Here is a 144,179-nt window from a genome sequence, read left to right on the forward strand (position 1 = left end):
TCTAAGATTACACTCCAGACAGATAATATTCGCAACGTATGATTAAAAAAATACGTGATTGCATAAAAATAAATCACTAATTAAAAACCAAAATGATTAATCAGTGTGTATATGTTTTATAATACACATGTATAATATTACCTCAATTGCTTGGATAGTTATAAACGCTCTCTACGATCAAATTTACTTACAAGACGCAGTATATACGTTTTTGATTGGCTGAAGCCTTATTCATATTCATATACGTAGATGTTGGCGGACTTATTGCTTTTTGGAATCAAAAAATTGCGTAGTTTTGTAGGCCTACGGCACAATCAACAGTATACTACAATTAACCTTTTACAGGTTACCTGCCTCGGCCAATAGCGATACGTTTCTGATAAAATAAAACGAGATAACTAAGGCCTCGGGCAAGTCATACTTCTATCAGGGGAGCAATTTATATTAACTGGTGGAGTCGTTTTCACTATGTTTTCTTCTAAATTATGACATTTATGTCAATTTCTGTTGAATGTGAATTTAACGAATGGTATATGTAACGTTATACTACTGTTATTTGTGAATGGTTCCAGTATGTGCTAATATACCGTTACAAACAAACATCTTCGATCGCGTCATTATTAATTGAAGAACTAAAATCTCATCACCGTCAAGATCCTGAATGTTATTATATCTTCAACAAATATATAAAATAAATGTTGTTCAATAAATAAAATATCGGCAGCAATATAAGCAACAATTGTTTCTTTACCAAGAATTGACTAATTTCTAAGCCGGAGAATAAGAAAACGAAATAAAAAAAAATCGCTTACAATTACTCATCACATAGGTCTTATCTTAATGATGGAGTAAGAGCAATTTTCTGTTTGGGCTCATGCCTATTACTTTCTCCTGGCAAGATGAAATGTAAATCGTACTTTTAAGAACTTTTGCCGAATAATTATTATTATTATTATTATTATTACTATAAGAAAATGTATCGATTTATTTTTATAGTTTCTCAGTAAATAATCAGTATTCAGTTGATATTGCTTCAGTACTTGTATTATATAGCAAGGCTTACGTGTAAGTTCCGTAAGTATAAATATTTTATATATTATACATGTAAATGTAAAATGTCCTGTCCACAGTATATTTATTCCAATTTCTCAAACATATTCAAGTGAGATAATAATGTAATTGACCGGAAGCCTCGTTTTAATAAGCCTGTTGCCCTTCAGTCTTATTTAAGTATACATTTCTACTACCATGAAATCGATCAACCACGTTTAAGTAAGGAAAGAAGAACAAATTGACAAAAATGACTGAAATAATGATATCAGAAAGATTATTGTACCGAAGTACGTACGTTCTTGCGTCTTAAAAGACTATTTAGAGTATATCATTACAATTTACGGCTGAAAGACATATCTTGATAGGAAGATGAATGCGTTTGAAATGAATAATTAAGCTACTGTTACTTGTTGTAAATAGCGAGATGTCCTGAAGCTAAAAAACAAAAGATGAAAATGTAAATTTTCCAATATTTCAGTTCCAAAACTTAATTGTAGAACGCCCTCTTTGGTTAAAGTGGAAGATAAGTCTTATATATGAGAGATCAACAAACAAAACAAAATATTATATATACATTTTGTGAGATAAACAGAAATGAAAAAAGTTTGCGAGTCAACACAGTTAAACCTTAAGTGCATAAGATGGCGTACTTCCATATTGAACAATGTTTCAGTATTCAGTATTCATCTATTTTCCAGATAAAAATGTATAATAATACAAAAAAGAAAAAGATTAAACAAGCAAGACAGTTGGCAAGGGGAAAAAACAGGACACTATCCTGGCGGATTGTCAAAAAGCAAAGAATATCCTATAGAAGACTCTCCTGATAATGCTGGTTGGCAACATTTTTACGCTCCTAAAATAGATTTTTAATTTAAAAACATAAAGGTGTCTTCCTCATATAATATTGCTAAAGGCCAAACTTTTCCTATTCGTGTTGGCCTTCGTGGATAATTTATGCGATAATCAACGACTATAATTATTAATCTCATCTTATACAGAAAATAATGTTGGTGGTAGCAATATAATATAAACAATATTTTAATGAATACATAATATTATAGTAAGCAATGTTTATGATTCTTCTTTAGGATAATTAAATAATCCACGTCAAATATCAGCCTCGACCAAACATTTAACTTCATTAACAAATTGTTTAAAAGATGTTTAATCATACACTATAATAGCCTATATTGTGTTACCACTTTTTCCAGTAGTGCCGCCAATTTTACCATATTCATACATTCTCTACTACTCTATTTATACTAATCTGATTTCTGATTTCTGGTACAAAACGTGATCTTTAATTGAACTAAAGACTTTCAATTTAGATCAACTTACATATTTACTTAACATACATTTATAATCAATATTTTGTAGTGTATTTGGCTTCTTATTTTGACATATTATAGATAGATTTATGCAAGGTCATTTGCGACATTATACGTATAATATTGTTTTAAAAAATCGATGTAATAATTGTCTATAGGCCTATATAAACTTTAATAAACTTATATAATTTACTCTATTTATAGTATAATATATATAATTATAGTAATATAATCTAATTTTGGTACGGATATTATTTTGATTATTTATGATACATTTTTGTCGTAATTACGAAAAGTTAGTGAACAATTAACCTTGTTAATGAAGTTTTAATGTAATTAAATATTGCCTATATACAATATGAGATCGCATTGATTCAGATTTTATTAAAATTTTTTGATTGATTTATTTTCTGCCGTATTCGTATTATTTTGACGTCTTGCCTTCATAATCATACAGAACAAGATCATAATTTAAAGTTTAAGCTTCATCTATTATCCTCATTATAAAACTGCAAAAGGAGTCCCATTACTTCGGTGATTAAGATGCAAGAATCGGTGGATGAATTAATCAACACAAATCTGATCCCAATATCCTTAGATATTAGTGGCTTTGCTTTTAAGACTCAGTGCACAATGCACAGTGCCAGCAGCTACACGTTTCCCATACGTATGACGTTATAAAAGAGTTTTTTTTTAGTCTACAGCAGCGTTCCGCAACCTTTTCTCAGCCGACTGAGCTACACCGGTCATCTTGGATATAAACAGGTTAATACCAGCTTTGACGGTCATGAATATATTTATGAATTACGATGAATTACGTAATATGAAGTTCGTATAAATAGACTATTGTCAGCATCTCAGTCATGTACTTTGTGGCGAAACCGGTAATGCTCTGTTTCAATAGACTACTCTAAGCATTAGCTTGGGTTCGAAACTCTGCGTTTTTTTTTTAATGAAATAAATATTGTTTTTTATTTGAATATATATATATATATATATATATATATATAGTCTCATTCCAAAATTGTTTATATCTCTACCCAGCTACCTTCTTTGTTTTCACCTCTTATTCAGACACCACCCTGGCTCCCTTTGTTATATTTCTTTTATTCCTGTCCACCCAGGCAGCACTTGCCAGCTTTATACTATGACGTTATCCAAATTCCTTCACTTGCACTGATGAAGGGCTAGTGTTGCCCGAAAGCTCTGCTAACTTTTCTGGCTGTTTACTTTATCGTTTTGATTTAGCTTTTCACTTTTTATTTTTGTATCTCCATTGAGATCCAGCCACGGATACCCACAGCATTGTCATTTTTTTCAGTAATTTGCCTTTGGATTTATATATATATATATATATATATATAGTATTGAGATGAATTATAACTGTCATTTACTTAAACTTAATATCATATATTTTATTTTTCAAACATTATGGGTGTAACCAGCCACTGGATCAGAGGCTAATAATCAATATACCCAATGAAGAGGACGCACACGATTAATTGAGTAACACCGACGGTAACAGTTTGATCACCCCCTCTATGGGATTAACTCGTGAGAAAATGTCACGTGCTCTGAAATACTTTTGGCCAATGGGCATTGTCAAAAATATTTCTTTTAACAATTAAAATTGTTCAATGTTTAGTATAGTAGCTGTAAGCTCACTGTACTGTATATAAATCATATTTAATATCACTAAACTCATGTTTTCCTACAATAATATAAATAACAATTGCTAAGGTTTTAAGATGTTTTTTGTGTGTTAAGTTATCAGATACCTGTGATGTATCAGGATAAAAATAGTATTAAAGATGTATTGTCCCCCTGAAAAATAATTTTTTACAATTTTTGTTGTTGAATATGCCATTTTAATGTCACATAATAGTTATTGACTTCGACCCAAAATTGGATCGAAAAAAAATGTATTTACCTGAAAAAAACTGGAATTTAAAGCAAAAAATGGTCAAATTGGCTGCCAGCCAATGGATTTTTGGTTGAATTTAACCATTTATCATGTTATTTTATAAGTAAAACATTATTTTTCTCCGTTTTTTTTTTCTATGGAAGTGATTCATTTTATTAAAACTACAAAATAACCTGATTTATAAGTCTGATTTAATTAATATTCAATGTTCATGTTTTTGGGGGACAATACATCTTTAAAGATCTTATATGCTGGATTAAACCATTAAACTTTGCAAAAGTGTTTATGCATATACAACAGTAAGTAACTTACCAATTACAAGACGGATTTAAACTAAATCTTTTCATTTATTTCATTTTAATTTAAATCTTTTCATTTATAACGCCCAGTAATTTTATTCGAGCTGTGTAGCTCTTGTTTCGTAATTTAATTTAGTTATTTACTAGTTTATTATTGTGCTGCTTGTGTATTGCAGTTTGTTTAACCAAAATTGGTTAAGTAACTTTATCGTGAGTACCACACCTTAGAATTAGGCCTCAAAAATACTTTTTTTGCAACAATACAATTCTATCATTTTTAAGTTCGTTTTCATCAACCAATCCTTCCGAATTAGTAACGACGCCCTCAATATTCCTGGGAAAGAGAAGAGACCAGACAAGAAAAAGAAGACAACTGCATCGATCTCAAAGAAGAGATAAGTGTGTCTGCCTCAAAGTAGATGATTAACCTTCGTTCTCGGCTGGTTTTCATGTTTAATCCATTAATTCTATCTTGATTAACAATGTAAATGAGAGGTACGGTACGTGTTGTTGTGTTTTAGATATATAATAAGATACAAGTCAAGTTCTTTCAGTAAGTAGGTGTAGGCTAGATAATAATGTAGGCCTCCTCGACTGTGTGAGTAAGGGCGACGTCGTGTGTCTCAGTCATAGTCTTAGGCACTCACTCACTTCAGACTTTTCTTTTAAAAAACTTAACTATTGTTTTTCATTAAATATCAATTTCTTTTGAAGCAAGGTCTCCTCCATAAGTAGGCCTGTATGAAAGAGCCCACCCTCTTGGGTGGGCTCTTTTATTTATTAATTTAGAACTGAAAATTACATTATGTACTTAATTGCTGTTTAGCCTTTTTTGGCGCTAGTTCCGTTTCGCACCTGTCGTTTATTTCGACTCAAAATTGGTTAAGTAACTTTATCGTGAGTACCACACCTTAGAATTAGGCCTCAAATATACTTTTTTTGCAACAATACAATTCTATCATTTTTAAGTTCGTTTTCATCAACCAATCCTTCCGAATTAGTAACGACGCCCTCAATATTCCTGGGAAAGAGAAGAGACCAGACAAGAAAAAGAAGACAACTGCATCGATCTCAAAGAAGAGATAAGTGTGTCTGCCTCAAAGTAGATGATTAACCTTCGTTCTCGGCTGGTTTTCATGTTTAATCCATTAATTCTATCTTGATTAACAATGTAAATGAGAGGTACGGTACGTGTTGTTGTGTTTTAGATATATAATAAGATACAAGTCAAGTTCTTTCAGTAAGTAGGTGTAGGCTAGATAATAATGTAGGCCTCCTCGACTGTGTGAGTAAGGGCGACGTCGTGTGTCTCAGTCATAGTCTTAGGCACTCACTCACTTCAGACTTTTCTTTTAAAAAACTTAACTATTGTTTTTCATTAAATATCAATTTCTTTTGAAGCAAGGTCTCCTCCATAAGTAGGCCTGTATGAAAGAGCCCACCCTCTTGGGTGGGCTCTTTTATTTATTAATTTAGAACTGAAAATTACATTATGTACTTAATTGCTGTTTAGCCTTTTTTGGCGCTAGTTCCGTTTCGCACCTGTCGTTTATTTCGACTCAAAATTGGTTAAGTAACTTTATCGTGAGTACCACACCTTAGAATTAGGCCTCAAAAATACTTTACGAAGGCGATCACACAAAAAGTAAAAAATAAATCCTTTAAATTGATGAATTTACAGACGTGTTTCTCGCACATCGGTTCGTGAATTTCGCATACTCCATGTTCAATGTTGTTGTTTCTATGGAGCGCCAAAAGAGCAATCATAATAGAGGGCTAAAAACCTCAGTAAATTTCGTATATTTAATGCATTTATTGGTGAAAATTACGTTCAATTTTATCATATTTTGTCAATGTAAATGCAACAAAAATATTACTGTTGATACTGTACATGGTTTTTGCAGGAGCTTTTAGGAATGAAAATCGACAAATTCATCATCATATTACATGTATGTACTGTAGGGGTATACCTTAATCTAAATAATATGCCTCTTAGTCTTAGTCTTAGGCCTAGGGTTGGTTGCTATTTGAAAACAGCAAATTATTAGCAGTAAAATGTTACAGCATTTTTATTGACAAAATATATTAAAATTAAACGTGTATTTCAATAATAAATGCATAGACGCATTCCACTGAGGTTTTAACCATCTATTGTTGTTGCTCTTTTGGCGCTCCATAGAAACGAAAATATTGAACTTCGAGTATGCTAAATTCGCGGCGAACTGTATGCGAGAAACATGTCTGTAAAATCATCAATTTAAGGATTTATTTGTTACTTTTTATGTGATTCTTCTTCATAAAAGTACTTATGAGGCCCAATTTTAAGGTGTGGTATTCACAATAAGTTGCTTAACAATTTGGAGTCAAAAGGAAGTCGAAATAAAAACAGGTGCGAAACGGAACTAGCGCCCTTTTTTTAGCCTTTTCCCACATATAGAAACTCCTGCATCGTGTCTGCGTCGTTACCGTCATGTCAATTTATCACATAGGGCTATTATGTCAGGAATATAATCAGTATATGCCAACTTTTATTGAGAAAGTGTCAAGGTATATCCGGCCAATAAAAGTGTCTGGTGAATTCAATTCTAATAGATAGTTTATTTTGTTTATGAAATATATGATGCCCACCCTATTCTTATCCTGCTTTTTACTTCTAATGCGGTTTTAAAACAATGGAAGCATTTACGGCTCCTGATCGAATTGTTCCATCCATTAATCTGCATATCTCTTCTTTTTCCCCACCCTTATTTTCAACAATGTTCTTGTCTTGAGCAGGGGCGGAACAAGCCTGTTTAGCCTCTGCCTATATCCGCGCCTGTCGAGGTAGTCCGACCGATTTGCCATTTTAAAATAAAGTACTTTGCACGTTCTATGAAAACAATTCGCAGAGAAGCATTGGATACATTGACTCAGTACAAGACTTCACACAGACGGGGATGTTACGTCTTATTAATAGAAACAGACCCTTACAGTACTCATTTAATCGAGACACACATTTTAGACCAACAGTCAATCTCACACAACATAGTTCTCAATTAAATAGTTATTTTGAAATTTTTCTACACAAAACAATCTAGACATATTGACAGTAAGAAAAATTGATTCTAGCAGCCTTAATGTTACTAATAATTCAATAGGCTGAGAATTCTTTTTTTAAATATAATCTAAACAGTCTATCAATTTTGTGTGAATCTTGCGAAATAAACTGAAAAGAACGATTATTTCAAGGTCTAACCTATTGGTTGATAAATTAATAAGTATATACGTGTATCTACCTATTGAGGAATAGAATATTCTATAACTGTTGCTAAGCAACTTTGCTTGACAAAGCCTTTCTCTTGGCAAGTACCATCTCTAATTGTCATCATCTTTCCATGTGAAATATACATTGACACTTTGTAAATTGCTATTGTTCCGCTGTGTCGGTTTTGTTAATCAGCGTGTCTATTTACATCTTTTACAAATGTAAGGGAAAAATACCTACTTTACTAGGTTTAGTATAATGTGCAATTCAACTAATAAATCTATTTGAAAAGGAAACTACAGAATTGTTGCAGAGAATTTCAGAAACTTTGTCTGTAATTTTACTGAAATTTTAAGTTTAAAAGAAAATTGTGTATAGAACTTACTGTTTTAGTGTCTTTTGCTTGTTGCAGTATTGTTAAGTAAACATCAAGAGTTTCATCAATGTTTAACAACTTGTTTTAAAAATTGATAGCCAATGCCGATATTGGCTTGGATATATAGGTAAGATGATTTCTTGTTTTATCATTTCTGTTGATTACTTTAGTTAGAAAATAAAGTTTCAGGTTTAATTTTGTGTATCTATATATATACTGTATATACTTCAGATTGTTATTAAATGTTGGAAGTGTTCAGTTAAATAAACTTATATTTACTTGGTTGTAATAAACCAATCTTTTTTACCACAAAATGTGATCATTTTTGTTGGATAAAAAAAATGTTTAGTATTCTTAAATCATTTAATTTTACTGAAAATTAATTTGTCAGTTTTCATTATAAAAATAAAATTGGTATTTAATTAGTCTTTTGTACATGGTCAAGAAACTGTTAACATCAGTATAATTGTCCTTTAATGGTGTTAAGTTTAATCAGCCATAGTGGTAATTTAACTATTTTTATTCTTCTGTTTTTTCTTTTATCTTTTGTAATAGTAGTCTTTGCTTTGTTCTATTTCATAAATTAGAACAATGTTCCTTATTGGGGTAAAGTAGACATACTCTTAATTTTATATTCAAATTTACTGTACATATTACAAATATATTATCTTTGTATCTTTTTTTTAAGTAAACAATTTCTTGTACACACAACTGTTTTTTCTTACTGTTTTAGTTCTAAAGCATTATATTTTTTTATTTTTTTCTCAAACAGAATTATTTTCAAACACTTTTATTCAATATAACTTATAAGTATTAAATGTTGTTGAAATTGAGTGAATTTTGTTTTGCTTTTGATCCGTTTACTAAGTTTGGTATTTTAAGCTTTGATGAACAATATTACGCATATTATTCTATTTATAGTTTATGTTACACATTAACTTATCTGAAAATTGTGGACGATAAATTTCTTTTTAATTGAAAATTGTATGTCATCAGATCTGACGTTTTAGATTAGTTTATGTAGTTTATTCATTTTGTGCGGTTTTAATGTGCATTGAATTTGTAAAACATATATCCAAAGGCATAACTACAATGCTGTGGGTTGCTAGCAGTAGATGGATCTCAAAATAACTATATGCTAAACAAATTAAAATAGCTGGAGATAAATACTTCAAGCTTTTATAAAACAAAATAATTAATAATTATCTTTATTTTTCAACGAAAAATCATGTTCACCAAAAAAGTGTTCTTCTTCTTATCGTCCTTTATTCGTGGCTAATAAATAGTTTGGTAAAATCATTTTTATAGTATATTTATTTATTTATTCTTTCTTTTTACTGGATTGCATTTTCAGTAACGCAGTACTGCTTTCCAAAATGGTCCAGTTATAAGTTTAAAAGTAAATAAAAATTATAACATAAATACACAGTAGGCCTAATTTAAAAGATATATACAGAACAGTTAAAAACAAATAAAATATAAAAAATGTAGGATCACTTGGATGACATAAGAGTTGCTATATTTTTGAGTTTATAAATATGTTTCCCAGTTACTTTTGTTCTAGTTTCAGTTGGTAAAAGATTCCATTCTTTTGTTGCACTGTATTTGATTGAAGGTTCTTTTACCTTGAGCATTTTTCCAATTTGGTGTAATTAATGTTTTACAACTTTGGCTACGGGTGCATTTGGGGTGGAGGGAGTCATTAAACTTAAACATTGAGGATAAATATGATGGTGAATAGCCATTAATGCATTTGAAAGTTGTAAGTAGTAGATGTTCCCTCCATCTTTCATTTAGTGTAACCCAATTAAGGCCTACATTATATATTTATAATTATTAAAATTAATATGTTAAATATAATATAACTATTTAATAGATATACTTTTTGATATTTCTAAAATTAGTGTAACTGTAAATCATGACACATCATTTTGCCGATAAGTTTATGACTATTTGCAGAAAGAGGGTGCGGGCTATATTGGTCTATCTACCACCTGAAGACTATGTAACACAATAGACTTCATTGTAGATTGGTTTAGATCATACGTTCTTAATTCATCTTTTAGTAACTCTTAACATAATATATGTATGTCTGTTGTAGTCCAACCGTATGTCTATGATATGTAGTTAGTAATTAGCCAGGTACTGTATACTTGAAATAATTATAGATTTGTGCATGCAACTGTGATCACCTACAATGCCTTGTAGCACTTTAGCCTACAGAGAATACTTTCACAATCTGTATTGATTGTTTCCACACATATAATCTGAGATAATTTGATTTTATTCTCATAGCTCTACTGATGAGATCAACTTTACTTGCTACAATTTGCATACTACCATACAAAATACAATAAATAGTAACAATTACTTCATAATTAGCCCACATGGTACAGAGGAGTTGTTAATGTTTTGTTTAACCAAGGAGGAATTGTTTGGTTAGACATTAGTTTATTGAGCTGCAATTTTTACTCGGGGTACCCGAGTCTAGGACTTACTCATTTTCTCCTCTTCTTCCTCCATCTGGACACTATTGAGTAAAAAGTGCGATATTTAAAGTACTACTCCTCCCTTATTAGTTGTAGTATTGAGCTGGGATTTGGCATGAATATACTACAGGGACATGTCCTCAAATCTATAATTTAAAATTTAAATTTCAAACCGGATGCAGCCATATGACGTCTCGAAGATGGTACCATATAGCCGTATTTGGTAGGTTATTAATGTGTATGTGACGTCACATCCCGTCTTATGACGTCATTACAGCTTCATTTGCTGTATCCCGAGTATCGCACGCACATTCCTGCTTTTTTGTTAATTAATTTGTTTAATTAAGAAGCCACAATGTGTGACACACACCACAGCGTTATGTAGTTATATGCGGCTTCTTGGCGTAGTGGTTATCACGTTTGCTTAACAAGCAGAAGGTACCTGGTTCGAGCCCGGGCAAAACTTTTTTTTTTTAAACTTTATGGTGAAAAGTACTGTATATGCAGTGATAGATGATAATGATAATTATACACAGTATATCTTATTTTTATTATTTTTTTAAATACTTATTTTGTGTAATCGGTAATTATCACTTTTACACATGTTTATTTTACTTTGTGCTTATTCTCAAGGCTATAGAGCCGGATTTTTTAATTTCAAACTGGATGCAGCCATATCACGTCTCGAAGATGGTACCGTATAGTCGTATTTGGTAGCGCGGTTTTGATGTGTATGTAGAGTTACATCCGGTCTTATGACGTCATTACAGCTTCTTTCGCTGTACCCCGAGTATTACACATTCGTGCTTGTTAAAGGTTGGTTCCCAAGATATAATGCAAACAAAGTGATTTGACCAATCTCAAGCGATAGATTATTCGAACAGTCGCGTGTGATTGGTCAACTCGCTTGACTGGCATCCTAGTGGGAACCAAGCATAAAGGTTGAGCCATTCTCAACCATACCTTATTTTCTTCCAAATCTAACTTTACTATTGTCAAAGGAGTTATTATAGAACTGCTCGTGTTTATTGATTCATAATTGACAAGTGTAGCCTACTAATACAGATACATTGTGTGAAATTCATGCATTTCAGACTACTTTTCACAGACTCCCATGCTAAACATTATCAACATCTGACATTGGAAACAAGCCATTATTTCCCTTGATAATGTTATAATCGCGTGTACGCTTGGTTGGTGGTTAGATTTGCAATAGATAATAAAAACTGCCATCCAACAGAAAAATTTGGCCCTTGCTTTGTTCCTTTTTAATCGTTATGAAAAAATACCTTTTAATTAATAGAATATTCTATCAGTGTTGCTAAGTAACCCTACTAATGTAAGTAGTTGTCCAAATTATTCCTTTTAATAAAGCATAGTTAATTAGTCCTTCAAGTATTACCATTGCCCTATAATGCTGCATGGCATTAGATTTTTTTGAAATTGTATCTGAGGGTATTTAAATTTAGTGGAAATTTTATTTAAATAAAATATACATACACTTTTATTTAAAATAATAACTTACTTTTAAATCAAATTAGTATATCTATAACTTATATTAATAGTTGAACTTTAGAAACAATTATACATTTTGAAAATTATATAAATTAACTCTTTTCTGTTATTGAGTTAAAAGCATACAAATTAACTCTCATCTCATAGACTATTTTACCCATTGCTGTGTGAAGGCCTCCTCCAGCTGTTTCCATTTAGTTTTGTTCTATGCCAATCTTTCCCATGTTGCCGTTTTCATGTACGTTGTTATGCGTCACGCCATCTTCTTTTTTGCCGTTCTCTTCTTCTTCTCCATGTCCTCGGCTGCCATTCATTCAATCTCTTCGTTCATCTATTGTCATCTCTTCTGGCTATGTGTCCTGCCCATCTCCATTTCAATTCTTTGATCTTTACCATGATGTCTTTGACTTTTGTTCTTTTCCGTATCTCACTATGCTTTACTCTGTCTCGTATTGATAGATTTACCATTTTTCTTTCCATCGCTCTTTGTGTTGTTATTAATTTTTGTTCCATCTCTTTCGTTGTTGCCCATGTCTCTGCCTCATAAACTATAGTTGTTAGAACACATTGATTGTACACCCTGCTTCTTAGTGACATGGGAATGTCTTGGTCGGTCAGGATATGCTTGTGCATCCCGAAGCTTCTCCAACCTGCTTTTACACGTATTAATATCTCCTCCTCTGTGGTGTTAACCATTTTTAAGGTCTGCCCCAGGTATTTGTATTTGTCAACTTTCTCAATCTGGTGATTGTCTATTGTTATTGTCTCTTGAGTCGAGAAGTTGGTCATAAATTTAGTCTTTCCTTTGTGCATATGTAGGCCAACCTTTTTACTTTCTTTGTTCAGGCGATTGAGCTGTTCCTCCATGTCCTTAACAGTTGTAGTTGTTAAAGCTACATCATCAGCAAATCTGAGGTCTGTTAGCAAATTAACTAACTAATGTAAAAATAGCTGTAAAAAGTAGGTTACAATTTATAATTTTTTTCCTTATTGTAAAGTAAGTGTTTTGATCTAAAAATATATTATGGATTTAAAAAATGTTTTATTTTGTATATTAGGTGCATTATGGGTAGCGGAAGTAGTCTCTCCTCACGCTCATCCACCCCCGAACGCAAGATACCAGAGATCAATCGCAAAAATTCCATCTGTCACGAAAATTGGAATGGACATGTGATTACCAATGATGTAGCACCAATTTTAATTAGTCGTGATTGTTGCGAAGAATTTCAAATAAAAATAGAAAAACCGAAACCAGTGCTTGGTTCTATCAGTGAAGGCAATTCAGAACATGCTTTGATTCAGGTAAATGCCAAATTTATCATATAATGAATATATTTATGAAAGCAATGTAGCTTAAACAGTAGCAACAACAAGACAGCAGATTCGGTACTTAAGCGTCTATCACACAGCCTTCAGTCTGTTTCCGGCTGCAGGCAAATAAAACCGCGTTTTCATCTCTCATTCACGTGGCTATACGACAATCTTTTTACTCGATATGCACATAGCCACGTGGCGTGTCCTGAAGACGAAAAGTCTAATTGCTGTATACGCAATCTGACATGAACTGCTGGAGCCGGACCTGAGCAGGTGTGAATGACTCAAGTATTACAACTGTATTCATATAGAAGTGTTAGATGCATCAGCTAATTCATATCACAGCTCAGGTGTTCATTAAATCACTTTAGATTCTTGATTTTAAATTCTAATCCAACATTATTATTATTTTGATTGTTATTATTAACAATAGTAACTAATGGTAACAAGTGACCTTTAATTGTAATAATACAATAGTGTTCCCTTGTCATCTGAATAGGAGTTAAAACATATTTCCTCTTTATTCATTTCACGAGAAAGTATCCATCTAATAAGGATTTTCTCCTGAATAGTGTCCCAAAAGAGGGGTGATATTGTAATTTATATCTAACACAAGCATTTCTATTTCTCGTAGGGAGTGTACTTCTTAGTTTTTGATCACTTCAAAGGCATCGATGAAATCAATACGTTGTCCAAATATGGAGTTGCCAACTTCCGTAGTACTGGTCATGGTCTTCCTGTTTATGGAATGGGGCAACCAAGTGGAGTTGGACTTCATTGTGTTGTAAATTACCTGCAAAATGAAACACAAGAGGTAAAGCTCTGTCTACACTACCAAACTTTGTGTGACAACAAAATGTGAGATGCCCATATATAGACATGATGACATATCACTACTATGTTTGGGCATATCACTACCATATTAGGACACTGTTTTTTGTCAAACTAGTTTGATAGCGTGTGCAAATGTGTTCTAGATAATTAAGTTGAGAGAAGGCAATAGAATTTAGATTAGATGGTGGTGGAAAAAAATCACATTGACTCAATAATAATATATTCATGTTTTGATGCATAACTTGTGCCATTCTTAATTACAATTTAGTCTTAATAAACACCACGCTGCACACAGTACCACACTGCACTATGTTAATGATACTAATGCATGTTAATAACACTTTTTAGGAGATATTTACAGGGTTAGGTTTAGTTATATTTAGGAGTTAGGTAGGAGTTGAGTATTAGCATTTAGGTTTAGGCACATGTCATACTACTATTATTCTGGTGGGAAACCAATTTTTATTAACTAAAGCTATGGCAAACTATGTAAAAACAGTAAATTACACAAATTTTCTACACAAAATATCTTTTTAGCAATACTTGACAATTACATTATACTGTCATGTATGGTCTCTGAAAGATAACCAATTTTCTAACAGTTTTCAAAAGTTGTGTTATACAATATTTTTTTCTCAAATTGGCAATCTCAAAAAAAGAACATCATTTTTTAACATAACCTTATTTAAGTGCCTATTGGCCTATTTGCGATGACAGGTTTTAATCATAATAGGCTGATATTATTATTACTTTCACGATCCTTTTTTTATTTTTTTTTTATTCATCTTTGCAAGTCATCATTATCTAGGAAAAAGAGAAGTAAATAGTATGTCTCGTCTGGTTGTCGTGGCAATTCAAAATAAATATGTGCATTGTTTTTCCAGGGAGTTGTTATTAGATAATAACAACTCCCTGGTTTTTCATTCCACACAAATTTAGTTTTATTTGTGCAGGGAGTTGTTATACAACTCCCTGATTTGTGCATTAATCTCTTTTCTTGTGGTAAACAAATCCTAAACTTTAAAACAGAAAAAACTGTTTATACCTTTTTACATTGTTTATTTAACAGGCATTGCTTAACATATGCCAATATCAATATAGTTGCGTCGCAGTCATTCCAAGTTAGGAGATCTGGATTGGTTTAAGTATAATTAATGCATAATTTACATTTAAAAAGAGAAAGACACACATATGGTTAACATTTAATAATAATTTATTATAATCTTTCTTCATACATCATTTATTTTTATATTCAGGATGTTATCTTTATGAACTTAAGAGATGAACCTGTACTGTTTCTGAACCATGACGGTGATCTAAAACCATACACTCCACGTTTTAAAGACAGCTTGTTACAAAACATCACGTCAAGATCAAAACCAAAGCAGGTTGAAGCAGCTATAGCAAAAGAGGTATTAATATTTTTTTTATTTTAATCAAACCACCCAGTGAGCATATGATTGAATGTATGCGCAGCATTTATATGTATAATATATATATAAATCCAAAGGCAAATTACTGAAAAAATGACAATGCTGTGGGTATCAGTGGCTGGATCTCAATGGAGATACAAAATAAAAGCGAAAAGCTAAATCAAAACGAGAAGTAAAACAGCCAGAAAAGTTAGCAGAGCTTTCGGGCAACACTAGCCCTTCATCAGTGCAAATATATATATATACAATATTGATTTAGCTTTTCGTTCTTTTATTTGCATCTCCATTGAGATCCAGCCACTGATACCCACAGCATTGTCATTTGTATCTCCATTGAGATCCAGCCACTGATACCCACAGCATTGTCAATTGTATCTCCATTGAGATCCAGCCACTGATACCCACAGCATTGTCATTTTGTATCTCCATTGAGATCCAGCCACTGATACCCACAACATTGTCATTTGTATCTCCATTGAGATCCAGCCACTGATACCCACAGCATTGTCATTTTGTATCTCCATTGAGATCCAGCCACTGATACCCACAGCATTGTCATTTGTATCTCCATTGAGATCCAGCCACTGATACCCACAGCATTGTCATTTGTATCTCCATTGAGATCCAGCCACTGATACCCACAGCATTGTCATTTTTCAGTAATTTGTATTTAGATATATATACAATATTAGAAATTTGTTTTATGTGTACCAGAGTTCGGAAAATTTAAATAGCAATAAAAATATATATTATTAAAAAACTTATACAAAAATGTATAGCAAATATATTTGAAGATTATTAATAATTATCATTATATTTCATTAATTGTAGATATTTACTTTATATTTCATGTGACTTAATTTAATAGTTAATTGTTCTATGTTTGTACTACATATCCTAGGTTAAACAAGAAATAAATAAATTTAAAAAATAACATTATGAACAATATAATTGTGTAAATAGTGAACACAAGCAAATTGATTTAAATGGTGCGAATAGTAAATTCTAATATTAACATATACAATTACCAGATCTTGATTTATTACTATGATTTTAAATATTGCCTGTAAACGCTGTTTTAGTATTGGTTTAGATATTATAGTCATATATTTCATTTTCACAATCTTCGGTTATTCTATTAAAACAAGCTGTGATAACAGTTAGAGCAATGATTAGTTAAACACAATAATATATTATTTATTATAAATGCTATTTGCTGTCTGACATTGTATATAATAAACACTAAGTAGAGCAGCACAATCTGCAGACACTTCTTGTAACAAAAATGTATTCGATGGAAACTACAGTGATTCTGAGAAATTTACCGCTGTAGATTTGGATACATATTTCTTTACAGAAAATTACCAGTTACTTTATTTTTACCATTTTGTTAATTTGACTGAAAACTATTGTTTTTATAATACCTTGGTACCGTATTTGTATTTTTTTTAATGTTTTAAACTTACACATGCAGGTGTTATATATCATAATGTTTTTGAAGAAATTTAAAAAGTATGATTTTTTAGGTGGAAAATGGCTTCTATTTTGCATACAAAATGCTTTAACTTAATATATGCTTTGTGAATTGATAGTAATGATGTGTCCATGGATTTGATAAATCTAATTTGCTTGACTTTTGTTTTTGTTTTTCCCATAGTAGATTAATGTACTGTATTATTGTCTAATAGTAGAAAATAATTGTTTTATATTTATTATCTGACCTCTATTTGATGTTTTATCCTGATGCAGCTGCTTCAATGACCTTATTAAATTGATAGTTTAATGTAATATATTATATACAGTTCAATTGCAACACAATCCATACATTATATTTGTATCACCTAGGAAATATTATACAAATAATGAATGTTTTAATGAAGAGAATATTTCATGATTTAGAAGATTGAGTTTCTATTTAACAAGACAGAGCTGCGTTACATAGGACATATATTCGGGTTTATATATAAATTCAATGGCAAATTACTGAAAAAATGACAATGCTCTTGGTATTCGGGTGTATATATAAATATAAATCAAAAGGCAAAATACTAAAAAAATGACACGGCTAAATCATAATCACAAATAAAAAAGAAAAAACATAAATCAAAACTATAAAGTTTTGTAAAAAAGTCAGACAAAAATTGCTATATTTGTGTACGTTAAAATTATTAGAATTAGTAGAATTTTTATGTATATGTATTGCATTGATATTTAAAAAATATGTTCAATATTATGAGGATTATTATTTGTTCTGTTACCGTATATAAATAATGTATTTGCGTAGTTGTACTGTGTATTCAACTTTGGCATTTTCAGCAAGTTTCCGGGGAAATATTGATATATATGTTGTCGTGTTGCTCTATTCTTTAATTCATCATTATTGCATTTATTATAAGTCAAATAAACAGTGTTATAGATTTGTTTATTGTTAATGGTTGCCAAGAAATTTAATAAAACCTGTATCATTTATGTTTGAAACGTTATTCCTACAAACAAACTGATAAATCTTTTGTAGAAAAAATGTATTATCAGCATTGTCATTTTTTTCAGTAATTTGCCTTTGGATTTAATATATATATATATTAAATCCAAAGGCAAATTACTGAAAAAAATGACAATGCTGTGGGTATCAGTGGCTGGATCTCAATGGAGATACAAAAATAAAAAGCGAAAAGCTAAATCAAAACGATAAAGTAAACAGCCAGAAAAGTTACCAGAGCTTTCGGGCAACACTAGCCCTTCATCAGTGCAAATATATATATATATATACTTTTTTTTATCAGTTTTATCGTTTTCTAGACGAAGGAAAGAAATGAAATAAGAGTGGGTTGACAGAAAACCGTGTTTGTGGTGACGGTGTTCCAAAATTTCGCACTAAAAACTAAACATGTAAATACGTGTTGGCGTTAATTGTTTTGAATGTTGACAGAGTTTGCCTTCTCTATCTTGTTTTGATGCTTCAAACATTCAAGATTTTACACCTGTTTTTTACCTTTTTTTTTAGGTCATACAGATTGCAACAACAGATGAAGACAACCAGTTTTATTTCTATAATGATGTCATGAACTTGATGGAAGACCCACACAAATATCATGTACAGTTCTTTGATGACTTTCAAACAACAGAAGAGGTCTATGCCCAATATCTACTCTCTAGGCCCAAGACAAAATACTTACGACTGCCCTTCTGCAGTAGCAGTTCACCTTCAGAGGACGCTGTGGACAGTTTTCTCAGTCTTGTAAAGGTATGAATATGTAATCTTATTTCGTGCCTAGCTTACCTGGATAAACCGACAGTAGCCCTTTCTCGAGCGAGATGTAACTCAAAAAGTAGAAATTGTATGTGTTTTGTTTATTTTGTGCTCAGCTTACCTTGATAAAAACTAACAACAGCCTCTGCTCAAAGAGCTATAGATATAAAAAAAAATATAAAATTCATAAATTAAAAATGTCTATTTATTATTTATTGTGTATAAACTATTAATGTGTTGAAATAACTACTAATAAATAACTGTCACGCTATCTACTGTAATGTAATGTATGATTTCATATTATTGATTTTCTTGACCCATACTTTCATTTAAAATGTTTATCAGGTTATTAAACTCATTATCTAACTCAGGGTCACAATGCAGATATTGTTCTATTGCAGCACTTTAGAATTATTGTAGACCTATTTAACAAAAGTCATGTATTTTCTAAGTTAAATGATATTCTGTTGATTTAAGAACTCTCACTGTTTTTGTTTTGATTTTACAATGCTTTACATAATTGCTTCTTTGGACATTATATTAAGAGGGTGGCTAGCTTACTACAACAAACCGACAAATCGACAATAGCTTATCTTTCCGATATTTTATTTCACATAAACATGATGGTGAAAAGAAATGAAACAATGGGATGTAGAAATGGTCTCACTAGAAGGTGTGGTTTGCAGAAGATTCCATAATTTGTTTATGTAAATGTATCCTTATTGTGGAAGAGGAAAAAGAAGAAACACAAACCCATCATTCCATCTATTCAAGATATATTTTTAAAAATTAAATAAATAAAACTGAAAATGATCTCTCTTTGCCATTAGCAGTATGTATATTTTATAAAATATTTCATTCCATAGGAAATGCCTGGCTTCTTTGACCATGCGAACACAACCTTACCAGCTTTTGTTGTTAATTGTCAAACTGGCCAAGGACGAACAACAGTTGCGATGGTCATGTGTTGTCTACTTCTATCACATAAAAGAGGATATCAGGAACAAATCGGGTAAATATTCATATTTAATTTTTCTATGTTGTTTCTATTGTAGTGTGGTTCTTAATATTTTGAGATCACCAGAGATATTCTGTGCAGACCCCTTCGGTTCTTTGCTGAGATCACCAGAGATATTCTGTGCAGACCCCTTCGGTTCTTTGCTGAGATCACCAGAGATATTCTGTGCAGACCCCTTCGGTTCTTTGCTGAGATCACCAGAGATATTCTGTGCAGACCCCTTCGGTTCTTTGCTGAGATCACCAGAGATATTCTGTGCAGACCCCTTCGGTTCTTTGCTGAGATCACCAGAGATATTCTGTGCAGACCCCTTTGGTTCTTTGCTGAGATCACCAGAGATATTCTGTGCAGACCCCTTTGCTTCTTTGCTGAGATCACCAGAGATATTCTGTGCAGACCCCTTCGGTTCTTTGCTGAGATCACCAGAGATATTCTGTGCAGACCCTTTTGGTTCTTTGCTGAGATCACCAGAGATATTCTGTGCAGACCCCTTTGGTTCTTTGCTGAGATCACCAGAGATATTCTGTGCAGACCCCATTGGTTCTTTGCTGAGATCACCAGAGATATTTTGTGCAGACACCCTTGGTTCTTTGCTGAGATCACCAGAGATATTCTGTGCAGACCTCTTTGGTTCTTTGCTGAGATCACCAGAGATATTCTGTGCAGACCCCTTTGGTTCTTTGCTGAGATCACCAGAGATATTCTGTCCAGACCCCTTTGGTTCTTTGCTGAGATCACCAGAGATATTTTGTGCAGACCCCTTTGGTTCTTTGCTGAGATCACCAGAGATATTCTGTGCAGACCTCTTTGGTTCTTTGCTGAGATCACCAGAGATATTCTGTGCAGACCCCTTTGGTTCTTTGCTGAGATCACCAGAGATATTCTGTGCAGACCCCTTTGGTTTTTGCTGAGATCACCAGAGATATTCTGTGCAGACCTCTTTGGTTCTTTGCTGAGATCACCAGAGATATTCTGTGCAGACCCCTTTAGTTCTTTGCTGAGATCACCAGAGATATTCTGTGCAGACCCCTTTGGTTCTTTGCTTATAGTCTATGGGATCAGTCTGTTAAGTATGTAATAATCTTGTAAAATTACAGAATATTGTTTTTTTTAAATTTTCTACCTCATGGTCTTGCTTTTTATTTTCATAAAGTAGAAACTTCAAGACCCCCATAATGTCCCTTTAATAGGTGTGTTCCCTAAATAGGTTTTGGCTCTAATGTTTAAACATAAATTTCCCCTCATTCTTTTCACAGAAAAGGGGTGTCACAAAGGAGGGGTAATTCTTCTCTGTAGCTATAAATTTATAAATTAAATAGAGGGTGTCATTTCAAGTATATTAGAAACTAACTAAAACTTTTTTTCAGTGGTGCTAAAATACCAAAGCATGAAGTGAAAAAGGAAGAACAAGGGCAGTTCCTGAGCGTATGTAAACTAGTAGAATTGTTACCAAATGGCTTGGAGATACAGAAAGAGGTAAGAATAAGATTTTATTCATCTTATCTAAGATAAAGCTTTCAGTCTGACATTTAACTCGTCATGATTTCCAGTTAAATATGTCTGTTATATTTTTGGTTAAATTTAAAAGTGATTTATGGTAATTGAAACTTTACGTTTGACTAATGAAACAAAACTATTTGATGCATAGGGTGATCAAAGATTGTATACAACAATCTTAATCGCCTATTCCACACGTAATGCTAAATAGCATATCATGTATGCACAAAATAGTAAGTAATTCTGTTTTTTTCACTTCTTCTATCATTCTTCTCAATACTGGTACAAAATCAGAAAATCGATTGGGTAAACGTTGTACACATTGTTCATTGAATGGCTGCAGTGAAATAAGCTAAAATTTTACATTTATTGTAGAAAAATGTAGTTAACACTGCAATAATAATGTTGACACGTTCCCTTTAGTTTAACACTTCGATTTACCATCTCCCTATTTCAAAATCCTATATCCTAGAAATATAATTATGAGTTTAGAATACAAATTTTGAAACATGGTATATTATCTATTCTGTGCAGATATTTCTGTCGTATCTGTCTACCGTATGATTGACTTTCTTATTGGGTAGTGAATACTTGATTAAATTGTTCAATGTAGCAGTGATACAGGACATGTAAATATTGACTCCATTTTAGCTGACATAACCATGTTGCTTGTTTTCATTAAGTATTCTATATGATGCTAGACATTAAAGGGACAGTTAAAACAGTATGTCCTTACAAATAAGTGTTTGTAAATACTAACATTTAAAGTTGATTCTTAAACTTACTGCCAGTCAGCATTTTAATAATAGATTCATTAATTTTTAAATTAAAATTTCAAAGATTTTATTTTATCTATCCACAACAATAATTTATCTTAAGACCATTTTAAATTCTCTATTCCATTTCCGGAAAGGAATGGAAATGGATTCCCAGTAATGTAAAGGATTCTTATTTCTGATAAACTTATAAATTAAAACCTATTATATCTTCAAATTGCATGTTATGTGAACATTACATTGAATATCATATTACCTTCAGATTTGTTACTGCATAATACACAAACTGCTTGTGGATACTGTAATATATTAGACACTGATACATGTTAGGCTATTAAAGAAATAACCTTTATTTGCCTTGGACAAAAATCCTTTTAACGATAGAATAAATTTAACTATCGTCATATGTGTCAATCATTTCAACATCTTTCTTATATGTAGAGTGTTGCAGTATTTGTTAAATAATGTTTAGTTTCATTAAGTTAATAATTGCGTAGTTTAAAACCTTCCCAGTACAAATTTCGATGCTCCAGTACTCCCAACCAACAACAAAAAAGACATCAATATAAACATTCTTAAGCTCTGTCTACAATATCAAACTTTATGTGACAAAAAAATGTGATATGCCCATATATGGACATGATGATGTCATATCACTACTGTATTTGGGCATATCACCACCATATTTGGGCAAATCACACTTTTTTTGTCAAACTAGATTGATAGTGTAGACAGAGCTTTACAGTTGCAGTCATTTGATACCCCATGTGTTTTAACAAACTAACATCCTACAAGGGACATTTAGACCTCTTTTTTGGCACTATTTTGGATCCAAGTTAGCAGATAATATTAAAACTTACATATTCTCAGTACAATTGTAGTCATTTCGATACCCCATCTATATGCATACAGTAGGAGGAATGTTTATAACATGCAAGTTCTATCTATTATAATATACTGTACCACGATATAACACTTCCCCTTTATCCAAATTTACAACTGGTCCTAAGCTAAAGCTTGGTTTCCACTAGGACGCAACGCAAGGACATAAACGCAACGCAACAATTGACCAATCCAAGCGACAGTTCAGATAATCTATCGCTTGTGATTGGTCAAGTTACTTACGTTGCGCTTACGTCTTAGTGTTGCATCCTTGTGGGAACCAAGCTTAAGTGTTGAAAAATTAGAGGTTGCTCATTCTATGCTTTAATCCAGAGACTTTCTTTTATACGATTGTCCCAATTAAATTAGAGGAACCTGCATAGATCAAAATTATATATCATTATTGAAATGGTGTAAAGCTTTTATGCTTTCAAATAAATTAATCAGGATGTGATTTTCAAAGCATGCCTGTTAGAGATTATGATTATTGTTTTTGATACAAACAAGGTTATGACTTGAACTGGTAAGTGTTTAATATATTATGTTGTTGATCTCATTTTCCAATGGATTAATTAAATGCAAACTCTCAAATTCAAGGCAGGTATAAAGTGTAATTACTTATTACCTCTTACATGGAGTCATGCTCTTGAGAAAACAGGTTGTTAATTAAAATATCTCTTTAATTCTGCTGCTGAGTGCTTGCAAAGTGTGGTTTCATCATTCAAGTTTCATGTTAATATCGTACTGAATACCCCACAAAAATTAATTTTAATCCCTAAGTGAAGATCTTCTGTTTTAAACTTTCATCTGTTCTTGCCTAAATTTACACCATATTCATTATTTTAAAAACATTATAGGAGACAATTGATTCCAAGTTCAACTTCAGGTTTACACCTTTTCCCAAAAGTATATTGATGATATATTTGAAAACAAAGCAAACTAAAGCTCTGTTTACACTATCAAACTAGTTTGACAAAATATATTAATTATAGAGTTAATGTGATTGTTTCCACCAGCATCAAATCTAAATTCTATTGCCTTCTCTCAACTTAATTATATAGAACACATTGTACTTAAAGCTCTATCTACATTATCAAACTAGTTTGACAAAAAAAGTGGCCAAATAGTGATATGCTCAAATATGGTAGTGATATGACATCATCAAGTCCATACATAGGCTTATCACTATTTTTTTTTCACGTAAAGTTTGGTAGTATATGTAGACAGAATTTAAAGCAGGCTGTGAAAGTAATTATGTATGCAAACTAATCAAACGATTGCATACAGCATCAACACCATTAATTAAACACACACTTTAAAGTGCGTCATATTATGCAATTCTGTCAAAATTAGATCGATATTTGTTGAAACATCCAATCAATTAAGTGTTTTAATTGTCCATTAACTGAGTATATGAAATGAAACCAAAATATATAACAAATTTAATCAATATAGAATGTTTGGTTTGTGTGGTTGTGTTTTGATTGAAATCAAAATAAAAACAACTGAAACGAAAATGAAATTAAACCAGTAGAAACAGACTTAATTCATGTTTTAGAAAATTATATCAACATATGAAAAAATAATACACATATGGATTTTCTAATGTCATTCTCTTTTATCGCATAGTAATGTTTTGATTTTAATTTGTAGATTTTTTCTCTAATGAAATCTGACTTTACTATGTGGAAGAAATAAATTACATAAGATTTCTAAGAGTCCATTAGTTCTCTTCTTAATATCCATTAGTGTAATAAAGAAATAAGTAATCTGAATTTCTTAAAATAAAATCAAGATTGCTGGTTCTGAGATTTTCAATTTTGAATTTCCATTCTAAGCTGGTAATAATTATACTTGTTAACCTTGGCAAAATGATCGTTGATGGTTGCTAAGGTAGTTGATTAAAGCTATGTTTGTCTTGATTGGTTTTTGACGCATTATTTCCGTATTTGTTTATTTGAGTTTTGAGTATCACATCATGTTAATATATGGTGTTATTCACCTTAACTGAATTAAAGAAAATCATTATAGTTCATGAAATATAAATGTATCTCATAATCCAGTGCTCATAAACACCATATTATTCCATTGCTCAAAAACATGTGGTAAGCAAACAAATATGCCATTCCAAAAAACAATACAAATGCAATACGTAGCAACAAATGCCATACTAATTACAAGACATGCCAATGCTAATTACACTATAGTTTAATAATATTATTATTAATATTTTTTGTATTTCAATGTTTTTTAAAGGGGCAACTGACTCTTAGAGTTATAGTAATTGTTTTTCTTTAGTTGCCCCTAACCACTTGTGCTTTGTTTCTGTTCTGTTGGTTGAATAAATAAATAAAAAATGAAATGAAAATATATAAATAATAATTGTTTATGAGTGTAATGGTACAAATAATTGCATGAGGTGAATGATGAAAGGGGATATTTCAACAACGCAAAGCCAATAAAATGACAGGAATTTATGTAGGTGTTAATATATAATAACATATATTTATGAATTTTTTTTAGGTTGATGTTATGATTAACATCTGTGGAGAATTAATCAACATACGTGAAGAAATGTACGACAGTAAAAATAAAATGACTAATTTACAACAGGATTATAACATTAATGTAAGTTACTACTTTGGGAAAGATACTTGGATACCTTTTGGATATCAACGCCCTTGTGTTTGATATACACCCGATCGATAATAACAAATAACAATCGGTCAAACTTTCCACTTTTCATATATTATTGCTACTGTAGTGAGTAAGCCAAATGCACAGGGGTTCATCCATTCCATCAACAATCTTCGACATTACTATTTATAACATCAAAAGATATTCAAACAGCCAGCTGGGTCTCATAAAAAGAACAGTGCATAAAATTAATTATAATTCAATAACTTTAATCATTCAACACATTAATGATTGTATATTGGTACAGGTAGCTTAACGAGGAAATGACAAATTATTTTAGTCATGTGTAAAGTGATTTATATTCTGTAGTTATATAATTATTTTAATTGTATTATGTGAAGTATATTTGAAAACTGTATTTTCTTGAAAAGGAAACTGAAGAAATAAGTTATTTAATAATAAAACTTTGCAATCAAGTTTCCTACAAATCCACAACAAAATCCATGTTGAAGATGGTTGAAACTCAATTTAATTTAATCTCTTAAAATAAATTGATATGTATGTATCAATTATCAAAGCAACATAAACAGAAATAGTTTTTGCATCCTATTAATGTCTTAGAACCTAGATTTTCATCATAAAAGCAGGATATGAAAATGTGCACATTTTTAGATTCAGCAAACTTAGTTGGATATTGTAGGTAAAAAAAAGTAAAAAGTTTCATAATTCATAATTTCATTCATAATTTCATTCATAATAACCATAAACAATGGGATTTCTTTTCAGTTATGGCATCCTCCACTATCTACAGCTATTTTGACCTTCATTCAGATCCAAGCATCTGAATATTGAGATACCCCTCATGAAATAATCTCTAATCAAATGTTGTGTTTGTAGACCCATAATCTTTCAAATTGTAATATTTTTATTGCAATACACGTTTTTCAGGGAGTCAGTGCAAGGTCATATTTTCTATCTAGAACTCTCAAATACTTGGAACGATACTGTTTTCTCATCATTTTCAATGCCTACTTACATGATCAGGTTAGTTTTATTTTATCCTCAACTGTTGACAGATTTACACCTAGTATGCATTCACATAGTGCATATTTACTTCAAGGCCGTAGCGAGAGGTTAGAAACAGACGAGGAAAAGATGCTTTAAATATAATCATTAATATAAAATATGACAATCTATGCTGGGGAATTGAGGTTGGTGGTGAAAATTGAACATTTTAGACGCAGCATGCTGGCTACGGCCCTGTACATGTTTTCTAATTTTATGTAAATTGTTTTCATTAGATTTTTTTATTTACAGCAAGAAACTTATAAAAATATAGTTTGTTTATTAGCAACTTATTGTTATGTGATAATTATTTATGAATATCATTTAATAATAATAATAATTTTGTAGTTTTCGCAAATGTTTCTTTGTTCATTCCAATCATGGATGCGGCAACGGCCAGAGTTCGTTCGACTTCTCTCCCAGAAGAACTGTACCCAGGAAAATGCTACAAGTTCAATTTTAACAAAAGCGGGCTGTGTGTTGGTAAGCTAATGATACTTTCTTTCTTCTTATGAAACATGTTCTGTTGTACTAAATGTACTCTTTAAAATCAGTTAAGATACTAGACAACATGTCTGTAAAGCCATACGATATTGTAATATCTTCTATGCATACATATATACATATCTTTCTCTATTATATAAATAATTCAATAGGGATAATAGGGATATTATAGTATAATTTCTCTATTATATATAAATAATTCAATTTAATTTTATTTTGTCCTCAGTAAAAAGCAAAAAATATTGAGTGTATTTCATAGAATATAAAAATATATACCGTAATAATACTTTTTGATGGCGAGTATGATAATAGTTTTGGTTTCTTCAAGCTTGATTGATTTCAAGAGGAATTATCTTATGTCTTCTGTCTTCTTTCTACTTTACGTCCAAATTGACCACATTGGATAAAAGTCTTCATATGGCTTAAATAACATCTTTGCTCAGATTAGGAATTTGTACACTACATATTTATATCAAATACAGTATATAAGTGCTATCCATGTTGTTTTTGATTGAGATTTAACAAACAAAAATGCATTACATTGTGTTCTGTGTTTTATAGGTATCAGATGAATCCTTTGAATCAGATGTAATGGGTTCGAAATTAGATGTTGGTGTCTCCAATTTCCGCAGTGTTGCAGGTATCCCAACATATGGCATGGCTCAGCCTACATTCAAGGTATAAAAGTCAACATTTCATTATCAACTTAACTACTAACTAACATTATTTGGAATTTAGATCTATTTTAATAGAGCATTTTATCTTTTATGAATTTGTTGGTACCATTGCACTTATAAACATTCATTATTTGTATACTATTGTATAAACTATTTAACTCTATATACCTTTACAGGGTTTAGAACAACTCATGTCCTATTTAACAGACAATAAGCATAGGCATCCTGTAGTGCACTTGTTTAATCTACGTTCAGATCTGGTTGTGGACTGCAATGGAGAAACCTACTCACCAAAAAGTAAAAATGATCTTGGTACAAATATCTTTCATGCGAATATAAGTATTGAAGATGTTGAAGAAAAAGAGACACGGTTAAAGAATGAAATTTTGTCGGACAAAAGTTCGTTAGAGGTAATTAATTATTAATACCACAGAATAGTTTAAATTCAATTCATTTTAGGCGCAGATAAACTCATGGTTGTTATGAATACATTTATTATTATTATTGTTTTCTGACTAGACTAGGAGGCACCAGATCCCTGAAAAGATCAAGACTAATGTTGTGAAACCTCTAAGCGCTGAACATTATTACTGATGCTAACTGGGGTTCTTACACACTGATCTCCTATTTAGCGTTGATGGTGTATCCCCATACTCCGGTTTGGGTGCTAGCTTCGTGTTTTTGTCTTTTTGTTCTCTTCCTTTTGTTTTCCACTCTTTCTCTTTATTGTCGAGCGCATAGAGACATCGTTTATTTGCGCTATATAAATCTATCTACTACTATATTCTCCTCCTATTCTTACCAATTTCAGTGCGTTAAATGTCTATATTTCTTTTAGGTACCTGTGTTTGTTTATTCTTTTTCTATTCATTTGTTTTATAGGTACACACAGATATCAAACAACCATCAGTTAATATGGAGTTCAAAAGTGTCATGACAATGAGAGAAATGTATGAAAGTAAAGTGTCTGATGGTGACAAATTGATATATCATCATTTTCCTATGAGCAATTATGAGAACTCGCCTACAGAGGAGGTATTTCATTTACTTTTCTGTTCACTAGTTGTCTGGAATTGAAGCCAATTTTATTATTTGAACAGTGGTCCTCCAGTACTTCAGCTATGAAAGAATAGTTTTTTAACCTAAAACTGACATATGGATCAATTTACTTGCAATGATGGCCTCTGGTTTCTAACCATGTTTTTTATATATCTTAATGCCGCATTTTGTCCACATGTTCAAACTTTAGTCCCTCATCGGCTGCTGTGAACCTGTAGAGGGCCTAATTATGTGCTATAGACATCTTTTGCCACATTTTCTATTCTGTACGTTTGCACAGAGCTACTTATGCTTTTAAATATAGTATACATATATAATTGGTTTTAAAAAGAATTTTGACAGTATCATGGCTGTACTGCAAGACCTGAAAGAGTTCTATACTGACGAGGATGGACCAGCATTGTTATTTAGCTGTCACAATGGCAAAACATGGACCACCGTTGGAATGATCATAGCAGGTCTTGTATGTTGGCACAAAAGGGTAAGTTCCAACACAACACAAGAATTGTGGCTCTCACACAACTCAAACCTTTTTGAAACATTTATTTACAGATCATTCTAGACTAAATGAATAATGCTTAACATAACTTTGTGTAAAGAGAGGAAAGTGTATAACTAAACAGTTATTGTCTTTACCAGGGTTTTCCTGTTGGAACAAAAGTTGGCCAACAAGAAAGAGTAAGCTTACCAAATGCAGAATATACTAAAGGAGAATTTGCGGTAAGATGAATACATGTCAACATAGGCCTAAGGTTGTCAAAATTCTACATATCTACCATATTTTATTCCAACTATTATTCACTTCATTGTTCCTTATTTTGACTTGCTTTTAACCCTGAAACTCATTTTTATTTTTTATTACACCTTATTTATAGAGGGTATCTACGTATGCTGACAATCAAGGGCCATGTGTATACTAACTAGTACACCGGGATAACCTCCTACTCGTCCCGAAAGATGTACTAGGTTCTTTAAAATTGCACATGAGCTATGTGTACACTGTACCTACGGTTTATAGTCCTTATTCAATAAGACTTGTTCTACCACCAGAACCATGGAGCGAGTGATGCTCGAACCCTTGCCGATGTTAACATGGCTAGGTATTACGGTTCCACTGTCTTTACTGCTTGGCCACTCACTCCCTCAGTGGTATAAAGTTAGGGTACCTAAACTTCTTAATTATACTTTTTTAACTGCCATTATCTCCAATAATTTCTGTATTCCCTTATCAATCTTGTCTTTTCTTTCCTCTCTTTATCAATCACTAAATAGTGTCATAGAAAAGTCTTTCTGTTGGGTGTACATAAAGCTGTAAGGGTATAAATATTTCTACTTTAGGCTATTTGCATTGTACTTCTAAACCGTAAAGTCAATGAAAACTTACTAAAGTACTAAAGTATTTATCTTTAATTGATACAGATTGTAATGGAGCTGGTACGAAGGCTACCTAAAGGGTTACAGGTCAAACGTGAAGTTGACCTGATGTTGGACAAATGTTCAGAAACCATGACTCCAATGCACTACCATCTCAGAGAAATTATCTTTTCAACCTGCAACAAGGTAAGCATTATATGTTAGTTATTTGTGACAGTAACAAGAGGAATTAATAATGTATTATTTTAATAATAATATTGGTTTTTAATAATAATATTCGTTTTTTATACAGAGCTTATTGCACAATGCTTCTAAGCGCTTCACATTATTACCCCAGTCATTTTTTGGACCAAACACGATGTAAACATACTCCCATAATGCAGCTAGTAATCAGCGCAAAGTTGTGTCTTGATGAAAGTCAAGTATCTTGCCTAAGGATACAAGCAATACGATCAGTAGTCCAACGTCACACACACTGCGCCACACCCCCTTACTTATTTTAGTTTATAATGGATTTAAAGATGTATTGCCTAAAAACATACTCAGAAATTGATATGAAAATCAATTAAGTTCTCAAAGTAACACAAAATATAAATGTATCAGGGGGGTTACCACCTATCTGATAGGACAGTGATTAATTTATTATTGGTAATCTATGGCCACATTGCCTAAAGACATAACATTTTAAAAAATAAATAAAAAATTTATATATAGAAGAAATTACAAATAAACTTACTTCTAATTAAAGATAGAATCATTTGAATCATGATAATTATACATACAAGGCATGTAGGCTGTACATTCAAGATAATACATAATAATAATAATAAAATACAGTATAATACAATTATGAACAAGTGTATGATTTTATTTTATTTTTATTTATTTCAACAATATTTTACAAGCTGATCATTAGGGACCCTCACACAAATACATCATGAAAAGACATAAACATGTAACAATAAAAATAAAATTAAAATATATGTAATTTATAAAGTTAAAATTAAGCACAAACATTTTAAAATCAACAAATAAATAAATTAAGTTTGCCCTCTCAGAATAAAAGATAGGAAAAGGGAATTAACTAAACAAGAAGATTATTATTAATCTCCAAAGTTGCTGTTTGGTAACTTTCTAAATTTAGGACTGCAGAAGCTGAAAAAAATATCTGACATGAACTGTACTTGAATACTCATACTATCACAGTACATTAATGATGTTCTGTAGTTAATAACATTATTGATATAGTAATCAGCAATATTGATAGCACGATAGTAATTTATTATTTCTTTGTGTTATAGATTGTTTGCATACAATGTCTGACAATGATTGATCATTGCTGATACTATTAATAGTATCAAAAAGCAATAATAATGTGTTTCTTTTCAATAGGTATAGTTTATATTTTGAAAAGCAACATGAGTTGTTCTTAAATAGTAACAGTTCTTATAAATGATTACAATTATTTGATTAAACTATAAAATGTATTTGTAAGAATGATTAAACTTATTATTGTTAGACAGCAAGATTAAACAGGTTAAAGAGAGAATTTATAAATTTAGATTGAACTTGATAAGAGTAGGAAATCAGTAGAGCGTAACAAACATCTGAGCATGCTCAAATATCTATACTGTACATAGATATTTATTTATGTTTGATAATTTCCGACTTTTTTAATTTGGAAAACAACACGATGCAACAATAATAAATTATAAATTGCTTTCTAAGGTTTGATCTTCATTTAAATTTGGTGTAATTTTGTAAAATTATCTGATTTTATTTAGATAAAGACATGCAGTAAAGAAAACAAAAAAAGTCTTCTTATGTTGTCGTTGGCGTACTTGGAGCGATATATCTACCTGATTCTCTTCAATTGTTATCTTCACATGGAAAGAGCTTCAGAATGGAAGAAAACTTTCACAAACTGGATGAAAGAGGTAAAAATTTAACAGGGCATGATTGCAACTTCTCTTGAAGATGTTGGCCTGTATCTGCACATAAAACAGGAATGTAGTCACGAGAAATAAAGTAGTTTGGTTTTCGCAAGAAAAGGGAACAATCTCTGTTCAAGCCACTGGGTTGTCAAATGCCTCTGTGAAAAAGTGATCAGGTTGAAACCTTTTCCAACCGTACTGGTGGCTACAGCCCAGATAAAGATTGCATTTCTTTGGGTGGAACCATCATTTTTCATCATTCATTTGTTTTGAAGCAGTATCATATATATTTATATTTAAGTCATTAAATAACAGCACAGCTTCCAATTATGAAACATAACCCACTGAAACTGACCCTCTCTAGACTTGAACCAAGGGAGACATATCACGCAGTACACTGCTTAATTCTGCTTAATTTTGTTTCCTTGCCCTTTATAAAAAATGATTATTGCTTGCATGATTCATGAATATTTCTTGAAGCAAATCCAAACATGGATTTAAAAAAAATAAATTTTGGATTTTGTATAAAAAGTTATAAAATCAAGCACAAATACACTTTATCAATTTTGAAACAGAAACAGATATATATCTGGTGGTAGAAAGAGTCTTCTCGGATAAGGACTATAAACCGTAGGTCCAGTGTACACATAGCTCATGTGCACTTTAAAGAACCTAGTACATCTTTCGAGACGAGTAGGGGGTTACCCCGGTGTACTAGTCCACACAAACACAGCCACTATGTCACACACAGCCACTGTGTAATTTGGACTGGACCCTTTTTAGAGGTGTTTACCACCTGTTGGTCCTGTTCCTTCACTAACAGAGTTAGTGAAAAGTTGAATAAATAAATTAATAAACATTAATTGTTTATATTCTAACTGTAGTAATTTTATTTCAGACTGGCTATCAAGTAGGTGCCTACAAAACCTTGAATATGTTAAACTTTCATGATGTGAAAGAATTAGAAGAAACTGATGTTTACAGTTGTCGAGAAAGATGGATGGAAAATTGCCAGAATATTGAATTTTCCACAGCTACAAAAGTCTGTCATTCAGTGCAATTTAAATGAGTTTTATGTAAATGACCTTTCTGTGTTCCAATCGTTGCGACTATGATTCCATTAAAAAATTGTCTTGAGCAAATTTTATGTACATATAATTGATGTGTTGAAAATTAGGAGATTTTATCTTTATTCTGTCTTCACAAGGTCCATATTGAATTCTCTATTTTTTTAGATCAATATCCAATATTTTTCCATGACTACCTTTTTTTATCCATATTTTTAAGGTTTTGATAAAATGCTAAAATACTCCATACTTCAAAATGTTGTTCTGTGTGCCGTAATTTATGGTATGTATAGTCATCATTGCATTGTGAAAATTAGAGAGCTTTGGTTTCAGGACGGTAAACGAAAAACAAACAAAACAATAAATTGCCCAAATATGGTCCTATTGATGAACAACATGGTTTATACTGGACTTGCACGCATGCAGAATTATCATTTCCTTTTGTCTACCATCCCAAAACAAAAGCATAAATTAAATTCAACACATTCATTGCCAGAGCTGTATTCTTGTTCAGTATTGTGTGAAAATAGGAGGCTCTACAATATTTTATTATCAAACTTTATGTGACAAAAAAATGTGAAGTGCCCATATATGGTAGGACGTGGTCAAATATGGTAGTGATATAACATCATCATGTCCATATTTGGTTGCATCACATTTTTTTGACACATAAAGTTTGATAGTGTAGACAAGGCTTTATATTGTTTGAAGGTTTGCATGGCGAAATAAAATGTTGATATAAAGTTTGTGTGGTGTACCACAAACTTTATATCAACCTAATGGTTCCAACTACCCTAAACACTAGGGGTGATATATATATATATATTTATATATAAATATAATATATATAAACAAATCAGGCAAAGAACATTAATTCTAAACCGCCTGGTGATATACTGAAATTTAATTAATTAATTTGAAACGATAAAGATGAGGAAATCTGTGAGAATTAGAAAAAGTCGCCCCAACCGAGACTCGAACTCGAACCGCCTGCTTGATATGCAGTTGCCCTAACCATTAGACCACTGGGGCTTTCATGGTATTGTTCAAACTCGATTGGATAGCGACTCTTTAACATTCTCGGCGTGGTACGGCGGAACAGCACTAGTCCTCAGTTGTACACACGCGCAACAGAGATCAAATTGATACGCCCTCATCTTACAGTATTTTTATTCACGAGGCGGGATCTCCGAAGAGATACTTTTATATATATAAACAAATCAGGCAAAGAACATTAATTCTAAACCGCCCGGTGATATACTGAAATTTAATTAATTAATTTGAAACGATAAAGTTAAGTCAAATTAAAGTTTCAAATTAATTAATTAAATTTCAGTATATCACCGGGCGGTTTAGAATTAATGTTCTTTGCCTGATTTGTTTATATTATATATAAAAATATCTCTTCGGAGATTAAATATTATATATATTAAATATAATATATATTATATATTATAATTCCTGACTATTGGAATAATATTGAAAATAAAGTTTGTTAGATGTTTTCTTTTTGCAGTATGCTATCAAAAAGCCATTACTGTTCCTAATAACAGACTGGAACAACTAGAACATTTTAGGATAGTAAAAGTGTAATTAACAAAATGTCTCTCTAGTATCTTGTTTAAAAAATCCTGCATCATTATGGTTTAACAGTGCACTGTTCACTATAGGGCATTATTTCATTGTTATGTCATTTAGTATTCTCTTAAGCTAGGTTCTCACTAGAGACGCAACACAAGAATATAGACACAATGTAAGCAAGTTGACCAATGACAAGCAACCGTTTGAATAATCCATTGCTTGTGATTGGTCAAACCACTTACGCTGCGTTACGTCTTTGTATTGTGTCTGTAGTGGGAACGAAGCATTATTCTCATTTGTAAATAATACTATATAGCAATTCATAAGTCAAGTGAGTGCACAACTGATGGTTGTAACACTGTTTGTAACGCTGTATCCAGTAAATATTTAGTGCAATGCTTTATGTTTGTAAATAATTTGTACAAAATAGTTAATGTTTATAAAATGAATAAATAATGTATGTGTGCTATAATTTAAAGAGAATGTTGAAATATATTTAAAATATTATGTATCTTCGCTGGACATTTCCTTTCTGCCTGTAATATATTTTTAATGAATGTTTATGAGTTGAATCGTAGAGATATTATATTATCTCAATGGTTGAATGGAAATCAATGAATACAATACACATCTACTGTTTTAAAGTACATTTTTATTTGGTGTTCTGCTGCTAACATCTTGAATCAAATGTTAAAAGATGAGGCAGAGTTTTCTTTTTTAAATATAGGCAGCCCTATGATTTCTTTTAACTTGTTGGGGCACTTAAGCTCTTTTTACACTATCAAACTTGTGTGATGTGTCCAAATATGGACATGATGATGTCATATCACTACCATATTTGGGCACATCACACTTTTTTTGTCAAAATAGTTTAATAGTGTAGACAGATCTTAAGAAAATTTGATATAACATCAAGATTTCCTTCCCTGGTTAGAAAATGTTTATTGTCACTGTTTACAGTGTAATGTGTAGATCCAACACTAGGTGTTAATAAACTTGGAATTGTTGACAGAGCTTAAGATTCAATATCACCATTAATAAAGTATCATAAGACAGTGATAAGACACCAAAGAAATGGCGTCTTGTGGGTTGAGGCTGATCCGTCTAAATTTTGAAACTTTACAATACAAAAGAATGAAAATACGGTGCATTTCAGCACTTTGTTTTACACTTACATTATATAATTAGTTTTAAAAGCCTGGTTCCATCACTATTATAATAAAATAATTCAAACTTTATATTAAACAAGAAGAAAGAAGAAGCAGGACCAATGGATGACAAGTTGAAACGAATATAGCAAAATGTATATAGTAAATTAAATATTGATGTTCTTTGTTCTTACAGGGAGTAACACACTTTTATATTTGTAAACATAGGTGCTATGAAGAGCACTTTTAATATATCGAATATCAGCTAAAAAAAACTATTATCACCTTGTTTTATTGATTTAACATAATTATGGAAATAATAAGTTATTGATAATGAGGTTATTTTTGAATAAATGCCTGTATCTGTTCTTTCTTCTTCTCTTATGTGTTCTTTCATTTTGTTGTATGTATATATTGTATATTTTAATATTTAGACATTTATATAATTGAATTAAATGTTTTGCGGTGTAATATATTTTAACCGACATTAAACGTCTGACTTGGTGACTACTTCTTCGCATGCAGCTAAAGTAAAATGACGTCACGTTAAAGCGTGTCGTCACAGAGTCTCATGCATATGCAAAAGGGTGTTTTGTCTCTGCTTCTTGTGCGCTCATGATTTTACAAAATGTTTTCAGAGTGATTAATTAATGATGGTGCGATCGGTGGTACAGAAAATAATCCGATATTGTTCCAGATAACAAAGAAGCAGATTAAATATAGTTGTTTATTCGACCCATTTGGCTTAGAAGCAGATTAAATATAGTTGTTTATTCGACCCATTTGGCTTGCTTAGATGCCTAGCCCTATAGACAGACTTTCTATGATACCTACTCACTAGCGGCCTAACTAAAGACAAGTAAAATACAGTATACACTACCCACTATCAGGCCATCCATATCCTCCCCTTCATCGTTACCACCGCGTGGCATTGTGCAGATACTAACCCAGCATACTAGCTAACTTCCCACCCACCCTAGCTCTCAGGTATGCACTGCGCTGCCACTACTACAGACAGTAGGAGGCCTAGCCTAATTCGGGCCTCATGTCTTGCAGCATTTGAAAATACATACTAATATTGTACATTATTATTATTTTGTATTCGCACTGGAAGTATCTAGGCTCTCCTGTCATGTTAAAATTAAAGTATATTATTTATTATCCTCAGCAGTGAAAACAATTATATTTTGTTGTATATTTTCGATAAATCTCGCGTCGCGTGTGTTTGGTGGTGGAAAAAACTCTCAGCAAGTTTGCTTCATTTATATGCATGAGACCAAAGAATATATATCACAAGAATGAGTATTCCGCGATTTTTGCATGAGAAATTTGTAACAGCAGAGAGCTCCAGAGAGTGATGCCCGCCCTCATAAGGGCGGATGTATACATACTAAATAAGACTTGATTTAATAGACATGATACATGTCACATTAAATAGAATTATGATAATAGTTTTTGCAATTGTAAACTATTTTATAATACATATTTATTAACAAACTAGTGTTTATTCACTTTTACAGACAATTATTTACTAACATGCTAAGTTAGTTCACAAAAAAGGCCTAACACAGCAACACCAAAAATCAACGAATATTACTCAGCACGGCCTATTCTTTACCATTGCCGTGTACTACTGTACGCCCGGTAAATTAAGTATTGTTTTTATGATATAAATTAGTATAAAACACATGTTATTAATAGGAGAAAATGTTATATGTCATTAACATTTATTTGTTTTACCAGAAACAAGTTAAATATAGGAATATTATTAAACTATCCTTCGTGAAAACGCGTAAACACCAACACGCCCGGTCACGCTATCGTAGCGCCCGGTTGATAAATCAAACTGTTTATACGGCAGTTTTTACTAAATAAATTGCATAAAACGAACAATTAAATATTCAAATAGTATTTAACATGATGTTGGCATGTAGTTGATAACATTTTTATCATCGGAAAATACTCCGGTGGTCCAGCATTTGATTAGTGAAACCTTCACAAAAAGTTGTAAACATCCCAGATACATCCACACTTATGGCGGCGCCCTACCACATGGACAATATTACTGTTACAGGGAAAATCGCGGATTACTCATTCTTGATGAGACTCTGTGACGACCCACTTTAACATGACGTCATTTTACTTTAGCTGCATGCGAAGAAGTAGTCACCGACTTTAAATTGTGATGAAAATGAATCGTAGCGCCCTCTATGTATTCTTCTCTCCGCTAAGTACAAACTTAGTTGTTCTGTTGTGAGAACAAAACAGCGAGTTGAGTTGTGAGTGCAACGAGTGGCTGGTGGAGTGTCTAGGCCTAGATATTATCAGAGATATGGAACTGAAGTCAATTCATATTGCTTCATAAATATTTAGAAATAAAATGGCTCAACGAAACATTGTGTCAGAAATGCGACGGAATAACAAAACCATTGCTATAACTGGAAGTTCTATTGCGATTTTGTTAGCCCCAGTAACGTGCCGCGATGACAGCGACATCGGGGAAAAGGCTCCCCACTCCGGCGGTCGTGACATATTTCGCGACTTCCAACGAGAGAATAAACTTAACTTGTGGAATAAACCACTGGCAGAATCTGTGAGGGAACTGACTTATTTAGGCTGGCTAGAGCCTGGAACATTGTTTGTTCAAGGAACAGATAGAGGACTGGATGGCCTACGAGAAGCTTTTTCAAGAAGGGTGCTAAAACCGCCAAGGAATTACACCATTCATAACCTTGGTGAGTAACAAAACACCCACACATCATAAAGTTGCAAAGTATTCAAGATGATTGATTCCATATGTTGCCACTATTCCTTTTGTTCTATAAATAAGTTAAAAAAGTACTTTTTAAACTGAAAATAATTAAAGTTAAAACCATTAATTTCATTATCTTTGTAATTATTCAGTTAACTTTCCCTGCTAGGGAATACCCAGTATTTATTCAAGTTGCTGCACTTAAGAAAGAATTAACTTAAGAAATTGGTGTATTAGATTATTAAATATTATTATTTCTGGTGTGATTATGATTGGCGGCTGTACAATAAATGATGTACTGTATCCCTTTCTTCAACAGTCTGGGACAGATCCAACATTTTTTAAATGGGGGAATGTACTGTACAGTAAGCGTATAATAATGTTAGTCTGTCAAAATAGTTCATTAATTTGATCTAAGCCTCTAGCACTCCCCTGGTATTCGTTGTATGGCAGATAGGAAGTTATGGAGGAAAATAAGTTTGAGTATGTTCCCAGATTAAATAAGAAAAGTTAAAACAATTAAATACTCCAAACTTTGCTATTAAAAATATACATAAGCAGTGAATGGGTGTAGAAAAAAGAATGAGTTCTCAATATTACCAATTACTGTTCATCCTATCAACATGCAAGATGATCAGCGGCAGAGTTTAGTTTACACTCATTCTCAATTACAACCTATCCAATTATTTTATACAATTATTTTGTTATCAGTGTATGTTTGCTTTTATATATTTACTGTCTATATTTATCTACAAGGAAGCAAAATATGAGTTGCTTGCTGTGGTTCTTGTTGTTAAGTCAACATGGACTTCAGTTTCACCTTATTTGTAATACAATCTATGTTTTTGAAAATTTATACTAAACTGTAGTTTCGTTAGATATTAGTTTGAAGAATTGCAATATACGGTACCCTTATCTACTGTACGGGCTTAGGCCATGTTGAGCTACCGGCCAAAATAAAATGTAACGTGGCCAAAATAAAATGTAACGTACCCTCAATTCAATGGTGAGTATTATTAAGGCTTTGACAAGTAAATAGCCTATAGTAGCTCTTATACAAGATTCATGATCTGGTTCAGTTGCAAAGTAGTAGATCAACTTGGCGGCAGCTCAACTGGTCCCATCCCCTGCAAGTATAACATCTGTAATACTTTCTGAACATACTATAGACACATTATGACTCTACAGTAGATATTGAACCATGTATTGTAGGAATATATACTGATGTACAATCCAAACAACATATTTAATGCAGCACTGCCATTTTAATTCATTGCATGGTTTCAAAGACTTTAGGATGTAAATATAAGAAGTAAGCTCTATATTACGATACAGTTGATCTATGTAGGCCTACCAATACCAAAGCTTTATTAGAAATAACTACTGTATATATAAACAACAACACAGCAGTAAATCAAGATAAAATGCGATATCTCTGATTTTGACCAATATGGAACAGTCAAGTGGCTTACAATACAAGCTGTTGTTTGTAATACAACACTTGTGTATGTCATAATCTATTTGTGAATTCTTTATGATTTGTTGTGTACTGTAGGGGTCAGTCTTTAATCATCATGTATGTATACCAAAAAAGCCTTGAGGAAAGTTAGACACCTTTCCTACATTTTTTAAATCTTCAGTAATTTAAGATCACAAACTATATTTAATGTAAAAATAATACTATATGGTCCTATTGCAATAACTTTTTTCGTCTTTGAATGGTTAAAAATGTGAAAAATAAGTTGATTCTAATAATTATAGCCGCCCGCTATAAATCCCAAAATGCATTGCACACGGATTGATATTTTTGTTTTTCTTCTGTTATTCATGGTCCACTTTTTGATTGATCGTGAGGCCAAAACAAATGGAAGACTCCTAACTTTTAATTAAGCGAAATTACCGGGTTTTCCCCAATTTGTATCAACGAAGTCTGGCAAAAATAGGAAGACAATTAATGCAGCAACTATACTGTACAACGTCAGGCTAGGTATATAGCTAGCGTACGATGTCCGTACGTTACCGATGTTTACCAGCTAGGCCTCCAAAACTAAGCCTAGCTAGGCTATGCCTAAAAAGAGGTCGAAAGCTACTTAGGTAGGGCATTGTTTCTCACTTTTTATTATAATTTACCATAAAACGTACATTTAAGACAAGGAATGACCTGGTTTAATGTTTTTAAAGTAATATATATGTATTATTTTTACAAAGTTGTAAAGAAGGTGTCTTTAAACTAAACTGGGTGGATAATCACTCACTTTAGTAAACAGTCAACTTTAGCTCTTTCTTGGTAAACCTATTGATTGTTAGTTTCAAGGGTTTTGCTAAACACCGCAAACCGCAAATATTTTTTTTACATGGATATACCCAGTGGGTTGTACACTACATGATTCAATCACTTTTATGTTGGTTCGATAAGGTTTGCTATGTTTTTTTGGAAGTTTGCGGGGGTTTGCGGGGTTTAGCAATACCCAGTTTCAACACATTGTCATCAACAATGGTTGATTTGCTTTACCTTGTAGATGACGAATATTGAAGATCAACTTATTGATGGGTCGTTTTCAACATGATTGCACAATAAATATACATTTTTTATTAAAATTCTTCTATGAATGACTACATTTGCAGAAACTCATCCACGTACACATCACTTGTACCTCTATTTTGATTGGCATTAATTTATAGATGATTGGAAATCTGCAAATGCTAATTGAGACCAGCTTTAGTTACATAATTCCATCAATTGCATTTTATTAGATTATTAAACCAGGGAGTTGATTAAACCAATCCGATTCTTAAATCGCATTAGAACAGCCATTCCATTGAAGTTCAGTATTGAATGGTGGGTACATTATAAGGTATCTTTTTACATGCAGAATTGAATTGAGTTTGCTTTAAGAAAATTAGAAATTTAATATTAAAACCTATTATTTTTTACTTTTAAAATTAACCAAATTTATCAACTGCTATGTTGGTGTATGTTCTGCTATGATTAAAGTTTTTGTATACTGTATGAAATAGAATTATACAGTGGAAAAAGAAATTCTGTAACGTATCATTTTAGGACTAATACTCAAATACAACATAAATTTACTGTCGAAACTGGCTAGCATACATTACAGTAATTTTTTTCTTAATATATTCAAGTTATATTCTGGATTATACAGAATATATTACTAGACATTCAATGATATAAAAACATATACCAAATTATAAACAATTATGGAACATTTTCATAGAGAAAACAGTATTATTTGACCATTTTTAATCAATATTGTCCTGTGGTCACCAATTCTTTTGCCCAAGTGCATTTAAAACTTGTTGAGTTGGTCAAACCAGTAATGCTGCCATTATTTTATCATGTTGCCTTCCACAAACAATACAGCTTTTGTGTGTAGTATTGATTGTTTCAATTGTCACCATGTACCTTGTGTTAATTCAACCCATTGTCTCTTACAAATTGTATTTAGCTCAAATAAACCTAATTTTAAACTTTATAATAAAAGCATTTGTGTAGGATTTTTTTAGGATTGAGCTATTTGACCTGTATTTTGAATAAATTAATAAATACACAGATGAAATTAAGTAAAAGAGTAGAATATCTTAAGGTTTGATTTTGACAACATTAGGTGGAATTGTTATCATACAGTTGACTTTAATATCAGTAATAAGAAAATGTGTTCAATCATTATTCGAGCAGTATTTAGCTTACAATGAATGTGGCATTTTCTGCAATATTCACCTCTTTTACTTTTGTTGTTTGCATGTATTATGTTGTTATAGTTCTACAGTATGTTAATTGATGATTTTATGATTGAGGTATGGCCCCCTTGTGTCAAATAAATAATGATAAAATGAGAAACAAAAAGTCTTTAAACTTTCCCTAAATAATTTTTTCCCTAGCTTGGCCATTTTTTTAATGTTTTCAGAAATTTGGTTCATAGTTTTTGTTAATTAAGTAATGATAATTATTTTTCATTTAACTAGTACCGTATTAAATTGTTTGACTATAAATTGTTGATGGTCATTTAATGCACTAGAATGATTGACATTTGAATGGCAGTAATAGTCAATTGTCACTGAACAACACATCCAATCAAATCCTTTCAAACATTTGAGTGAAAGCAAATAGTAAACAATGACAATGTTTTATTCAATGACTAAATTAATTAATTGGCATTCCTAGGTTTCATCTCCTATTTTCCCATTCATTTCAATGACAAAACAATCTCCAAGCCACAGAATATAGGCCTACATCATCCTGCATTAACATGTAACATTTGAGTAAATTTGTTTTTCATGTTCTTCGTTTTGTATTATACTAATGGACTAAATTAAGCTCTTGTACAATTCTATCATGTAATATACAGGCTTGCATATTAGTTACAGGAACTACAAAATTGGTGAAATAAGGTATTGCCCTAACCTTCACATCAATACAATACAACAATTCTTCTTGTTGCTGTGTAACCATTTTGTTTATGAAATGTAGCTGTAAAGTCCTGTCTATACTATCAAACTAGTTTTTAAAAACTGTGATGTGCCCAAATATGGTACAGTAGTAATATGCCCAAATATGGTACTAATCCTATGACATCATCATGTCCGTGGGCACATCACATTTTGTTGTCACATAAAGTTTGAAAGTGTAGACAGAGCTGTATGTTGTTTGAAAGCACCCTACTGGAATCATTCATCCATTATTCAAATGACAATGGACACCAAATACTGAAAGAAAATCCGCTGGCATAATTAGAAATATTTAAATGAGTTAACAAGAGTGTGGTAGGCTAAAGTGTTGAAATCCAATAACTACTGGAGAGTATTGCAGACCTTTTTTATAAATTTAAAGTACAATGATACAGTATTATCGAGAAATGGTAATTTCTGAAAAGGTTGAGCTCACTTCGCTCATTTAGTAAGTGTATTGATGTATGGTTCTTGAAAACATATAAAAAATTGATGTAATGCTTCAAAGGAATGGTATTTTATTATTATTATAAATTGTTTTCAAGTTTTCAACATTAATTCATTCCTCTCAACATACATTCCTATCATCATCATCATCTTATTATCATCATCATCAAAATTATTATCATGGTCTTGATATTGATTTCTTTTGCAATTCTCATAGTTTCTACATCTATTCAACCTTTTTTTTTTAACTCTATATTGTCTTGAAAAAAGCATCCTTCAAATAATTGCAAAATACTCAAAGAATGCTATATTCATGCATCTAATTACAAAACTATTACATAATATTACAAGAATTGAAAGTTTAGGATGTTAAAGATTTATCGTCCCCCAAGAACATGAAGATTAATTAAATCATACTTTGAATAGGTTATTTTTTAGTGTTAATACACTACAGCTAATCACTTCTGTAGAAAAAAACGGGGAAAAACAATGTTTTCACTTATAAAATTACAAAATAAATGGTTAAATTCAACCACAATCCCACTAGCCCATAGCCAATTTGACTATTTTTGCGTTAAATTACACTTTTTCAAATCAAATTTTTGTTCAAAATGGATATGTAATATGTGACATTAAAATGGCATATTCAACAACAAAAACTAAGAATTTTTTTTCCCAGGGGGAAGGAGAAGACAAGACAATACATCTAACATTTTAACACCACCTTATCCTTTATTAAATTATTATAAATTCTACAATCTACTGTCAGTTTTTTTCCATACAACAGTATATCAAAAGCATAATGACATAAACAAGTCAAGGGGCCCATATATAAAGCGATAAAATGTACAGTATTCAGTGAAAGAATAAAGACGTAAAAGCCAGAAAGAATGAGCCTGTGGTTGTGGAAAGGCCAGTGCTGCAAACCAACAAACAAAATAATATGAAGTCTAAGTGGCGTGTTTAAGAGTATTATGATAAATTATGTAGCGCTGTTATGAAATGCATATAGTAGCTGTACAGTTAAAGTAATTTATGATACTATTACTAATACATATACATTTGGAATTGGGAACAAGACCCTTTTAAAGTTAATTAGTCCTTTTTCGTATGCAGTTTTCTAGATAAACCGTCATTGCTTGTTTCTCTCCTAATTAAGATAGTAATTATGAAGTTCAGTAGGCTTGTTAAAACCAAATTAATGGATTTCTTAGCTGCAGTACCTCAATACTTAGTAAATCTTTTCAAATTATAACTACAGTTTTATGTGTATCTATTTATTTATGTTTATAAAACTTTTAATTACCTTGCTGAATATAAACAAAATTTAGTGAAAGCTCGGCAATTTAGGAAATTTATCGACATTGTAAACATTTTTTCTCTTCAATCACATTTATCATTTGCCTCAGCCTGGATAAGAGTATACCTATGGTTGGTTTACTCATGTGTACTGGCACAATATACTGTAACTTGACTAATACTGTACTTGGGAGACGAGGAGAAGAACGAAAATAAATATGTAGAGATACGGTGGCGCCAATTCTGCTTTTCTTCCCATTTTAATAAAATTATGAACTTCATATTAATTAAAATTAACTTATAAAATTATTAAAGCATCAGTTTGTTTTTGCTATTTCAGATGTGTACACATATATTGCTATATAAACATTTTTGAGAGAAGGGTCAATTGACAAGGTCATTCTATCTGTTATTAATGTACCATGTTGAGGGTTAAAAACAGTTACAGGTATAGTTTTGGCTTGAATATAAAGTTATACTAAAATGTAAACCTTTGTACCTCGTTGTTAAAATGATAATAAATAATATCGTATCGTATACTGTACAGTAGGTAAAGTTGTGATTCTGTGAAAGAGGAACTTGCTTCTGGAATTTCTTGATTTTGTTGATATCTATTTCAAATTATGATTTCTTTGCCATTTTATATGTATATCCAGTTTCAATTATTTTTCACATTTACTAATTTCCTGCAATGTATAATTTATGTTCAGTTCGAGAGTACATTATGCCCAGTACATGGGATTAAGGTTATAAAGCTTAACTGGATAAAAGCTGTTGAGGGTCTTCAAATTGAAACATCCAATAATACATTAAACAAAATCTGACAAGATTTTATGTAATTAATAGAAACGTAAAGTTATAAGAAATAAAATCTTTATTAACCTTGAAACTTGCAGAAGGCCTACAATGATATACAGTAGTAGTCATTCTACTAGACTTTATTTCATAATAGTTATACCCGGTATGGTTTTACCCCCACACTGACTAAGTGGTTTTTGATCGATCGTCTTTGGTCCAGTAAATTCGAATTCATATTGCGATAATTCATTGTACAGAAATATAGGCCTACACATTATATAGAAAAACAAGTTAGGAATCTAAGACCCAAATAAACTATTGATTGATTCTTTAAAGATATGAGTGTCATTAATAAACCACACCCCTATGGAAACAAACCAATCAACAAGCAGCATTATTTGCTTTATTTGCTTTATTATGTCTATATGTTCAATTGTAAAGTTTACTGTCATTTTGGGCTCAATTGCTCTTTGCTTTTTCTCAGAAGAAAAATGAAATCTCCTGGCAACCTTACTGTATATCAAATGGCACATTTATTTACCTGTCATTTTGGGCTCAATTGCTCTTTGCTTTTTCTCAGAAGAAAAATGAAATCTCCTGGCAACCTTACTGTATATCAAATGGCACATTTATTTACCTGTCATTTTGGGCTCAATTGCTCTTTGCTTTTTCTCAGAAGAAAAATGAAATCTCCTGGCAACCTTACTGTATATCAAATGGCACATTTATTGTCATCATTTGTCCCAATGGTCTCTCCATTATGGTTTGCATCCCGGTTACCATAGTGATACATCTTGTAATCCAACAACATTTCGATTTGTGGTTTTTATTGGACAATAAAGGAAAGCTTTGGAAAGATTTTGATATAATTTTGACCTAATGTGAACTTAAGTACAGTAAGTCTTAGAACACTGTTTGCTAATATATTAAAAGGTTTTTTTTAATTGGTGAATCTATCATCTATAAAATGTTCATTGCATCATCGAACATTTATTGTTTGTATATATTACGATTAAGTATTGTATAATAAATTGAAAGATGAAAGGGATGTATTTTACTGTATAAAATATATTGTGATACTATACATCCATTTCTTCCTGGCTGTTCACTTCTATGTTTCAATAATTAAATGCTTTTTTATTACATCCCTGCCATTCTTTTTTATTATATAGTACGGTATACCGTAAATCTTCTGAATTGTAATGTAACCCTGGGTTATTATTCATTGATTGTTTTTTAGGGTGGGTTACTATTCTATTAGAAGATTTATGGTAATACCATGTTCACCCCTAATATAGGCTAAATTTGGACACAGAACTTGTTCTTTTTATGCAATGACAGTATTTCCCCCTTTAATTTTTGCAAAAGTTCCTCTGTATGAAATTGTGCCTATCTTATTGTATGGTACTCTTGCAGTAGACTTTATCTTTATTGGACTTCAAATCAAACCGTGACCTTTGTACTCTTGTACTTTTGTGTTTAACGTTGGTTTGTGACTTGTTGCCATGGGAATGGCATGGAGTGTGTCAAATGAATTGTTGGAACTCATCTACACCTTGTTTGTATTGTCATCCATGTCTGTTTGTAGGCCTACTTTATTAATGAACACTGCAAACATGTTTTGTTCTATGTATATAGCTCACTGTAGCATGGAGTGTAGACAGAAAGGCCTAATTAATTGGGGGACCTTGAGTGTCCAGGTAACATTGATCAGGGTGCCCATTACATTGTATTGACATTATAAATCCATATATAAAACTGTTCTTTTGTGGATGATGTTCATTATAATAGATATAGTAGACAAGACAAACATCTAGGCCTACAGTACTACAGTATGCAATATACATATTAAGCACATGCTTATCAAAAATATATTTCCTATAAAATGCGTGTACAGTCTGTGTGTTACAACCATATTGCCTTCATTATTAAAGTTACCATAACATTATTCTTTAAAAGTCCTGGATGTTTTGTCAAAAAATAAAAAATAAAAAAAAATGAAATTGTGTAAACTTTTAAAAGAACTGTATGGCTCTATGAAGTAGTTTCCTATACTAATTCAGGTGTGATGCTTAATATACTTTTAATGTTTGTTTATCCGGAAATTAAATTTGAATTAAAACAAATCATATAATAATGATCTTAAGCTCTGTCTACACTATCAAACCATGGACCTATAAATCTAATTGATAGGTTTATGATCAAACTTTATGTGACAAAAAATGTGATGTGCCCATACTGTATATGGACACGATGATGTCATATCACTACCATATTTGAGTACATCACACTTTTTTTTTTCAAACTAGTTTGATAGTGTAGACAGAGCTTAAGTTAGGACATCCTTTATGACCATGACATATTGAGTTAATTTACTTCTATAGGGCCATACCTTCAAGCATCCAGCTTGAGTCAAATGGAAGGTGACATATTATTATTCTCATACACAGCTGGGAGGTAATAGGGCTTCTTCTCTTTCTATAAATACAGTAGCTTACACCAACTAAAGCATGTCATGCAATGTTATGATTGTTGTAGAGAACCTTCTCAACTATCTTGAGACTGCAGGCTGACTAGATAACATCTGCTTCCATAATCTGATTTCAATCGTGATGCATCCAAGTGTAAAGCGCAAGACATTGGTCATTAATTATTGATTTTAACTTGAAAATCACCTGGAAATAGTATTCAGGATGCACTTTGAGCCGCTGGCTATTATGCTTCATTTAATTAGACAATAACTGGCCAGTGTAAATAGTATCGGTAGATTTACATCATTGAATCAAACGTGTTTTGTTTTACGCTACTTTTAGGTGATTCACTGGTTATTGTTCAATTGATTAAATTTCTATTCTTCTTTCTATTTTTCTTGACAGTTTATAAATATTGTATTGTTATGATAATGTATAGCAAGGTGGATCTAGGATTTGTTTCAAACACGGGAATCTGTCAAAAATATTATAAAAAAATGATATCAAAACGTAGTTCATAAATTTATTTTACTGTAGCTGTAAAAAGGAGATCCGTCTCTGTAGGGGAACATTTGCATTGCAATGTACTGTACAGTACCTCCGCATACCTTTTTTCATAACCGTACAAACAGAGTTTAGAAATTTAAGTTGTTTTGTTGGTTACAGTTAGTTTCTAACTAAACAGAAACATTAAATAAATTAAAACGAGTTGACAGATGGTGAAAGTATGGATTACACTAAAGTAGATATTTCTTCTGCCGATTAAATTTGATTTAAAGACTATATTTCATCAGTATTAAATTTTAAACATTAGTCTCGCAGGATGTCATCACTTTTCGCTGCCATTGCATCAGAAAAATGGGTCAAAATAGACTTGATAATGATTTCCACAGGCTAAATTCATATTTTGTGAAGATAAGACGACATTATTGAAAATGTGCATCTAGCGAGCTATCATAGCCAACCAGGCGACAGAAACAACACAGATATTTTAATGCAAAGCTTTCAAAGGTAATTGTAAGAAGGCAGGTTGTCAACATACAGCACAAGTATACTTGATGTTATTAAAGCATGTCAGTATGATTTATGCAATGATATATGGGTCGTAGACATGCTAAAAGTGAACATAGAAAGAAACATACATTTTATATGTTAACTCATGTAACCCATTATTAAAAAATACTGAAAGATTTACATTGACAAGTTGGCAGCAAGTGAACCATGCAGCAATGCTTTGTTGATGGATAGATCATTTGCGTTGGTTTCAAACAATCAAGGTATGACCATGGACGAACTACTGTACATTTAAAAGTAAGTCTATGGTACAACAATAGCCCCAATTTGTAACTTTTATGCTTTTCCAACAACATTTATCGGTCGCTTTCTTTGTCCCGAAAAATGTAATTGAAACAATTTTGGAGTTTTTTGTTTGTTTGTTGAATAGTTCTTTATAATATCACATCTATTTCGTGCCTAGCTTACCTGTATAAACCGACAATAGCCATCTTCCCTCTGGAGAGCACGGGCTATTGTCAGTTTTTACAGGTAAGCTAGCACTCATAGACTACTAACACTACTACTGGTTTGTGTAAATTTAGCTGTTCCCTTTGACCTAAAAATGAGGCATACTCAATTCAACACTGAGACTGAGAGTGTGTCGTGAATGCAGTTAACATTTTACTCACAATCCACTGTAGCTCCTGAGAGGCTAACCACTTGCGATTGACTAGACATGAAGTGAACCTGAAAATAGAATACTGTAGGCTACAGTACTTCAACATTTTTAGTTTTGGCTAATTATTTATTTTACATATGCATTTGAATTACAGCAGTGGAAAATAACGATGTGTAACCGTGTTACATAAAATGAATTTTTAACATTATTTCAAACTATTATGTACAGTACAATCTACAAACTAGAGTTTAGGTGCAGAGAAACAATTATATAAACCATTAGTCTATTTTCATAATATGAAGATATATCATCTCAGAAAAATATGAATATTTCATTAAATCAGAGCTGCTTTATGATTATTGAGTGTTGATCACTCAATCAGACTTTAAGATCATCGACCCCCCTAACAAAAGTCCCTGGGCTATTTTGCATGCCTTGATCTAAATTCTGTATTTTAACATATTTACCATTATACATTTTTCTCAAAAACATTTTCAATAATGTGTGCTACAACAAGGATGATCGACTAAAAAAAAAATATTAAGAGGTAATTTTATGAGAAAATTTATACGATTTTGATCATTAATATTCGCATGCTAACGTCACAACTCATCTTAACATAGCCATAAGCTATGCTGTGTATATTATTTTATTGTTCGGTTATTCAACTTTATAGACAGTCATCTAAGTCTACAACAGGACGACTGATAAATGTACCCAGACTTTTACCACAGAATATTACAGTTATTTAATTTATACATTATTTTATTGAAGACTATATTTAACTTGATAATACAGTTTGGGTTCATTCATTCATTTATTTATTTTACCTTTTTTCAACAATATTATTGCCTATAACCTGGTATTATTATTTTTATTTATTTTTTTTAAGTCTCATATTATATTATAACTTGTTATCCACACAAGTTATACTGTATGTTTGGTGCTGTGTCAAGTTAATTTAAATGGCACAATAGTAGTTTATTTGAGAAAGTTGAAATATTCATGATTTGAAATTAGAGTAAATCCTGAATAATACGTTTTTACAGTACATTAATCTCCTTGAATATAGATTATCCCCTTTTGTATCATTTAATCTTTTTTTTTTTCATTCTGTATTGTTGATCCCATGCTGTAGCTTTCATATCCATACAGTGTTAATCCTTTTCATTTAATCCTCTATTTGACATCCGTTTCTATATTTTTTTTAAATCTTCATCAATACCTGTATCTCCCCAAATTGACTGAAACGTTTCACACAACAAAGATGCATTTTGAGAAAAAAAAAATTGTTTATTTAATTAATAAAGTCTTTTATAGGTTTACAAATACTGTACCTAATGTGAAATTTCCTGACCTGGAAATAATCTTGTTGGCTTTACAGTTTCATTATGGCTTTGTAGATTTGTATTCACACACCACTGTGAAATTCTTAATATTTGGTTACTTTTACAAAGACTCATTGTCCAAATGCTAACTAGCAAATACAGTTCTCTTCCAAAATTTCAACAGTTAAAATATGTTTATAAAATGCTCAAATAGAAAAACAATAGATGTAGTCATGTGCTCACTGATTGGTGTTTTTGCATTGTGTTGTTTTGCTTGTTAAGTGGATTAAAAACTAGGACATGTATATTATGCTACGCTTAAATTTGAAGTTGGATATGTGGAGCCAATCGATTGATTATGACGATATTTATTTATCCATCGATTGACTGACTTCACAAATATCCAAAGCACTTGTTAAAATGCATATGCATTGATAGCAGCATGTGCGGGTTGGAGTTTAGTGATAGTATAGAGTTCTTTTACTCAACTATGATCAGATGTATCAGGGATACTATATACAGTAGCTAAAAAACTCTAGGTTTAATGTTATTGTCAAGAAGTTGAGGGGGAGGATGGGGGAAATCAGACGTTTGTATTGAAATAAGATTTCATCCCTGTCTACCTTTACCCAGAATTAATTCAGCTTTGGTACATTACCCAGAAATCAGTACACTTGATGGAAAGAGTATTTTTAGAGTTAGGCGATTAATGGGGATAAAAGAAAGGCCTTATTTTTTTCTTTCTGTAAATTTATTTTTAACTTTGTCTTAAATTTTAGATCTAGCACACAAAGGTTTAAACAACTGTTTTAGCTAGGTAGCAATATTTATATTGATTTCAATCATCAAGTCAACTCCCTGGGAGTATCAATGTTTATCTAAGTATTGTGATGCTATAATTAAATTATATAATGTAGTTATTCTATATTGATTTTTATTGACAGGTATAAAATTGAATCTTATTGTTAATGAAATCTACTCTATTGTTATTGCATGTATGGTTACCATGGAACATAGAATCCTATAAAACGATAGTATCCGCAATACATAAACCTGTTTATGTTCAAAGAGTCTTGAATAACAGAAACATGATCTAGTATGAGGTGTATAAGTAGTAGAAAAACAAACTAGTATAACGTGGTATAATGTACAGGATTTACTGTACTAGTAGTAGTTAAGCCTTTATGTCAATCTACCAGTACTACAATATACTGTACTCTACTGTAGTACCATTCATAACTGTGCAAATAAGTGTAGACCAATTGAATAGTGATTCTTCTGATTGCCATTAGACTGGTTTCCATGAAATTCTTACCCTCTGTGGTAGGATATATTGATTATATAGCCAACTAGTTTCCATAATAAATAATAATATTTATATTTGTGAAGTCAGTTTATAATAATAAATAATCATATATACAAATATTACACAATCACATAGTTGAACTCTAATTCGCTGTTAATTTGTTTGCAATTGAATTGGCTTGCCTACAAAAACCAGTTTACAGAACAATTTGTCACTTGAACTATTGTCATATTATATTTATATTCAGTATTTTTCAAGTGATCTATTTGACATATTTTGAATAATAGGCTTATTGTGTTGTTGTTTGCTTTATTGTTATTATACTGTGTTCATCTCTAAATGCTTTTCCCTGGATTGTCGGATCACAACTTTCCACTGTACAGTATATGTTTATTAATTTTAGTGTACTATTATAGAGTTTCACAATCATACTTAATATCCTTGCTTTTGGCTGTGGTATCAGTGGTATTAAATAGTAGTGTTACTGAGCAAATCTATGATCCATCAGTATGATAAGCTGAACTGGAGAGCTTGATTGTATAGCCAAGTTTACTCAACAAACATAGGGCTAAGCAATGATAACCTGCCCATTGTAATACAACTTCTTTTTCCCAAATAAGCCCTTAAGCTTGTCATGAAATCTGTAAATTGGGCTATATAGGCTTGTTCATTTTGTATTTTAGACTGGGTTTGTGTATTTGCAATGAACTTGGTCTATGTCAATTCATTGTGCAAATGTCGGGGAAGGAAGCTGGGACGTGCTTCCTTTTTCCCCACCACCTCAACACACTTTAGGTGACTTCTAGGTCCACATCACACAAATCATAATACCTTATATGTATAAGAGAATATTCAAACTATCTCTATGTGATTTTTTTTTTATAAGTACTAAAATATGAAATTAAAATAAAAAAGTATTTTGAAAAACACTTTTGTACTTTAAAGTAGGTAAGATAGCAAATAAAGATAATGAATTGATCGCAATCGCAACTCATGATTGTGTTACGTTTGTAAATATCACTTAACCCGAACTCACTCCTAACCAATCGTATCTACATGTAAATAAGATGACAGTCATCATTGAGCTGTGAAGATTTTTTATAATTCACAATGACTAGATCTTATAGAGTGATAGCGAAGATATCAGGTATAAAACAGATGTCAACAAAGTGATGACTGTCCTAGAAAAATAGTCATAACCACTGAACTGAAAAAGGACAAACTTACTAAATTGCACTTTGGATTAAATATGATACAGGTCATGAAATGTGTGCAATTATGATGAAGTAATTTTACAATTAAAGAGTGAATTTATATGCTAGGTACAGGTATCTTCATATAACCGAATAAGTCTTGATTTTATGTCTTGTGAAATTGGTTTTGGTACTTTTAGAAACAGAGCTTAAAAAGCAATTTGAATGAATGAGAAATTCTTTAAAATATTTGTAGCAATGTTATTAAGACTTGTGACAAAAGAAGAAATAGTGATGAAATTATTTTAGATTTTCAAACCATATTGATTAACTTTCTTCTTTTTTTATTTAGGTAATGTACCATCAATACAGATGACCAACATACAACAAGCCCAGTTCATCCCTCTCACCGAAGTCCTCTGCTTAATTATATCCGAGCTGAATAAACGAAAGATCAATGCCAACCAAGAAGTGATTAGAGGTAAACTATCAGAGTGCTACAACCATATAACGTTACCAAGTATGGAGATCATATACAAATCATTAACACATCTGTTAAACCAGGGGAAGATACGTCATAATGGAATTGGATACATTGCACTTGATCAATCTGTCCCATTGGATTCAGAATTTGATGATTACCTTTTGAACTCTGCTTATTACATTAAACCCGAACAGACTGAGAAAACATACTTAATGTTTAAAGATGGTCAGATAACTAAACATTCATTGCCTAAATCTGTATCAGATAAAAGTACGCAGACTTTGGAGGAAAAGCAAGAGCAGAATATTGTAAAGACTAAAACGGCAGCAGTATCAAAGGTGGAATCTCCAAAGGTTCAACAAAAACAAGTTCCTGTAAAACATCCAGGTTCCAAGACGTTACCTGCCAAATCACCAGTGCTTCATTCCTTTGATGACTCTCTTGTCTTTAATACTCTTAAACCAGAGTACTCGCGACCAGGATTACAGAGAAGTCTTTCTATGCGTGAACGCAAAAGCAAATCACTTAATCGCTCTAACTTTGATCGCACAAAGTCAATGCGTACTGGGCGTGTCTATGCAGAAGATGACATGTTGCTGACATCTGATTCTGAGTATAAAACATCATGCCTTGGTCGTTTGTTTACTAGTAAACATCACTCAAAGAACCATGCAAAACACCACAATAAAAACATTTTATCGCCAACAGTCCCGGCTAAGCAAGCAAAAACATCCAACAGTCCTAACAAACGTGAAACATTTTGTGCTCAATTTCCACCGTCGGATATTCATGATCCATTCTTTAATCATGTGCGGTGGTTGAACAATGAAAACACAAAAAAGAACTCAAGTGAAATTTCAAGCAATTTTAACGATGATCAAAGTGTGATAACCACTGATAGTTTTGGAATTCCTCGTCCACCACGTGAAACAAAATCCTTACCAAAAGACGCAACAAAAGTGAACGTATATCGTATGGAAACTGGACATTTGAGTAGTAAAGCTCAGAGTTTACAGATGAAGTATAAAGAAGCACAGCAAGAGTCAATGCCTGAAAGTGAAGCCGAATTCCTGAAACCGACCAAACTGTATGATAATAAACATCGTACAAAAGCAGTTTCACAGCAAACCAACACGAAAACTGGAAAAGTGAATCCGTCTACTAAAGAAGACAAGATAAAGCATTACTTTCAGTCTTTGCGAGATACCAGTCCAATTAAAATTCAACCATTTCAAGGTGTGGATAATGAATCCTTTTGTAATGACTCGGAGTTAGATTATCGGCCGCAAAAAGAAAACACACGAGGTAGGGCGAATAATGTCAAAAGTAAGGTTCGCGATAAATCAAGGGAAAGGCCGAAGAAACGTCACTCACAGAAATATGATTCTGAATCTCAAACATCAACTTTAACAGGATCTGAAGGATTGCCTGTCCCACCTGGAATGCATAACGGTGACATTTCTGACAGTGGCAGTTCTGTGTATGTTGACAAATATCCACATCATCCTCATTATGAAGTGCTGACTTCTGACACAGATCAAACTTTATCCTCTCATGATAGTGAAATGCCCATACAATATCGAACACTAGTAAATGCAAATGAGAGTAAGAAACCACATCCACAATCACTGCCAATATCACCAATTAGTAACCAGTTCAAACCTGTTAATTCTGGTAGTAACAAACAAGTTCATTCCAGTAACAAACAAGGTAATTCTAGTAACAAACCAGTTCAATCCAGTAACAAACAAGTTAATGCTAGTAACAAACCAGTTCAATCCAGTAACAAACAAGTTAATTCCAGTAACAAACCAGTTCAATCAAGTATCAGACAAGGTAGTTCTAGTAACAAACCAGTTCAATCCAGTAACCAATCTATTAATAATCAAATGGGAGATAGGCGAGTTTCAGCACCTATTGTTGTTTCTTCAAGACCTCCTATCCAAATTCCACCAGAACCTCTTCGAAAAAATTCAGAGTATTACTATGATGAAGAAATTGATCAACTAATGAGAGGATCGCCTTATTCTAATGAAGAGCGCCCTCTCTTGTCACCAGTGCAAGCAATTAGAACATTCTCTGCTTATCCAGAATTCTCTAGTACAAAATCCAATAGTCAAGATACTTTAGATTCTGGAAGAAACACTTGTAGCATTTCTCTAACTAGTTCTCATAATTATGAAACTGTTCCTACAACAACCAGTTATCATGAAGGCCACCAATACAGTCAGATCAACATACGAGGTCCTGACATAACGAACGGAAATCAACACAAGACTTATATGAATGGTAATATGAACGTCCAACCTAATTTAAACCGTGGCCCGCCAATACATAATCGCATTGAAAGCCTGAGCTCAACAGGCGATGGTGACAGTGGCTTTAACTCCCCTCGTTCATCAGTTGCTCATAACCGCAATTCCTCAACTCCGATTGAAATCATGTCACCAGAGAGATTGAAATCAAAAACCTCACCAACAAAACTTTCAAACAAACCTGAATATGCGAAACTAGAGGAAAATGTCGATAATTATGATCGACCACATAGTCGAAACCGAAAGAAAAACAGACCTAAATCCTACATGGATAGTGAACATTCAAGCGTGTCGGATCTTACCGTGAAAACAGCTGTTAGTAAAGATCGCAAACATTCCGATAATAGTTCATCATCTGATAAATCAGGAGCTTCAAACCTACGACGCAAACAACAAAATGGAAAGCGACACCACAAAAGCTATGAATTAATTGGCATGTTATAGTTCTATGAATTTAGTATTTATCAATACATTGTAAATGTTTTAAATTATTCAATTTTAATTGTATATAAAATTATTCCTTAATAAATATGTTTGGTAACATGTGAGTTTCATCATGTTTTAAGTATTTTTTAGAATAGAGGATGGGACTTATTCTTTGTACATTTGTACAGTGACTGTTATGGCTAGTACTTAATTACATTTACAAACCTGGATTCATACCTGTACCTGTTTCAAAAAACAAATAATTCATTCATTCAATCATTTTAGAATTCAACGTAGAATTATTCAATTTGTACCTACATTTTTTAATAAGAGTATGTATTTAATTGTTCCTAGCAATATTATATTGATGCTAACTTATTCAAAGAATGGATTTAACAAAGTATGATTGTAGTACAAAGAGTATGATTGTTGTACAAGGTACTAATAATTATTCCCTGGGCAAGAATAAAGTATATACAGTACTTATTTAATGCCCCATTGCAGTCTTTTACAACAAGTCTCTATGACAGACGATACTGTCAATTACATTTTGTTTATCATGGGGACAGTTTACACATTAAGAAAATCCCATCATTTTATGTTGATTATTACCTTGGGAATTGCTAACTTATTCATATATCAAATGGCGCGGCATATGCGGTTCTTTTAAACAAATTTTGATCGTGAGTCATTGGTTCGACTTCATTAGTAACCAATGTAGCGTTTCTTATATCTATGTACTATGCCATCTACAAATACTAACAATCCTTTAATAATGTTCTAGCTGATGTTTATATGACATGAAATAGAGAAAAATGACGAACATTTTTACAAAACACATTTTAAATTTTAAATCTTGCTCATTTAATAGCATATAACATTTACTTCTTTGTATTCTACCATTTTACAGTGTCTGCTCAGTTTAGTGTTTGGAGATGCTAGCAAAAACTAGTGTAATCCAAAATGTAGTAAAGGTTTCAGATCTAGGTGATAAATGTGATTATTCTATGTCCACATAATTCATTATTTGAACAAACAATTAATTTAAAGTAATACGTTATCATCAAGAATGATAGCAGGAATGATAAATGTCAAATTACTTAGCATCTGTGATATGTGTAAACGCAGTGAGTGAGTACTTATCAGAATCTGTCTGTGTTTGCTCACAATTTGCATGTAAAGACAACTGAATGATGTTGTATCAGTATTGTTCATATGCTTCATGAAGCTGTTAATAATTGCATATCAAAGTTCATTGTCTAACTGACTTTACATTTAGTTGTAGTAATTGTAGTCGTACAGTACTTCACCTGCTTCTCAGTTAAATGCAAGTTACAGCACTCCTTAAATGTGGCAGGTACACTATGATGAATATACAAGAAAAATGAAATTTAACGGAGTGGTGCATCTTTAAAGGTCAATTTATTTTGAGAGTGTAGTAGTTAAGAGCCAATGTCACACCAATTTTAGTTCTTAATGTTGTTCCATGTCGACCATTAATTGTTTTCATACTATAGAGGTAAAAAGTAGTATTATTATAGAGGGCTCGAAACAGACCACCCAGTGTAACTCTCTATGATGTTTGTTTACCAGTAAAATTAAATTTAAAGAATAATTGGGAAAATAGGGAAAACATGAGTAAAAAATTTGTATGGTTTTTAGGTTTAATTTTGGCATTGTTTGTTAGTGTTCAAGTGTATTCAATCAAGTATGATTTGTTTAATTCATTTCTGATGTGCTGATTCAACAAAAAGTTAAAAACAAGTTATGTTGTAGCCTATCATTGTAAAATGCTAGTATTGAATTTGAGAATATTATTCATACTAACTACAGTTAATATGACGACAATAATTAATAAATTAAAATGTTAATAACAAGATTTTGTTCAATAAAAAACACACAAATACAAAATGTACTTTTTTAACAGAATGCTAAACTTGTGTTTACGCTTAACTGTACCTATCATTTATTATTAATATAAACATCAATATTACTTAATTATTAAACCGCCTTGATGACCTTTCTAATATATATCTAATTTATTTCTTGATTTTCATCATTACTAGTTGTATTATTTATCCTCTTAAAATAGGCCTACTTATTTTAAGTTAATAAAAGTAGACAACTTTAATGTACATAAGTTAGGAATGTCATTTTTAACATATGATACTTATTACTTAAAAGTTACAATGCAGTTCTGTGCTTTGTTTCTAGTTTTGCGAATCTTGTATACAAAAAACCTGTATTGTTTTAATGTGTAGTATATTAAAATAGCACCTTAATGAAATAAGCCTTTATGTGTATTTTTTATAAAATTGTTTATGTAGTGAAATAATGTCACATAATTAAAAACAATATACTGAAAGCTCAAATAATTTAGTCTATTTCGTGCCTAACTTACATGGATAAAACAACACAAGATCGTGCTCTCCCGAGCCATGATACGAAAAAGAAGAAAGTTCCTTGAACATCCCTCTAAAATAATGAACTAATCCGTGAACTTGATGTCGGCAGTGCCTCCAACGTACGTATTATTATAGATGACGTCACATCAATCATGTCGTTGATTAGCCAGAATCCACAATTACCGCGCTATATTTTCATACAAAATTTAATCTGTTTCTATCTTGGGCGGGTTTCCGCCCGTCAACTCCGCGTTCTTTTAAATGGTCGTAAGAAATAACATAGGTTCTATTTCTTCGATTTCCGCTTACTGTTATCACTCGTCTGTGTAAATTGGCCTTAAGTGGTGGCTTTTTGTTTATTAACTGCCCTAGTACACAAACTGAAGTTATAGCTGATCTTGCAAATCCATATCATATTCTTTACGTTGACTTTTTCTACGTTAACCGTATCCGGTCAATAACAACAACAACAAATATGGCTGAGGCAAACTTTTGGAAAGTTGTTTTTATTTCAATTATCGTACCAGTCCATTGGTACATATACAACCAAGGTAATGTTCATTTCAATCACACGGATGATATAAATTGAAAATTACCTTCTTTCCATGTCAATGACCTGATCTATTCTTTAAAAAACGCTTTAAGATGTGTACTATAGATTGTTCCATCAACAATTCATATCCAAATATAATTTGTTTTAAATTACCACTTTTGCGGCTGAGTTAATCAGGTCTTAGGCAAACGGCAATAACAATTTAATTGCTGAATAGCTAAGTGTATGAGGCTATATTGAGATAATGTACACTGCTTTCTTCAAGATTAAAGACAAAATGAATTGAGAAACTAAAAAAAAAAAAAAATTTAAAAGTGCACAGTAACGAATTTCTCCTATCAAAATATCTCACTTTTTCTCACCTTGATCAATATCTTTTGTGCTTTCGTAATGGAGACAATTTAATTAAGTACAATTTACATCTGCATTCATCTGTAAAAAGTGTACAATTTCACAGAAGACAACAACAGTATCACTTAGGTAAATTGAAAATGTTGCCTTGCCAATGTTGTCGTCGTGTGTATTTTTAAAAGTGTTAATTCCATGAGAAGAAGTAAGACATTTTTTCAGCTAAAACGATTGCTACATTAGAAATTATCTTCTCTTCCACAACTTACGGTACACCTTCTGAACTGGATACCCACCACTGGAAATAACATCGAATACTATATATATATAATTTATACCATAATCAAGTTTGAACCAGAAGTTCTGAGTCAATACTTACTCTGTCAGAGTAGACCTATTGTAAGATTTTTCCTTCGGTTTTTTTTATAATAATTATGTAGTAGGTCTACAACTTTGTTTATAAAATGTGTTGAAAATTTGAAAAGCAAAAAGAAAAAATGTTCACTAAAGATCATAGAATATATTTCATGTCAAATTGGCTTTTCTAATTATGTAAGCTTTAATTAACTAGTGTTGACAATAAATTACTGACGTCCTTTTTCAGATTACTATGATTAAGCTTTAGGAGATAAAGCACACAGCCACCGTGGGGCAATATGAATGTCATCATAGTTGATGGGTTTCAACCATTACGAAATCGAAAGGATTTGTGTAGCCGATGGTCACGATGATGAATCATTAGGAGTGTATATAACCAGTAATGATTGTCGTGTAAGCGAACGAAGAAGAAAGAAAGAATATATGGTGTCTGGCACAATTAGCCTAATAGAAAAAAGAAACGCATATGCCTACTTCTTATCAAATGGTAATGGTCACTGAGTTCAGCAAGTAATGGATTTTAAACGTGCAAATTGACGTTACACCTTACCCAAACGGCTTATTTCACCTGAGCCTCGTCTAACCACCTGAACACTTTAGATATGAAAAAAATGACTATTTCCTTCGCCTTTTGTTTAATCCAAAACGAAATTTAAAGCACAGTGCAGAACATCAGTTTGATTAATTTTTATTTAATAATTTAGAATGCATTGTGTATTTTCGGTATTACCTGATTTTTGTAAATTTGAAATTTCGTGTTTGTGAAAAAAGGCTTAAAATGTTTCATAATCATAACTCAAATCAATATCATTTTCTTCCAAACTAGTACATAAAACGGCAAGCATCAGTATATAAAAGCTTCATGTAAAAAAAAGGTTAAGTATTACTTCATTTGAAAATGGAAGGCTAAATTCAAGAAAAAACGCCATATGAAGACAAGTCAAGTGATACTGACATGTTCAAATACAACTTGCAAATTTTGGACAGAAAGGTTTTAAAAGTACCGTAACGGGTAGCTGATAATTTAGGCCTCATGCAAAAATATCAACACTTTAATCTGCAAACTTTTTCATTCACATTTAAATAATTATATATATGCGTTTTAAGATGTATTAAATATGTTTTTAACCTTACCCTTTTGACACCGTGCTCTACATTACGTAGAAAAGGAACACGTATTTCTCCTAATGATATTTTACTAGCCAATCGTGGCATTGTATCGCCAGCGCGTAATCCCAAGACTAATGTAAACGAGATTTACATTTTGCATTATTATAAGTAGCTTTAGTTGAAGATGAGTTTAAAATTATGTTCACTTCCTAAACGAATTCACATAAATTGGAAATGTCGACTGAATCGGCGTCTGTAGAATTATGCGTTAATAAAATGAATTGTTAACATTTTTTATGTCAAAATATATATTTTTGAGACACTAATATCCACAATTTTTTTTCTTTGTAGTGATATAATAATGTAATGTTATTTTATATGTGAGATTGAAATACTAGATTGGATTACAAAAAAAACTAAAAGGGTTTTAAAAGGTTTTGATAACTTCGATAGAAAGGTTAATCTTGGATGGAAATTGGTAAATTGTTCCACAGTTAGCTAAATTAATATGTGTGCCCATCGGTTTTATTTTGTATTGTTAATTTCTAATTTCATGCATGTATTTGCTGTAGGCCTATAGAAAAAAAAGATTATAGATTTAATTTCAAGATAATTGGAGGAGTCAATGAATTCGTCAATGTCAATGAAAAATATTTTATGACCTGTCCTCATATTATGTGTATACTTTGTACAATATAAGAATATCTTTAAATATACTATTTTATTGAGACTTATCATAAATTAATGAGATTAAATAAATTAAAATTATGTTATTAGATAATCCATGTTTTTAGAAACGTGTAGCATTATTGGTACTGTATGATGCGGTACTTTTTCATTTAGAGTGCATCAAGTGTAATGTTTCGAAGGAGGGCAGTATTTAAAAATTTTGTAAATTCATCATACATAATCTTTAAAAAAAGAATAATTGTATCATTTTTATTTCAACTCAATTCAACAATAAAACCAAATAATGATTTGAATACTCTGCCACTTCAATTTTTGCTAGGATTATCAATTTTTGCTAGGATTATCATGCAAACAAATTCAATCATTGTACAGTAATAAGCGTTTATTTCTGATAACATACAGTGTATTTATTATGTGTTCCTGAGGTTTTTACCATGTAGCGTAGAATGTAGATGAAAAATCTGATAAACAATCCATTGTGCATTTACTTTAATAAATTTAATTAGTTATTCTCTAAAATTGTGCTGTAATCTATTCTTTGTAGTCTAATGTAGCCCGATAAAGCGTGGTTCCCACTAGCGACGCAGCACAAGGACGTAACGCAACGCAAGTGAATTGACCAATCACAAGCGATGGCTTATTCGCTTGATGATTGCTAACTGTCTATAACTTCGCTTGTCATTGGTTAAAACGCTTGCGTTGCGTTTACGTCCTTGCGTTACGTTCTAGTGGGAACCAAGCTTAAGTGACAAACACGTTGGCATGTGCTTTTTTTTCTGTGGATTCGATCTCGTAAATTTTATGCTTAGCGCCCTCAATTTTAAGAACACAAATACATGTCAGAAAATTAGGAACAAAATGTAGAACATTGTAAAGATGATGCCGATGTTTCTGTAAGATCAAATACGAAATGTTGGGTCGCGAAAATTCCCAAAATAGGATCATGGGGTCGCGGTAAAAAAAGTTTGCGGAACGCTGTACTACAGTATAGTCTTTATTATTATTATTTTTTTATTTATTTATAATAATTTCTACAAAAGATCTGCGACTATATGAAATACACCTTTTATAGTTATGAGCAGCTATTCAATTAAGTTAAACAGCAGCTGCGTATATAGTTAAAATAATTAGATTGATCTCAATATAATCTAGTAGGTTTTAATACAATTTTAACTTTGAAACAACAAAATCTATAAACCTATAGGATTTATAGTTTAAATGTTTTTCTTTATGTTTGTACTATATGAACGCCATCATCATTATAACTAAACTAAACTAAACTAAACTATCAGTCTGTAATTGTATTATAGAGGGCGCTAAATTAAAATATAGAAACGAGAAAGTTGGCAATTGGCGTTAAGATTGCTGCTAACTGTGTTGTCTGTTGTTCTGGATTCGATTGATTGATGTTTACACCCGATATATTTTTAACAATAGGAAACAATCTGAGGTATGTAAGTATTTAAATAAATCACCTTACAGTATATGATCTTTTAATTTACAAAGAAAGAAGAACGATCTCAGTATTAAAGTTAATCCGTATCAAAGATTGGTATATAACTTAGTCCATACTCATCAGTATTAGCTAGGCTTTAGGCTAGGTACGCCTGCTGTCTCTCACACCTGCAGCGAGCTGGTTGTCTAGGTACTACTACTATACTACTATTACTACTATGTCATGTTTGTTTTCTTGCATACTATTATTTAATTTATCTAACAACACAAGATAGAGGAATTCCTCAACAGCAGGTTTAATATATTATAGAGAACATACAAATAAATACTAGGCTTGTTTGTTTAAAAAAATTTAATTCCTTATTTTATTAAATCAATTAATTTGAAGGCCATAATAATTAAGAATAACCAAACTGGTAGGTCTACTTCCTCCCTACATTGAGATAGTATTATGGTGTGGCTTATTCTCCAGGCAATGCAGTGCATTAACCTTGTGTCCTGAAGTGTATTTACTTTTTTTAAACATTTTTTTAGGTGGTTCTGAATATGCACGTTTACTCGTAATAAAAAAGCCAAAACGACAACAACGAAAAAGTTTTTTATATTTATTTATTTATTCGATATTCAATAAATAAATATTCAATAAATGTTCTCCACACATATATTAATCGCTGCTTGGTATAGTGATGTGGTTAAGTAGCCAGGGTTGTAGGTTCCATTTCCTTTATGATACCATACCGTTACCAGTCTTATTTGTGCATCAAAATTACCAGAATTATAGTAGGAAGGATTTAAACTATTTGAATCACTTCCGGGGAAGGGATTGGAAGTTCTGGGGAGTAATGGAGTAATTATTGTAATTGTACTGGGAATGTTTTAAACTACTATACATTCCGTCATGGAGGGATTGTTTGTTGGGAGTAATCGTGGTATTAACATAACCAAAATGTGTAGTTAACTACTTTATTTGTTTATAAAATTATATATTTATTTTAGTTAAGATCATGGGACTGCTGACTTTTGTAGTTACAGGCCTAGCTACAGTGTACTAACGTAACGGCAACCTGCTTCTGCCTAGTTTTCAAGGCATTTTAGCGTGATGTTATACTAAATATGATGAAAAGATTTGTTTATTATGGAGCTGTTTTAGGCGCTCCGATAAAATTTCATTTGTAAACGTTTACGATTGGAATAGTATTTATTTATAAGTTATACGCACGATCGCCGACCGCTGTACCCCCCGCAAGCCCTTCTTGGCGGCCACATGTTGTATGGTATTCGACTAGTATATTCTCCAGGTGATTACAGCATGGACCTACTGTATATAGCGTACACACTTCTCGGATACATAGATACTAATCGAATACGATTGTCTGTGAAAACGTGCGCCCTCTCGAAATGATCGAGCGAGGCTAGCCCACACACGTGCGTGTTACACACACAGTCATGCACTCGATGTTGCGGGTGCGAAACTCATGAATAACAAGTTAGAAACAACTTGTTGAGGCTGGGCGCGGCCGAGCCTAGGTAAGAAAAAACTTAAATAAAGGACGCTGTTGTAGATATAACAAAATATATTATTACAATAATATTGATTACAATTAAAAAAAAACATTGTTTTGATGAAATATAAGGTGCGTCTTATACATCGACGATATAAAAAATACCGATATTTTACTATCAGTTAGGGGGTGCGTCTTATACACAGGTGCGACTTATACACCGAAATATACGGTACAAACAATAAATATACAGTATTATGACATGTCCAGTAATAATAACGAATAATTATTATAAACATTTTGATCCTAAATTTAAATTCCTAGAAAAATGAGTCCTAATCATTCAATACTCTTTTATGAATTATTCATTACAATCTGTGTTTTATTATATTTGCCATGTTTATTATTCATCACGTTGTTTTGTGATATTTGATATCTGTACAATACTGTATCTACTGGTATAAACAAATTATACAGATTGTATTGACATTAAAAATCCAAAGACACATGAAACATAAACAATGAATCATTTTAAATGGTTTTATACACACTGATTGAGAATACTGCGATATAATGGGAACTTCATGCAAAAAATTGCTACTAAAATTAACATTGCAGTCACTTTAAAATTCTCTTATCTCTTAAGTTACCCCCAATGTTGACTATATAGTACTTTACGCCAATGTGTAAAATTGGTTATTTTCATCTACTGTAACCTCTATTAGTTGTTATTTGTGCAGCATCTATTGTGACAGCATTTGAGGTTGGACAACCATATTGACATCATTGCTGTAAAAAAAAACAATGTATAATTGTAATTGTATGTGATAGAAAACATAGTTACTAACTATGAAATGATTGACTATCATTTTGTTGAAGGGAGGCGGTGTTGGACAGGGGGCCGCCTATGACTGTACAGTAGGGTTTAGACAAATGTAGCAATGTTTTAGAATGTATTCAGGTGTTAAATTGATAATACCGGGTCTTTAAAATTGCAGTTTAGGTGCGTTTGTTTTCTCCTGGCATAATTTTTGTTCAACAAAAGTATGCGCGAACACCACTTTGTTCTATATCTACTACTACTAGAGAGAGGGCCGATCAGATGCTCATGTGTACTATAATGACATGACCGCCACGAGATCAATGTATTTTACATATTTTTTAAATGTGTGATCATGCATGACATGTTTGTGTAAATTGCTTGTTTTCCAGTAAAAATTACTTCTTTGAAATGCAGGACTGTTCCGTATACAATGCAAGCCGGTTGGTAACTATGAGAATCCATTAAAAAAAATACTGTACAGTATTTCATTTCTTGTGTAAAATGGATGCTTCAGAAACTCATTACAGGTACATGTCACTGTCAGAGGTGGCAGGTATTGTATGCAAATGCAAAAAAAAAAAATGTATGTGCAAATGAGTCTGCACTTTAGAAAGCTGAAATTAACACTGTACTTGATACAATTTTATGTTCAAGGAAAGTAAGCTTATAACCTAGTGTAATGTATTAATATTTTGATACCTACAGTATGAAGTGTGAAAGTTTCACATTAAAACAAAATAAAACATGAATTTAACAGAAATTGAAAGTTGTCACAAATTATTGAGCATGCCAATTAGTCAAGAAATTGGAAAAAATGTTATAAAAAATTCAAAATTGTCCAAGATGAAACTACGCTTGGTTTCATAATTATAAATAAACAAGAAATATTTCTTACAAAAAACGCTGCTCAACCTTTTGACATAATTTCCCATGAAACTTTGTTGTACAGCCTCCGACAAATATATTCGCTAATCAAACAATTCTTAATTTCATCTAGACTACTGTATAGACACCATTCGGGAAAAATACAGTATTTATCATAAAGAAAGGATTGTTTTGGCCATTATTCAATGATAATGATCCCCAGTTAGCTGTGATGTGTATCCCCATAATCCGGTTTGGGTGCTAGCTTTTTTTGTGCTAGTATTTTTGTCTTTTTGTTCTCTTCCTTTTGGTTTCCGCTCTTTCTCTTTATTGATAAATAGATTAATGAAGAAGAAAACATTGTTTATTGAACAGGTCTTCTGCACGACATGCTTTGAGGTTTGCACATGCCCAGTCTGAGTTTACTGTACAAATTCCCATTTTTTCAGCCTTAGTAAACTATAAGCTTCTGTGTGATACAGTTTCCTACAATGCTTCCATGCTTACTGTACATGGCGGTCATGTCATAGTACACATGCGTATCTGATCGGCCCTCTCTGTAGTAGGTAGGTAAAGTCGAAACCTAAGCTAGTGCTAACGGCCGTGGCGCCCATCTCCATTTCCATAGCGTTTGAGCCAGACTCCACTAAGTGTGTATGTTTGTGGGGGGTACGCCACTCCTCCCGCACAAACGAGTCTGATTTACCTTCCCAGTACTTTTTACATACCGGTACCCATTTCTATCACCTGGGTGGGGAGGAACAATGTGGATGAAGAATCTTGCTCAAGGACCCCTCAACACTGCAGTGACCGGGCCGGGCTTGAACCGGCAACCTCTTGATTGCAAGTCCAATGCTCTAACCACCGCGCCGCAGTGCTCCACTCTCTAGTAGATATATTACAAAGTGGTGCTTGCGCATACTTTTGAGTGTTTAATATAGTTTTCACTGTTTGTCACTGGCTGATGTACTGTACTGCATGATAGCAATTACAACACAATTCCTAATACATTAAATGTTTATTATATTATTGGAAATATAAAATCTAAGCAAAGTAAAGTTAATAATATTCAAATCTACTGTATGATACAGTAAAAGTAATTTACTTCCCAAAATCCCATCAATATTGAAACATACTGTAGCTGGACGGTTTACTTTCCATGCTTTGATGAACTACAGTACCAAATTGTATTCTTTTCATATGTAATTGAGGTTAATTTACAATATTCAAGGTTCCTTTAGTATCATTCAATGAAGATGCTCATGGTCGTTTCACCTTTCATAATGTATTTTTATAGGTGATAAATCATGATTTGTTTCAATACTCAATTGAATGCTACGGTATATTCAATTTTTCAGAATAGCCACAGAATAGTTTTTAGAATAGAGGGCACATTTCTGAATCTAAATATAGTTATTTCATTTATGTATTCATGGTTAAACACAGTAAAATATGTACATGGTTTGAAATTATTTTTGTTTGTTCAAAGTTAAAAATTCACATAAAAAGGAGTTAAAAAGGGGTATGGGGTATTGTACTTCTTATGTGTATTAATACACAGTACAAGTATTACATTGACAAACATGATCTGATCAATTACACAGGTATTATAAATGTTGTTGCACTTTAAGGCTAAACAAGTGGTTTATGGTTTTTAATACATTGACTAGTAATCGGTGGTGCTCATGTCTTCTACCATATCTTACATCATAATACAGAATGAATAAAACACTATACATTAATTAATAGAGTTAATTTGTTCGTGTACACCTGGAGTGGTCTGGTCAGTCTTGCAGGACCAAGCGTAATTGCCAAACCTGGAAAGCATGTACAGTACAGTACTGTATGTACATTATGCAAATCACAACAAGGGTACCGTAATAACAATCTGGGTGTACAGTATCTTTCTATTCCTTGCTATAGAAATATCCTTTACCAGCAAAGCATTTCAGTATCGTGTTCAATTGTAATGTAAACTGCAAGGAGTTGATTATATCACAATGCAATATTGGGTGACTTTAGCTAGGATTGTGAAGATTTAATTTACAGATAATTTACTGAATGTTGAAATGTAAGATTGCATTAAGGTATAGGCCTACACCTATTTGGTGACTTTATAATGCTGCATTTTTTTCCTTTCCTGGCAGCCTTTTTTCTCTCCTCTCGTTTGTTTTATTCTGTTCTATATTTTCAAAAAATGTCTTATATAAGTTGAAAAAACTTAAAATTAATTAAATAATCAATAAGATATTTTATGGAGATCGGGGATCAAATCTATTTAAAAAAACCTTCTTCCAAAAACTTCAGTGACTATATTATTCCTGAAGCGTGGTGGTATATCAACCTCTTTCTAACTTATGATATGATAATAATACTAGTCCACGGAGGACTTATTTATTTCATGAATAAAGTAATAGTTTATATAGACTAATTTTATATAGACTAATAATAGTTTGTAATTTTCTATAGACTAGTAGCTTATATAGACTAATAGTTTATATAGACATAGTTTAACAAACACGAAAAGAAGATTTTTAATTTAGTTAGGATATAGTTTTTATGGATCAAACTATTATGGATCTATAGATTATTTTCTGTTTATAGACAATACAAAACTCAGAAACAGTTTACAGAAACGACACGACACGATTGAAATACTGTAACAAGAGAAGAAAAAGAGGCCCTCATATTATTTCAATATTACCACCTCCTATATGTACGTGACAGATGTCAAACATTTATAGCAATCTGTGTCAAACCACTTTAATGACACTCATAAAACTTCAAAACCAATGTTATAAAATTTAACTCCAACTACTGTACCTTTATAATAATGCACTGCATTTAAATAAACAACTCACTTGAATTTTAAATAAGTATTGAGTTGAATAAGAACTGCCGTCGAAAGAGCTTCAGTTAAAAAAATGCTTAAGTCGAATAAACATTGAAAAAACACTAAAGTCGAATACAGTTGCACTGTAGTATCCAAATAAGTGCTTGATTTGAATAAGTACTACAGTCAAATAAGTACTGCAGTTGAATAAGTGCTTGAGTCGAATAAGAACTTCCGTCGAAAGAAATTCAGTTGAATTAATGCTTTAGTCAAATAAGCACTATAGTTGAATAAGCACTAAAGTCGAATATGTACTGTACTGTAGTCAAATAAGTGCTTGAATCGAATAAGTACTGCAGTCGAATAAGTACTGTAGTCGAATAAGTACTGTAGTTAAATAAGTGCTTGAGTCGAATAAGTACTGCAGTCGAATAGTGCTTGAGTCAAATGAAATGCAGATTAATAATTACTGTAGTTGAATAAGCACACTGTACTTGATAACTGTATATTGCAGTCAAATACACACAGTCGAATAACTATATAAGAAAGTACTGCAGTTGAATATGCACTGCAGTTTACATAAGTACTTTCTTCGAATAAACACTGTTAGTTGAATAAGCACTGTCAAGTATTGGTAGTCAAATACAGTGGTTTAATAAGCTAATAAGTTGAATAAGCGCTACATTAGGATAAGTATCTTGCTATTAAATTCTTTTTTTATTATTTGACAATGATTTCTTTTGTTTGTTAATCATTGAATGTAGCAGTCAACAGTTCTTAAATTTATTTTTAGTGTTCTCTTTCAAGGCATGTTTTATTTTATTTCCCTAGCTACTCAAATCTCATTAAGAATTGTATGCACTCTGTTGCCAGGACAACACAGTAATACACCACAAGGGGACCGGTAATTGTAAGTACTGTAGAGCGTCAAGATAGTGCTTTTTGTTCTACCGTACAGAAATTTGGTTCAAGTATAGCTTTCTTCGAAAGACAATAGGTAAGCATATTCGTTTTAAAACCAACTAATGTTATTCTCTTGGTTATAATAATTGATGATTATAGTTTTTTTTCAAATTCTCATTGCCGAAAGACTAGCTATTTTGTTTAGCAACGGTTTAAAAAAAAAATGTCATATTTATTAGATGTTTACATACATAAACCTTCTCCAAATTCTTGAGACCATTTGTGACACCTTGAAATAAGGCCCTGTTTCTGCTGCCAACTAAATACCGTATATTATACGGTATTTTTTTAATACCGTATATATACGGTATATTTTTGGCAGCAGAAACTGCGCTCATAAAAAATATACCGTATTTTGTATACCGTATTTTCCCCACAAAATTTGTGGATAAAATACGGTATTTACAAATTTATACCGTATTTTTTGTACCCGTTTCTGCTGCCAATAAAAAATACCGTATTTTTTTTTACATGACAAAAGGTCAACATTCGTGTTTTTATTTTCTGTCGCTGTCAGCTGCTTTACACACGTGTATAAATATATTCGGCGAAAATGTAGAGCGAAGACGTCACAGTTTTACTAAATAAATGTGTGTGGGAAGCTAAAATGTCTGGCCAACTAAAAGGTAATAAAAGGGACAACCACATTTATAAAGACATTTCTAAAAAAATAAAGCAGGAGTATGGAATAGACTTGTCTCCAAAGCAAGTAAACTCAAAGCTGAAGAGCCTGCGAAAGCAGTACAACATCCAAAATACAATAACTCGGGGAAGGAACGAATTAATTGTCCCCATTACGATGTTTTCTGTGCTCTCACAACATCTCTATCACTAGGGCTAGGCTGTTGAAAGTGAGACGTAAAACTTCCTTTATTGCGACTTTTAATTATCGATCAAATAAATGAATGGCAATTTGGGTAAAAAAGATGAAATTTAACACGACCACCCAAGAAGTATTGTTAGCAGAAACGGGGTACTAAAAAATACGGTATAAAAAAATACCGTATTTTATACCGTATTTTTATACCGTATTTTGAGCAGTTGCAGCAGAAACAGGCCCTAAGTCACATTTTATTTGGTCTTTCCTCACTAAAGTCGTATAATTCAAGTGACTTATTTTATACTACTAGTAAATCAAACGTTAAATGTATACATCACCCACAGAGTGTTCACCTTTTGTAATACCTGTCTGGCCTTATGTCTCTAAAGTAATAGTAGATTTTAAAAACTTGATAACAAAATATTATATCATCATATAATATGATTTTATTTTTGTATTGTATTTATATGGAATACAGTACTGTACATGTATGGACCTTAGTTCATGTTTTTAGCCAGTTTGACAATATTGCCTGTTTCATGCCTAGCATACCTGGATAAAACAACATAACACTTTTCACTTCCAACGGGAGGACATACTGTAAATGTAATGAAAACATTGAACACCCCTTCAAGAGAATTGTACTGTATCCTCTGCAAGCCAGGTCCTCATCTGGGTAACCCTCTGTACATGCTTCACCATATCTTTTAAAGATGCTGAAATTTAGGACATTTTTTTCATTGAGAGATATTTGAACTACCTATTATTATTATTATTATTGAAGAATATATACGGAGTACTTTGAACAAATAAAGCTGAAGTTTGGTTCACTGAGTTCAATAGCCTTAAAGCCTTGCTTGTCTATTTAATGTATGCTATGTACTACAGTAAATCGACAAGCTAGAAAATGACTTGTCACCGTCTTTGTCACCATTGCAGCAAATTTTTTGCATGCTGTGCAGCTACTGTAAACTTTGCCACTATGAGGTTTGTTTTAATATTCTAATGTTCTGTCCGATGCCTATTGATATATATGGTATCTTAATTTAATTGCCTGAAAATAAGGAATGTAAACATTTATTTCTTTGTCTTATTTCAAATTATGTATATTGAATTTATTTGTTCACTCATCTTCTTTGTCATCAGTAGCTTTAGAGCAATGGGTTGTTAAAGTTTTTATGATAAGGAATTAGTCTGGCCAGCCTGCCAGAATTAAATGTAAATCATTATGTATGGCTAGTGGCCTGAAATTAATTGTCTTTTTATGGATTTAATACGACATCATGTTTTCAATGAAACGTTCAAAACTTCAAGAAAATGTATATTGCAAAATCATATACTCTGACACTGTCAACACTGATTGGCTCTTCACAAACAAGGTCACAGCTTTCGTAGCATAGTTTATAAACAATGATCTTGCTCTATTTTCAAATTTGAATTATAAAGATTTGTTTACATACATTTTTTATTTTATGTTTTATTTTGTGTTTTATTTTGTTATTACACGTCTGTGTCATCTTATTATATCATTGATGTTATTCATGCTCATTTTTCATCTGTCACTGCTGGAAAATGTTGTAGAGCCAGAGGCCTAAAAAATCCCATGTGTTAATCTAACACTCTGACATTTAGGTACAGTAGCTGCATAAGTAGATAATTTCTTTTGATGTTAGCAGAGCATAGTCGTTATTTTGTCGTCCACAAATATCTTCTTCATATAGAATAATGCACAAATTATCTGCATATATAAATATTTTTAAATTTCCTGCTTTATAAGCAACCATTCCTGCTTTGTACACCATAGCTTTTGGAGGCGTGCCTTTATAACTATGCCTTTTGTTTGTTAACATCTTTGATTGGTTGATTTGTTTTATTATGTAATTTTGTGACTTATATATGTTATCCTTTGTTACAATTCTTTTCACCTGATGATGGGCTATGCCCGAAACATGTCGTTAAAATAAATCTATATTGAGGCAGTTTTAACTTATTTGATCTTGATTTTTTTCTATATCCTGCCTATGCAGCTCTTTGATTTATATATAAATATTTATATTTATATTGTAAAGTACTACAAATTGATTCTTCTTTCATGTTTGTGTAGATCTAACTATATTACTTATTCCTGTCGGATACATTTTTGTAATAATTTTGTTATGTTAATTTTTGCTGTGGTCATGTGACCTGACATTTATTGGATTATCCTTTTTGACCTCAAATTTTCTTTTTCAACAAAATTTTAAAGGAACATGTTTTTTACAATGTTCAGAATTTTTTTAGAAGTTTTAAAGTAACGCAAGCTGACAGCTAAACTATAGAGGGAGTGTGCAGTGGAGGCAATAATTGTATTTGTTAATCAATTACTTGTTCTATACACTGTAGTACCTGGCATACATATTTCAATTTACATTTATATCATATACTATTCCGTGGTTCATCTGCATAGTAAAATACATTTTGAGTTGTGATCACATTGGAGATTGAGAATCCAGTTTAATTATAGTTGGTTAATTGTTATCTGATATGGCAGGTTATCTGACTGTTGATCACACTTGACTTAAATACACCTTCCCTACGTTTTTTATATCTACTTTAAGATCACAAACTATATTTAATGTAAAAATAATACTACATGGTCCTATTGTGATAACTTTTTTCGTCTTTAAATGGTTAAAAATGTGAAAAATAAGTTGATTCTAATAATTATAGCGGCCTGCTATAAATCCCAAAATGCATTTGAACGCAGATTGATATTTTTGTTTTTCTAATGTAATTCACCCACTTTTCGATCGATCGTGAGGCATAAAACAAATGGAAGACTCCTATCTTTTCAGCGAAAATACCGGGTTTGCCCCAATTTGTATCAACGGAGTCTGGCAAAAATTGAAAGACAATTAAAGCAGCAACTATACAACGTCAGACTAGGTATTAAGCTAGCGTACGATGTTCGTACGTTACCGATGTTTACCAGCTAGGCCTACAAAACTAAGCCTAGCTAGGCTAGGCCTACAAAACTAAGCCTAGCTAGGCTAGGCCTAAAGACGTCCACGAGAGGTCATTCGCTGCGAGCTACTTAGGTAGTGCATTGTTTCTCACTTTTTATTATATTATTTACCATAAAACGTACATTTAAGACAAGGAATGACCTGGTTTAATGTTTTTAAAGTAATAATTATGTATTATTTTTACAAAACGTCACCAATTGTAGGGAAGGTGTCTTTAAGCTCTGTCTACACTATCAAACTAGTGCCCAAATGTGATAGTGATATGCCCAAATATGGTAGTGATATGACAACATCACGTCCATATATCACATTTTTTTATCACATAAAGTTGGATATTGTAGACAGAGCTTAAAACAGCAGTGTTATTGTAGCGTTATATACATTTTCTTTGTTAAGCAATCAAAGCAAAGTAGCACACATTAAAGATTTGCAATATAGTATTTTCTGAAATGAATTTAGCATTTCTTTAGGCTTAACATTAATATTATTCATACATAGCACCAATCTGACATAAATGATTAATCCGCGCTTACACTAATTGCTGTGGTAACAGTGGCCTGCTTATACTGACTTAGCAATTCAACTTGATTAAAAGAATAAATCCTTCTGGATAAAGAAGCAGGTTTGTTTTGATTAAAATTCAGAAATAATTAATCAGATTTATATCTTCTTTAAAAAAGGATTTACTAGGATTTTAAACGGATTTATTTCCATATTAATTAGTAGATTCTCCATCCAGTATTTCCAAGTTTCCTAAACAATTCCATGTCTTAACTGTAACTGGTTTCTAATTATTTATCAACATTTTCCCTGATTAATAATTTTTGAATAAAATCCAATTGAAAAGTTTCTTGTCTTGTTTGCACATTTATTAGTTATTTTGAGACATCCTTCTTCTTGCCTATAGATTTTTTTTAATGCACCTCCTTTAGTTTGATGTCTTTGTAAATTCTCCTGATATTTATTCTCTTTTTTTGGTGACATGGAAATTGTTTTGAGTTCTGAAATAAAGTTGGTTTGTTTCACCAAGAAATACAATACAATACAAATCTTAGAATAGAAGTGCATAAAAAATATTTTCATTAACACCTTTATCAAAATCAAAAATGTTTTTTTATATATAAAATACTGTACAGTTATATTCTTCAATAATGAATTCCATACCTAAAATACTAATAGTACATTAAATATGGTACCTTTAATTACATATTGCAAATAATTGAAGTGAGCCCTCATACTGCCACACCCATCGAAATTTTCTTTTTAAATTTTCAATAGTGATAGACTTGCATATATTTGCAAGCATTGTTATAACCATGGTTTTTCCTTAATATTCATCTGTTCCAAATGTTTGTGTGTAAATTAGTTTATAGCGAATGTTAATGTAGGTTTAGAGATATGCATAATGATTGACCGCTCTCTGCAGTAATATAGTGTTAAACTATAGTAGGTCACTCGGTCTGATCATGTCTAATTTTTTATAAGACTGCCTACATGGCTAAGGGTTTGTTCACACACACACAAAGCGTACGGTAATCTGTGTCATCAAGCAGATAATATGTATACATTCATGTGTTCTCAATGTACTTTGTATAAGTATCAGTATTTCTGCTGATTATTTTTTTGAGCGTGATGAAGATGTTAGAACACGTGGTCATTCTTTAAAATTAAAATTTAAGTTCTCGCGCACAAATTGGATGAGGGACTCATTTGGTCGAAAAGCTATTATATTATGGAATTTGTTATCGGAGGATATAGTAGCTTAAAGATCAACCAATCAATTTAAGTCCGGTCTTGAACGGGCATGGTCCAACCACCCTCTTAAATTTGCGCCATATTCAAGAGTTGATATAATTATCAAGAGGGGCTTATAGGCATAGCCTAGCCTCGACTCCGGACCCAGCATTGCTGAGCTCCGGAAACAAGTAAACAAGTAAGTACAGTACAAAATTACGTCAGAGTAGTAGGGCAAACTGACCAAATACTCAACTCCCTGACACAAAGCTACTCCACATAATAGTTAAATACAATTTTCATCCTTATTGCGACTTATAATCAAAATACAAGTTTTATTATAATCAAAATTAAAACAATATTTCACCAACAGAATGTTGTATTGTATAAACACACCTAGCATTTACCATTGCAATGCAGTGGCTAGTGTCTTGTCTATGCCCAATATAAAATACACTGAGTATACTGTAGGTCCAAACTATGCAAATTAGAAGTTCTGGATTATTTTTCATTATTAATTTCATCATATTATTATATCTTATTAGTTTATTTCAACCATAGAGAATTGTTTTCTATTAAAATTATTAATCATATGTTTAAGATGGTTTCTTGTTTTCTGATTTTTTTTTATCTTCCACTTTTTCTCTTTATTGTTAAAGTTTTTATGCTAATTTTTACAATTATAAAGATATTGATATTCAAATTTTAAAAAGCTATGTTTTTTTGTAATAAGTATTGTTATGCTGCCACACAATTCTCAAAACTAGTGTTGATGATATACGGTGTTTGATGATAATGATATCATTATCTAAGTCAAAACTTACACTTTGACTAATCACTCATTAAGTCATTATGTGCAATTTAATTGACATGATGATCATGAAGCCTACAGATATGTTATTCACATGGGACAAAATCACTGACAGAAAATTCCAATTATGCATTGTGATGATAATGACGATGATAATCTAATAAATTCTAATAAGGATGTGTTCATGAAAAGTATAATTCAATCAGACCAAGGTGTGTTTTAATTGTTGTATTACCAGTAAGATGCTGTTGTTCACTTCATCAGTATATTTCATGTAGTAATAGGGCATTGAACATTATAAGCTCTCGAAGTAGTTCACGTGTGACGATGCTACATTGAATGAATTTTCACTTTATGCAATAATGCATAAATTTAGTGACATGGCTAGTAGTATTGAATAATTACATACATATTCTTTTCCCTTGATTTCCCCTTTATTGTTTGATTCACATATTTATTTTAGCAAGTATCACCTTATGTTATACTGGTAAAAGTTTCTAGAATTTAATATACGTTTTATGTTTTAGTATTTATCGCAACCTTTGTAATAAATTATTGGCATTAATAAAAATTGCAATATTTACAGTTAGAGCAAGTTATTGACATAATTGATTAATGATTGTAGCTGTAGTTCAATCAATTCAATTCTGAATTTTGCAGATTGATAAAAATTGCATTTCATAATTATTCTGAATCTCATTGTAATTATCAGTCGAAAATGATAAAAAAAAATAGTGATGATTGATAATGATGTCATCATTATCTAGTTTTTAATTAATTTAAATTATTGGCACTTCTCCTCTATTTTAATTTATGTGCAGCGCATCTTTACTGTATGTGCTATATAAGAATTACCTATTATCATTTTCATATCATCATTATTCATCATCTTCATCTAAACATCACAATTATCAGGAAAATTTAAAACAATGTTATTTTTTATCTAAATTTGTATCAATCTTTTTACCTTTTGGAAAATGTTGCTTTTTAAAAAGCAGAGTGTATGATATTAAGTAGTTTCTTCTCAGAATTTTTGCGATATATAGACATTTTACACTTTTTAAGGAGACCATCAAATTGAGCAGTGTAAACGTATTCTTCTGCTTAGGTTTTAACATGTTTTCTACATGCTGATTCTATGTTTACTGTGAAACCGTTGTGTAAAAAGTAATATAATCTGGATAAATTATCCTAATTTTCTTGCCAGCAGAAGTTTGTCAATAATTACGTACTGTACGCCATGTTTTCTATCGGCAAAGTTGGCCGTGAAATTTTATTCTGTTATTACTAATTAGACAGCCTTATAGTTCTATGTGCCAATAGAAAACTTTACATTAGACCTTTACGATAGAAAATAATCAATTACATGCACGGTTGACTGTGCCAATAGTCACATCCGTTTAAAACACTCAATCGATTAGAATACTATTTTAAAACTGTTATATAATTAGTATAATGTCTATTTTAACTAATAATAATATAGAGCATAATCATTTTCATTCTCACAATAAACCAACCATCCTTGTAATAAACTGCTATAAACATTCTGTGATGTGCTATTATTATTATTAACTATGAATTTTCTTTTTTTTCATGCACCAGCAGTAAAAGCTGTTATGACAAAGTTATCTCTAACTAGAAATGTTTAAATTGTATATTCATAGAACTTTTATATTACCAATTAATTTTTAAAATTTATTCTGATTTTTCAATTTTGAGATTTACAATTTAATGTAAAATTTGAATTTGATATCAAAATACAATAAACTATTTAATGATATTTATTGTATGCTGTGTGTATCCAACATGCGTCTCTTTTGTTACCATATGAGAGGGCGCTATTTAAGTTTATTGTTTTAGACATTCAACATGCGTACATTTGATTACACGGCACACCTGATTCTCGGTACTCTATAATATCTAGATTTCTCCAGTATTTTTAGGAACATTCTGTAATACAACATTACATATATTGCCTAGTATCATCCACCAAACAAGCCTATAATAGTCTTATATAGTCTGTCTGATACAGACGCCACATGTGAAACACATGGGATGCTGTATTACCAAATGTTCCTATGATACTGAAAAAATACATCATATTATAATTTTTTAAATACTGTAATCATTTCTATTTTTGTTTGGAATTTTACATTCAGATAGTGTTATTAGCAGTACATGTAATGGTTATGAAGGAATATATTGATTTTGACTTTCGGAATCAACAACATTTGTAAGACGAGACTAATTAAATTTAGAGTTGGGCTCCACTTTCGTAAATCAATGTCAGTACATCTGTATAGTTGATCAGCAAAGTTTATCGTGGTCTTGCTACTGTATATGATGATGACTACTGGTTGTGAAAAGACAGCCAAGAGGATTGCCATATCTACGGTCTTTGTGAAGCAGGTCTACTTTGATCTATAAGTAAAGGCTGTCAAACAACCATTAAGAATATGGAAAGTTATGCAAATTCAGGCCCATAAAGCAAGAAAATGTATTTTATTATTATATTGTATGAAGAATTATAGCAACATAAATGCTAAGCCTGCCTAGGAGGAAGCTTAATAGATAATTTATAAGACCTCCAGACTTAAAATTGTAGGAGTCACTGTACTTTATAGTCACTTAAATCCAAAACTGCCAAAATTATGTTATTAGAGCAGACATAATTCTTAGAGTCAGTACTGCATATTTCAAAAGTCTTTCTAAGACCACCAGACTTCATATTGGCGCAGTCATAGTACAAGGGTTACAGTTAATGCCATAATATATTGCAACAGTCTCAAGTCGAAGATTGGCATTCTTTATGATTATGGCCATCATAATTCTTAAGAGTCCTACTGCCATATTGCAAAAGTCTTTCTAAGACCACCAGACTTCATATTGGAGCAGTCATAGTTACAAGGGTTACATTAACTGCCATAATATATGACAGTCTCAAGTCGAAGATTGGCATTCTTTATGATTATGGCTGTCATAATTCTATGAGTTAGTCCTCTGTCTACACTATCTACTTTGACAAAAGTGTGATGCACCCAAATATGGTAGTGATATTACCTCATCATGTCAATATATGAGCACATCACATTTTTGTCACATAAAGTTTGATAGCGTAGACAAAGCTTTAGAAAACCATCACATTTTATATTTAACCATTATAATTCTGGAAGTGTTTAATTCTTGATTATTTTTTAAATGTTGCTGTGTTTAATGTTTAATTAACACTGTCTGTCTAGTGGTTCGTAACCTGTCATTCAGATTTGTCCACTCCATTTCCATGATCTTATCAGTGACACTTTCATGCCCCATAATTAATTGATTGCTAAACAACCGTGTTAAATTTGAAATCACTTAAAAGTTTTAATGGCTGTAAATGGTCAGTGTTGAAATTAATTTATTCAGCTGAATTTCAATGCGTAATATTCAAACAGGTTATGGGAAATTAGGTATTATTAGCCATTTAGTCGATATACGGCATTGATTTTATCTTGTACAGTATTCTAGTTATATTTTCAAATTGATTCCTTAAGAATTTTTTTACAACAATACTGTATATATAATTTAACAAATAGAAAAATGTTTTTATAATTTAATATGAAACCCTTTTACCTGTTGCTGTACCTGTAAATTATTTTTAAGGAATATTTCTCACCTTAATAAGTTTGGATGAAGTAAGAGTTTGTTATAATGAAATCCGCTAAATTTAAATGCAAATATTGTATTTTTTTAGTATGATTAATTTCTGAGATGCGTCACAACAATTCTGAAATTTTCTAAACCTTTATAAAGCTCTGTCTACACTATCATGACAAAATGTGCTGTACTGTATGGTGGTTATAGTATGCCCAAATATGGTAGTGATATGACATCATTTTTTGTCACAAAGTTTAATAATACAATCAATCAAGGTTTTGGTTTTTTATACTATTATTATTATTATTGTTATTAATATTATTATTTGGTTTTGTTATGGCTATTTTTTTATCTAGAGCTAGGCTAAGACTTTCTGAAATCATGCTTGCCATACCAAATAGTCTCCCAAATTGTTCTTATCTTGATCGTTACAAACATTTCTGCATACAAAACATCTTGGTACTCAATTCCAACATCCTAGGCTCAAATCCTGGTGAAGCTATTATAGTGTATAACCATTTAGGACAAAATAATGGTAAGAATAGTTTCTTTTAATACATAGCCTTATATTCCTTGTGGTGAAATTGCAACCAAGGACTCATAAAAACCGCAGTAGTTTTACCACAAGAAACACTTTCCTCATTCTGAAATTGATAATTAAATTTGATAAAAAGTCCCTTAATACTACAGAATTTATGAATTCATTTTCAACATAATTTTACCAATAAGAATATTCTAAGAACTGTAACATTTTTATTTATTCAAATGCAATGTATTCTTTTTTTTCCCTAGTTGATGCGGTGAGTATTAACGACTGTTATTATATGCGTTTTGATCCGGCTGAGAATATTTTAAGTGCAGTCATAGATTTTAAAGGTTAGAATATTTCTATAATGTCTTGAGTTTTTGGACGAAAAGGAGAGCTATGATAGTTATTACTACATTTATCTTTAAATACTATAAATATATAATATATTAGCTATGGGAATAATTATCTTTATGCTGTCTTTAAACTATGTATTACTACACAATAAATATTTTATGTAAGTTGTAACAGGTATACAGTATTTTCATAGTTCATCAAAATATATTTTATGTGTCTAGGCATTTTTTATTCATAGTATAATGTTTTACAAATCTGGAAATATATTTTCTGCTATATATATTATGCTTAAAGTTTAAAGAATAATTCTCCTACTGTACATATTTTTCTCCCAACATTTTTTTTGTTATTTTTGTCTCTTAGTGTGATTAAGCAATTGTACTACAACCTTGTGAATGTGGGTTTGGTGTAATGGTTATATATCCAGCCTTACACATTTCAGATCCCTGGTTCAATTCTTGCTGAGGATCTTTTTTTTTATTATTCTTATTATTTTTTTATAAATTTTATTATTTTTTTATTATATTTTGATTTTGTTACTATGAACGAACGCAAGACTGCTCAGTACCAGATCACCGGCTTTTGAATTTTGTCTCCATCTTTTAACACTAGCAGGTCGGAAAATAATAATAAGAAGTGGTCCAGAATTGGGATGATCCTGGTCAGATTGCTTCCAAAATTTAATGGAGTGGTCCTTGGCCATATGTCTATCTCTGGTTTAAATTTGGTAAAGATTTAACGATACCTTTTTAATTAATCCTGGTATTAAAAAACAAACACACACTGGCAATCAACTACATAACTTCCTTGGCGGAGATAATAACAAGACTAATAGAGTTTCCTGATCAGCAATATTTCTAACAAGAAAATTAGATATTTTTGTCACAACTGTCTTAAACCAAAGAATATGTGACTTTTAATATAGTAAACTTAGTATCTTGACACAAACACCTATTCTCAATCAGCATAATGGGATGACCCAAATTCACCAATTGCAGGATGAGATGCTTATAAACTAAATAAAGTCTCATTTGAGGCTTAGGGAGTAGAATTGAAAGAGTTTACAACCCTGGCATTAGGTCAGGATTGAATCCTGGACCTTGGGATTGGAAGGCAAGCATGTTAACCACCAAGCTACAGCTCCACTACTTGTAATATTAATTATTCTTTTATTTAATAATTCTATAGCAAATAAGTTGTTGATGATTTGAGTAAATCCCTACATTAATATTTTCAATTATAAAGTAAGATGAGACTTGTGTAGGAAGACAATGTAATTAACGCAATTCCATGTTTTGAATTCTACGTAAGTAATGGCTACTATTAATATTTACCAATATTCTGCTAAAGATAACAATGATAAATAGATAATACATTTTCCCTACAGACAAGGAGATTATAAAAGTTTTCATCATAGAACTATAGGATAACCATTTAAAATACTCTCTCCAATCAAATGAAATCATGATTGATAAGAACAATAACATCCAACGATTTTATTGTTCTTATTGACGTCACTTAATTGGACTTTTCGTTGAACATAGATTCCACAATTTTTATTTAAATAGTTATTACTACAGTATGTTAATCTTCAACTGGAAATATATTCATTCACACTGATATTCACAATCTTTAATTAGATTATTATTTATTATGTATCAACCATGTTTTTTGATAAAAGACAAAATGATTTAAGTATGATTGCTGGCTTCAGGGATTAAGTCTTATTTCGTGCCTGCTTACCCGGATAAACCGACAATATAGCCCTCTCTCTCCGAATAATAACTTATATAAACATTGTGTTATTTGTTGTGCACTTTTCAGGCCTTGCAAATAAACTGGATGTATTTTAACAGTGTTCTATGTATACAAATTAAACAATAAATACTCTAATAGACTATTTCTTGCTAGCTTACCTGGACAAACCTACAACACCATATTCTCCTTGAAGAAAAACATTTGAACATTTATTCTGTAAATGTTGGTGAAAGCCATTTAACTTATCATCATCATCTTAAACGCTAATTGCCGTCGACATTGGGCATCTCTCTTGTGTTCGCGACTCAGTACATTTTAGAGCAAGCATGTGTATAGGTCAGCATGTGAAAAGTTCTGTTTCCTTTTTAATGTTTGTCATCCATGTTATTTTTGGTCTTCCTTTTGGTCTTTTGGTTTTTTTCTGAGCCTTTCCGAGTGCGATCTTAGCTGGTGTGTTTTCATTTAAACGGAGCAGGTGACCATACCATGTCAGCCTTCTTTTCTTTACGTTCTTCTCAACTCAATTTCTCCTGTTCTACAAATCATCATTTTTTATTTTCTCCGGCCACCTTTATACCTATTATTTTCTTTGAAAGACATCGATTTCGCTCTGTAGTGATACTGTCATTTTCCACAGTTCACAATTATACAAAAACTCATAGTAATTGTTTTACCATTAGGGGAAAAAACGTAGTCTACTTTTAAAGATTCTTTCCAATAATGATAGCAGTTATCAAAATTCGTAAAATAGAGAAAATTCTAAAAAAAGAAAATTCTGATATTTGGAAAGTTACTGGTTTTCAGAAAGATCGGTCAAGTGAATATTCGATCTCTTTATTACCATTGAATCAGATTGCTTCTCCTCTATTTACGCGAGTTGCACTGGATGCCTGTCCAGTAAAGGATTGAATTTAAGATCTTGGTACAAGTATATAACTGCATCAATGGTTTAGCACCCGTCTATTTACAGGAACTAATCCAGATGTACACTAGATATTGCTAGTCTTGCTGTTCCTAAAACTTAGACTTTTTGGTGATAAATCATTTTCTGTCATTGGACCTAAGTTATGGAATAATTTACCTATTAATGTGCATATAGCTCCAAGTGTATAATGTTTAAAAAAAATTGTTAACAAGTTTTCTTTTCCCTAAGGAATAATTTAGATTTGTCCTTGTATACTGCTCTGATTAATGTACAGTGCTTTGGTCTTTTTTGGAAAAGCGCTTTATAAATCTATATAGTATAGTAACAAGTGAAATGTGTTTTCTGATTGGCTGATTTTGTGACACACATGTATACAGACATAAGAAATACCCTAATGTCTACAAGTAAAACTGGTACATAAATGTATGATTATTAGCAAACTGGAATATTTATATTCTGATACAAATAAATATCGATCACACTGTGATCCTCATCTTAAAGTACTACTACTGTCTGTATCAAAATATGCATATATTCAACTAGTTAATATTCAAATTCAAATCCAAATTTTGTACTTATAAATATTTGTTTTCACATGGAAAAATAGAAATCTTTTCATATTACGTATAAACACTGTCATATTTCATAGTAATTCTTGTTTAAAATATTTGCGCAAAATAAAATAATAACTCATATTGTAGATTAAAAAAAACTACATTTGAAGTTATAAACAATTGTGATTGAACACTCTCGCAGTCATCTTTTGACCGTTTGAGTTGCATCTCATTTTTTTACAGATCCTAATCACAAGTAAATTAAATTTGATTTTTTCAATATATTTTACCCTCAAAGTTGATTCTTCTTTCGGGTTTTAATGCATAATATAATAAGCAGCATATAATCTTTCAGATCAGTTTAGTGAAGCCAATTCGTGCACAAAATGTGGATTATATTTTGTAGTACAGAATAGTGTTTGCCACTGCTAATGATTAATAAGGTGATTTATATTTTCTCCTATCCTTTGCACAATGTGATTTATCAACTGATTCTTCATTATTTTCTTGCTGTAATTTTATTTATTATACTCTTGATATAGTAAGACAAGACTAATAACAAACAAAAACCTCTGTGTGTCGTGTCATATTCACATAAGATTGCATACATTGCCTACCTCTTTTAGTTTGTGACTATTCTATGCTTAATTTTACCTCACCAAAAGATGTTGTTATTTTAACTGAGTGAGGAGCGACAGTTTCCTTTGTCACATTGAGCATGTCTGGTGAATAGTTAAGTAAATGGCCAATATTTTTTAGTGTATGGCCATATAAACACCAACATTTAAAAAATAAAATATATATTAATTTGCCAATATGAGCAAACTTGCTATATAAACTGTATAAACAGTCCAAAGTTTGGTAAAAACATTTTTTTTCTAAATCCATCAAAATATTATTCACTATCTCCTTCACAAAGTCTTAGTATTATATTAGCATGATCCTACATATTTGATAGCTCAGCCTGAATTATTATATAATAAGCGTTACAAGACGATCCCTTACTTTTCAAGTGGAGTATAATGTGAAAAGTCTTTTTATTCATACATACAAAATATATTTGTTTCTTTCCAATCTTCTGCTTTTCAATCCTTACAGTCTTCTTGCCGTTTTTGTGAGCATATTGTAATATACAAGCAGAAGAATTCATGTACAAAATATTATTTTTAATAACAGAGAATCCTAACAGCTGATGATATTCCCGATAATAGAGTGAGTAAATAAACATTTAAATCAAGTCATGTTAATTAAAAAACTAGAGTATATCCAAATATAAGTTGTTAAATTGTTTGCTATCATAGTATTTTAAATTCTTTACCTCGTTAATTTTAATTTACAAAGTGTGTCTTCTCGCCTATTTGGCGCTTCTATGCATTCACTGTTTCTTTATAGTTATTTTCAGCCATTTATTTAACTCGATTAAATCAATAATTTTTTACAAATTTTAATCGTAAATATTTTTATTGCTGGAATTTGAATTTATAAATATAAAAATATGTAGATGTTCAATAAATATTAAAGAAATACATTTAAATCTCATGGATTCCCAGAAAATATAGAGGTTGGAGTGTTACTATCTGGTTTTTTTTTTGTATTGGTACATCTGATTTCAGAGAGAGGGCTAATGTCCATTTATCTAGGTAGGTAAAATGGAAGTTAATGTAGATCACCACTACTGTTGGGTTTTGTAGTTATAATATTCAATTCAAATACACTTACGGTATATGACATAACAAATCTTTTTGGCCTAAAAATTATTTGTGATATTTTTTCATAAGTTAGATGATTTGTCGCCAATTCTATAGCTCTGTCTACACTATCAAACTTTATGTGACAAAAAAATGTGATATGCCCATATATGAACATGATGATGTCATACCTCTACCATATTTGGGCACATCACCTTTTTTTGTCAAACTAGTTTGATAGTGTAGACAAAGCTTAACATGTTTCTTTTTCTTTATTTATCTTCAATAGGGAGTCATTTCTACTGTATAAAAAATCATTTCTTAATAATCTATTTATATTACAGTAGAGTATCAAATTCGTAACTTACTACTCATAAAAGTATGATTTATAATCTTATAATAATTACTATATTATTGAGATATCAAATAACATGATCTTCGAAATTGAAATTGATGAAGACTTCAGGAAGTTGTCTCCATTATTAATTATTGTTTCATAATAACTAAGTGACATTAATTAGTTGAGATAGTTAACGAGGAAGATGTTCATCGGCTTCCTGTGTATTTTTTAGGCTATCAATAGCAATTTGTGATGGATTATCTGAATTTTATAGTAGTTTTGTAATTGATATACAGTTGAATCTCCCGTAAGGGACACTATCATGTAAAAATGTCCAATTATGAGAGGCACAAACATTTACACCGCACCTATGTCTGACATTAGATAAGAATCTGAACAAACAGGCTTTTTTAATGATCATCCAATACAAAAGGAATTCGCACAGTGCTTTATATTTCAACATGGTTTTTTTTTTTCTGATTATAGATGTTTTGTCATTTCTTAAATCCCCATATTATAAAAAAAATCATAATTCAAATTGCTCATATTTAAAAAAAAACACCAATATATTAAAAGAAAACTAAATTAAAACCGTCCTGATGTATTTTGCCAGATATTTTAAGGTTATAGGGTACCAATCAATATGTTAATTTTTACTGTAGCATTGAATTTGTTTTTCCTTTTAATTATTTTCTTTATTCTTTAATTACAGTATAATAAATTGGTATATTTCAATTTGTGGTTGTTTTTCTTATATAATTTATGTAAAAAAATGTATTAATTTCATTGTCAACCAATGTTACCATCATGTATCTAAAATGCTTAAAACAAAAGGAAACTTAAATAGAATTTCAAAAGAAGTTAAATAAATAGTTCTATTAAAATTTTTAATTGATTGTTTTCTGTTTATTCAGTTTAATCATTTGTATAAACGTAAGAAATAAAATATATCAGAAAAAAATTGATACTAAAAAACATTTAAAATAGATTGATGGTTCCGCTGTAAAAAATGAACATTACAAATTTGTAAATATTGTGTACTAGTTATTGCTTCATGTTATAATTACCATCTGCATAGGATGTACTGAAATAAACTTTGTAAGAAAATCAATTGTCTTTGAATAAAATTGAAACATTTTGAATGATGGTTCAGCCTTGGTACAGTTTTTCTTCCTACAAAAGTTGTATCAAATCCCCCTTTATTTTTCAATTTAATTTATGTCTTTTGGCACATGTGGCCAAAGATTACCAATAGTAAATTAATCACTGTTCTATGAACCAGTTCACCGGGGTAACCCCCTACTCTTTTATCTGAGAAACTGATTGTTACCCTTTATCATTATTAGCTAATCCATTTAAACCCATCGTAGATAACCCAATGAGATCTTTGGAATATGTCACATTACAAATGAAAGCTTAGAGAAAGTGAACGAATTGAATTAAGTAATATTTATGTTTTGTTAAAGTGTTTAAGAGAATGGGGATTCAGGCGTTGTGAAGATATATGCTGGATTAAAACCAACATTCACAATCCAGGCCATTCCAAAAATTTAGGACCAACAGCTTTATTTCAACGGTCAAAGGTAACTAGTAGTTAAGCATTTGATATCAATGTGTTCACACATTGGTGTTATGAAGTGAAATTCTGTTATATAGAAACCCACAAATAAAGTGACTATACAATTAATAACTTGATTTTTTATGGCTTCTGCAAGGGGAAAATTACTTTATTTATTTATTATTTTAATTTATGTCTTTAGGCACATGTGGCAAAGGATTACCAATAGTAAATAAATCACTGTTCTATCAAATACTGTACAGGTGGTAATCCCCCTGATACAGGGGCTATTGTGTGAACCAGTTCACCGGGGTAACCCCCTACTCATTTCGAATGATAAACCATCTCCCTGGATAAACTGGGTTCTTTTAAAGGTGGCCTCTGCTTAAAGTCTATTTTTAGATTTATTTTGACCAGCATCTATCTATAAAGAAATATATTATATATAACAACAACAATAAGTGCACACAGATTATAACTGTGTACACTGGACCTACAGTTTATAGCCCTTATCCGAGAAGACTTGTTCCACCACCAGAACTAATTCCTAAATATTTACTGACTTAAGTAAAATACTTTATTTAAGTGGAAATGTATTATTGTTAAAATAGCTACAGTACTGGTAGTACAGTAGTAGTGGTACTGTAAGACGTAAAACTTAACCCAAACAAAAGTTGATAACAAAAACGAAGGTAATTATACTTTATAAATTACTCCAAAATCTGATTTAAATTCAAAAGAGTACATTAAACTATGTGTTTGTTTTGTATTCATATTTATTGACATTAGATTCATGTTCTGACATACAGTAGGTTTATATTCTTGGAGTTTTAGAATAGAATATTTCTTATCATTGATTGCTTTTTATAATGAGATTTATTCAGATTTGGATGTAAATCATTTTTTTTTGACAAGTGCATGACAAATGAAGTTACAAATACAAGTTTTGGAATAATCCAATTAACAATAGCCTATTTTATTCCCAATACAATAATTAACATCTAAAGCTTGTTTTTACCAGCCCGTCAATTTATTCCATGATAACAAAGTATCAACCACAACTCACACTCAACCTTTTTCTTCCTTGTCTGCGTGTGAATAATAATAAATGCACATATACATGCTAATATCAGGAATCTACCATTATATGATCAATTCTTAATTAGCATAATCTTTGAGAAAAACCACCCCTGTTTTAAGAATGGATTCGGCTGATTCACTCATAATCTAGCAATTAAATATATTAGTTTGTTACTGTATTTGTTGAGCATATACACGCTCTCTCAACCGTCTCACAGTCAAGTAATGATGTGCTATCGTTGATGCTCTGATATTAATGAATGAAAGATAGCATAGATAACCGAAAAAGACTGAAAGACAACATTCTCTGCCTTTTGTGTATCGATTTTAATTTACTGGGATTTTTCGTCGGAAGGTTGCCATCATTTCTATGATCTGTCTGTGAGATTGATGTTCATATAAATATTCAAGGATTTTTAAATATTAAAAAGAATAACTGTATCACACTAATATAAGGTAATTCATATTATTGTCTTATTGCATTAAATAATAAAATGAAGTAATAATAATAATACATTTTAATGGTTTAATTCTTTTGTACAATGTTTTATTAGATGTATAACAATGTGTATTTAATGTTTTAAATACGATAGTAAACTTAAATATACCATGATGAGCTCAGATGATCTATTGTATGATGTAGAGTTTGATTCACAGTCAGGATGACTTGTTTTTCACTCTTGCATCCTTTATTATTTAAAGTATATTATCACTGTGATTAGAGTTTTACTCTAAAGCTCTGTCTATACTCTCAAATTCATTTGACAAAAAAACTGTGCACAAATATGGTAGTGATATACCCAAATATGGTAGTTAATATGACATCATCATGTCCATACATGGGCACATCACATTTTGTTGTCAAAGCTCTGTCTATACTATCAAATTTGTTTTACAAAAAAATGTGCACAAATATGGTAGTGATATACCCAAATATGGTAGTTAATATGACATCATCATGTCCATACATGGGCACATCACATTTTGTCTATACTATCAAATTCGTTTAAAAAAAAAATGTGCACAAATATGGTAGTGATATACCCAAATATGGTAGTTAATATGACATCATCCTGTCTATACATGAGCACATCACATTAGAATATTTTCATTCAATCAAATCATGAAATTATTCAATATATAAACATATTATTATTACAACGTTAAATAATAACTGTAAACATCCTGTTTTCTGTATTTTTAACATTATTCAGGATTATTTAATAATTATATTTATATTATTCATCCCACAACCTACAGATAATTGCATAATTGTTTTACATAATTCATCATACTTTAATTATTAGATTTGATTAAAAAATGTTCTTTCTTTTCAAGAACATGGCATCAATGAATTATATTTACATATCTGTACTTTACAATTAATATAATTCATTAAACCACAATTTTCATCATTGGGAACATACAGTAGGTACACAAAAATATTGATTTAATTTCAACAATTCGGTTTATCGGATACCAACCACTTTTAATTCTTTTAAGATATTTATTCATTTTTTATAAGCAGAATAATTTCAAGTACAGATGGTTCCCTCCTTCCTTCCCTCCCATTTCCAATCCAGACAAAAATGTATATATTAAAATAGATGTAACGCATGATTATAATTTTGAAGGGTAGATTTCAAAGCGGGAAGAAGGGGGAGTAGAGCTTTTAAAAGGTTACTAGTGAAAACATTGGTAATTTATATTCCATCCGTAACATATAGTTATATATAATATAAAGCGTGAATATGTCAACAGTAAGTATTAAATACTAAAGCTTTCTTATATTACATTTAAAGTTTGATCGTGGAAGACAATTTCAAATCCAATTTGCGATTTTTCATTTTGAATATTCTTCATGCGGTAGATTACTCTAGTATAATATTTTAGAATTCAATATGCTCCATGTTGTCTTCAGTGTTTCTTTTGTAATCAGTGTGGAAAGGAGTAGATTTTTTTCTAATAATATAATAATATAATGTATAATGTATTTTAGAATCCAATATTCTGTATGTTGGCTTTAATGTTACTTTTTGTACTCAGTCTGGGAAGGATTTTATGCGGTAGATAACTACTGTATGTACTATTATAATATGTTAGAATCCAATATGTTGCGTGTTGGCTTCAGTGTTTTTTATATACTCGCATGTGGGAAGGAGTAGTTTTATGCAGTAGATTACTCTGTACTATTATAATATTTTAGAATCTAATATGCTGCATTCAGTGTTCTTTTTATACTCACATGTGGGAACCTACACCGCCTACTAGTTTAATTGATTATTAATACCAATGTAATTATGCTTTGCATTATTTGTTTTATGGCATTAAAATGTAAACAAGGATATTTAAATCAACCTATTGTTAAATGTACCATGCTACTTTGTGGTCCTTGTCCACACTATGTATAGTCACCTCCAGAAAATAAATAATAAAACAGGTCTAGACAAATTAATGTAACTATAATTTATATGTATTGACACTTTTTATGTGTTTGCAGACATAGACCTTTTCTTTAAAAAATATGGCAAGATAAGATATTAAAATACATTTTAAATTCCTATAAGAAGAACATTTAGAATACTTAATATAAAATATATTTAAAATACTGTAAACCATACAAAATATTATAACATAAAAAAAAAAAATTGATTTTAAAAATGTTTCTTTTGAAAATTATCAATTTCTTCTTGCAAATATTTCAGGTTTAAGTATAAAAAAGGATGATGTTATTTTTATGATATATTTTATTACACTTGGCAGGAAAGTTTTAAATTGCTTCTTAAATTCACAGCCAAGGTTTGAATAAAGTATGTCATCTGAAAATTGCTTGCAATTGAAAATATTGTGATGTTATTGGTTATCTGTTTTAGGCCTTATTTGATTTTCAACAAATTATAAAACAAACGTCATATTTTATATAATTTTTTTAATCTCGATTGATTTGTTAAAAGATTTTTGCAATGCAAAATCCAGAAATATTTTTTTACTTATATCTTTATCTTACCTTTATCATACATCGTAATGAGGTAATTTATCGAATAATCGTGAAATCAAAACAGTACTTTTTTTCATTGAACACGTCCCTCTCCACAAATGGTGTTAGTGTAAATAGTTGGATGTATGATCTTATATATAGATTAGATTGGTCTGTGATGAATTAGTTTATTCATTAAAATTTTATATATACATATTTCATTTGTTCGGTTTGCTTGCCCTGTCAATTACGTTCTTAATGAAAACTACGGTTTTATACTGTCTTCTTCTTTGTTTGTCTGTTACTGCCATTCCGGCTCTATGATGACGTTTTTAATATCTGTCAAGTTTTTGTTTATTGGAATATAAAAAGCTAATTTAATAGCTCTAGATAATTTAATTAAGTCTAAATTAAAATACTCTTATAATTTATTTATTATATTTTATTTAGTACCTGTATTTGAATAATTGAATATCAATTATGACAATAATAATACACTAATAAATACCCATGTAATCAGACTGGCAATTTGGAAAAACATTTTTAATTAAATTTAATATGCTATGTCATGAAATAATTAATACAATGTATTTTATTATTTACAGACTCATACTGTAGACTACTTACATCATTTCTGGTTTTTGTAATATATTTTAATATTTATGTAAAAGTATTTTTGTATACTTTTTGCCCATCGATACAGTACCATTTGAAAGTTTAAAATAATAAATATAAAATAGGATAGATATTTTCATTATTATAATTATACACGCATGCATCAACAAATCCAGCCATGAAATACATAGATTATCTAAAGTACAGTACTTAGAAATCTGAACAAATGGACAAGTCGTCATTTTACGCAACGATCGTGTAGATATGTGCGACCCATTAATCCTCTGAATGACCTCAGTAGAGCTCACGCAATAGCTTACTAATTAGTCCTAGTGGTAATTTGGAGACTGGAGCAAATGGATAAAAATTGTATATTTTCATCAGATCTATTGGTGATTAGTTTGTTTTATACTATTAGAAAGAACACTGTATGTGAATTTATATATAAATAATGTTCTTATTTGGCTGTTATCTACTGACAAGCATGCATTTAGAATGCAAAAAGCTGTGCGGTGTTCTGTGTAATATATATTGGGACACACCTCCCTCACCTCCCCCTCCCCCTCCCCCACCTCCACCTTTTCTAATTCCAAATTTTGGCTGAATTGGTAAGAGTTTTGGTTTAAAGTAATCTGTTCTCTGAACAACTTGAATTCTAGAAAGAAAGAAAAATAATTCATCTTAAAAAAAAATCTTTATGGAATATTATATAATTACTGTATTATTATAATGGTTCATGATTAATCAATAATTATAAAGATTTTATTTCAAATTTTAGTGGAAAACTAGATGTTAAAACCCAACCATAAGAAAGAAGCTGAGATCAGTATAAATTTGAGAACATTACGTGGAGATGACATGGTTACCTATATTGTTTGTTCAACTTCATTATGATGTGTTCATTGATTTTCTTCAGTATTCTCAGATTTTGCTTGAAGCCAATCAATTAAATCAGCTTTGTTTTCATTATTAGAATGAAGAGGAATCATGACTTTGTACAGAGACTATGTTCTTATCATATGTATGAAATCAGGTTTATTACATATTAGGTTTGCTTACAGACTTTAACAAAAATGTTAATTGCATTATTCTAAAAATCGTGTGTACATTAAAGATGTATTGTGACCCTGAATATGCCATTCTAATGTAACATAATAGTTATCCACTTTGACCAAAAATTGGGATTGAAAAAAAAATGTTTTACCTGAAAAAACTGTAATTTAAAACAAAAAAATCGTCAAATTGGCTGTAAACAGCCAGTGGGATTTTGGTTGATTTTAACCATTTATTTTGTCATTTTATAGGTGAAAACTTTTTTTTTTTCTATGGATGTGATTACATTTATTAAAACTACAAAATAACATATTCAAATTAATATTTATTTTTCATGTATATATCTTTAAAGACTTGTTAAAGAAAATGTTAATTGCATCGTGCTAAAAATCGTGTGTACATTATGCTTTAAATCATGAGATGGTATAAAATAGAGTTTACATGATGTATACGTATTCTGTTTATCAATAGATAATGCAGCATCATTAACATCATTAGGTTTCATACCATCATTGATATCAGTATCATTGATAGTCATCATCATCAGCCGTTACTGATATCATTTCCATATCATCAAAAATCACTATTATCTTTACCTACATCATCAAAATCAGTAACATGTCATTATCATACCATTATACTCGTCACACATATACGTCTGAAGTTGAATTCCTATTGGACTTTTGTACCACAGTAAATTAGATGAAGAATATCAATATTAAATTCTAATATTTTTTATTTATCTCATCATCATCATCATCATCATCATCATCATCATCATCATCATCATCATCATGATTATCATCATTATCTTTATCAACAAGAAAGCGTAATGACAATCATCATTGTCATTGTAATAACTGTCATCGCCATCACTGTCATGCTATTGTCATCACTATTATCAGAGTTTTTGATTTGCGACTACCAACGACCAAACTATGTCATGTTAGTTTGTTGTGTGCATGCAGCAATATTTGGACGTTGTGCTCACTCCTCACCTTGACACAGGTTTGATGGTCCAGATGGTCCAGATGAGGGCCGCCGACATCAATTGACCTGAGGTTGGTCGTCAGTCCACGCAAATTGAATGCTTCCTATTATCATTACCATCACCATTGCCATCATGATTACCAATGGCAACCATCACTTTGACATCATCACCGTCACTCAAGTATAGAAATCCTTCCCAAGACAACATTCTCAAATTATTCTCTAATATAATCTGTAATCAAATCTAGGGATTGACACAGGTTAAGTCAGGCTACTAATATTAATAATTATATATATATAATTTAATTGCCCCTCATGTACAGTATTCGTTCTAAACAGCGCTTTGAAACCTTTGTCTCTTGCGCTTTATAAATGTTATTTATTATTATTTATTATTATTAAACAAAGAAATTCAATAGTACCCTGTTTTCATTATCTATATTTACTCTTGCGAATGGCTAATGACTTGAATAAGCAAATATATTTTGACTGAGTAAATAAGAATTGGTAAAATGAAATTTCAATGTTTATCGAAAACCTACCAGTAACGTATTATTTTCTCTTTATACACACATTACATTCTGTAATTTCTTTAAGCTAGTTAGTGAGAAGAATATTATACATTTATTATTATTATTATTATTATTTATTGCCAAAAACCAGTTACAAACAAACAAAAACACAGAAACTAAGGGAGTAGGCAGGAACCTAAAAGTGAACCTAATCACTATAACAAGAGTTCAGGTTCCGTACTCCCAAAGTAACAACAATGATATATAATAAACTATATAAAAATATTTAAATAACAAATAGACGAATCAACAACATTTTCAAATAACATATTTATTATATTATAGTAATTGATTCTGGCAATGGTAACCGTAATAGTCTTGATATAAATAAGTATTTGGATAGTTCTTTAATATTCATTTTAAGCAATTTCCCAAAATATCCCACCTTGGTCCAATTGTCTAGTGTCATATTCTGAAAGGTTGTTTAAAATGCAGTAATAGATTAGGACCTTTGGTTTATGGACATTTTCTGGTTTTCAGATGGTACTATTTCAGAAAAAGTTGACTGTAACTGGAAAAAAAAGAAGCAAATCCTACCTTTTAGTAGTAGGCTGTGTGCTATCAAGCATGGATTAGAGCAGGCTCTATGACTCACACTGCTGAACAACTTGCATAATATGAAATATATAATTTTAGAAATATCCATCAAAAATTTTGAATTTCAAATTACTTAAATTGTAATAAATTAAAAATGTTAAAACCCATAGATAATAATGTTAAATATTTCTTTATTTTAAGCCTGTTAATCGTGTGTACATTAAAGATGTATTGTCCCCCTTAAAAATAATTTTTTTAATTTTTGTTGTTGAATATGCCATTTTAATGTCACATAATAGTTACCCACATTGACCAAAAATTGGATCTTAACAAATTACTTTTAATAAATGAAAAATATTCAAATCCATGGATAATAATGTTGAATACTTCTTTATTTTCAGTCTGTTACATTTCACACAATATAAGAGAGTACTTAACAGATTATAAATAAGAATATATTATTGATAAATGCAGGTGAAGGTGAGTCTGGTATTCATTCAACATAGGAGAATGAGCAACAATTAGGAGCACATTGTACCATATCTCAGCATTATGTTAAATGAGATTTAATTACAATGACTAAAATGTATAGTTTCACTCATACATATTATAGTACATCTGAATTTGAACTCCTGAGACAATTGTACCACAGTAAAATTAGACTATTTTTTTATACATTAAAAGAAACATCATTACATTCTAATATGTATATATATAGCAATATAGTGTTTTCTTTTTTATCTCATCAAATACACAAACATGAAATGACTATTAAAAGGCTTTTAAATGCAAAAATAACAAACGGTTTTTTCAGACTTGCATAGAAATTAGATATTTTTAGAATTTTACGTTCTTTAATTTCTTTCTTGAGGGAACTTTTCATCACATTTTTTATAAAATTTACCATGAGTACAATAAATGAAAAGGTCATTTATACAATATAATATCTTATCATCTATACCGATCAGAGTTTAATCATTGCGTTTTTCAAGCTACATTTAGCAATTTAGCAGTACATTCAAATAGATGTTACATCAGTCATATATCACACTATAATGCACAATTAAAAACTGTGTGCACTAAAGGTATTTAATCTATGTGATACATGAAACAAATATATTTCATACCAGCCATACTGACATTATCATCAATAATAATGTATTCCAAATTTCAATGTACTAAAATTATGATATGCATTGAATGACTGGATTATGTTATATAGTAACTAAATACTGCACAGTGATTATAACCTTTAGCATGCCTAATTTTTCTTGCCATTTAATTGGTTGATTTTAATAAATGTATCATGTCATCCTCACGATTCGGATTAAATTGAATATAGAGTTTATTGTAAAAATGTTGGGAAACACAATAAAAACCTAATCAGTAGAGTACCCCCTCTTAACAACCCTAATTCTATTCCACCTTGTTGAATAGACCAATATCGCCTCGATTCTACTCCTAAGTATAAACATTCATTATTCACTTGCAGAAAGATATTTTTCCTGTTTCCATTAGTAGCCAAGTACATTTTTTCGTAATCTATTGTAATTAAATGTATTCTGCAGAGCGATATGAATAGAACATTAAAGGTTGGTACATAAATGAGTAAGTGTGGCCGAGCGGTTAAGACAGTGGAACCGTAATCCATAGTCATAACATCGGCAAGGGTTCGAGGCTCACTCGCTCCATAGTTCTGGTGGTAGAACAAGTCTTCTCGGATAAGAATCATAAACCATAGGTCCAGTGTATGCATATTGCTCGTGTGCACTTTACAGAACCTAGTACATCTTTCGAGATGAGTAGGGGGTTACCCCGGTGTACTAGTCCACATACACTGTCATGGACAGACGTAATGGCGCCATAGTTACCTGCGATAACACGATGTGACCCTTCGGGGAGAAGAATGTTATTGAAAAGGTGTAACATCTAAGTCCATATCGCTCTGATCTTCATGAAATAGCGCTATATAAATGTCGCATTATTTATGTCATATAACATTACTCGTCATTTGCTACAAGTTCTATACATGTGAACCCTTTTTTTTCCAAACTTATATAAACTATAAATTATTTCTTATTTTGCCGGCTCGTTCTTAAGAACATCTCATTAATTTTACCATGGGTGCAATAAATGTAAGTCAACTATAATCTTTCAATTTTGGATTTCGTTCTATATAATCATTACACGCTAAATTTAACTTAAAAGTAATCCCGTCTTGAAAGAGATTATCATTTTCAATCCCGTTGTTTAACAAGGCATGGGTTTCGCTTTATTCCTAGATAATTGGTGATTTGATTTGTTGAAAGTAAAATAAATCATTAATATCTGTATTTTACTACAGGTACAACTTTGAAAAGGAAGAATATTTTTTTGAGTTTAAATCTTTCAATACCTGCAAATATATTCTCACAATTCAACGCATATTAAGCATTGATCATTATTTGTATATTAATCCAACATCTCCGAATCCTGATTTTTGTTGGTCGCAATAGAAAGCATACAATGGGAAAATCTGTAGTCAAGTGTATTTTAATTGCCTGAACAACGTACATAATGACTGCAAATTTTAATCATATAATGAGGCCAGTGAGAATTCATTATACAATTAGTCTTTCAATTAATATTTATCGAGGTTACAGTTTGAAATATTTTAAAATGTGTACAACTACAGTTGTAGTTGGCACATTATTTTGTTTGAACTACTGTAGTACAGTATGTAGTACACTGCAGGAAAGACATCACTTTCCCCCAGACTCTCTATAAATATTGTAACCAATACCACAATCGATGTATGTTATTATTTGACACTGGTACTGGTACTGATTCAAATAACCGTCTCACAGAGACATCTGGTAGCCATTGACTTAAAGTTGGCATTTGGATGTGTTACTTTTTAATGTAGGCCTACAGTATGAGAGTGACTACTACCAAATTACACAATCACAAAACAACTTATAAAACAGTTCATATATGCAGTTAAAACATTGCTGGGAATTATAAATTTCTTTTGAAGCAGGCTCTAATGAAGTTGCATCTAGTAGTTGACTTTGTTGTACAACTCTATCAAGTACTGATGGTATATTCCGACCTCTTCGTTTACGTTGTGTTGTGTGAAAAGTAAGAAATTTTGTAGGATCTTCATTTTCTTTTCTAATTACATGTCCGATCCAGTTGAATTGTTGCTTGTAGACATATTCTTCTAGCGGCAAAAATACACTAGTAAAAGGATTCACAGAGATAGGCCTACAGTTCCCATTGGCTTCACATAAAACTGTCAACTTTTTAGGGGTGTCCCAAATTAGGGCTTCTACTCTATTTGTTTGTGAAACTCTGTTTTCTAAAAATCTACAAAAAAAATGAGATGCGAAAGATGTGAGTAATAGATACAGGATTCCAATGTGATTAGCATGTAAATTATTCCATATCTGTAATCTATTGTGCTCTGATCATTTATACTAATAATTATGATAATGTATGATCTATCTCCAAGTTGAAATAATATGAAATCTGCCAAATACCCAGTACTGTCCTATTGTATATATTGAGTAGGTGTATTTCCCCTAAAAACAAAAAGTAACCGTTGTAAATAAAAAGAATGAAATAGAATTCTTCTTATGAATCCTATGAATTCTGTTTTTATATGTCGATGAAATTGATATTGGTACAATAACGAGGAAAATTAATTGGAGAGGGAGCCTCTGGGTATTTTGATTGCAAGTAATTATTACTGCATAAGCACAGCTTTTTTAAGATCAACCTTTTATAGTTGATGTTAGTATAGGCTAAAGCAGATAGAATAAAAATTTTTTAGAAGATTCAAGATGCCTTTTAATTTAAGGTTATAGTTAGCCAGAAACATGAACAAGAACATAATATACTCTGAAGTTCACTCCTTACATAGGATAAATATGTAAATCTATTCTAGTTTTTGTTATACTGTTATTTGTATGTAAAGTGTGGCAGTAATATTCTTTCACCTCGGTTATATTGTAATTATAAACATGCTTGGTCAGGTGTATTTTGCCTGGTAAAGACCGCTTTAAACTTTCACCCATTTTCTGCAAGCTTGAATGTTATTAACATATTTCATGCATTTTTAAAGTACAGCTGGTTTAATGTAAGATTGACGTGTAATATCGATCTTGCACACATTTGATTGATAGTTATATTAAGACATTAATAAATAAAATATAATATTACATTATGATGTATACAGTTTATAAGTACACAGGTGATGTTATGAGGAAGATTAGCAACTTATAGGTAATGCGTGACCATCAGGACAACCATTACCTTGCAAATGGCTCAAATAACAGTTAAAATGTCTCCCAATGGACACACTGTCCCACTTAGTCAATCTGGCTCTTAACAGCAGTCTGACGCAAGTACCTTTTTTTAACGTTAGTTTTATTTTAAAAACGTGTTTGCCGATGTAACTTACAGTGATGTATTAGACAGACGCCACTTTCTGGTTAGAATTTATGTAATGTATGTAACTGAATACCTTAATCCCATTCATTTATATGTCCCTGGTGAATTGGTATCAATAACTGATTATTTAACACATTTCTAAATTGGAAGGCGGATGATCCAATTAATTTTTTTTTTTTTGCTGATTTCTTTTTTCTGGAAGTAATAACGTAATAATTAGCATACTCTGTGATATAAAATCATCTTACAGCCTTTTACCCAAAGCCACCAATAAATGTGACCTTTGTTTACACGATAATTTCGCATGGTTATAGTTTTAATACCATGGGTTTTACCAACATTTATGTTTTAAAATCATGAATAAAATTCTATAATTTCAGATAAAAATACTTTAGTTTATGTCAAAACTGGCTACTTGTTGTAGCAAAACAGTTTGATTAATATTAAATAACCATCAACTTAATGAGCTTGACTTTTTCATGATACAATACTGTCATTTAATGTCATTTAAATGACTTTTGACCTTTTTTAATGGACTTTCAGATGCCAATAAAACAATTTGTCATTTTTTGTTTATTCATTTTACATTATAATCGGAAGACAAGAATAACAATGGAAACTACTTTAATTTGACACCAAAGAAAATGATAAATTCAACATGCTTCTAAAATGACAGGCATATAACATACCTAGAATCTGATTGGTCAAAAGTTTCCTGCTTAGATAGTAATAGTTGATATTTGCAGTTCATTGCAAGAAAGTTCTTATTGAAGTTGAGTTCAGCTTTTACTATAATCCTATGACCATATGTAGTATACAAATAATGAATAATTTAAGTTTCTCATATAAATGTAAGTTTTTTTTTCAGAGTATTATTGTGTCTAGATAAATTTCCTTTTTACATCTGATTCAGTATTACTTGTGAATATACTTTAAAACTGCCAAATGGCAATCTGCATTAATCAGAGCCGTAGCTAGGATCTGTCAAGAGGGTGTTCGGACTCATGTTAAATCCAGGGACCAAAAATTTGTATTTATTTTTCAGGTGAAAATCGGCAATTCATTTGCAACTCTTGCAACAATATACAGACACGTATCGCTCATACAGGGAAGAAGGTATGAGTTATTTACGAATGAGTTTACAAATTTTTCAATTTACGAAAAACCTTTTGTGCTGTGGGACACGTATTTGGAGGATTTTCAGAGATGAGGGTGAGGTATTGGGCATATCGGGGATGGGAGTTCGCAGTCGGTTAAGGGGGTTCGCAGTCGGTTAAGGGGGTTCGCTGTAAAGGGGGTGGGGTTTCGCCCGAACCATAAAAACCTCCCTAGCTACGAACCTGTTAATAGATCATTGATTTGTTGAAACATTTCTGTTACAGTGACAGCAACACAGAAATGTATTAAGCTGCTGTGTAGAATATTGTGTGTATAGCTAGAGCATTGTAAAAAGTGAGTGAGTCTATAACACTTTATTTCAGATTTTGAAGTTCAATTATTTCAAACTTCTACTTCTAAGAATAAAAATTCTAAGAACACGCCGTCTGTAGTATAAACTAATCAATGTAAAGTGTTAATGTGAATCTTCACATCTTGATTGATTGAACAATTCCATCTACTGGTACTCCTGACCTTCTCTTAGTAATTACGAGATTTACGATAATAAGGTAAAATAGAAAACATTTAATTACGCTTCCTTGGTGATTTAAATGCACTTCCAAAAAAATTTAACTCAAGAAAAAATACTATTACTAGGCCTAGCGCTTAACAATTTATTGTGGATTTGTTCAAGTTCTCTCCTTTTGATAGTTTTAGTTTTACTGACTGGTCTACATTAAGCTTGGTTCCCACTGGGACTGAACACAAGGATGTATGCACAACGAAATGAGTTGACCAATCACAAGTTTGGATGATCTGTTTGTGTCATAATTGGTCAAACTCTACTTTTGATCTTACATCCTTGTGTTGCGTCCTAGTGGGAACCAACCCTTAGCTACTGAAACAGAGCATCAATTTTTTTTACCTGTGAATTTCACTATTCTATTTAATTGCTTTAATTTTTTTTTATTCAATAAAGCATTAATAGCAGATTAATATGATATTCATAATTAGAATTTTTATATTTTCTGCCAGCTGATACTTGACAATATGGCCTATAAAAAATGAATAGCGAGCTTTCATTTTGGGAGATGGTAGGTGAATATTAAATCGACCAAGTACAGTCCTAAAAATGAATTTAACAGTGTATAATGGGCTTGTATGCATGCACAGATTAATCTTTTGTATAAAATAACTTCATATACCATCCCAAATGAAGGCTAAGGATGGTTGATAACTTTAAGCAGTAGGTTATAGAATGCGTTTGATAGTTAATACAGTAGATGAAAATTAAGCTTGGTTAATTTGGCATTTAACTATACTTTGAACTTAGTTGAAATAATAACTACAGTCTGGTATAATGTAATTTTTATTCATAAAGTACACATTCAGTATGCTCGATGTTATTAGCTGTATGGTGTCGTGATATTTGCGAAATCTAATTAATTGTGAAGTACAGATGGGAATAAGAGTAAAAATCAATGCCTAACTCTGCCAGATGATTTAATAAAGTATACAAACAATTAATGATGTATGCTCTCCACTACTGTCTATGATATTGAAAACAATCATACTACTACTACTGCTACTACAACTTACTACTAGTAGTACTACTACTACTACTACTACTACTACTACTACTACTACTACTACTACTACTACTACTTGTGCTACTACTACTACTTGTGCTACTACTACTACTTGTGCTACTTGTACTACTACTACTACTACTACTACTACTACTACTACTACTACTTGTACTACTACTTGTACTACTACTTGTACTACTACTAGTACTACTACTACTAGTACTACTACTACTAGTACTACTACTAGTACTACTGTACTACTACTAGTACTACTACTATGATCTTTCTGTCATCATCTTTGTTTCCCCTCTTCCTTCTACAACATTCTCAACAACTAGTACTACTACTAGTACTACAACTTACTACTACAACTTACTAGTACTACTACTACTAGTACTACTACTACTACTAGTACTACTACTACTACTACTACTACTACTACTACTACTTACTACTACTACTTACTACTACTACTATTACTACTACTACTATTTACTACTACTACTGCTGCTACTGCTATTACTACTAAACTACTACTTTTACTACTACTTACTACTTATTACAACTACTACTAACCCTAACTACTACTACTACTACTACTACTACTACTACTACTACTACTAACCCTAACTACTACTACTACTACTACTACTACTACTACTACTACTACTACTACTACTATTTACTACTACTACTACTATTTACTACTAACTACTACTACTTACTACTACTACTACTACAACTTAATACTACTACTACTACTACTACTTACTACTTACTACTACTACAACTTAATACTATTACTACTACTACTACTACTACTACTACTACTTACTACTACTACTACAACTTAATACTACTACTACTACTACTACTACTACTACTACAACTTAATACTACTACTACTTACTATAATACTACTAATACTACTACTACTACTACTACTAATTATCACTATAATAAATATAGGAATGTTGTAAAGACTTGCAATTGATAACAACCAATAATCATAATTATCAAGGATGTCATCTTTATCATCAATATCACATTAAATTTCTGTTTCATCAATAATTTGATCAAAAGAAATTGTTGATGTGGTCATCAATCATGTCAGTATTAGAAATACATCATACGCAACATAAACTTACAGCTGCTTTTTTATATTAACTGAAAAATGATAATTAGGCTATTTGTGTTTGAATAATGATTTTATTCTCCTCGATAGCTTACACATGTTTATTATTAAACTTTATTTACAAAGCAATTCCATCCAGTGTCAATGTCCAAGAGACCTACTTCTATTGTCCTAGATATTACTTATTGATCCAAGTTTTGAATAATACTGTATTGTCTACCATATTTGTCATACAGTCCAATACTTGATTATAATCTCACTGCTAATTTATGCGTGATCTTAGTATAAGTAGTCCCTTTTGTGCCTATACTTTATGGACTCTTAGAGATATTAAATAAGTTCAAATGGGTCTAAACACAACTTCTAGATCCAACAAGTTTTAGGTAAAAAAATAATAGTTATACAGTATTTACTGTATAAAGTCCAGCCCCTTTTTTTATTATTGTAATTTTTGACTAAGGTGTTGTGTTTCTCTGGATAGCTAATTACATTATTATTATACTTTATTACGGTCACAATTTTAACTCTTATGTTAGCTCTGTTTATTTCTCTCATTTAGGTTTGTGATTTTGTTTCTTATTTATAAAAAGGTTTTTTAATTTAAAACAGACCACAAATTGTATAATTTTTATTCTTGTGTCATTTTGATAATAAACTTAAGCGTGGTTCCCACTAGGATGCAACGCAAGGACGTAAACACAACGCAAGCATGTTTGAATAATCCATCGCTTGTGATTGGTCAACTCACTTACGTTGCGACTACGTCCTTGCGTTGCGTTCTAGTGGGAACCACGCTTTAAGTAATAAACTGAAAAATGTTTACACTGATTTTCCTTCTTTTAGGCTTTGGTTGAATAGAATCAACATAGGATGCTATTTATTTCACTTTGAGAATTAAACAAACCAGAACTTGGTGTCAGAAGTCAAGATGGAGAAAATATTATGTGGCAGACTGGCTGGGTGCCCGTCACCCCCTTCAAGGGTCGTCAAGATGATAATCAGCTGTAACAAATCAGGTATTGTAGTTCTATTCTAATTATTACAAATATTTGTAATTCTTAAATTAAAGATGGTAGGTAAAAGATAAGGTAGGTAAAAGATAAGTTAGGTAAAAGATAAGGTAGGTAAAAGATAAGGTAGGTAAAAGATAAGGTAGGTACAAGATAAGGTAGGTAATAGATAAGGTAGGTAAAAGATAAGGCAGGTAATAGATAAGGTAGGTAATAGATAAGGCAGGTAATAGATAAGGCAGGTAATAGATAAGGCAGGTAATAGATAAGGCAGGTAATAGATAAGGCAGGTAATAGATAAGGCAGGTAATAGATAAGGCAGGTAATAGATAAGGTAGGTAATATATCCTTTCAACTTAAGTTATAAAGGTATTTTCAGTTTTGCATTCTTTTGATTTTTCATAATGACCTTTCATTGGTTTAAAGTTCTAAACTTAAGAGTCAATGCTCTGAAACAAAACAAAGTTTAAACATTGGAACTATTGTGGTGAACACATATTATCATGCCTTGCTAAATGGCAATTTAATACATTTTGAAATACCCAATGGAACGAAAATCATTAAACGTCTTATATACAATTCCACATAGAACTAAAACTAATCCGTCTTCAGGATACTAACAGATCTTGAAATTGTATTTAAGCATGCTAAAGATTTACAAGCCTTGTACGTCCATTGCATACTGATACAAAATTAAGCAGAAAATAAATTTGTAGAATATATATATATATACAGTATTTCTTTTACAAGAATATTTCTATATAAGTTTAATCTAAATCATAATGAATGTAAAACGTATTTTGATACAAAACGGGTATGCAATGAGCCGAAGCTCTTAAACGCATTACCCTATAATACCGTATCTAATTAGCAAATAAAACAATAAAAGTGCAAATAGAAATAAAAAGTAAAAGTAACAAAAGTGAACTCTACATGAGTGAGTATTTATTTATTAATAGTTGTATTTTTAAATTTTCCGATTTTAGTTTCACACTTTACGTTTTCAGGCAAACAGTTCCAAATATTTGCCCCTCTATAGGCAATACTTCTCTGTCCTATATTTGTTCTTTTTAGAGCAATACGGAAATCACTCTTCTTCCGCGTACCATACTCATGTACAGTATTTCAAATGAAATATGCCAAGTTGAATATAGTAGATAAACGATAGAATATGGAAAACCTATGGTTGAAACATTGAAACGTAAATCTGCTTTCATCTTTCACCTCATGCTTGCCATGTTCTTAAACAATCTAATGTTATTATTCACATTATTTCGTAAATGTCGCTAAAAAGCTTCCGTGATTTAAACGCCTCAAAATACACAAGCTTGTAACCAGAGTTTCATAGGGATTTTTTTTAAAATCATATACAGGGCAAAATAGTCCTATTTACTATAACTTCTGCTATTGATCTGGCAAACAGGGTTTGTTTGTCGTAATTGGTCGATTTGATACTAGATCCATCCTAAAACACGGTAAATCTAATAGGGGTTGCTGTAGATGAACACTAAGTCAAAAGTGAGCTAATTGGACATTAGTAGTTTTAAAGAAAAGTCTAAGTGGAATGTGAACAGAATAATATTTGAATTTTTCATTTTTAGAGGTGTTTATTAGAAGTTTATTATGTTATGTTATATACACTGTTTCAAATGATATACAAAATGAATTAAGCTTCTAATCCACTACAATCTATACCATCTTTAAATCAAAAAGAGAATTCAACTACACTCAAAGCAATGATTTCAATCATGTTTTAACCCTAAATAATAATAAATCAACAACTCGAATATTGAATGGCAAAAAGACAAAAATATATTTCTGTTATTAATTGACATAAGATTTATAACATTAATCTAGATCACATGATCAACATTAATGCAGACGTTGAGACTAAAATCTGTACTAAAAAAATATATCAATTACATCTTGAAGTTAACGGCTTATGCTTCACTAGTGTGCAGATAAACACGATTTTTGCTAGACTCGTAATTTACAGAAAATTTGCAAGTCCACAAAATACAATCCTTGTTTTCAAGCAACACAACAATGTTAATGAAACTTTCATTAATTACAATTCCTATCTTTAAACAAAATCTAGATTTTCTGTGCAAGCACTCTTGTAGACATTAAACTATATAGATTCTAAATACAATGTGTTTATATATAAATATATACGTATCTGTTTTGAATTGTTTTAGTTTAAAAAGTCAGGTGTTTGTAATAAACCTGATATGCATTAATAGGCAATTTAGAATTGATTTGATTATTATCAGATTACATATAACTGCTGTCAATGTCCAACATAACATAAACTGACCTACTTTTACTTTTATATATTTTTTCATATGTTTTTTTTTACTGAATAGTTTATAAAAATCCTCTGTAGCATCAAGGAGCTGGAAAGTGATATCACAATATTTCAGGATCAAGATTTTTGGTTACTTGACAGACCATCAAATATGTAAAAGACATACCGATTCCTTTACTTATTTCCAAAATCATTCTGAGATACTAAGAAAAAATTAAAAAGATTTTTCCAAATGTTTAACGTAGCTAAAAATTTCTAATTCTAAAAGTTAATGGTAATTCAAATCTTTAAAAGCTGACCTATCTTTTACCTTGATCATCATCTAACTGTCATTAAGACCAAAAGATGTCATCAAGCTTGGACAAGGTGCTAATTAAAATCCTCATTATAAGATGGGTTGGTATATTAATAATAATAATTAATTCTGGCGTTCTAGAGCAATTTTAATTTGTTGGGTATAAAATGTTGTAACTTTAATCTCTACACAAACTTTTGACTAAATGACTAAAACAATTTCTTCTTCTTTGAACACTAGCTATTTGTGAAATAATAAAAATCAAAGACTGCCACATTTTAAGCAAACAAGAAAGTTAACATGTTAACATTTGACTAAGGGTATGTTCAGACTCACGGAGTTACGGTGGAGTTATGTACATATTTTTGTGTCTGAACCATGCCGCGGATTAGCGTTAGGAAGCTATTATTCCGCGCCAGTGGCGTTAATAACTCTAGCGGGAGAGGGTTGATTATAACGCTAATCCAGTAATGCATCAGTGATTTTAACCTTAACCAATGAAAATACACGACCACGATTAGCAGACAACAACTACATGTACCCGTACCCGTACGACAGCGAAATAGCTATGTCAAATGTATTTTCAGGTTCAGTAAAGTTAACGTCAGTAATATGATATATTCATAAATTAAATCAATTAATCAGATTATTGTCTGTGTAACAATTACGTTTATAATTATTTTGAATTAAAATGCAATTCTACAAGTAGTAAGAACAAATCAGTATATTTGAAGGTAAACATTATATAAATAAAAATTTAAAAAAAAAACAATGTAAACGATGTAAACTTTCATGCATTGTCATGAATGTATATATATAGTTCTATCTGCTTTGACCTGATCAGAGTGTTTTAAACGCAAGGCATTGGAATGTTAATCGTTGTGTCTGAACACCTTGGCTTTTAACGCCACGGATTACCGCATGCCTTGCGTAAATAACTCCACCGTAACTCAGTGAGTCTGAACATACCCTAACATTAACATGCAACTCCACGGGTAGTATAAACATACAAAAGTGTCATTTAAAAATAAATAATTATTTCATTCATACTTGTTATGCTTAGGGAGTGGAGCTGTTGTGAGTTATTAGGTTTGAACCTTGTAACTTGTGATAGGAAAGCAAACATGTAAACTACCAGGTTACAACCTCACAATGTGACAATGTTATTAATTATTCCCTAATTTTATTCAATGTTTTTGTTCTTTTGTATTATAGATACTGTTCAGGAAAGACAAATGTTATTGAAGGAAGCATGTCCAGAACTTCAAAGATACTGTGAAGAGTATGGTCTTGAGTTTCAGGTATTTAAGAAGCTTGATGTAGATGAATAACCTTTAATTCCCAATGCACATTGTTGGGTCATTATGCGCTAGCATGAAAACCTCTTAAACATACATTGAGAATGTACTCGGATTGCCCTCCGAAAAAAGTTAACTTTGCTTTGAACGTGCAAAAACCTCTTTATTTGTGAACTTCAATGCACAATGTATCAAAAATGTATATTGAAATGGTAATTTATATTTTGCAAATATACATTCGGTAATTAAAGAACACTCTAAACCTTTCTGTGGTTCTGAGTTCAAATCTGGTTTTGATTTGTACCAGGATTTTTCTCATACAAAAAGTCACTACATCACCATCAAACTTTATTTTTATTGAAACAAAAGCATTGCTCTTCCAAATTGACAATCAACTAAAAAAAATTGAATATCAACACACTGTTAAAATATTGATATAATAAGTAAATTTTATATATTTATTTCCCCCCCCCCCCCCCCCCTTCGTTTTAAGATACAGTAAACTGTACTAATGATAAAGAAAACATATTCACAACAAAATTTCCAAAAAAAAAAAGCTTCTCACAATTTATATTTAATTTTACTTTAACAGGAAAGAAACTCTACACCACCGAGTAACTTAGAAATTAATAATAATCTCAAACAATATTGCATATAAAGCAATTATTCATCATAATTTCTAGCTTGTAGATTTGCATCAAGGACCAAAAGACCTAGCAGCGAATGACCATGAAGCAGCAGCACTACGCATGAATGAGATCCGAGAAGCTCACAGGATCTCTCAAGGGCCTTTTTTTGTGGTAAGTGCAACTAAACTATTTTAACGGTAAATTAATTTCATTCGAAAATGCGGAATTTGAACCATTGTAACTTAGGCTCTTTCCAAATAGAATATTTTTTATATATTATGTATTTAATCTTAGTTTTTTCTTCTGTCCTTTTTCCTGTTTTGTCTTCTTTGTATCCCTTTGTACCCCAACCCAAGATCTTTTGTGCCTTTTCCCTTTCTTCATTTCAAAATTTAAATATTTATATTTTCCCTTTTATTTTCCATTATTGTACTACAAATGTAAGTGAATTTTTATAAGCTGATGACCTCATCAAACAGGTCTACAACCAATGTGCCAACAACAACCATTGTATAAGATATATCTAATCCCTCTTGGTAAAACTCTGTGTACTTGCCATCTTATACAAATTGAAAAATCATTTATATTCCAACCTGCTAATAATATACATATTTGTTTTATTTTAGTCTATTATAGGAAATAAGTATGGAGAGTGTATTCTGCCGGTTGAGATTGAAAGCAATGAGTTTTCACAAATCCGAGATTGTGCTTTCGAGTCTGGCAAAGGTATGATATTTTTATTTTTAATTGTCATACTTATTATAAAATAATTTTAGATTGTATGTGATACAAAAGCAGTTTGTAACATATGTATAAACTAAAATTAACAAACATCAAATTGAAAGACATCTTTTGGTTTTTGGTTCTGTTACTGGTCCCATTACTATGTGTGGTCATACGCCCGTATTCTTAAACCGGACTTTAGTCGTAGTTCGAGCTAAAACTTTAAAAATGACGTCATTTTAATTCAGGCCAACCTCGACTAAATCGAGACGGATTTTGATCGATTTTTTTAGTCCTGGAGGGGGCAGGCTAAATGGTCGACTAAATGGTTTTTAAAATATGTTTATGAAAAACGTAACAGTCATTGAGTTGTTATATTGGCCAGATATTGAAGAATGAAATATCTATTTTTATATTAGCTTAATAATTAAATATACATTGGTATAAGTTATAATAATGAAAATCATCTTTATTTAAATTACATTATTTTCTTCGCGCAAGTCCGACTTGAACTACGTCACGCCATAGCGACAATGGCAGATGCGGAAATTTACACTGCGATGGAATGTTTAAGGGGCCTAGCGCTTTCTTGTCACACTATGAAGTACGTTATTCGTCGCGATCATACTTTGTTGGGGGCCTAGAAAATATAAAAGTTACCGTACCGCCATGGTTCCAAAATATATTTTGAAGATTTTGTTTGTTTTTTATCAAAAGTACTTCACTGTTAAATTAATACTGGTCTTGTTCTAATAATTAACGATTAAAATGATTTTTCATGTATATATACCGGTAGTCCTGATGCGTAAAAAGTGTTGTAAGAAAATGGAAAGTGATATCAATGCGCAAAATTTCGGTTTAAGAATACGGGCGATAGGGTTGCTTTGCAATTGAACATTTCACCAGTTCCCTTCACAAGTCTTGGTTATGTGTCAATATCTGTGTTTCTGAGAAAGATTTTCCATTCCATTTGGTGATGTTTATTTAACCATATTTGTCTACCTTTTCTGCTTCTTATTGTGGTATATGGTGCAAGAAATTCATTTGCATTAGAAATATAATTTACTATTGTTGATCAAGTGTTTGAAAACATATGCTACAGTACATAAAGATTGGTAGGTAATAGTGGAAAATCTCTATGAAATGGATCAGGTGACAGATGAGTTGAAACAACAAAACGACACAGACAGCAGCCATGTAGTTCATCAATGAAACACCTTTATGTGTAGAATACCTCACTTAAAGTCTGTTTAATTAAACGCATATATTCAACACACTGATTCATTGGTGTATGGTATCAACAAAACAAGATTATTTGTAATTACAAAACCATCTGGAAAAATATTTGAAAAAATAAGGCTACTCGAAATCGCCAAATATTGCCAGCCTCGGAGGCCAAGTTCATAAAAATCATTGTTATGTTTAGTAACAATCAGGAACCAACTGGAGAGGTTACTGGTCCTGTGTGCCAGGAATTGAAGATGATAGAGGAATATTATTTATGCCTTTTCAAATTAAACAATACAAATACTGTGAGATAAGAAGAATTGATAACATTATATACAAAATAAATATAGACAAATTATATAACATTTTATTTTGAAAAACTGTTAGTTCTTCTAATTCAAGATATTTTGTGTAAAGTTATAGAATCAATGAGATAATGCATTGTAAGTTCTTTCTTGATATTATAATTCTGTGTTTTGCTTAGGGTGCTCGTTAGTAGGCTCAACTAGATCCACTTCTGTTTTGCATATTAATCTTCATAATCATTACTGGCTCCATCAGAAATGAAGGGAATATTTTTAATACGTAGATAGTAGAAATTTAATAATTATAATACTATATTACAAAGAAAAGTGGAGCACTGTGGCGCAGTGGTTAGAGCATTGGACTTGCAATCAAGAGGTTGTCGGTTCAAGCCCCGGCTCGGTCACTGCAGTGTTGAGTCCTTGAGCAAGATTCTCTATCCACATTGTTCCTCCCCACCCAGGTGATAGAAATGGGTACCAGTATGTAAAATGTACTGGGAAGGTAAATCAGACTCGTTTGTGCGGGAGGAGTGGCGTACCCCCCACAAACATACACACTTAGTGGAGTCTGGCCCAAGCGCTAAAGAAATGGAGATGGGTACCACGGTCGTTAGCACTAGCTTAGGTTTCCACTTTACCTTTACCTTTTACAAAGAAATAGTGTCATTTTGAATACACATCTCAGATGATTTTATACTTTATCTTGTGATGAGAGGAAGTCTACAGTATATTCAGAGGATAATACATTTATTTTTTATTTTTTATTTTATGTCTTTAGGCAATGTGGCCAAGGATTACTAATAGTGAATTAATCACTGTCCTATCAGATAGGTGGTAATCCCCCTGATACAGGGGCTATTTTGTGAACCAGTTCACCGGGGTAACCCCCTACTCTTTTCGAATAATGAACTGGGTGCACACAGGTTATAACTGTGTACACTGGACCTACAGTTTATAGTCCTTATCCGAGAAGACTTGTTCTACCACCAGAACTAGGAGCGAGTTGGCCTCGAACCCTTGCCGATGTTGTTGGCTCTTTAGGTACGGTAAACGGCGCCCCCCGCCTTAACCGCTCGGCCATTTGACTCGCCGTCAAATGACTGTACATTGTTTATACATACATAAGTTATAGTTGCAATTTAATATAATACTATAATTACAAAGAAATAGTGTCATTTTTAATACACATCTCAGATGATTTATACTTTATCTTGTGATGAGAGGAAGTCTACAGTATATTCAGAGGATAATATATGACTGTACATTGTTTATACATATATTACTTACATTATAATTGAAATTGATTAATTATAATACCATATTACAAAGAAATAGTGTCATTTTGAATACACATCTCAGATGATTTATGTTTTATCTTGCCATGAGAGGAAGTGTACAATTTATTCAGAGGATAATAAATGACTGCACTATACATATTACATAAGTTTGCACAAATCTTGTTTATTAATGTATATGATATAACAGTATTGAATTTCTTGGGTTGTAATTCATTTTTACATAATGCTATTATTTTGTAAAGTAAGATGAAATTCACCTTCTTCTATTGTAAATTTTAAATCATTTTTGTTTCAAATGCTGTGCACAGATATGAGTGTGTTATGATTTTGAAATATTGATTGATGATGCTTCTATATATACAAAAAAAAATAGACGAAATTATTACTATCCTTCTTCATCTCATCTTTAAGTTGAAACTATAATATCTATATGGTGGAAACCATTCTATCCGTCTAATACAGTCCATTGCATGAATTGTTGCATAGCATAACCTTTGACATTTATTGACGTATGTGGAGTCTACTTAGAAATAGAGAATTAATGGTGTTGGTCTTATTTGTTTTTCTGATCATAACTGATATTAAAATACTTTTTTGGATGAAATTTGAAATCTTTAGTTGTTCTTTGATGTAATTAAGTTAATTTCTAATTATTTTAAAAAGAGGGACACTGTCATCTTTAATGGTGTTGGAAAAGAAATTTGGAATATTTCTCTTTTCATCAACAGAAAAGAGGCATTTTATATATAGTATTTATAATTATAGTATTTAGCTTATTAATACAAACAAGCACGAATGTGCAATACTCGGGGTACAGCGAAAGAAGCTGTATACAGACGTATACAGTTAGAAAGTAAAGAAAATAGGTTTCGCCAGGGCTCGAACCGGGACCTTCTGCGTGTTAAGCAGACTTGACAACCACTACACTACGAAACCTCTTACATTAAAAATGTGGGTTACAGAAAGTTTTTTAATCCATTTAAATTACAAATAAATGGTAATAAGCACAAAGCAAAATAAACGTGTGTAAAAGTGATAATTACCGATTACACAAAATAAGTATTTTAAAAAATAATAAAAATAAGATATACTCTGTATAATTATCATATTGCGTATACAGTACTTTTCACCATAAATTAAAAAAAAAAAGGTTTCGTCCGGGCTCGAACCAGGTACCTTCTGCGTGTTAAGCAAACGTGATAACCACTACGCCAAGAATCCGCATATAACCATATAACTACATAACGCTGTGGTGTGTGTCACACATTGTGGCTTCTTAATTAAACAAATTAATTAACAAAAAATTAAAAATCCGGCTCTATAGCTTTGAGGACATGTCCCTGTAGTATGTTCATGCCAAATCCCAGCTCAATACTATAACGAATAAGGGAGGAGTAGTACTTTAAAAATCGCACTTTTTACTCAATAGTGTCCAGATGGAGGAAGAGAAGGAGAAAATGAGTAAGTACTAGACTCGGGTACCCCGAGTAAAAAGTACTCTAAATACTATCATTTTTGATAATTATTAAATATTAGAGAATTACTGATTGTTGTTTATTTTTTAATTACACTTTTGTTGACCTTTAGTGTGTTGTTGTATGATGAAAAATGAGAATCTTTTAATTAACTGTTTTTTTTTATAGATGTCAACCTTCTTGATGAATGGTACCTTCCGAGGGGTGAGGGCGCTAATTGTGTTTACGTGCTACAGCCAATGACATCACATATCAGATATCTTTATGATCAGTAAGTAATTCTGTTAATCTTCATTTGATGGAAAAACTTCTTATTATAGTAATGTGTAAATGGTATAAATTTTGAACATGGTTCATCAAGATCATTGGCTCGAATCCTACACAGGACTATCAATGTTTCATACCAGACGTGTTATTATCCAAATTTACATAAAAACATTAGTTTAGTTCTAATCATATAATTGGCAATTAGATTTCCTGTTTGATGTGTGTTGATATAAAAAAAAAGCGTTGCATATAAACACCTCTGAAATACATATAGAAGCAAGCATGACGTTATTGAAATCCAAATGCACTGAGTCGTTTGTTAATATGAGTCTGATTAATATGACCTTTGAAATTTACATTTGTGTGCTGGAGATTTATTATTGTCGGAAATGTCTTTAGAATTTAACTAATTTTCATTAAAGCTTTTAAAATGTTGTTTCTTGAAGTATAAAAAGAAAATTTCCTTCCCGATTATGTTTCCCCGTCTTAGCTCAACAAAAGTAGCTCGTTATAGTGGTATCCGTGCTGTTTAACGACATAAAAGTGAATAGTGATGAGCCTATTCTGCAGTTTAATAACAAGGGTTTATCAGTAATTGATTTCTTTGGAAAGAACAAAAACACTCTCTGTTTTTAAAAATGCAACTAAAAAATGTCTATGACAATAAGATAAGATTTTTTCATCTTTAGCAATTAAATTACATAAACCAACCACCTTGTTCCTCGATAAATTCCATCTCGTCACCTTCACTTCTCTGACAAATTATTGCTATCTGTTATTACCTGTTTAACAACTAAGACTTGGTTGATTCTCCTTTCTTTTGTTGAAATCCCTCCCCCAGCTCCCTCCCCACTTCTTAGGAACGAACTCCCACCTTTCACCCATACCACTTTTGATTCATATAAATGCTCATTTGATCATTTTTTTGGGAATTGACCATATTTAAATGTTTGATTATAATTATAGATTATATATATATATATATTATATAGAAAGAGAGAATATGTGTTTATGTTGAGGGATGTCTATTAAAATCTCTTCTTCTACCCATTTCTCCTAGTTACATTGTTGCCCTACATTTTTCATACAAAATTTGTATGTTAATAGTGGTTAATAGTGATATTATTCTCAGTTATGCATGCATCAACTTAATTTGAAGTTCATACAACTTAAGCTGTTCAGTTTCAGTACATTAGAGAGCTTTCAATTTGCTACTACCAATGACCATGGTATAGATATTGTACGCATACAGGGATATTGGGACATGTGTCTTCACAGTGCGCATTGATACAGTGTGTACAGGCAACAACCTATGACACAATGATTGACCTGACATCTAGTTAGGTCATTGCGAATAAGTGAGATGCTATTTATAACGATCCATTGTGTTATGTTATTAAAACATATTTTGCCATCTTTTTATCTCCCAAATCTATGAATACTTTATCTTTCTCTTATTATTAACCTCTTCTTGTTTTTGTATTGTATTACTGTTTCTTCAATAAAAGAATAAATGTTATTTTATTCACTTTTCATTTTGTAAACAAATCAATTAATCATATATCATTTTATTGTTTATAATAAAATAATATGTTATTATTGATATGTAATAACTGCTCCTAAATTAGTGAAAGTCTCACAGTGAATTTCCTGCCACAAATATAAATAAACACAAAATAAATGCTTAAAAGAAACCCCTATTTATTGAGGCTGAGGTTTTAATACTATCAATAATTTATCAAAACATGGTAATATATATGTTTCTCCCATTGTACATACAGTACCTAATAAGTCCATTTATTAGTACTGGGTTAATAAATTAATTAAATGTGATTTTTATAAGTGCATGAAGTTAAATTCAAAATGGTTTATTGTGCCACAAGAAATTCTTTAATTATATAATAGAATGCTATATGAATTAGATTTTCAGAAGTTGTCTTTTTTGGTATTCTATGGTAAATTATGTTTTTTAGTTATTCATACAATTGCTCAGACAGTGGAATGTAATATTGCATGTATGTCACTCTATAGCAGAGATTGTTAGGTCTCCATAGTAATACTATTGTGAAAGTTAATTGGGGAAGATGATGAGAGGTTGCCATAGTGATAGAAAGCTAAAGAGATAATGAGTCTGTCCAATTTATGGTGTGACAATAGTGATGGTGATTTATTTATTAATCATTGAAAGATGATTCCATACTTGTTGTCAAGTCAATTGTTAACAGCAAAAACAGATTTCAACAACATGCTAGTTAGTTCATTTAGAAAAATATCAGCATGACTCTTAAAGACCTATAGATGATGTTTTCACCAACATGGACAGTTATCTTATCCATAGATCATTTTGTTGCATAGCACTGAAATTACATAATATTCAAGAAGTTTCAGTGCTCATAATACGTGATTACATGATCCAACATAGCTCAACAATCCAAAGCTATGATCCTCACTTTATGATGGCAACAAATCGCAGCAATAAAACTATAATGTTCCAGAATATGAGCACATTTTCTATAAATATTGTTTTTAATTACTTATATGATGATTTTATTATATTTATCCAGGTCTATAATGTTAGTTGCTTGTTTAAGTTGAAAGAAAAATAAAATATTATCTGTAACATTGTATAGACCATCAAAAATAGTATAAAATAAGAGGAAAAATGTAATTTAATAATTACCGTCAAAATATAGATACATGTTTCATTTGTATAGCATGTGCACATTGTTAGGTTAGTTCCTCCTCTCCTTCCCCTCACCCTCCTGCTTGTTTCCCAATCTTTATTACAATGTTACTACTAGCGTAACATTTTAGAACAGAGTAAAAAATAGTCAATGGCATATTTACACTTTTTCTTTCGGTTATATTTTGGTTTTATTTTTTATATATAAGAATATTTACATTAAGCCTGATGAACATCAATAACAACTTTCAATTACTTTCAAATTTTTTTCCCTACTATTTTAATGGTACAGTCTTTATAATAACATTTCTAATAATATGGATTATGGTCATCTTTAGAGGATCATCAGAAAATGTTTACCATTCGTTGTTTTGACTCCAAAGTAATACCAAGATTTTCCAGACGAACTGAAAAGAACAAATCGCTAATAAGCATGATATTGCTAGCGATGTAGACTAAGATGATAGTACTGTAGTTTTAATTTTTACTTTCATTCTAAAACTATGAGAAGATATATCATAAATTACCACATATTAATAAATAATATTAATATGGATTTGTACCCATAAAATGATTGATTTGTTGAATGATGAAGAAGTACTATTCTTTGTAGCAATAAATCGTTGAATTAAGTTTGGTTCCCACGCCATGCAGGGTAATTACTGCGAGTAATTTGACCAATCATGATGCGATAGATCATTCAAACTGTTGTTTGTGATTGGTCAACTCACTTGTGTTGTGCCTACGTTGTTGCATTGTAATGGAAACCAAGCTTTGGTGGTGATTATAACCACTTTACTATATACAGTATTGCTATATTATTTATTGTATTAAGGACCACCTTTTGAATACTGGTAAAGGTTTTTTTCCTGTGTTCATGGGTCATGTTTTAAGATGTAAACACCAAATGATAATTTTCACACCCACACTTTCCTTTTTAATCCTTGACTAGATTGAATAATAATATTTTCATTTTCTACTTTAATCTGGTTCAAAATGAAGCAAATAATCTAGATTGTGCTTACGTTTAGATTAAATAAATGTTTAGATTTGTCAGATTAGATAAAGGTTGATTTGAGAAAAATTGAATCTGTCAGTTGGATTTATAGGATTAATAAGATTAAGTGATTAAATAGTTTACTGATGGATTGATCCGTATAAGAAGATGTAGAATAATGTTCAATATGTGACAGACATATTTTGAAAATGGAGAGTTTATATTAGCAAGTTAAATAGAAGCTTGGTGGTTACAATGCTAGGCTAATAATCCCAGGGTCCCACAAATGTAATGTCTTTATAAATAATATTGAGTGGAGCTGTGGCTTGGTGGTTATGATGCTTGGCTACCAATCTAAGGGTCCTGGGTTCAAGTCCTGTCATATTTCAGGTCTATGTAGAGCATCTTGTGTATATGTTTGTCTTATATGTTCTAGTGCAGTATATGGAGAGCCATCTCGATAGTGCTTTGCACTCATGGCAATCCTCAGGGTGCTGCACCGCTGTGTTGTCATGTATTGTCGTGCCTGAAAATTGAATAAAATAAAAATAAAATAATATAGCTTTTAATTTTGAAATGTTTATTGATTTGTTTTTAAATTAAGAATGAAATATAGATGAAAAAACACAATCCACGAAGCTGCGATGAGAATGCACATTGTAAACATGATAAAGTGAAGCATGTCACTATTTCATTTTAATGACAATTATCATATTACAGTAGAATATAGGTTGGTCATAGTGCTAAAAGACATAGTTCCCCTCATTTGTTTTAGTTGTTTCACATTAAAGTATTTTCTTGATAGAGGTGTCCCCTGGTGTCCTCCAAAAAGAGGAGTTCTACTGTATATGAACTAAAATGGTATGGTAGGCAATTTGAAATAGTAAATTTATAAAAACATGTTATCATTTTTAAATTTATTTTTATTCAAATTTCAGGACTGATGAAAATAAGGAGCAGCATGAAAAGGATGTGACGCGTTGGCGCAAGACGTACGAAAGTTTATTGGATATATTACAACAAAGTTCAGAGTATATTCATGATGAAGGATTAGTTAAAGAGAAAGAACTACAGAAATATCATATGTCAGGTATTGTTTATTAATGTATGATGGATGCATTTGATTGGTGTTATGGAGGTAGTACTGCATGGGGAAAGTTAGTGGTGAGTTATTATAAAGAATGAGTGGGTAGTATAGGGTGTAGAGGACGTTTTTGTGAAGGTGATGATAGGAGGAGTATTTTGTGATATTATGAACTATTGCTGAAGACTGTACTGAAAGGAAGTATTAGTGAAAGTGATAGAGGATATACTGGTTAACATGATAGAGGATCTGGTGAAGATGATAGAAGATATACTGGTTAACATGATAGAGGATCTGGTGAAGATGATAGAGGATCTGGTGAAGATGATAGAAGATATACTGGTGAAGATGATAGAGGATATATTGGTGAAGATGATAGAGGATATACTGGTGAAGATGATAGAGGATATACTGGTTTAGATGATATACTGTTGAAGGGCATATAAGATATGCTGATGAAAGTAATAAAGGATATACTGGTGAAGGTAATAGAGGATCTGGTAAAGGTGATAGAAAATATTCTGGTGATGGTAATAAAGGATATACTGTTGAAGGTGATAGAAGATATACTGGTAAAGGTAATAAAGGATATACTGGTAAAAGTGATACAGGATATACTGGTGAAGGTGATAGAGGGTATACTGGTGAAGGTGATAGAGGATATACTGGTGAAGGTGATAGAGGATATACTGGTGAAGGTGATAGAGGATATACTGGTGATGGTGATAGAGGATATACTGGTGATGGTGATAGAGGGTATACTGGTGAAAGTGATAGAGGATATACTGGTGAAGGTGATAGAGGGTATACTGGTGAAGTTGATAGAGGGTATACTGGTGAAGGTGATAGAGGGTATACTGGTGAAGGTGATAGAGGGTATACTGGTGAAGGTGATAGAGGGTATACTGGTGAAGGTGATAGAGGGTATACTGGTGAAGGTGATAGAGGGTATACTGGTGAAGTTGATAGAGGGTATACTGGTGAAGGTGATAGAGGGTATACTGGTGAAGGTGATAGAGGGTATACTGGTGAAGTTGATAGAGGGTATACTGGTGAAGGTGATAGAGGGTATACTGGTGAAGGTGATAGAGGATCTGGTGAAGGTGATAGAGGGTATACTGGTGAAGGTGATAGAGGATCTGGTGAAGGTTAAATGACTGCACATCCACACAAGAATACAATTATTTATTAGTATCGCAATATTTGCCAACATTATAAGAACATCTATTATGTTTTACTACTACTAAATTTATAATTCATACTCGCGTCTATTTTTGTATTATGCAAGTGAACTTAGAATTTATTAGCTATTGGCAGCCTTGCAGCACGTGTGAAGATAAATCATCAACGTGTAATGTATTTTACCATTAAGTGTACTTTACATATGTGCAGAGAATTCAGTAACATTTTATTACCTGTAGTTAAGTCTTGAATTTCATCTGACTTCTTTATTGCACAGTAATAGTACTGAAAATATTACAAAATCCAAGATAACAAATATAGCATACCTTCCAAATTCAGGTCTTTGTTCTATTACTGGTTCTGGTTGATTTTTGCCATTGCAATAAGCATCACTATCTTATTTTAAAATGTGCTTTTACATTTGTCCTAATACAACGAGTGACTAAATATACCGAAAGATAATTATTTTTTGTACATTTTTTTCTTTTACAGCCTTGGAATGTGAGTTAACCCAATCACTGGCATTGACCTCTGACCCAGCAAACAAATGTATTTGTATATTTCGTAATTTGGAAGGAATGCCACAGTCTGTTGACAGTCAAGAAATGCATAGTTACATTGATCTGCGAAAAGCCACAAAACCGAAAATTTTGAAAAAAGCACAAGAACAGATTAAAGTGTTAAAAGAGGTGCGAATACCTGCGAAAGTTGCATCAGAAAACATTCTGAAATTTTCTGTGAAATGGACACCTGTTGGAATTTCACCGAACAATGAGGAACATAATACTTACCTCAAGCAACTATGCAATAAATTTGTAACAACTGTTAAAGGTATGATTGATAAACAAGCCTTGAAAGATCAAGTTGCCGCTTACCAACGAAGGCCAGATGAAATGCGTAAACTACAGAACGAGGTTATGAAACATTTGGAAATTGCAAAGAAACATTGCGAGATTTTCATAAATCGAGACAGTATCATGTCTCAGGTAAAAAGTCTTGTGCAAGAAAATTCAGCTGATAAGAACTCAAGTAGTTCACCAATTGTTTTGTATGGAGATTCAGGATCTGGTAAAAGTGCCGTTCTTTCGCAGATTATCAAATTATCACCAGAGTGGTTAGGAGACTCGGTGGTGAATGTGATTCGTTACTTTGGTGCTACAACTGATTGTAAAACAATTCATGGTGTTCTTTATAGTATATGTCAGCAAATTATGAAGGTTTATAAACCGAAAGGTAAAACCCGAATTCCACAGGATTTAACCGATCTTCTTGCATTCTTTACTGATCTTGTGAAAACTGCAGCAAATACCTACAGACCACTAATGATTGTTTTGGACATTCCATCTGATATTACATCAAACCTTAATGCTAAGCATATTAAATGGCTACCAACCGACTTTCCTGCCTCTGTGTCAGTGGTCTTATCTATGGATGGCAACACACCAGTTTTGAAGGAGTTACGGAATCTTATTCCAGAAAAGAACTTCATTAAAGTCACTTCGATGAATGATCGTGAATTGTCTGAGATTGTTAGATGTTTCTTGCACAAGAATGGCCGGGTATTACCGAATGAGCAGTTTAAGATATTAACTCGTGCATTGGCTCGAAATCCACTGCCTTTGTACGCCAAACTTCTTTGCCAGGAGACACAGATCTTGAATTCTTCAGGAAATGGCAGAGATCCGACATCATCAATCTCAGATGCTATAACTGCACTATTTGTAATGCTGGAAGAGAAGCATGGACAATTTTTAACATCCACAATTTTAAGGTAAATATTTATTTTATAAAACAAACAAAATCCAGTCTAAGATGAAAATTCATGTAAAGGTATTCCTGTAAAACATGAATGGTTAAACATTAAAATAGGAAAAACAAATGAATAAATTAAAAATATATTAGAAATCTGGTAAAAATGAAAGTCTGTTTTCCATATTAACACCAAATTCAAGTTTCTTCATTTGATAGCAAATCTTCATGCTCCAGTGTCTAGAGGCTGCTCAATACTTAATAGCCCAAAGGGCTGAGATTTGAGCCTAGACAGATGGACAAAGATGCAGATTCATGCACAGTCTTGGGAAACATTAAACTTATAAATTGAGTTCAATCTATCTCCAGAGGCTGAAATGGATCAAAGTTACATTCTGAATAGATTCTCTATCTTAATGACTTCAGCCTAGTAGTACATTATAATGTGATTTTGCTTTTGTGTTTTTGTTTTTTTCTCCAACATATAGTCTACTCTATACAACAGTAACAATTGTTGGATTTGAATTTATTTAAAAAATGAATGATAATATTAATTAACAAATTCATTAAATTATTCAAAGCATTAATAATAGTATAACCCTATTGACAAAATATGTTTTTGTATTGTAGGTATCTCACATGTGGCCATAACGGAGTGACAGAGTTGGAACTTCTTGACTTACTGTCATGTAATGACAATCTACTCCATTATATCTATCCAGATTCTTTGCCTTCTCCTCTCAGATTTCCATATCAAATTTGGGCAGGGTTTAAGAGGGACGTAGGTAAGATATCAGATAAACTAGTGAGTGCTGTCAGCAGACCTGTGCACATTATGTTACTCAAGCAAAAATTAGTCCAGTTTAAAATCTTGGAGATTTAATTTAAAAAGTCTTTATTAACAAATTTGACACAATGTCTTACTGGTTTAATTGTTTGGTAAGCTAACATTGCTTTTCATCTTCTGATAGAATACAGGGTACTATGTTTTTAGTAAGATTATATCAATGCTAATTCTATTTGTTGTACTGTTTTAGGATCTCTTCTGGAGGAAAGACATATGGACCACAAAAGCCTTCTAACATGGTGTAATACTGTCATTGCCTCGATGGCAACTCAACGGTATTTCCCATCAAAAGCGCTCAAAGTAGAGTGTCACCAAGACTTTGCCAGCTTGTTCATGAATATGTGGCTGAATGGTAAGCCATACAAACCCAGCAGTTACGCTTCTGAAGATGAAGTGCTTACGATCAATCGTGGGGTGGCGCCACAGCCTCTCATTTACGGACAGACTCGGTACAATCTTCGCTGTGTTAGTGAGCTTTGGTTTCACCTTCTTCATTCAGGTAAGTGGACAATCTAAAAGCTACTTAAATTATATACATATTTGTATACTAATTACAACATGATATTGTTTTTTTTTATGTTGAGGAAAGAGTAATAAAGAAATGCTTGCACTAAAATGATTTTATTCCTATGAAAGAACTTGAGAATATGTCTAGACATTTCGGCCAATATGGTGTGACCTTCTTTTAGAGAAGAAGTTAATACTAGTAATGATATTCAAAACAAATATTGTGTACTGAAGTTTTATGCTTTGCTGATAGGTAGTCAAAGTCAACAGTCTTTAAGCTAGCAGCTTATTACAAAAAAAACCATAGTATGGCCAAATAATAACTTAATCCAAATGCTAAACTCTTTCAAGAAATATTAATATTTGCACGGTTATGCTTCAGCATGATTTTTCTCTCCTTTTTTTTGTACCATTTGAATATGGTATTAAAAATGTATGTCAAAGGTTTTATTTTTTACATGAAATCTTAAGGAACGTTTTTGTTTAAACTTAAGATGTGTAATTTAAATCATTTGAAAACTGTTTTTTTTTCACTTTTACTCAGGAAATGTTAACCAACTGAAATCAGCAAGCATCTGTAATTTTGAGTTTCTTCTTGCCAAGATACATGCCACTTCAGTCTACTCTCTTATACAGGACATTGACACAATTTTAAAATGGACGATAGATTCAGAACTTGACCTGATTAGGAGTGCTATCATCTCGTCTGCAAGTACACTGGCTGAGGATCCGTTACAACTTGCAGCAGAGCTTATTGGGCGGCTCCTTCCAATGAACCGTTAGTAAAAACAGAATTATTAATTTGTTAGTTGTTAAATTCAAAGAGGTTGTCCCACAGATTGAGGAAATTATATACATAATTTCAAATCTAAAACTCTTGTCTACTTACACATACAAGGTACAGCATTGGTGCAAGCATGCATATCTGATCTACTTCAAATACTTTTTTCAAACACTGTCCATGATGGGAGAAATGTTGTAGCTTGATCAATCCCAGGTCTTGGGATCAAATCCTATCTGATGCGACTCGGAAATACTTGGTATAACACTATTCATTTGTAGAATTTTCTGTGTATTAAATCCACAGTGATTAAATTCCCTATTCTTATGTTACAATAAAAAACAAAAATAAACTAATTTAAAATACAGTCGAAACCCTATTAATGGGACAGCTGGCTGTAGTGTTAAAGCATACGTTGCCCCTCATTCATTTCATGGAAAAGCTAAAAATATGGTTGTCACAAATGAGGGGTTACTAAACATAATTAATTATATACTATATTGTTAAATGTAAGTGAATATATTTTCTTTAAGGTTACCTTGCAAACGAAGGTAATGGTAGATTTTTAGAATTTAAATACTATGATTTGTTTTAGGTGATTACCCACATGCGTTACAAGATCTTGTTAAACAGGCCATGGCATGGTGTGATGTTTTCACAAGACCTCTGCTAAAACCGATAGCTCTATGGCTTCCCACACCACGCCAACAACACATCACTACCCTTACCTGTGACGAGGATATAGCCCGAGTTCAAATCTCCAACGACACACAGCTTGCATACTGTCTCACAAAGGCAAACAAGATGGTTGTTTACCATATAGCATCGCAAGAAAAAATTGGGGAATTCCCGCCACTTGGGGGGACTGTCACAGCATACATTTTGTCTCAAGATGATCGGTATCTTTTGATGGGATGTGACAAAGTGGCAGTACTCTGGGATGCGGAGGCAATGAAAGAGGTGCACACATTCCGGGACCATAAGGATGTAGTCATGTGCGTGTTAATCTCGCACAATGTTAAATGGCTGTTTACGGGGTCGGCTGATGCTACAGTGCGTGTTTACAACCTGAACACTGGGAAGTTTGAATATAAGCTGGAAGGGCATGAGAAGGCGATAGTTGGAATGGGAATTAATACGCACGATGATGTTCTCGTCTCTTGTTCTCTCGATTTTTCATTCAGGGTTAGTATGTGTATACAGTATTGTAAAGTGAGCTCATTTAAATATTGACCCCACAAAGTACAGTGTGATTTATATTTGGAGACTGTTTTCCTGTGTGTTTAATGGAAACAATCGGAATTAATATGTTGATACACATGTCCTTCATAGCATGTCCAGTCTAAATCTAAAATGCCTTTTTAAAAGATTGTATTGCTTCGAATTGCTTTATATTATAAAAATAACAATCCTATTTTCATTTCTATATTAATTAGACATTTTTAAATAACATTATTTATTACATTTTTAGGCTAAATATAGTAATTGTTGGTAAGATGCAGTACTTAGAATTAGGCTTGAAATACCCGGGGACCCACAATGGCCATGGCATTTAAATGATATTTCATCACATTACAATATAGTATATTGCATTACGTTATATTTTATCACATTACGCACATTAAGTATCTATTTCACCTGAATACAATACTGAATGCTGTATCGCATTACATACCTTAGCTATATCATTATTGTCTATGCATAACATTACATTTTATGACATAGCCTTATTTGGAAGTTATTGCATTTCATTTTATATTCTATTATATTATAATTTATTGAATTAATATTATTGTAGATAATACATTTTATTTGCTTATTCCATTTGCAAACTAAAATTTTATTACATTTCTGATAATTGTACCATATGTTTGTCATATTATTTGATGTGTTACAACAATTTCCAACAAATAGTGTCTGCAACAAGACAGTGTATACAGCATTAACCCAAGTTTTTTTATAAAATTTTATATGGTCTTTTCAATTTAGCAATTTGTTTTCAATGTCGTTGTTTCAGACATGGAACCTTGATGACAATTCATTACTTGATGCCATTGAGATGCACAATAAACCAATCACAAGCATGACATTATCTAAGGATAGCACGTTTTTATTGTCAGGTATTTCATTATGTTTCAGCTAGTATTTTATACATTTCATTTATAGCTGTGAAAATGAATAGCCTTACAGAAAACCTGTAAAATCATCTGTACATTGACATACACTAATAACCAGATTTGAAGGTAGATTATCATCCTCCAAACAAATTTAATTTTGTTTAAATGTTTTTTGAATAAGTAAATAAACATTTGTTAAACTAGATACTCAATTGAATAAAATGTATTAATATTGTACTAAAAATAAGTTCAAACATCAATAATTATCCACCAGAGTTTTTTCTCTGCCTAAAGTTTAAAATAGCCAATGTATAGAATTGTCTGATTGCTATTTTTCTTTCAATCTGGTTTTTACTTATTAGAAATTGTTTATGCTCCTTCTCACACACATTGACCACATTTGTCTTCTGACTGACCCCAATTGAAGCTATTCAATTGCAAATTAATTACTCATTGACCTTTCATAATGGTTGTCTGTGCTTCTCTATTGCCTACTTAAACTTTGTAGGTGAATAATTTAGATTATAAGAGAATCACAATAGTTACTTAGCCAAGTTTTTTGTGGACTACTGGAACTACCATTACCCCAATCATTTTTTAAAGTCAAGCACGTATGGAAACATAAAAGTTGTGTCTTGATCAAACCGGGTTCCAATTTATACACCTGGGTGGAGAGAGGCAAACGTAAGTAGAGATACAAACAATGCAGCTTGGATTCGAACCTCGATCTCACAATCAGTAGTCGAACGTCCAAAACAATGCGCCACACACCCAAACGTTTATGTACTTTAATATCCTTCTTCAATATGTAGACTGTCTGCAAATTAAACAGAGTGGTCATTTTAAAAGAAACATTATATATTTTAAAATGAAAGGTTTGTGTAAAAAAAGCTGCTTAGACCTACAGAATTAATTTTAAGAAGCCGCCACTTTCAAAGGTCTTAGATAACAACTCTGTTTAGATCAAGCTTCAACTATCTGTTTTTCTTCTTTTTTTACACTTGCTATTTCATCTAAATTACTGATTTGTACAAAGGAGCCTATCTTAAAAATAAATCCATTTAAGCATCTGAATAGAAAAGGGGATTGCATGGTGATTACCGACTTGTTGTAACAGAGAAAAACATTCATTCCTTGTTTTAGTTTCTCATCATGTTTACATCTTGTTTTGTATTAAAGCTTACAATGACTGCAAACTAGAAGTGAGTTGTCTGGTAACTGGAAGTGGGGTACACTCTTTGGAAGGACATGAAACCAAAGTGAGTCTTTGAATGATGCATTAAAAAACAATACAAAACACAAATAATACTAAAATAGTCGTGGAAGTTTGAAATATTTTATGTCTTTACAAACAGAATATAAAAATACATTGTCTGAAAAATCTACACAGCTTGACGTAATAGAGTGAAAACTAAATATAAGTAACAAAGTTGAATCAAAATGATGTGTTTTCTTACCCCTTCGTTGAATATAATTCTTTTGTCAACTCATGTACATTGTGTGAAGTTAAGTGAAAAATTAAGTACTGTTTTCAACACCTTCGACGGTTGAAAATTGTGTGATCTTATATCGCTATGACTGCACATTTTTAATCATCTCGTTATGAGATATTTGGTTTTGTTTATCTCTCTGAAAATTAGTATAACACAGTGGTAAGAAATCGCATTTGTTTCAAGTATTATGCCGTCTTGTCTTTTAAAATGTTTTACTCTCATTGCAAGGTCCGGCAGATGCGACGTTAAGTGTCTCATGTGTGAAATGCATGAAGAAGAAACCAATTTATTATTATTTTAAAGTAGATCTTGTCCACTACGCATTTACCACGGCTTTGTGAATCATACTACTTAATTTATTTCCGTATGCTAATTTATCAATTTCTCTCTACTAATTCAACCTCACAATTTCAGAGCATAGGTAAATTTGAAAACAAGACCAACAATTGCTCATAGTGGCAATTTATCAAATAGACAGGATCTGGGTATAATGATAATGGCACAAAATAAGTGTTGAAACTATGGTGTGAAATAGAATGATTAATTTGGGGGATTATTAGGCTTTTGTGAATAAATCATGATTCTATTAATTGTAATTAATCATTTTATAAGTTCATGGCTAAATAAACATTCACTTATAATTGGATTTTAATCTTATGATTAATAAATTTATTAATTGATCAATTTTTTACTGACAAATTCATTGTACTATAATTCATTTTACAACATAATATCAACGTTGATTTATTCATATTAGGAATTACTACTGTATTATGTCTCAATTTGACAGAAATTTATTATTATATTATTGTTATTATTTTACAGAAATGTAATTTGTTTTTGTATAGATACATTTATTTTCACACAAATTAATTTTTGAATGATTTTGTACAATATAATATGCGGAAAAGTCATTAACTGCACATGTCCATTATTCTCCAAAGCATCTAATCTTTCCTATTTGCATAGTATTCACAAAACAAAGTAATACATATCTTCCTTTATTCCATTCTACTACATTAGATAACGTCTATCAGCATATCATCCGATTCAACGTATGTTGCAGTTGGAACTATTGATTGTAAAGTACATGTATTTAACATGAAAACTACTGAGTTGGTGCAAACATTCACAGAACATACAGGACCTGTGTGTGATGTTCTGATAACAGATAAGGACTACTTCTTGATATCTGCCGGCCACGACAACCAAGTGCATGTCCGTAACTTCATCAAACCTGAAAAGAAACATCAAATCAGTAGTCTTCATGACGGCGAAGTCACTTGTATTGGTAGGCTACTAACTAATTTCTTTTTTACTTCTTTATTTATTTATTTTGGTATAAAAAAAACATATTTATACAAAAAGCAGCAGGAGCTGAAAGTATTGCATTTACATAAATTGTATAAAAAAAAATCAAAAAATTAACATAAAAAAATATCAATACATTAAGAAATAACAATTTATCCAAAAAACATTCAAACACAAAATAGACATACAAAAACAAAGGGAAAATCAACCACAGCAAAAAAGTGATTAAAATTTATTAGATTGAGAGTACCTATTGCACATGAGACAAAAAAGGTAAAATTAGATCAGTTGTTGTATTGCCAAGCATAACATTGATTGTACCTAAAATTAAACAAGACAGATGGGGTAGAACGCAGCGTAAATTAATTACATTGACAACATAAAACATATAATGAATGTCCTGCTTCTCCTTCCGGTGTACTAGTTCATACGCACACACTGTCGTGGACAGACTTAATGACACAATGTGACCCTTAGGGGAGAAGAATGTTGTTGAAAAGATGTAACATCTAAGTCCACAGCGCCTTTGATCACTTGTTGCTGGAATTGGCGCTTTACAAATTCGTATATATTATTATTATTATTATTATCCTCTTCATTTTTCATACTCAATTTAAATCAGCTGTTTAAAGTTTTTACCTTGCCAAGCACTATTTAAATCCTTCTAGAATCATACCTAATTGCTAGCATAATTTAATTCAGGTGTAAGGTTTTATACAATATTTTTTTTTATTAGCAATTTCAAAAGAAAATTCATTTGCCGTGACTGGTGGAACAGATTGCACACTGAAACTATGGAACTTGGAATCTAATACAATGTTTCAGACGCTAGATGAACACTTAGAGAGCATTACTTGTGTTGCTATTTCAGATGATTGTAATTATGTTGTATCAGGTTTGTATGTTTTATTAATATTTCAGCACACATCTTAAGGGCCTTTCACACCTGTTCCGGCACGGTTGCTGTCCGGCGAATCGAACGGCAAAGTTTCATTTTCACGACTCTCCACACGAACATGCGCCAATCGCATATGGTCGTAGCCGCGTAAAAACGAAACATTGACTTTCGGTTGAATTTGCCGGCGCCGGACCGGAACCGTGCCGGAACAGGTGTGAAAGACCCTTTATGTCATGTTTTTACCTGAAACCCCATTCACACTGCATGCAATTTATAATATTGTATTGTTGCTTGTAAATAGTTTTTGTTTTGTTTTGCTTTTTTTTTAAGTTTAGCTATGATTTAGTTATTCATGTCTTTTTATTTTTCAATATGTTCTGTTCTGTTTCTTGGACCGCACGGCATTTTGTCAACAAATTAATAAAAATAAAACTGGACTGAATGCAATGACTTTGCACAAAGTGGCTATTTGAACGGTCAACCGTGCATATCATTTAGTATTTTCTAGTACTGTATCAAGTTCTTATCTGTCATTAGACAACAAAATTATTATAGAGTGAATCTTAAATAGAAAACAATCAATTTAGCGATGGCCTTCACATCCAATAATATATCGGCATGGTCAACCATGTTATAAAAAAAACTAAGTAAATATAAATTAATTAAAGTTACATGTTTGAATTATTATTGATTATAACAAAATCTGATTCTTTAGTATTCAATAAGTTAAAAATACAAAAATGGTTGTTTGAATAAAGAGGAAGAGTAACTCACTGTAACAAATTTACTGTTTGCATTAAAATTTTAATTGAATTTCAATAAAATCCTGTTTTTTTTTCACAACAAGCTTTAGTTTTATTTGTTATGTTTATGTATACAGTAATTGTGTTATCGTTGTATTGTTTTAAAGTTGTTTTTCACTCATTAGTTTAATGTATACATCAACCCCACTCCCAAAGTAATAATAATAATTGTTTATGTAGAGCATCTTGTGTATATGTTTGTCTTGTGAACCTCTGAGGGTCCCTAATGATCAGCAATTGCTGGATGGATCACCATCATTAAAAATGGTAAAAATAAAAAAAACAAATTTTCTGTTTGTACATTTACAGGGTCTGAAGATAAAACTGTCAAGATTTGGCACATTGTAAAGCAGAAGTATACAGTGAATTTCACAGAACATGAGAACACTATCTCTAGTGTAATGATAGCAACTGATAACCAACGCATCCTCAGTGCTGATGTAGGAAACCGATTGAAACTCTGGGAAGCGGAGTCTAGCCAGGTAAGATAATACATGATATTGTGATTTGAATGTGGTAACTATTATTATGGAATAACTTTCCATTTAATAATGCTTTATATTATGAGAAAATATTATGCTTATAGTAAATAATGCAAGGAAATGTTTAAAAGTCTAAATTGAAGTAGAAAAGAAGATCACATGATGCTCACAGGAATTTTCTTTGCAATCTTATTATTTTATAATTGTTTTGTTATTCAGATGCATGTGCTCATTACAGTACCAATCTTAATTTTGTAAATATCTTTTTTCTTTCCTTTTTTTATTTAGGTTTTGATGTCGTACGTTGGTCCATCAGAACTTGTCACTCTGACCCCTGATAACCAATTTGCCATAAGTGGTGATGGCAATGAACTTATGAAGATCTGGTTCCTTGACAATGGTGAGTCTGTCAAGACCATCAACCATTTAGAGAAGATCACCTGTATAACGATTACGAAGGATACACAGTTCACAATCACAGGTTCCGAGGACATGTCACTGAAAATTTGGGAAACAAAGAGTGGCAAGCTAACTCAGGTAGTGAAATAATTATTTTGCTTAAACAGTCTTATTTGAATTGTCGATTTCAATTTGTAGCCCTAACCCAAAGCTACTGGTCTCATTAACGTAAAAATAAGGATCCGTAATATTATTTCTGTAAATCATACAAAAAGACAGGTGTTACAGATATAATGGAGAAAGTAAGACGGTCAAAATGGAGATAGGCTGGGCATGTGTCTAGATTTTAAGATAATAGATGGACTTAGAGATTAACAGATTAGCAACCAAGGGTAGGAAAGAGGAAAGGAGGAAGACAGAAAAGAAGGTGGAGAGATGATCTAACAACATACATTGGAACGGCTTCATGGACTAGGACAGCAAGAATTAGACAGAAATGGAAATGTTATGAGAAGGGCTTCATTCAACATATGGATGAACTATGCCTAGATAGATAGATAGATAGATAGATAGATAGATAGATAGATAGATAGATAGATAGACAGATAGACAGACAGACAGACAGATAGAAGTTGCCAAAAGATCATATGATTTTTCTGCCATTAAACATCTATCTAGTCTGCACAGATAACTGATTATTTTTCTTTTTAATTGTTCTATAGATTCTTGCTGGTCACGATGAGATGGTCACATGTGTGGCTGTTGCCAATCACAACCGACATGTAGTCTCTGGCTCCAGCGACAAACTTCTTATTGTCTGGAATTTATCAACAGGAGAGACGGAGAAAACTTTGGAGGGTCACCAAGACATTGTGACAAGTGTAAAGATGACCAGTGATGGAACGCTGGCAGTTTCAGGTATGTTGTGAGGGTGCCATTTAGATTTTAGGTTTTTTTTTAAATATCTGCACCAAAATTTACTATAATTAGTAATAATAAATAAGATAACTATAAAGGCAGAGTTATACACACACCAATACATAAAAACACATCATTAAACATTAAATAGATCTTGCATCACAGAAATAAACCTATCTTGTTTTTCAGGCTCAAGAGATGGAACCTTACGAGTTTGGTCAATCCAACATGGCGTTATGGTGACTGCTTTCTACCTACATGTTCCTGTACTTGAGCTGAAAATGACGTTCAATGCTGAACACATCCTGGTACGCGTGGAAGAGGGTGGTTGCGCTCCGCTACTCTGCTTACATAACAGCACAGCAGCTGAAATCGAATCCCAGAGCCAAGTGAATATAGACCTGAAAGACGGTAGGTTATTTGACTGTTTTCAAATATATATATTTGTACCTCCAACTACTGAAGATATGAAGATTACGTGGAGACTTAATAGAGACCTTCAAGATTCTAAAAGGTGTCGATGATATAAACCCAAAAGACTTCTTCACATCTCTCATAACAACAGAACTCTTGATCACAGTCTGAAGCTTTATCGTCCTAACTTAAAGCAAATCTCTAGTGCAGAAATAACTTTTTTTAACAGATTAATTAAGCATTGGAATGCCCTGCCCGAGTCAGTTATTCAATCCCCCTCAGACAACACATTTAATTCGAGACTTGACAAATTGTTAAGACTAGACATGGAAGCAAATAGGCACTAGCCTGAACTAATTCCATTAATCATTAAGTGTTAGTGTATGTACACATTTTTTTGGAATATTAAAACATAATGCAGTAAGTAATTTAAACTGACTTACTGACTTAATGCTGTTCTGATGAGAATGTTTTTTTTTTTTGCTTCAGCTGCTTCATTTAATTCTTTGATGAGTTTCCTCTAGTTTTTTTTATCCCTTGTTATTTTTGGAATATTATAGTCATTATATGATAATATTCATCCAAAGCAAATCTACTGAAAACATAATAATGCCATGAGTATCATTGGCTGAATTTCAATAGAGATACAAATAGAAAAAGCAGAAAGCTAAATCAAAACATCCAGAAAGTGCCAAGCTTTCTGAAAGCACTATTCCTATACCATGGCTAATGATAGCACAATAAGATTAGAAACAAGAAATATAAAGCCGATTTTACACTAGGCAAATTTATTCGCACGAAGAGAAAGCGTCGGCATGCGTATTCATGTTTCGATCTTCCAAATCCCTATCTATGCATACGTATAACCTGACGCTGTTATACGCGTGAACATATTCGGCTAGTAGAAAATCGGCTTAATTCAATTCAACTTTTATTTCAGACAATTGTCCATATGGTATAAGACATTACACAAAAAAAAGATGAAGGAGAGAGGACCAAAACTTTTATCTATTGGTATATAATGCCTCTCTCCATTTGTAGTACATGTTTGAATTCATTAAACAAAAATTTATATAAATACAAATTAACATTCTGTTTTCGCTTTTCATTATTCTTGTAAGAAATCAGTCATAAGCTGCATGGAATATAGGAAAGTAGAACAAAGATTCAAGATTCAATTTATTGTCGCATAATATTACATACATGAAATTTGTTTTCATGACCTTAAAATCATAGATACAATACAATTTTAAACATAATATAAAAACTAATTATCTTGAAAAATGTACATGAAAATGTAAAATGTAAAAGAAGAACAGATAATAATGCATTGTAGTCAGGTCGCTTAGCAACAATTTTCAGGATTAACGTTACCGGCCAGACAAAAGTACCAAATTTGGCATGGAGTTTCCTTTCGACCTATCTAGTGATTTTATCCGTGGAACCCACTTGATCGGGTCCGATTTTCCAAGATGGCGGCCAAAATCCAAGATGGCCGCCAGAAAAAAGGAAATGCCATATATCAGACTGTAAAAATCAGAAATGAACAAATGAGGTGTCAATTCAGGGGTTTCTGAGGTCACTGTAATAGATGCTGGTCAAGCCATTTTGCTCAGGTAACCCAATTCCAAGATGGCGGCCAAATTTCGAAATGGCTGCCAAAAAAAACCCCCAAATCTTGTGTACAGTAAAAGAAGAACAGATAATAATGCATTGTATTGATAAAAATATATGTGTGTTTATTTGACAGACTCCTCCAGCTCGACCACCTCGCCAATCACTGTACCAATGAATAAACCTCCACCACTAGAGAAGAAGTCGTCATCCATTCGGATGCCAAAAATCACTCGCAAATCGACATCGTCGGTAAATGAACCATCAGATAAGAAAAAGCATTCAAAGAATCGTCACCAGAGTTACAGCGATGGAAATTCAAGTCCAGGAAAGGCCAAGAACAAGAGGTCGGGTGTTTGTAAGATTCTCTAGATCATAATGTTGATGAAAATCAGCCACAATGCCCATGCCTATTTTCAGGTTGCCATTACCATAGCTTTGTTATTTTTGAATGATAACTTTACCAATGTCAATATGAATACTACTTGAATAAGAATAAAGAGATGAACAAAAGAATAGCAAAGAGAAGAAGAGCAACCATTATGTTTGGAAGAATTCATTTTAGCAGGGAAGAGGAATTTTAGATGTGGAAATGATGTACCCTAACATGTGACATGTAGGAACATACGATGTACCCTAACATGTGACATGTAAGAACATCTGACGTATCCTATCATGTGACATGTAGGAACATATGATGTATCCTAACATGTGACATGTAGGAACATACGATGTATCCTAACATGTGGCATGTAGGAACATACGATGTACCCTAACATGTGACATTTAGGAACATACGATGTACCCTAACATGTGGCATGTAGAATCATGATCTTGTTCACATGGACACATCGATGCTCTGGCACGTTTGAACAAACAAATTGAAAATTCAACTCTTGAAACGCCCAGAAACTATGAGATTGTTTAGGTAATCATGATAAAGGAGTACTGTTGATAATTATGATTCAGTGATGTGATCCATGATTACCCTGGTTATGTAGGCAGGACACTGTTGAACAGCAGCATAATATTGTACATACGTAGTTGGTGTATTGGCTACTTGCTAATTTGTAAAATACAACCTGTACCCAAAACATTGGTCTTTCTATTATACCGACATCGGTTGAAGCTTGTGTGTGTATTTTCCTTGTATGTTCTTACTAAAAAAAGTTGTCATACAGCACTAACATAATTAAGCAACTATAACAAGAGGTTAGTAGTCTTTGGAACTTATTAAACTATATTTCGGAGCAATCCAAAACATTTTAAAACCAACTTTTACAACCTGCATAGCTCTGTAAGAAAAAAGAAATTAATTTTTATAGATTTTATACTAAATTAGAACATAGTTTGTTTTAAATAAGTTAATTTTGAAAACATATATTTTAATTTCATGAATTAGAATTTTTGAAATCTTTTTCATAATATTAAAATCAGACGTGCTATGGTGCAATATTTATTAGCATTCCTAGTGAAACGATTCTTAAAAGCTTAAAATATTCAGTTTTCTTCTTTCCCACATTTCACACTAATAATTCCAAATTAAGGTATTTTAGTAACAGTATATGTAAAATTATGGATATTTATTGTTATTAGGCGTGACATTCATAATAACAGATTTTATTCCGTTTATTCCATTCCACCAAAAGTTTGTGTAGAAAATTGTACATTTAATGACTGTGATTTATATTGGACTTTAATATAATTGTACATGATTGACAATATTAAATTTATATTTGGTCCAAGTAAGTCATTCTTTTTTTAATAATGTTTAAAGACCAATTCCAATATATATAAAACAAACATAATGAAATATTTTTCACTTTATTAATTTATTTTTATTTTGGTGCAATATTAGTTGTGCTATTATTATTATTACATGTTTTATTTAGGAAAATTTAAACCAAATTTTAAAGGATGTTTTTTTAATGGTGCTACGCACAGGACACACAGTAGTGGTGATGTTTGTTCCATGTGAAAGCAGCTTTAAGTTTTTAGTTATAGTTTAATAGTTATTTATTAATTTTATTTTATGAAATTTTGAAATATAGCCGGTGCTATTATTATTTTGCTTTTTAAAAACTACATGTAGTAATTTTATTTTAATAATATTCTTTTGTTTAGTATCTCAAATTAAAATTCCTTAAAAATTGTCAATGACTTTAATTTATTTGAACACATTAATAAGGAAATGTCTTTCAATTGTAATAGTAATACTTTACTCAAATGTAAGCGCTACCCCTTAAGCTCTGTCTACACTATCAAACTTTGTGTTACAACAACATATGATGTGCCCATATATGGACATGATGATAGTGTATCCCTACCATATTTAAGCATATCACTACCATATTTGGGTACATCACACGTTTTTGTCACCTAAAGTTTGATAGTGTAGACAGAGCTTTAAACATTTGGCCAATGGGCTTATATACAACAACAATATATCAGAATGGGCACGGTAGTCTTAATTTACCAGATGATAAGTAGCTATCACTAAATTATCTCATTCATGAATCTTTTATATTGAGGCCAGTATGATATAAGAAAAAAACTTTTGTTTTGAAAGGTAGATGAAGGACGAATGTTAAAATGAACAAATACAGTTTAGATAATGAGCCAAAGGGTGTATACTAAGCTTACATGAATGCGTAGATTAATAATATCTTGTCTCGTTCTCCTAGTGGCCCGAATCGCTATTGTTCAGTACATGTGGTGTACAGGTGGTGTACATGTGGTGTACAGGTGGTGTACAGGTGGTGTACATGATGGGAAAAGTTGACTGTACCTCTTTTGTATGGTATTATCAAGAGAGTACTAATATATCTTATTTTTTGTTATATTTAAATTTGATTTTATGGAATAATATGTATGTTTTTATCCTACTGGTAGTGTATCCTGAAGCAGTTCTACACATTTTAAAGTAATTTTGTTAATTTGTTAAATGGTTAAATGTTATCTACTGTATTATAATAGACAACTCATGCTTGTCATGTGAAAAATTCACTTACTAACTTCACTATATTGAATAATTACTTTCAATATAGTATTACAATAAGATTTATTATAAAGAAGAATTCTGTTATCAGGTAAAGATAATTTTAAAAATAATGTGTGTAAATGAAATTAAGTTTTTAACACTTGCTAATTAAAAGTAAAAAAATGTGTTATTGACAGTTATTTGAACAAAGTGTCAGAGAGGTTTTAACAAGTTTTTATATAAAAATGTGTATATAAAGATTGTGGATCAAATATATAGTATTGAAAATAGTATTTATGTTAATTAAGAATATGTTAATGGTTGATATTAATAGGCCTATGTGTGTGTATTTTCTCATTTTGTGTATTATAATAATTCTAATAATAATTGATATTAATATTAATACAAATTGTTCTGTAAATTTAAAAGCAACAGGTGTATCTGTATGATAGCTTAAAAGATAGTTTCGCATTTGTATAAGATACAAAATTGCAACACAATAGGCTTTTTATATGAGATGAAAATGTAACATTTCATAGCAGACAAGAATCTGTGATAGGCCTAGTTGTCGAACAGGGTAGGAATGAGTGTTTTGTTCCATGAGCTCATGTCATTATGACAGTGATTATGTAATAATATTGTGTTATTTGTTGTAGTTACCTTTCAAATTTTCACCACCCTTAAGTTTGTTAAAGCGTTTGTAAAAATAACATAATTGTTATAGTGGACAAAGCTAATAAGAATAAATAAGCACATTTTTTCTGTTCTACATTCTAACAATCTTATTAATTTTATAATTATTTTATAATTAATATAATTATTGCTAGAGTACATGTAGTATATTTTATTTTAAAACAATTATTAAATTTAACATTTATATAATACATTTAAAAATGTTAAATAACAATTATTTGAATAAATTAAGTAAATGTTGTAAATGTATGTATAAGATATTTTATGAGGCTGATATGTAATTAGATGCTGTAGTCTACTGTATGTAGAAAGGACTGGGTTCAAATCCTAATGTGAACCTTCGAGAGTATACAAAAAAAATTGTTATCGTAGTAAAAAATTGATGTTAATTAGCACAAAGTAAAGCATAAAGTAATATGCCAGAAATGGTAGGCTTCTTCTAAATAATAGTACAGCTGATTATCCCATGTATTTTATAACCAATCATAACCCTAAAAATACCCCCTAATGCATTTCCCATTTACTGTATCTTTTTTTAACTTTACCTTTTAAAATAATAATAATAATTACTATATAATTATCTGTATTTTTAATAATATTTTTCCTGAAAGTAGTGTTATTCTCAAATCTATGTGTGTGTGTTAAAATTCCTTATAAATGTATAATATTAAAAATATTAGATTTAATTATATGCCTATATTGTATTTTAAACTGTTTAATGTAGGGTTCCTTTTCTTCTTTCAACCTTAATAGATTGTTATTAACAGGGTTTTAAGGCACAACTATATTGTGCGAGTGAATTCAGTAAATATATACATTTACACCCTAAGCTCTGACAAATATTAAATTCTAAAACCATTAAACAATGTATAATGATAATTAAGGTGTATTTTCAACCTGAATTTAGATACTTTACGTGTAGTTTAGATAAAGATAAAAACCCTAATAATCTACCCTGCGTGGGATTTTTTATTAGACCAAACTTACTTGCCAATATCCCTGGTCATTAGTTAACGGTTGGCATTTTAGTAATTTTAAAAGTGTGTTGTATTGAAATGAAATGTTTTACTGTTTTGATAATATTTTACTTCACACCAATGGGAGTCCTGCTTTAGGTTCGATGCGTACATTGTAGCCTCAAATATTTAGTTAATCCACTGTGTACTGGTATGATATATTAGTGTAAGTTTTGTTAGTTTGAGTCAGATATCTATATTATTTTTCCCCTCTTTCCGTTGCTTTATTGTATTCATATTTAATTCATTGCACAGAACAATTTTAAGTTTACAACACCTGCATGTAAAATTTGAACAATATGGGTATTAAGTATTTATGTTTATATGTGTCACGCGGGGTGTCCGGTGCAATAAAATAGAAGCAAGGACATTAAAATCATCTGCAGTGTTTTCTTTTTAAGTACAAGTATGAAAGATATAATAATTTCTACAGATAACTATTCAACTAAATTTGTCTAAACTCCAGTTTATCGAATCCAGTTTGCCACCATAGCCAGTTTGTCGACTCCTGTTTGTCACCGAAGCCAGTTTGTTCACTCCAGTTTGTCACCGAAGCCAGTGTGTCGACTCAAGTTTGGCAGTGAAGCCAGTTTGTCACCGAGGCCAGTTTTATGATTCCAGTTTGCCACTGAAGCCAGTTTGTTGACTCTAGTTTGACACTGAAGCCAGTTTGTTGACTCTAGTTTGACACTGAAGCCAGTTTGTTGACTCCAGTTTGTCACTGAAGCCAGTTTATTGACTCCAGTTTGTCACTGAAGCTAGTTTGTCACCATAGCCAGTTAACCGAATAGTTTTCCACCGAAGCCAGTTTGTCGACTCAAGTTTGCCACTGAAGCCAGTTTGTTGATGCCAGTTGATCACTGAAGCCAGTTTGTCATTGAATTCAGTTTCTCGACTCCAGTTTGTCACTGAAGCCAATTTCTTGACTCCAGTTTGTCACTGGCACCAGTTTATCACCGAAGCCAGTTTGTCGACTCCAGTTTGCCACAGAAGCCAGTTTATCACTGAAGCCAGTGTGTCGACTCCAGTTTGTCACCATAGCCAGTTTGTCGACTCAAATTTGTCATCAAAGCCAGTTTGTCGACTCCAGTTTGCCACTGAAGCCAGTTTGTCACCGAAGCCAGTTTATCGACTCAAGTTGGTCATCAAAGCCAGTTTGTCGACTCCAGTTTGTCTAATCCAGTTTGCCACTGAAGTCTGTTTGTAACCGAAGCCAGGTTGTCGATTTATGTTTTCCACTGAAGCCAGTTTATCACCGAATAATGTGTGGCTAATCCAGTTTGCCACTGAAGCAAGCTTGTCTAATCCAGTTTGCCACTGAAGCAAGCTTGTCTAATCCAGTTTGCCACTGAAGCCAGTTTGCCACCGAAATATTTTTTTTCGAATCATGTTTGCCACTGAAGCCAGTTCGTCACCGAATCCATTTTGTCTAATTCAGTTTACTGAAGTCTGTTTGTCACCAAAGCAAGGTTGTCGAATTATGTCTGCCACTGAAGCCAGTTTGTCCCCGAATAATGTGTGGCTAATCCAGTTTGCCACTGAAGCAAGCTTGTCTAATCCAGTTTGCCACTGAAGCAAGCTTGTCTAATCCAGTTTGCCACTCTGAAGCCAGTTTGTCACCGAAATATTTTTTTTTCTTATCATGTTTGCCACTGAAGCAAGTTCGTCACCGAATCCATTTTGTCTAATTCAGTTTACAACTGAAGTGGTTTGTCACCAAAGCAAGGTTGTCGAATTATGTCTGCCATTGAATCCAGTTTGTCACTGAAGCCAGTTTGCCACCGAAAATTCATGGCGTTAACTTATTGCTTTATTGGAATCCAGTTTTGCTAAACCAAGTTTTCTATATCTTCATTTTGCCGACCGAATTTGCCGAATTCAATCTTCCGAAAACATAGCATTTCGTACTATCAAATAGCTTAATGTTGTAATGACAGTGGGTCAAGTTAAGCATGGTTCCGAGTTCTAGTCGCCATTAGGCTCACTGATTTATTTCATCCTATAGTTAGGCCTATACATTTATTTTTCAGTGGGTCAAATCTGACAAATTAGATACCTTTTCGTTTAATATTTAAATTAAAACAGGAAACATCTGAATTAATATGCCTATTCGTTATGAACTATAACGTATAATGCCTTAAAAAAACAATTATTATATAAGACTTTTGATTTTATAAAGAAAGGTCAGTATGATCAGGAATACTTTGTTTATTATCCTCAAAGTTAAATTATAAAAGTGAATTAATTAAATTTCGTTGAAATTGCATCTATTAAAGTATCTCTTAAATCCGTTGAATTGAGCAATACATTTTTTTAAACTACTAAAGGTCTTGTATTCCATTCTAAATTGAATTCATTTATTTTATGCGTCAAAGGGATCAAAATCAATATTTTCGAGTTTGGGGCTCTTCGAGGAAATATGTCTCTATTTTTATTATTAGATTGGAAGAGGCGGGATCGGCAAAGAAAAAAATCATCTTCTAAATAATCTTGTATTTAAATATTTACAGATTCTAAAGTTTATTTATTTTATGTATCGTTTTCATGCAGGTTTCATGATTGGGATACTTTGAGGAAGAGTATCCATGTTTATATGCAGATGCAGATCCTCAATATCTCCCATCGTACCATCTATCCGTTAGGACACGCCACTACTGTCATTCATGGCCCATCTCATCGTACCTGTCCGTTTGGACACTGTCATCCAGAGCCCCTCTCATCGTACCTGTCCGTTTGGACACTGTCATCCAGGGTCCCTCTCACCGTACCTATCCGCTTGGACATGCCACTACTGTCACCAAGGGCCCCTCTCATCGTACCTATTCGTTTGGACACACCACTACTATCATCCAGAGCCTCTCTCATCGTACCTGTCCGTTTGGACACTGTCATCCAGGGCCCCTCTCACCGTACCTATCCGTTTGGACACGTCACTACTATCATCCAGGGCCCCTCTCATCGTACCTGCCCGTTTGGACACTGTCATCCAGGGCCCCTCTCACCGTACCTATCCGTTTGGACATGCCACTTCTATCACCCTGGGCCCCTCTCATCGTACCTGTTCGTTTGGACACTGTCTTCCAGGGCCTCTCTCATCGTACCTGTTCGTTTGGACACTGTCTTCCAGGGCCTCTCTCATCGTACCTGTTCGTTTGGACACTGTCATCTAGGGCCATTCTCATTGTACCTGTCTGTTTGGACATGCCACTACTGTCATCCAGGGCCCTCTCACCGTACCTATCCGTGTAGACATGCCACTACTGTCACCCAGGGCCCTCTCATCGTACCTGTCCGTTTGGACACTGTCTTCCAGGGCCTCTCTCATCGTACCTGTCCGTTTGGACACTGTCATTCAGGGCCCCTCCCATCGTACCCATCATCCGCTTGAACATGCCGCTACACTGCCATTCAGGGCCAC

At 31.7% G+C, this 144,179-nt stretch overlaps 3 protein-coding genes across 4 annotated transcripts; all 3 read left to right on the plus strand.

Moving 5' to 3' along the window:
* The first annotated feature begins 5,679 nt into the window (after nt 1-5,679).
* LOC140051268 (paladin-like) lies at nt 5,680-34,821 on the plus strand. 2 transcript variants are annotated; one of them, XM_072096424.1, is made up of 18 exons: nt 5,680-5,789; nt 13,290-13,533; nt 14,180-14,359; nt 15,636-15,791; nt 18,817-19,056; nt 19,929-20,074; nt 21,448-21,556; nt 25,759-25,863; nt 26,821-26,916; nt 27,286-27,420; nt 28,003-28,119; nt 28,295-28,528; nt 29,001-29,153; nt 29,509-29,658; nt 29,817-29,897; nt 30,597-30,737; nt 32,336-32,488; nt 33,384-34,821. In XM_072096424.1, the coding sequence occupies exons 2-18, from the start codon at nt 13,297-13,299 to the stop codon at nt 33,552-33,554; spliced, it is 2,604 nt and encodes an 867-aa protein (XP_071952525.1). In that variant the 5' UTR covers nt 5,680-5,789; nt 13,290-13,296; the 3' UTR covers nt 33,555-34,821. The 2 variants fall into 2 exon arrangements, with proteins under 2 accessions (XP_071952525.1, XP_071952524.1); XM_072096423.1 differs by lacking the exon at nt 5,680-5,789 and adding an exon at nt 8,273-8,354.
* Nucleotides 34,822-38,585: 3,764 nt separating this feature from the next.
* LOC140052024 (uncharacterized) lies at nt 38,586-59,480 on the plus strand. The gene is made up of 2 exons (XM_072097396.1): nt 38,586-39,016; nt 54,370-59,480. The coding sequence occupies exons 1-2, from the start codon at nt 38,662-38,664 to the stop codon at nt 57,258-57,260; spliced, it is 3,246 nt and encodes a 1,081-aa protein (XP_071953497.1). The 5' UTR covers nt 38,586-38,661; the 3' UTR covers nt 57,261-59,480.
* A 30,689-nt stretch (nt 59,481-90,169) lies between these two features.
* LOC140051965 (NACHT and WD repeat domain-containing protein 2-like) lies at nt 90,170-141,122 on the plus strand. Its single transcript, XM_072097323.1, has 21 exons — nt 90,170-90,414; nt 105,802-105,974; nt 109,787-109,872; nt 110,553-110,669; nt 111,125-111,224; nt 115,695-115,797; nt 120,412-120,563; nt 122,232-123,510; nt 124,119-124,273; nt 124,526-124,834; nt 125,387-125,620; nt 126,219-126,808; nt 127,641-127,743; nt 128,920-128,999; nt 130,257-130,524; nt 131,281-131,439; nt 132,555-132,727; nt 133,016-133,264; nt 133,849-134,044; nt 134,234-134,455; nt 136,209-141,122. The coding sequence occupies exons 2-21, from the start codon at nt 105,887-105,889 to the stop codon at nt 136,442-136,444; spliced, it is 4,899 nt and encodes a 1,632-aa protein (XP_071953424.1). The 5' UTR covers nt 90,170-90,414; nt 105,802-105,886; the 3' UTR covers nt 136,445-141,122.
* The last annotated feature ends 3,057 nt before the right edge of the window (nt 141,123-144,179 follow it).

This window comes from Antedon mediterranea, chromosome 6, assembly GCF_964355755.1.
Source record: "Antedon mediterranea chromosome 6, ecAntMedi1.1, whole genome shotgun sequence".
NCBI classification, from domain to species: Eukaryota; Metazoa; Echinodermata; class Crinoidea; order Comatulida; family Antedonidae; genus Antedon; species Antedon mediterranea.

Excerpts from the sequence above, each read along its gene's own strand:
- LOC140051268 (XM_072096423.1), top strand. The coding sequence starts at position 8,329 with ATGCCGATATTGGCTTGGATATATAG. Across the intron at positions 8,355-13,289 it reads ATATTGGCTTGGATATATAG|GTGCATTATGGGTAGCGGAA; the intron begins GTAAGATGATTT and ends TTTGTATATTAG. Across the intron at positions 20,075-21,447 it reads GGATATCAGGAACAAATCGG|TGGTGCTAAAATACCAAAGC; the intron begins GTAAATATTCAT and ends ACTTTTTTTCAG.
- LOC140051965 (XM_072097323.1), top strand. The coding sequence starts at position 105,887 with ATGGAGAAAATATTATGTGGCAGACTGGCTGGGTGCCCGTCACCCCCT. Across the intron at positions 105,975-109,786 it reads AATCAGCTGTAACAAATCAG|ATACTGTTCAGGAAAGACAA; the intron begins GTATTGTAGTTC and ends TTTGTATTATAG. Across the intron at positions 126,809-127,640 it reads CTCTCGATTTTTCATTCAGG|ACATGGAACCTTGATGACAA; the intron begins GTTAGTATGTGT and ends TCGTTGTTTCAG.
- LOC140052024 (XM_072097396.1), top strand. The coding sequence starts at position 38,662 with ATGGCTCAACGAAACATTGTGTCAGAAATGCGACGGAATAACAAAACC. Across the intron at positions 39,017-54,369 it reads TTACACCATTCATAACCTTG|GTAATGTACCATCAATACAG; the intron begins GTGAGTAACAAA and ends TTTTTTATTTAG.